General features: G+C 34.7%; 5 protein-coding genes across 11 annotated transcripts in view; 4 read left to right on the forward strand and 1 right to left on the reverse strand.

Annotated features, from left to right (window-relative positions):
* The first annotated feature begins 532 nt into the window (after positions 1-532).
* Positions 533-72,036, forward strand: LOC123523129 (zinc finger protein basonuclin-1-like). Of its 4 annotated transcripts, none has more exons than XM_045300778.2 (5): positions 533-816; positions 26,116-26,218; positions 42,864-42,884; positions 61,153-61,391; positions 64,361-72,036. In XM_045300778.2, the coding sequence occupies exons 1-5, from the start codon at positions 802-804 to the stop codon at positions 66,986-66,988; spliced, it is 3,006 nt and encodes a 1,001-aa protein (XP_045156713.1). In that variant the 5' UTR covers positions 533-801; the 3' UTR covers positions 66,989-72,036. The 4 variants fall into 4 exon arrangements, with proteins under 4 accessions (XP_045156713.1, XP_045156714.1, XP_045156711.1 ...); XM_045300776.2 differs by lacking the exon at positions 533-816 and adding an exon at positions 22,101-24,605; XM_045300779.2 differs by lacking the exon at positions 42,864-42,884 and having other exon boundaries at positions 534-816.
* A 6,569-nt stretch (positions 72,037-78,605) lies between these two features.
* On the forward strand, positions 78,606-87,800 carry LOC123565886 (involucrin-like). The gene is made up of 4 exons (XM_045359658.2): positions 78,606-78,744; positions 79,630-79,766; positions 86,647-86,853; positions 87,615-87,800. Exons 2-4 carry the CDS (start codon positions 79,666-79,668, stop codon positions 87,661-87,663), a joined length of 357 nt encoding a protein of 118 aa, XP_045215593.2. The 5' UTR covers positions 78,606-78,744; positions 79,630-79,665; the 3' UTR covers positions 87,664-87,800.
* Positions 87,801-95,695: 7,895 nt separating this feature from the next.
* Positions 95,696-141,077, reverse strand: LOC123523126 (uncharacterized). 3 transcript variants are annotated; one of them, XM_045300774.2, is made up of 15 exons: positions 140,958-141,077; positions 135,741-135,962; positions 133,920-134,023; positions 131,314-131,505; positions 130,124-130,226; positions 128,991-129,104; positions 127,547-127,670; positions 122,775-122,976; positions 122,305-122,469; positions 121,598-121,794; positions 120,867-120,993; positions 118,616-118,829; positions 99,040-99,200; positions 97,844-97,996; positions 95,696-96,719 (listed from the first exon to the last, which is right to left on the reverse strand). In XM_045300774.2, the coding sequence occupies exons 2-15, from the start codon at positions 135,952-135,954 to the stop codon at positions 95,697-95,699; spliced, it is 3,093 nt and encodes a 1,030-aa protein (XP_045156709.2). In that variant the 5' UTR covers positions 135,955-135,962; positions 140,958-141,077; the 3' UTR covers position 95,696. The 3 variants fall into 3 exon arrangements, with proteins under 3 accessions (XP_045156709.2, XP_045156708.2, XP_045156707.2); XM_045300773.2 differs by having other exon boundaries at positions 140,987-141,076; XM_045300772.2 differs by having other exon boundaries at positions 140,927-141,070.
* On the forward strand, positions 112,976-116,602 carry LOC123523127 (uncharacterized). Its single transcript, XM_045300775.2, has 2 exons — positions 112,976-113,347; positions 113,897-116,602. The coding sequence occupies exon 2, from the start codon at positions 113,898-113,900 to the stop codon at positions 115,620-115,622; it is 1,725 nt and encodes a 574-aa protein (XP_045156710.2). The 5' UTR covers positions 112,976-113,347; position 113,897; the 3' UTR covers positions 115,623-116,602.
* Positions 141,078-141,246: 169 nt separating the features above from the next.
* The window catches only part of LOC123523125 (anaphase-promoting complex subunit 11), a 7,397-nt gene continuing 4,464 nt past the window's right edge, over positions 141,247-144,179 (forward strand). Inside the window, exon 1 of one of the 2 annotated variants that reach the window (XM_045300771.2) lies at positions 141,247-141,301. In XM_045300771.2, coding sequence (XP_045156706.1) covers positions 141,284-141,301 — 18 coding nt within the window. In that variant the 5' untranslated portion in view covers positions 141,247-141,283. The other variant, XM_045300770.2, reaches the window with a different exon arrangement.

Raw genomic sequence — 144,179 nt, forward strand, 5'->3', positions numbered from 1 at the left:
GTAAACACAGAGATGAATAAAATATGTAAAAAGTCAATAAAAACAAATGCAAAGAACATGAAAACAAAGGGAAGTAATACTTTTAAACCATATGTAACTATCAGTCACTCATTGGTCAGCAATTTTGTTCAAGATTTGTTCCAAGCTTGATATCATTTTCACATTCTGTTTTAGTACAATTTAAACAATCTTTGTATATCATACAATTTTTTTTCTCTGTCTGGTATAAGATATGTTATTATTTTCTTAAACATACTGTTTTGTACAATGTATGTGGAGAATAGAAAAAAAAGATCCAAGTGACATTTAAAAGTCAGTGGGGAGGAAAGCACACACACGCACATTAATAAAGATGTTTTGATCTGAGTGTCTGAGATATAGCGGGATTGTAAAAGAGCGCTACCTTAGATACAGTGCCAACGTCTTATAGCCAGGTAAATACAGTGGAAGTAAGTAAAGCAGAGATTGTAAATGTTTGTTGATAAGTCACAGCAGCATCTTCCTTGTACCCTGACAGTGACTAGAGCATCCATAACAGAACTCAAGACACCGACCCTCCTTATCTCTGTACTTTGTCAGGCTTTACCAAAATCCACAGTAGCAGAAAAATATTTCTGAAGTTTACTCCCATAGATTTCTAAAAATAGTAACAAGTTTTGTGTACATTTCTTCCTGACAGAGGTGTGGGGAAGACTGGAAGTTGATTGGTTGTCATAGCGCTGTACATTTCTGGAGTCGTGAGTGCCACATACAAGTTTTGTCCTGTGACATACAGAACGGAATGTATGAGAATTTGTCATCATGAAACCGTTAGAGGTAAGCAAGTTTATTTTTTTCAGATTTGGTTATCAAATTGTTGTTTATTGAATTATTTCTGTATATATATTTCACAGAGCTGTCAATATGTGACATTAAATACAATATCTGTATTGATTAGTATTCAAAATGGTGGAATTTCAAAACTTTAAAAACTTTTAAAAACTTTTTTTCTTGTAAAATAATATAACATATTTAGAGGAAAATTATAATAAAGTTGTATTCTTAAGTAAAAATGTATTTTAAAAAAGTGAAATGTTCCATTTTTCGGTAAATAAAAAACTTGGAACTTTGTCAAGGGAAGGAGGAAGTTGATGTCAAAATGTCAAACTTGAGGAAATTCAAGAGGTTGTCATGGTTTTGTGTTGAGTTTGTCTGGAAGTTCAGTTTTTTTATAAGATCTTTTATGTATCATTTTTATCAGAAGATAACTTTTTGTTTTGAAGTTTTGGAACTTTGTACCGATTTTGGCAAGATAAATTATATAGCATGTAACTTTGCATATATGTCAAATTAGTTGTCTAAATCTGTATGAATTGTTTAAGAAAAGAATAGGTTGCAAATTTTTATGAAATGATTAATAACAGATACTAAAACTTTAAAGAAAAGTAGGAATATTTTTACTGCGTTTCATTCTGCTAGCTGATTTTTAAATTAATATTACGTTTCCATTGTTGACAATAAGAAATTCAGTTGTTTTGTAAGCATGGTATATGATAATGGAATGATATACAAACCTGCCTTTCCCTGTTTGAAAGACAAAGAAACAGACATTCAGTGTATATTCAGAATGTGTCATGCATTCGTCAGATGAACCTAAATTGGCTTTTTAATAGTAACTGTTGAGAAATGTCCCACCATAGGTATTTCGATATTCCTGAAAGAAGCTCGTCACTGATTGGTCGATCTTAAACAGTAGCACAGGTGTGAATAAATTATGCTAATTAGGTCTTTACCAGGTAAATATTTCAGGAAGTCAGTGTCTCTTTTGATAGAAGGAATCTGTTGTGGACTGACATCAGATAGACATAGTATGGTCCCATACTGGGAATGAGCAGTAATTTAGTTAATCTCTGAGGATTATCTCTCCTCTCTCTGCATCAGATCACCTGTAGCTACTTCAAAGGATGAGGCAATATAAAAGGACCCTTCAGATTATATTTAAAAAGGAATTGTGTTTGTGAGGGCTGGGAGTGGGGATGGGGGAGACATTAAAGATTCTGTGTCCATTTTTCTTGAGAAAGGCCAAAAGTTATTAAACATTTTGGTAATGACTTCAAATTTATAGTTAAGGTTTTGACATTTATAAAGTAGCTTTCTACTGTGTTAATCACACAGTAAACGTTTATTGTAAAATAGAAGGAACTTAGCTTTATTCATAATTTTTGGATGCATTTCCTGAAAGATGCTGAAATTTAAATATCTTGCCAAATGAGTTATATACAGTTAGACACGGCTTGCTTGAGCATCGATGACTCGAGTGCACGTGCTCAGTCGAGCAAATCATGAGGTTCCCAGCCGTTTTTATTTTTATTTTCTGTGTTCGGATTGGTCAAAACCTTCCATAACTTTTTTTATTTTGCTCATTCCCTTGAGACCGTGAGCCATTTGTGTTTTACTGAACTTAATTTCCGTTAGAAACACAAGTTAAAATTCTTTGCAAAAAGAAGTAAATCCATATTTTCTTATATTCACATGCAATAAAATCAACAAAAAATAAATTATATGTATGAATAACTCTTGTAACAGTGCTTTATACACTGAATACAATAAGAAGAAAAAATTAACAGCTTGTGTTTCGTATCACTCATTAAAATTATGTATTTTGATTTTTGTATTTTAATTTCATCTGTTTCTTGCTGATTAAACTTAAAGAATGAAACCACAAAGCAGTATACTATACACCCTTTGAAGCATGCATGTGCCGTTCACCTCTTGTCCTTTTTATCAAACAAAAAAGTGCTAAACAGTGAAGTGCTTTGTATTAGGTTTCAACATTTCACACAAATTCAAGACATATCTAAGAAAAAAAACCCTGACACAGCCTTTTTGCTTATCGTCAAAGCTTTTCATTCAGATGTTGACCTTTTTAACATGAAACCGACACACATGAGCACTAACTGTGTGAACTCTGTGGAGTCACATGACTTGTCATTTTTTACATGTGAACAAGCAAAAAACTGCTTCTGTGAGAATTCCACACCCAAATGACATGTTTCCATGGCTTATCAGCAGTATGAATCAGGCAGTAAGAACTAATGTCCCAGCAGTTACTGCAGAGTGACTACTTTAAAATTATTCATATTCATAAAAAAATTGTTTCCGTGGGAACATCATATTCATAAACATGATAATTTTTAAAACAAATGATATGGATTTTTGTCTTCTAATTAATTTTTTTTATTATACAGTATAATATTGAAGATGTTTTGGAAAGTAATTTTGATATTAAGTTTATTTTGAAAAATGTTGAAAATTAATGCGGTTGCTTAGCAACAAGCTTGCAGAAATCGCAACTTGTTTATGTGACTCTGAATGGGGGGACTTTAGTTTAGTGACATACTCTTTCACAAGAAAGATCTTATGACAAAAAGACAAGTGGTGTTTAGAGTAAAACCAGATGTTGGGGTAACCACAAAGGGAGAAATCAGCAGTATATGAGACAAATGTAGGCCAGCACATGTATAATGTTGACAGTATGATTCAGTAAGAGAGAAAAAATATGAGAGAAAAAAATAATAACCAGAAAATATTAGAAGAATGCTGAGTGTGCAAAATATATTTAGACCAATTGATATCATTACTAGAATAAAGATTCTTTGGGGCAGGGTGGAGGGGAGCAGGGATGGGTGTTGAAGTGAGGGGACTAAATGCAAAATGGTTCTTTTATATACTTTCTCAAGAATTATTGAGAAATACTGATGGAAATATAAAGCATTTTTTCATTGTATTAATTGCCACTTCAGTGAAAATTATTTTCTTCATTTTCATCAATTCGCTGGAACTGTTTAGTATCCTTGGGCAGTGGTTTTGGTATTGTTTGGAGAGTAAAAAATGCATAATATGAATAGTGAAGTAAACAATTCCTCTCTCTTGAAAATTTAAGTAAAAATATAAAATGTACAATGACTACAACTCACCTTTGGTGCATTTTACACAGCAGATATATGAGTATATGGCATTTAACTTCTGCAAAGGAGCATTGCTTGGAATATCATTTCACTTGCTATTGAGACACAGAAAATAAAAGTGCAAGAATATGTCAAAATATTCAGGAACTGCGAGTTGTATGCAACTAGTGCAGTTAAAATTTCATGTTTAATATCTTCGCTGATGCTGTAATCTTAACCCTTACTCTGCTAAATTTCTATAATGAACTTGTCCATCTTTCAATTTGGACAGTACCATTGACAGTTAAAAGGGATGCTGAACAAAAAGATACTGACTAAATAGCGAACAGTGCAGATCTTGATCAGACTGCACGGATGTGCAGGCTGATCATGATCTACACTGGTCGCAAAGGCAGAATCAATCATGTCCAGCATGCTAAGGGTTAATGGTAAACTTTTTAATTTATTTCGAAAATAATACTGTAATTCTGGCTGTGAAGATAAAGGTATTTTGTTATTGTTGTCACTAGTTCTAAATAAGAAGAAATAACGTTTTCACAAACGACATTTTCAACCGTTAGAGAATATAAAAAAAACAAGAGCTGTCCCTAAGACAGCCAAGCTCGACTATTCGAAATATTGTCCCAGAAGCAGGAAAATATTACCCAAAAAGGTTAAATATCAAAAGAGTTTTAAGTTCAAAAGGGGGAATAATTTCACCAAAATGCATATCAGTTATGGGACTTGCTGCTATCGACTAGTTTTATAACCCCGAAGGCACATGTGAAGTTTCAATTCAATATCTGCATTAGTTTTGGAGATAATAACTTGCATGTAAAACTTTAACCAAAATTTTCTAAGTCTAAAAGGGGGCATAATTTGCTCAAAAAAAACATGTCAGAGTTATGGGACTTGACCCAGTGAGGTTGGTAATTGATCTAGAAAAAGAAAAAATAAGTTTCAAATCTATATGCCTTTTAGAAATAGCTGTATGTACTTGCACGCAAAACTTTAACCAGAATTTTCTAAGTCCAAAAGGGGGCATAATTTGGCCAAAATGAAGGTCAGAGTTATGGGACTTGGTGCTATCAACTAGATTTATAACCCCGAAGACACATGTGAAGTTTCAAATCAATATCTGCATTAGTTTTGGAGATAGTAACTTGCATGTAAAACTTTAACCAAAATTTTCTAAGTCCAAAAGGGGGCATAATTTGCTCAAAATACATGTCAGAGTTATGGGACTTGACCCAGAGAGGTTGGTAATTGATCTAGAAAAAGAAAAAATAAGTTTCAAATCTATATGCCTTTTAGAAATAGCTGTATGTACTTGCACGCAAAACTTTAACCAGAATTTTCTAAGTCCAAAAGGGGGCATAATTTGGCCAAAATGAAAGTCAGAGTTATGGGACTTGCTGCTATCAACTAGTTTTATAACCCCGAAGACACAACTGAAGTTTCAAATCAATATCTGCATTAGTTTTGGAGATAGTAACTTGCATGTAAAACTTTAACCAAAATTTTCTAAGTCCAAAAGGGGGCATAATTTGCTCAAAATACATGTCAGAGTTATGGGACTTGACCCAGAGAGGTTGGTAATTGACCTAGAAAAAGAAAAAATAAGTTTGAAATCTATATGCCTTTTAGAAATAGCTGTATGTACTTGCACGCAAAACTTTAACCAGAATTTTCTAAGTCCAAAAGGGGGCATAATTTGGCCAAAATGAAAGTCAGAGTTATGGGACTTGCTGCTATCAACTAGTTTTATAACCCCGAAGACACAAGTGAAGTTTCAAATCAATATCTGTATTAGTTTTTGAGATAGTAACTTGCATGTAAAACTTTAACCAAAATTTTCTAAGTCCAAAAGGGGGCATAATTTGCTCAAAATACATGTCAGAGTTATGGGACTTGACCCAGAGAGGTTGGTAATTGATCTAGAAAAAGAAAAAATAAGTTTCAAATCTATATGCCTTTTAGAAATAGCTGTATGTACTTGCACGCAAAACTTTAACCAGAATTTTCTAAGTCCAAAAGGGGGCATAATTTGGCCAAAAGGAAAGTCAGAGTTATGGGACTTGCTGCTATCAACTAGTTTTATAACCCCGAAGACACAAGTGAAGTTTCAAATCAATATCTGCATTAGTTTTGGAGATAGTAACTTGCATGTAAAACTTTAACCAAAATTTTCTAAGTCCAAAAGGGGGCATAATTTGCTCAAAATACAGGTCAGAGTTATGGGACTTGACCCAGAGAGGTTGGTAATTGACCTAGAAAAAGAAAAAATAAGTTTCAAAGCTATATGCCTTTAGTTGATGGCTGTATGTACTTGCATGCAAAAACTTAACCAAGGTGTGACGCCGACGCCAGGGTGAGTAGAATAGTCGAGCTAAAAATGAAATCTAGAATATCCTTATTTTATTCATTGAAAATCTCTATACCAAGTTAGAAAACACATAGTCACGTCTGTCTGAATACAGGGCAGGAGAGGGTGTCAACAATGAGTTTTATTTGCTGGACAGGTGGTCTAAGTCACAGATTAAACTGTAAATTTTGAACTTGACAGGGAAACTTTTAGAGTCAGGTGGTCTTTGTTCACAGGTTTTACTGGAAATATCAAACTGGTCAATATAAACATTCATTGAAAATATTGAAGTTCATTTTGTATGAACTGCAACAGGAAGGGCGCCAAAAGTATGATTATGCTACTTCTTGATAATGTGCTGCTGTTTTGACAATGCTGGTGTGTACTGCAGTCAGGAGGAAAGTTCCTTAGATGACGTCACAAGTTATTCTAACTGGTGGACGGAATGACAGGGAAGCAGATTTTAGTGTTAAATACACAAAAATATGTACAATTAAGAAAAGCACCTTGTTAACAAATGCAAAGGAAATATAATTTAGATGTAAGAAATGAAATTCGTTTTTACAATGTTCATTTGGCATGAACTTAAAAAGAAAATAATTTCATTAAACAAAGTAAACCATTGGCTGTCTGTCTAGCGTTATTGGAAACATAGGCTATGGCTTATTTCAAAGACTTTGCAGTAGCATGCAGAATACAGAAAATGTCATAAATCTACAAACTGATATTTCTGCGCCAAATGTCTCTGATGTATGAAGGCCTAAGAACTTCTGAATTTGATGTTTCCAAAGCTCTGCAAGTCGCACTGTAAACCTAAGCCAGACTAAAAAAAACAAGGCAAACAGTTGCCAGACATCACTGACAGATCACACTTTTGTCAGCGGGCTACTGTTACAGTAAGGTAGAGGTTTTAGAAGTATGGCAGAGGTTTTTACCTGGCTGTTGTTTAAAATACCTGAATTTTATAACTGGAGCTATGAGACTTGAAAGACTTCTGAAGTCAGTATGTGGCATGTAAGGAGAAGCAGTAAATCTACCATTATAAACAGTTGCTCCACAAAAAGTCATTGAAACATTCCAAAATACAGCTTTCTGTGATGTTGTCTTTTTTTTTCATCACTGAATGTGATCTCTTCCTTCACAATGAAGAGTCTCTGATGTGATCTTCCTTCCTCCATAAATGAAGAGTTTTCTGGTTCCACTGGAGTTCAAGTGCTTGTAACAATGGGGTGATTATACTAGGAAACTGTTCAAACTGTATATTTTTTATAGTGTTCCTAACACTAGAGCACTGTCTTGTTCCATGTGGCAGGCTGATTAAATGATATCATTGTTTCTTTGTAATTGCAAAATTAAAGACAGTCATTGTCCTGATTGATAAATGGAACTGTAAGCTCTGTTGTGATAATACCAAACTTGTCAACAATTAATTTACCAGGTCAACAAAATTTCATTTTTTTACCTACCAGCTTTGTTATTTGATACTTTATTCATGAGTTCTTAAAATTCAGTTGTTTCTTTTTTTGTATGACTGCATGCATGATTGCTCAAGTGCTTGTAGAAGTCACAATATTCTTGCATTTTCTGGGTGTGTCTCTTCAAATGATTACGTCTTTTGTGTTCTGTTTACTTGATCAGAAAGTGTGTCCACGCGTGATTCATTCTCCACATGTTTTACATGTTTGTTTCGCTAACTTCATGTTTATCCATGGACATTGTTTGGTTAACTAGTTTCATTTATTCATGGTTATTGTTTGGTTTACTGTTTTCATTTATCCATGGACATCATTTGGTTAATTGTTTTCATTTATTCATGGACATTGTGTTTTTAACTGTTTTCATTTATCTGTCTGTATCTATATATCTGTATCTGTTGAATACTGGAAAGGAACTCAGTCTCTGAGCAAAAATCATCCAGGAACGTGTGTGCGCTTAGGTCTTTTAGTCACAAGAAATTGTCCCTTTGAAACTATTAATGGTGTCACAGTTCACTGCACTTTCTGGCAAGTTATTCCAATCAATAAATGTGTGCGGAAAAAAAGAATATTTAAATATGTCTGTATCTGGCACTCTTTTGATTTTAATCTGTTTCTGATGTTTATTACATGATGTGCGTTGGTTGAACTCGATGTAGTGATCGGCGGGGATAGCTACAAGGTCGTTGACAATCTTGAAGAGGAGAGTGAGTCTTTGTTCCCGTCTTCGTTCTTTTAATGGTTTCCAGCCAAGTTGGTTCATCATTTGTAAAACACTACTTGTACGGCAATAGTCATTTTGAACAAAACGCGCTGCACGAAGTTGAATGTTTTCTATGCGCGTTATATCTTTTGAGAGATATGGATCCCATACTGTAGATGTATAGTCCAGTACTGATCTTACAAGTGAAATATAAGCTGTTTCTTTGAATTGTTTGTTACAGTTCTTCAGATTCCTTCGTATAAATCCAAGAGTTGAGTTTGCTCTGTTGCATATTTTATTGATGTGTGTAGCCCATTTCAAATTATCACTAATTGTTATTCCAAGATAAGGGTTTTCTTTCACATGTTCCAAAATATGGTTGTCCAATGAATAATTAAAAGTAAATGGCTTATCGATGTAATTGTGGACACGGGTTAACTTTTCTTATATACCCAAGACCAATATTGTTGATATATCTATTGGCAATGTTGTGTTACCTGCTCTAATATAAGTTTCTATAAGCAATGCGGGGTTAACTGTTATATATCTTACATATCCATGGACATTGTTGTGTTATTTATTCTTATATATCCATGGACATGGTTGTGTTAACTGTTCATATATCCTTGGACATTGCTGTTAATTGTTTTTGTTTGTTTGTTTGTGTTGGGTTTAACGCCGTTTTTCAACAGTATTTCAGTCATGTAACGGCGGGCAGTTAACCTAACCAGTGTTCCTGGATTCTGTACCAGTACAAACCTGTTCTCCGCAAGTAACTGCCAACTTCCCCACATGAATTATCAGTGGTGGAGGACTAATGATTGCAGACACAATGTCGTTTATCAAATAGTCACGGAGAACATACGCCCCGCCCGAGGATCGAACTCGCGACCCAACGATCCGTAGACCGACGCTCTACCGCTGTTAATTGTTGTCATATATCCATGGACAATGATGCATTAACTGTTCTCATAATATTTTGAATGGGCATTGCGATTAACTGTTCTTATATCCATGGAATGTGTGTTATTTATTCTAAATATCCATGGAATGGTTGTGTTAACTTTTTCATTAATCCTTGGACATTGCTGTTAATTTGTCTTATATCCAGGACAAATGATGGCATTTACTGTTCTCATAATATTTGAATGGGCAATGCTGGATTAACTGTTCTCAATAATATCCATGGACATTGTTGTGTTATTTATTCTTATATATCCATGGACATGGTTGTGTTAACTGTTCATATATCCTTGGACATTGCTGTTAATTGTTGTCATATATCCATGGACAATGATGCATTAACTGTTCTCATAATATTTTGAATGGGCAATGCTGGATTAACTGTTCTCATATATCCATGGACATTGTTGTGTTGGCCGTTCTGGTATATTAATGGGCAATGTTGCATTAATTATTCTTATATAGGCAATGTTTGGTTTACTGTTCTCATTTAGCCATGGAACTTGAAGGATTAACAGTTCTATTAATTTATATCCATGTTCATTGTTTGGTTAGCTTTTATCGAAGATCCATGGACATTGTTCAGCTAAAATTCACTTTTACATAATGGTAATCCTGTAGACACATTTCTCTTGGTTACAATGCTTTTAATTTTAAAGTGATAATTTGTTGACCAACTACTTACAGTTTGAAATAAATAGATGTTAAACATTTAAGAATGTAGAGACTTTTTGATTTAAGGGAGGGAGAAAATTGGTTTTGATTTCAACAGCAAACAAGAATCTGTACGCATAATCAGCCAATAAAATTTAATACAGCATTCTGCTTTTCTGAAAGCATCTGGTACTGGGTTTTCTGTAACCCTACTAAAGATCAAAGACGATAAATAGCTCGGGACACATTACTGCGAATGACAAAGTTTGCTCTCTGGTGACCAAATATATTACCCACACAAATTACTCAAGAATAAAAAATGGCTAATGTAATAGATTATATTGATCAAATTAATGGCCTGCGTGTTCATGTTACTCATATTGATTCAAAAGTGTCAACCGTTTTGGGACGTTCCTTCAGAACATGCAAAGTCTTACAGTGCAAAAATTCCATTTAGCGCTTAATTTCATGGGACAGTTTTGAAAATAGCATCTAAATGGAAAATGTATGTATGTACATGGTCGGAGGTGCCTGATAAGTCCCCGTCGCAATTTTCTCGATATGGAAATGGTTGACAGTGTTGTGATCTTCCAGTGATAAATGACAGTTTGAATATGATTGCAGGGAACACTAACATGTCTTGTCTAACTTTATTTTCTTTTATTTGCTGTAATGAAATCAACTTGTACCATATGAGTTTAATTGTAACGTAAAAATCTTGCTGTATAATAGTGAAATGCATTTGCAGAAGAGGTTGTTTTTGCAAAATTTACTAAGACAAAGAAATAAACACATCTTATGGATACTTTATTTGCTTGCATGTTATGAAGATTTGTTCCTTAATTTAAGCTCTTTTTTTTTTTACTCAGTTTTACAAAAGTTATTGCCTTTTGTTATTTTACGCATAATTTTAATATGATATTTTTCACTGTAAGTGGATTTTTATTATGCCTCTTCCATTCATGGATTGATCAGCATGACATGACAATGTGTGGTATACAAGAACCATAAATCTACCCTTCTTACTTTTTGAATTGTCTCCCTTTTATTGAATGTCTGTCGGGATATCATGCCCAGTCTGTAATATTATCATTTGTGGATTGATTTAAAAATACTTAGCACCTATGCAGAACATATTGATGTGTCACTTGCAAGAACCATAACTCTACCCTCATTACTTTTCTACTTATCTCCCTTTATTGAATTTTCTTGTCAGGACATAACTCTGTAGGGAATTTATGAAAATTGCATACAGCAACAGAGGACTATACCTAACATACCTATTTTTCAGTTTTAAATCTCCCGTTATCATCCCACTCAAACACCCTACCTTTAAAAAGAAAGGTTGATTCCACAGACCACTTGGGGGCATGTGACACTTACTAGTCTTTATAACCCGAACACATAAGTGATCTCAATATCTCAATTGCATCTAATGTTATATATATAATGTTAGATGCAACAGAGATATTGTAAATTTCGTTATGGCTTTAAGATTTTTCACAAGCAATATAAATGAAGTTAAATCAGTATTTTATGTAAAGTAGTATGTTATAAAAAAAAAATGATGAAAAATTTTGTCAGATATTACATAAGTGTAAGATCTAGCAGACCCATGTTTCCATAATACTTCTGCACAGGTTGGACAAAACAATTGACTTTGAAAGCTATCTTGCAAAATTTGTACTCAATTTATGAATAACCAGATATAGAAACTGTACCTAAGTCATCTCCTTTCAGAATGATGATTTCTACTACTCCGAGAAAACTTTGTTTGATCTATTTTTTTTGGAGATTTATTTTTTTACCATTTAGTGATCAGGAAAGAAAATTAATTCTGTCATTGGTTTTATTTGAAACGTTTGCGGTGACATTTTCTCAGAAACGAATGTCTTGCGTTATTGTTCAATGCAGCGCAGGGACTGTACAAATTGTTCCACGCTATTACTTTTCCCCGATAAAATTAATCAACTTCGGTGTTTCTATGTGTTTCTTGGGACACTTTTATGTAGCGTAAGATGTCTCCAAATTTTTCGATTCAATTTATGTGACAATTGAGAGACGGGCTACTCTGGATGTATCTATCACTTCACTACTATGTCATTGAGATAATTGAAACACTGATTTTATACTTTATATTCTTTTGTCCCTTTACTCATGAAAATGTCTTATATTCTCCTCCAAATCTGAACAGTCTCTAAACTTGTCCTGTGTCATTGAAAAGCTTTATTCTATTGATTGCAAGCGTCTATGGCATCATGTTACAATTTTGTGCGAAGCTATTGATGTTTCGGAATTTTGTCTTGTTTAATCGTGGCAATTAAATCGAGACACCAAAAACTTTTCAAGATTAAATCAGAGTCCCATTCTGAACTGAAATGATTCAGGGATTCTTTTGTTCGGTGGGACAAAATTTTGATGAAATTGTCTCCACGGTTATGACAAAGTCGTAAGAATTCATTTATCTCTGTCAGAGGATACAAAACTGTTATGACAAAAAAGAAATCAGACGATATCAGAGGGATGAGAAATGAAAACATTTTCCACCGTGTCAATTTATTGCAAAGGAATAGCTAATGAGAAATAAGAATGCGTAAAACTTGTCTATGCCATTTTTAGCGCTATTTTCATCAAGACTTGGGCACTTGCCGAACAATACGGCCCATGATACATATTTGATAATCCTTTTTGATCTGAAAACTGATCATTTTGCTCGTAAACTCTTTAGAACTAGTTTTTTCCCCCTTAAAACAATTTACCCTTTGTGTACAGGAAACTTAATGGTATGGAAATTAGAGAAAAAAATCATTACAGCCGATTTACAGCCCCCCTCCAAACCTTACGTAGGATTTTCTTATTTAAGAAAACAAGAACTTTACATCACGGGAAGGACACAACAAAATAATTTTTGAAGAAGTTGAAAAAATAAAAAAGTAGTCTTTAAGTATTCTTTATTTAATAGAACTAAAATAGGTTTGATGAGATTGCAGTGACATGTACACCAAGCTATGTATAGAAACCTCTTCAGACAGGCTTCAGGTGTGTTGGGTTGACTTCCTAGCGGCATCATACCAAAGACATGAAAAATGGTTCTAGTAGCTTCATCGTTTGGTTCACAGCTTAAGAGGAAAGTTGCAGCACCAGTCAGTCCCGTGTCAGTGTGACTTGATCGGGTATAATGTCACGAGTCTGTTACTATAGTGAGGCAGCACTATAAAGTTGGGCATTTTGTTTACTGCTACAAGCTGACACCATTGTTTTTTTTTACTGAAAAATTGTTAAAGAAGATGCTGAACACACACAAATACACAACACTTGTATACAGGTCAGGTTTATCCACAGACCACATTAATTGTCCATCCTTATGTAGAGACACACACTCTGCATTTGTTGGTCACCCCTTGTAATTGTAAACATACACCGGATTTATCAGTCACCCCTTATATACAGAACAGATTAATATTAACCAGTCATATTCACACTCACCGGATTTACTAGTAGTCCCTTATATACAGACAAAATTTTATACTCTTACAGATACCAGATTTATTGACTATTCATATATACAAACCTGATTTATTGACCACCCCTTATAATGACCACCCCTTTAGCTCATTTTGTTTATTGGAAACAGCTAATAAACACCTTCTTCATTGACCACCCCATATGCGAAGTCTGCACCTTGTACGCCCCAGCATTTGAAATGTGATAGAACAACTAAAAGGTTTCATAAAATTGTACTGTTGCAATTTTTTCTTCTATCAAAGTGGTGACTTTAGGATTAATTTGGCACTAGATTCTGATAAATAAGTTATAAAAATGCATTTCGTCTATATATCCCCAAATAATTTTTACACAGAATTTCTCTTGGGATGCTTTTAGTTTATGTCACCATGTTAAGTCATGTTTGCTGGAATCAATTTTTTACCACTCCGTGTGAACTTGGGTGACAAAGTGCGCTAGTCGGCTTTGTCATGTGTCACATGTCACATCGTTTTGCTCCATAATCTGATTGCAGCATCCAGAAATGGAGACTTAAAGTCAAATGCAATCGCTAGGAATTAGACATAAACCAGTCAAGGTGAAGAAACGATCATTTTGCTCGGCAGAAAACTGTTGAATAATTGAAACGTAAAAAGAAATGTTTTCGTCTGCCTGTAGTATTTTGTCGGAAATTAAATGCTATTTTTGCCCTCTTACTTAGCCTTTTAATAAATATATTAACCAGTGTCAATAGCTGATACTTGGCGAGTTACTCTTAGAGTTTGTCTGCTATACTTGTCAATAAAAAATATATCTGTATTCTGGGAAAGACCTTTGACAGTGTAACAGTTGGCCTTTCAACTAAATGCTTTAGCCATAATACCAGAACCAGTTCCAAGGTTTTTTACCTTTAGCCTGCTGGCAATGAGTAATTTTGCCTTTGCGACCAGTGCACTGTTCGCTGTCCAGTCAGTATATTTTCAGTGAACACCCCTTTGAATAAAAAGTGGTACTTCCCAAATTGAATGATGGACCAGTCGATTTTAGAAATTTAGCAGGGTAAAGGTTAAAATGAGTTTGGACCTTGACACTGGTCAATTTCAAGACTGTGCCCAGAATCAACTTATCAGATGCTCGTGTTTTGGGACTGGTCTTCCAAATTCAGTTTTACAACATTTGACCCTTCATTGAAATTATTCAGGGTTGGTCAGTGGTCATACCAAAAATTTCATGGGAAACAATATCATACAACAGAATTACTTACGCATCTAAACAAAATACTCTATGATTTAGACTCAATATTTAGTGTTTCTAACTTTGGAGATATAAAATTTCAGTTTGTAAAAGTGACAAACACATTCCTTCTTGGAATAGATATAAACTGTGTATTGCGTAACTTTTACTGGGAAACAATTCCGAGAAAGGCGATAAAAGAAGATTTAATGTAACTTTTTACTTCTTGAGATTTTCGAAATTATCTCTTCTCTTTGGAACAAAATACATTGAATAAACAGTATATTATAGGTAAAATGCGTGTCTTTTAGTCATGTTTCATACAACTGAATATTTGTCCCATAATATTACCAAAATAGGTTGTCCCAAAATTATAGCGGCATTTATCCTATTTCTTGTTTAAAAAGATTTATTCCCTATTGTTTGAAAAAGAAAATTTGGTCCTTTATCATGATGGTATGGTATAATTACGTGCACAGTAATAGCTCCTTACTCAAAGTAAATTGATCAATTCGGAACATTATTCCATTTGATATCCCTTTAAATTCTGATATAACACATGTTTCAAAGACGGGTCTCCTCGAGTAAGTTCGAATTTTGTGTCATTATGCAATGCATCATATTGTTTTTACAGCTTTTAAACAAGTTAAGAAAATCACTTGTCAAACGCTAAATGTCTTTTTCTCCATGGAGAATAATTCAGTGTCGCGTAAAGGACCTATCGATGACGAATTTAGCGTGCTAGAATTAAATGCGTTTCATTGATTTTTAGAAATTGCGCAAAACTATATTGCCAGGAACGATAAAATTTTCTTTTAAATTTATTTCTCGGAGTTGACAAGCACATATTTCAAGTACAATAAAACAGAAAACATTTATTTAGTCAGAAGTATTGACATAAATCCAGTTTTACGTTTGATAGTTTAAGGATATCGGCTGATTTTTCTATGTTCAAATTTTGAAAGACAATCTCTTAAGGGACGTCTCGGCTGACATTTCAGTTTGAAGATTTCTGGGAGATTTAAACTTTTAATCTCATTTTCGATAATGAAATAGAAACAATCTTCGTCTGGGAGGAAGGAGATGATTGTAAAAACTATATGACAAAGTAATTACCAAATCTCGATAATTAATACAGGCTGCTTGAGAAAACGTGTTTTTTGTTAAACAAATAGTCTCCATTCTGTTTATTTTAAAAGCAGGGTAGCAAAAATTTATAAGATAAACAGAGAGCAGTATTAACTAAAGTTTTTGTTTTGTTTTTTGTTTTTGTTGGGTTTAATGTTGCACCGACACAATTATAGGTCATGTGGCAACTTTCCAACTTCGATGGCAGAGAAAGACCTCAGGTCCGTGCATTATTTCATGGCCCCTAGGTAGAACCACCAATCTTCTCTAAACCAGCTGGATGGCTTCCTCATATGAAGAATTCAACGCCAGTGTGAGGCTCGAGCCCACATCCACCAGGGGCAAGTGATTTGAAGTGAGCAGCTTTAACCACTTGGCCATGGAGGCCACCAGTATTGACCCAAGTATGCTCACCTGGATAAAATATAAAGGTTGCAATTCAATATTCATACAGGTACTACATACACATTCAGCATTTCATCTTGTATTTCAGTAAGGATCTGTGGTGTTAAAATTCAGTACATTACACATTTTTGCTGGTACACATTTAAAATGTACTTGTTAGAACTAAACCTGAATTCTTAAAAATTGTAGGTTTAGGTGAAACAAAAAGTAGATTCGATTCATAAGACAAAGGAGGGGGTTCATTTTTGCCCAAAAATGGCCTAAAAACTGAATGTCTCTAAATGGAGCAAATTCCATTTTGCCTTTCATCTACTAATTGCATTGTGCAATAATTTGCAATTTTAACTTATTCAGTATTGGAGAAAATGTTGAAAGTAAATTAAAACTCTAAACATTATGACTATGGGAAACCAGAAAGCTGTTGGCCACAACCAAATGTTGACTATAAATTCTGTGGAGGAAGCTGGACCTATGGTCAAAATGTTTCTTTGGCCCTTCAACATTACTGTTATAAGATATTATGGTAAAAAATGCCAGTGTGAAATTCTGTGATTTCAGCAATATTCAGTGACATGTTTAGGCTAGCCACTAGACTGATAATAAGAAATTTGTCACAAAATTGCAGATTTTTGTAAATTTTCTTTTATTTTATGTAACAGTGACAAATGCCTGACAATTTTCAGATTTTCTGAATGGACTGATTCTGATATTATCAGTCTATGATACTGGACCTACGATATAGACTGGGTATATTCACAACTGTAAATATTAAAATTAAGAAAATATCATAGTGTAGTAGGAACTACTCTATGACATACTGAACACAATAACATATTTTCAATTACAAAACCTCGAAATTCAGTATAGAATATAAGCATTCTTGTAGCAAACAATGTGTGAACATTGTAATTATCTTATTATGATTATGTCCTGAACTTTTAAAGTCTTCCGTAAAAACTTGACTGAGTTATTTGGTCCAACTTCATACAACAGCAATAAAAAAAAGTGGGAATATCTCTGAAGTGTTTAATTGTCACTGAATAAAAATAGTCCGAAATGATTTCTTGCATAAGAAAGTTGAAGAAATCATTTGTCTCAAAGATTCTTGGAAGCAAGTAGTCCCAAATGGGTTATGATGCCTGTTGAAAAATTCACTTAGTGGAAGCCATCAGGAAATGGAGATAATCCTCTTGTTAACAATAAAAACCTACCTTAGGCCCGCCTTAAGTAATCATTTATTTATTGTTTTCCAGTCAACACAGTGTCAATTGGTTACCTAAATCTGCTGGAAGTAGATTGTGTTGCTTCTCTAGAAAAATAAATATTTTCACGAGTTTGCCTTAAAATTGTGACCATACATATCGTAGGTGGCATGTTTTAAATGACAGAGAAAGCTCATTTTGAACTACAGTTCAACCTGTCATTTGAAGCATATATATATTGTCAAAATTGTATGGATAAAATAACAGTACAACCTCTTTCGAGTTAACACAGCTTGGAAGACTGAAACATGTTTGTTGTACAGGGGATGTTGCACTGTAGAGGTTAATTTACTAAGGAATTCTGGAAAGGAAAATGCCAGTCCTTGTAGAGAGGTGTTTGTTCCTTGGAGGTGTCATTAAGGTAGGGGACTTGTAAGGACAATCAGAAATTACCATTTGACTACTTGTTCTACTTATGCGATTTCGGCAATCTCTGGTATGAATGGAAAGCCAGGTGCTAGTATAAGCTACATTAGCATTCAAAGATTGAAAAAAAGACACAACATACAAGAAAACATAATCCAATAGAAATTGTTATTTACCGTCTACTATTAATGACAGTCCACTACCTTAAGAAAGGATATATTAATATTGTCCTTCAAAATTGATCAGAGCATGTTTTAATGAAAAGAAACTTATAACCACCAAACACTTTCATCTACCTTAACTTTAATCACAGAAAACAAGGCAAGGGTGAGTAAGCTATTATTTCTTTTTGACTGGCCTTAAACACTTGATCACACAAGTGTTCACAGAGCATGTTTAATGACAAGAAGTACTGCCAAACTTTGCCAACTACCCTAACTTTATGACATTTCAAAAATCACAGTCAGGGAAGAAACCATATACATTATAAATGAGAGAAAACCTGTTAATCTTTAATGATCAGTTGTCCCTGCAGTAAAAGTTAATCCAATTTCACAATAATCACAGGCTAATTGTGATAGCACAGTGATTTCCAGCCACAAAGGACATGAATCAAGTGGCTTTGACATAAGTGTGTGCTAAATGATTAAGGCTAGAAAGATCAGAGACCTTTAATTAAGTACAGCATGCAATGTTTGTTGAAAAAAAACAACAGTATCTTGTTATTCTATACCTAGTCCTCTGTGTGACGGAATAAGAAAAAAGAAATACTGCTACTTCCTGTTACTGGTCATTTCTGGGTAATTATGTGGGTTTAAGGTAGTGGACCTGTAATGACAATCTGTATTCTCCATTTAATTTTGTATTTTCTATATGTGATATATGCTTTCCCTGCCTTTACAGAAAGCCACATGCTCTCATAAGCTACATTATCTAGGGAGTAGGGGATGTGCATGATACCCTTGTCATTTGTCATGTAACCCTTACCCTGCTAAATTTCTATAATGAATTTGTCCATCTTTATAGTTTACTCATCCTTGCCTTGTTTTCTGTGATTATCATTGTTCATTTATGATATTGTTGTAATAACTATTATTTTTTATTATTATGTACAACGCCATTGAATATATCATTTATAAAAAAGGCGTTTAATCAAATTGTTCAGTTTCAGTTTTGTGATTGCATATGTCATGTTTTTGTTATTTCCCTACATATCTGCGATGTGTCACATGTTTAACTGTAAAGCGCCTTTGAACGTATACAGTCTAACCTGTACTAACGGTCACCTCCGATCAGCGGTCACCTCCGTTCAGCGGCCATTTTATGACGCCCCCGACGGATTTTCCTCTATTTTATCACTTTATTCTGCGGCCAGCGGCCACCGAAATTGCCTCCCGACGGCCGTATTTGACCCCTTTCAGCGGCCATTTTTCTTCCAAAACCAATTATTTTTAGATAATAATCGCCGAAGATACCCGATTTTGAGAAACACGTGGTTGCTAAGTTTCACGTGACTTCACCACAAGAACGACAAAATGACATGAGCTTCTCAATTAAAACTAATAACCAAAGGTGTAATCCCCTTTTGTTATGATCAAATGGCCAGTAATTATCGGTAATTAGCATGTCACCTCGTGTCAATTTTTTTGTTCACAGTTTGACCTCGGTTAAAGATAATACTCGATAACTAATTAATAGCATAATATTTGTGATTTTTTTATACTTCTGTCATCAAAATACTATTAAATTTTTACGAAATTGTGTTTGAAAAAAAAATATAAACCACTCTATCTTTTACGGAACGTAACGGCAATCTTAGATTTAGTGTAGACAATAAGCGCCGAGAGTAGCTTGCCTTACCAAAATGGCGAAAATTGTAAACAAACTTGTTTCGAAGTTGGAAAATTGTCTGTAACAATTTTTTTGTGGTAAAAAACCGCGCCGGAGTTTTAGATTGCTAAGAAGACCATTCGTATTGCGAAGGCAAATGCATGTCATTGTATCCTGGTAAAATAATAATGGAAAACCCAAAAAGAAATGGGCCTAAAGGCTATAGACTGGTCAGAAGTCTGAAAAAAATACATATACTGGCTGCACCTCCGATCAGCTGTCACCTGGCTTAAGCGGCCAAATTGTCTGCTTCCCTTGGCTGGCTGCTTAAGACAGGTTAGACTGTATTCCATATGAAAAGGGCGCTAAACAAATCTGGTATAATAATAATAATAATAATAATAATAATCTTTCAGTTTGGACAGTATCATTAACTGTTAATAGAGGTGCTTACCAAAAAGATACTGACTGAGTGGCAAACAGTGCAGATCTTGATCAGACTGCACAGATTTGCAGGCTGATCATGATCTACACTGGTCACAAAGGTAAAACCAATCATGTCCAGCATTATAATGGTTAATGGCCCCTGCTTATTGTTGTTTAGGGTCCACTGCCTTAAAAATAGTTTATTATAAAGAACCAAGCGGAATATTTCCATATCAGTCTGTATGCCAGTCTCAGACTCCAACTTCTGAACTGGTTGTTTCTGGGAACAGCTTTTAAATTGACCAATGACAGGGCTGTATCTAAGACTGCATGGTCTCCTGATGCAGTTTTATAACTCTAGGGTCAGTTTTTTCCAAGGAATATTGAAGAGCAGTCTCCACAAGATACAGATAATTGGATTTTATAGAAAGTAGTCACTTCTGTGGACTAAAAGACATTCAGATCTTTGTGACATCTGTTAGTAATAGAGGTGACTCTACTGATTGTACTGATCTTGAAGACATGATTGGTTCTCAGTTCACCACAAACATATGTGTAATTGTCCTGCAGTAATACATTAATTAATGACACACACTGTACTCATTGTCAGTTTATTTGTTTACAAAGTCAAGAACAATCTGGGAACACACTGTAAAGTAAGAGAAAGGACAAACTAATAAAACAGTCAGAAGACTGGTGTAAAATTTACAGTAGTTTGGAGGCCAGTCTCAGAATCTTAGCTTCTCATTGGTTGATCCAGAGCTCTGTCTTGAAATCGACCAATGGCAAGGTTGCGATCGGAGACTCCAAACTCCTTTTATAATCAGAGGAATAAAATGAAAAACGAAAAGACAAACTTGAAGACATTTCAAACAAACAGTAGTGCCACATTTTGAATTACTTCTGAATTTATTGTTGTTTTTTTTATGGTGATAACCGCACCATAATCGTTATCCATTTTGGGTGATTTCACTGCATGCATGTGGTTATTTAAAATTTAAGATATGACTTCATTATAGGATAGTCATAAATTATTTCCAAAAAAACAAAACTTGTTACCAGTAAGATTGCTATGTAAATTGCTCATTTCAAAAAATAGCAATAGACATATTGTATTGTTGCTGAAAAGACTGAAACCTTTCATGTTTTGTACCAGTTCCAGCTTCGAGAATGTCCTCTGGGCCTTGTAAGTCATGGTAGGGCAGACATTGTTCTGAGATAAGTTTTGACAAATCTTATTATATTTTATCATTTTCAACTCCTATGGCAACAGTTACACAGCTCAAATAGGTTATTGTCTTTATATCTCCCCCATCTTGCATTATTTGTCTATCCAAATATAATGCTCTGCCATAAAGTACCAATGAAAATACGGCACTCATGGTACCGACTTCGTGCCATCATGCTGTGTCAATTACAAACGTATTTTTCACGTGTTTATTGCCACACCTTCACGATTACACGAGGGTCGCATACGAGTCTTGTATTAATACGCATGCATTAGAATAAACTTTCCGAAAGAGACCAATAATCCTCCGAGACACGTAATTGCTATCGTTGAAAAACATGATCTGAGAAAAACAATTAAGTGTACAGAAATAGGGAGACACAGCGTCTCCCCTTTCATCGTCATTTCATAAATATAATTTGAGGTTATGACAGCAATATTTCCGGTGTCTTCAATTGCAGTGTTTTGTCATGTAATTTGTATGATGAACTTCATAAGGTGGTTACAGATGAATTATCTGGTCAACACTTAGACATCAAACATGACTTTTTTCTTACTGTCAGAACTGTGTAAAAATGCACCCACTGCTTATTCCCACTAAAATGGTCAAAGAAAAAAAGGATGAAGGAACAAAAAGTCCTATTTTGGTTTCATTGCGTTTGTACCCACAAAAAGGTTTTAAGGACAAAATCGATGGTAATTCCAAAAAATAATATGAGGGAATACTGTTACTAAAATATATTTTTTGTTAGATTTAAATTAAAAAAATCATTTTTAGTGAAGTAAATTTTGATGTTAAACTACAGAAATATTGGAATCTCGTCATCTTCTTTTCTGTATTACTTTTAAAAATCATTATTAAATTTTGTGGGTGGCTATTTTCGTGGATTTTGTGGGTTTTTATCCACAAGAAAAGATAGAATTCCTTTTTGTTTAATCTTCACAGTCTGAAATCCGCAGGTTCTTATGCCATTAAAAAGAAATTGTGACAAAAGCCAGAAAATTTCATGATCACAAAATTAAATTAAATGATTTCACAATATATTTTCTGTGATGTACAGTTTAAAAAGATTTTTTTAGGTAAAACAATAATTTCCAGATTCCCTCAGATTTGATAAGAATTTTTTCTGTCATGTTCCTAATATTCAAAATGATATTTTTGAATTATTTCTTCAGCAGGGCATGCCAGTTGCCATTAGTAACAAATTTTGTCAAAGTTGTTTGTAAAATGCCATTATGGTGATAAGAAAAGTGGACCCAAGATTGACCCCTGGGGAGTCCACATATGGAGGTCATCTATCAGTTAGAATGGATCACATGTCTCTACTGATATCTGTGGACAAAGACAGTGGTAGGTCTGAAAGTACTCAAAACATTCCTCCAGGGTTCACTGACATTCTTAGACACCATATCCTGCTTTTTCAAGAAAAGTCCAACAAATTTTTTTTCTAGAATTTTTAGTGGTTGCTGTAATTGAAACCTGTGTCAGAATTTTTATCATGGTCTTCACTGTTTTGAACAACAACACCTTACCTGAAAAAAAAATGAAGTGAATATCATTAGAGTACCTTGACTTCTCTGAAAAAATACACACTTTGTAAAAAGTGAAAATATCATTAATTACTCTTGCCTAAAATGAATTGCATAGTCACACCTTGGCTTAAAAATAAAATTGATATCACTTTGACATATTGTCTGAGAAAAAAAAAAAGCCATGGTAAAAAGTTCTGTTTGCTATCATTAGGATATTAAGAAAATGTTCATAATCCAAATAAGAAGCCTTGACGTGTTTTAGAAAGTATTCTCAAAAAAAAAATCTTATAAGTGGGTACTGATTTTAATAATCAGGTGATTTGAGCTAGCAACAAATAATTGTCACTGGGCCTAGCTTCATCAAAGTGCTCGCAAATTTAGACTTTTACCATATGGTGAACAGGGACTATTTAAACATTCCAAGTCCAAAATAAGCCCATTATGTAACTTCGTTAAATAATAAATACTTCGTCATAAATTGAAAGAGAGAAATAAGAGGGGGGAACAGTTTCAGTTCAAAATAATAACTGTTTCATTTCATTGTATTCATTAATGTATACCTGGTGTACAAACAGCTGATGCAACAAGAACTGAATCTTAAAATGATCGTTTGAATGGTTGCCATAGTGTTAACTTTCTTTTCTTCATTGTTTTATTTGAAAATAAGTCTTGTTTCCCTGTAATAAAAGTATAAGACATTGTTTCCCTGTGCTAACCATTATCATAGTAAAGGGAGACAATCAGTTTATGACTTTTAAAATTCAATGGTTCCATTAACTTGCTTATAATGAAGTGTAATAGAATAACTTATCTTATTTAATTCGGGAAAAGGGGTCTTTTATTGGCCATAATATATATACCAAAGAGGACACTGTTGTCTTTGAAATTTTCTCCAATATTATACACACAGTAAGAGAAAAGTTTCAGTGTATGGGACAGTCTGATTTTTGTCCAATACCCCTTGCTGTGACACGAAAGGTAGCAGGGAAATTCTTAGAGAGAAAATAGCTAGTCCTGAGATGAAAGAAAGATAAGCTGTAGCCCAGCCTGTGGCTAATAAACACTAGAGGATGGCTCCTATTGGACAGCAAGGACAGTGTTTGGAGATGATAAATAATTAACATATGACATCTGTGGATATTATCAGGCTTACTCTTCCTCTATATCCATAGCACATGTGGGACAGTTGGCTGTGTTTGATTGATTGGGGCAGGTTCCTGTGTGCTTGATTGACAAACGTGCAATGTAACTATTTGTCAAAGGAACAATTTTGGATTATTGGACCAGGTTTATGATAACTAACACTTGGCACACACAAAAAAATCTTAAAAATTTGTTAATTAGGAACTGTTTAGATAATTTGTTAATGAAGGTGATTAAGTGGCAAGTTTTTAATACATAAGAGTAAGGGAGACATTTTGCTACTGGAAAAAAAAAGGAGAGGGGGCTTATCATAATTGGGTACGGAGTATGATTGATGTCTTTAAAGAATAAACATAACCTGTAGTTTATCAGCATACCTGGCTTTAGACAAGTAAATGTGTTTCTGAACTTTTCTCTCGGAAAATATACCGCCACCAATGCCTGAGAAAACGTTTTCCATGGATGCTATATCTTGTAAAAAGGTAAAAACACATAAAGTTCATTACTATTTTCTGTATTTAATCATTGATATAAAAAATTAAGTAGTACTTTATAACAATGATAATTGATAAAAAAAGCCCATGTTCATATCTTTTTGAAAATGATTTGCTTTAATATTTAATGTATGTGCTTTTTATTTTATTTTATTAAATAAACCAAAAGAAATTATTATTTTATCACAATTTTAAATCATTCTCTTAATGAAAAAATCAATTTATCTGTGACTGATTTTAAGAGTAAAATGTATTGTTTAACATTGTTAGTAATAAAATATTTGTGTTTGTCATTATACTACCCTTCTATTAGAAGTTTAATTTCATAAATGACTGTTATGCATTAAAATTATTTCTTATTTCACTGGTGATATATTTATACAAGTTTTGATTTCCTTATTATTATCGTAAGTGTTTTAGCCACTTAATGTTAGCACGTAATGAAATGTTCATATTATATACCCATTTTGTAAAGCGAGTGCTTCCCACCAAGATGCTTTTTGTAAATGTGAATTGATTATGTTAATTGTTTAACGGTTTAGAAGAAGCCAGAAGACATGTAACGGAATGCTTGTTCTGACAGAGGAAATAACTCGTAAGATGCTCTGATACTATTGGTTGCAGAGCAGAGGTTGAGGGTCATTAAAATGCTCACATGTTTTTTGTTTTAAAAAATTTTGTTCTTGGGTATTTTGTTTGTTTTTTTGTGTACAAGATAAAAGACTGATAAGAAAATGGTGAAAGTGTTTTCACTAAAAAGATATACTCTGAGAAAGTAGGATTTATAGATTAATGCCAGGAAGAAATTGGATCAAAATCAATCCATCTGCTGAACAGAGTGACTTATTTAGAAACAGATTGAAAAAAAAAATCTGTTAAATGATCAAAAAATATTATTTTCAAAAAAAGACAAGTTTGAAAATTTCTTTTAAGGAAAAAAATCCTAATGATTATTACTTAAAAATGCAATTATATTTTACAAAATTTCATTGACGCCAGAAGCTTGAAATCTGGTTCTTGAAAAAGCTTGAAAGCCTTCTGAACAGCTGATCTTGTTGAAGACAATTGGGAGTGAACATGTGAAGGAATTAAAACATCTTTTGATACTTTCAGTTCAAACAACTTTAATATAATAGCATTTACTTCAAAAGTGCTATAAAGATTAGTGATTTTCAGTTGAAAAAAGCCAATGGCTTATCAGTTGAGAGCATTTCACTGGTGAAAATAAAATATTAATGGGTGTATAGAAAATGGATCTTTGTGATTTTATGTGGACTTTATGATTTCTTTGAAGAAACTCTTGTGATTGCTTTTATAACTTTGACATCATCGCAGAAAATGAGATAGTTTCAAAGAAATCAGAAAAACTCGAAATATTCAGATAAAAATGGTGGAAACTGGTTCATCACAAAGTTCAATACATGATCTTGCAAAGAGCGAGCGGTATCGGCGAGTGTTACAGTACATTTCATCAACCCCTCCTCGCCTTTTTTTTCAGGCAATACGATGCACGACACCTAGCTGTCTATGCGAGTGTTTCCTGCCATCCAAGGGCTGTCTACGCACGTGTGAATCATGCAAGCATGGCTGGGTTGCCCATGGTGAGTAGTCTTATTTATTATTCGTAAGATAATTCGTTATTGTTGTATTTATGATTGTCTAAAAAAGCAATATTTTGAAATATTTGAAGGTAGGTATTAAAATGCACTTCTGAAAAAGTGCCCTTTGGTAAGCAAGTCTGAAAAATAAAAAAAGATGACAAAAAAGTTGTTGATGGGCAATTCATTATTCTCAACAAAAATGTTTTTAATAATTACATAAATGATTAGATTTTATGTGAATATCAAGTCCAAACCTGCTTCTGCAAATCATGCTAGTAGCTTTGGTCATGCTAAAAGTGTATATTCAACAAAAATAAAAGGAACTTTGTCTGTTGCCATTAAGTCTTCGTTTTGTACATATTGTTCTATTCTAAAATGTTCTTATATACAGCAGTTAATTTAAAGAATTTTCTGTTATGTCCAAAGGATGCTGAAATCACATATATGGAGCAAAGAAATTTCTGATTGTCATCAGTGGGTGTGATACCTTAATTAAGATTATCCTAAGGTAAAAATTGGCCATCTAGCATGATTGGCACACACTAGCATGATTGGTCATATGACACTAAAACTAATAATTCAACTGTCACTTCAGTGCAAAAAGTAGTTAATTTTTTCTCTACATCAGTACAGTTAACCAGTACATATGTGGCTAACTGTTTCCTAATGTCAGTGTAGTTAACCAGTGCAAAAAATCATGGTTAACAACTGTTTTATGTCAATGGAATTAGCTGGTACAATATGGGGTTAATTGTTTCTAAATGTCAATGCAGTTAAACAGAACAAATTGGAGTTCACTGCTTCTTAATGTACAAAAAGGGGTTAATTGCCTCTTAATGTACAAGAAGTGGTTAACTGCTTCTTAATGTACAAAAAAGGGGTTAACTGCTTCTTAATGTACAAGAAGGGGTTAACTGCTTCCTGTTATCAGTGAAGTTAACCACTTTTGCAATAAGGTGATGTCTTCTTATATTGAAATTGTCTCAGAAAATGAGTGAGATATTTTTTTTATATATTTACACAAACCAGGATTGAATATTTTATAAGGAAATAGAAAAGATAGGGACTATGCAAAAGATCGGATTAATTAATTAATCAGTTGATATTTTATAGAGGATTTGAGTACAAAATAATTATCTTAAAGAGATATTCCATTTCAATATTTTGATTGCTCTGAACTGGTGATTTTGCCTGTAAATCACAAAGTTATGGCATATTTCAATTAAAATTAAAAAAAAATCAATTTCTATGAGGAAACCTAAATTAACTGAAAGTTGATAGCATGGTCTTGTATTTAACCCTTACCCTGCTAAATTTCTATAATGAACTTGTCCATCTTTCAATTTGGACAATACCATTAACTGTTAAAAGGGGTACTTACCAAAAAGATATCGACTGAATGGCGAACAGTGCAGACCATGATATCCGTGCAGGCTGATCTTTGTCTGCACTGGTCACAAAATGCAGAATTACTTGCCGCCAGCAGGCTAAGGGTTAATTTTATGATACCTATTTTGAAGGGGTGAAAATTCTTCTCTGTTTTATAGAATCGCAGTTAGACCACTTTTGCTTATATTTATAGATTTGTAAAATTAATTTGCTCGGAATATTGTAATTTCTGAAAAAAAGAACTTCAAAAGTAAAAAAAAAAAGATTTGTTGTTGGAAATGATAGAAAAATACATATTTTAGGAACTTAATATATATATTAAGACTTTTCTTTAAAAAAAAAAGTCAAAAAAATATATTGTCCACCTTTTTTGAAATTTTTAAAGGAAAGCCTTAATTTCTATAATTTCGCTTTTATCAAAATATTAGTGTTTTGTAAGAAAAGGGGCATAATAGTATTAAATAGCTTCTGGATTTATCTCCCATGAAAACTAAACACGGTGGTTGGGGGAGGGGGGGGCCTGAATACAGGGAAAAAGTAAAACTATATTAGAAAGTCAACTGTTTTGTATAAAGTATTTGCAGAATTTTTACCAGATGTAGCAGTTGGATGATGATAAATCCCACAGAAGCATGTTGTGTCATCAGATTACCATTAAATCCCACTGGGGCTTGTGTGAACGGTAACATGACACTTTCAGTGTAAACTGTTACTTGTCAACAAAAATTGACACCATACCCTGTTTATCCTTGATCCCATCTGCAAATAAACTCAGTACTGGTAGATGTTGGTGATTAGAATGTTTAGAGTAGTAAATGATAACAGTCAAAGATTACCAAGTTTTGCTTTGCTTAAAATGATTATATTTAATTAGCCCTGATTAGGCCTTAAATTATCAGTATTTAGCAGAATCCTGTTTTATTTATGAGAAGAAAAAAAAACAATAAAATTTAAGTTACCTATACATACAAAAATACCGGTAACTTGGAAGATGGAGTGCAGATACACAAAATCCCCACTGCTTACTTTCTGCTAAGCAGACTTTGGTTTTTCAGATTTCAAATGATTTAAGTTACAAAACTTTTACAGTTAAAATTAAAAGTTTTTGTAATTTTTTGCTTGAATGTAAGAAAGACAAAATTTTGTCTGCCTTAGTCCAATTTAAACCAGCATTTTGGGTGGGATGGAGCTGGTGGTTGGGTTGCTGGGGAAGGGTTTTGAATCTTTGCAACCTTAGGCTTAATGTCTTTTTGGAAATTTCTTAATTCCCTTGAATTAATTGAAATGGTTACTTTTCGAAAATAGTTAACCATTACATAATCAGTGAAAACGGTATTTTGATAAATTTTATAAGATGCTGATGATACAAAAGATTTATTTGTGAAAAAAAAAATCCTGATTTCCCCAACATTTTGTTTTGTAGCCTTACACATTTATTCTTTTTAAATGACCAGTCGGGTTATAACAATCTTTGACTGGTCTGTTTTTTCCTTTTACAGAAGTCATATAAAGAATGCTGATTTGTTTAGAAAGCGAGCTCCGTAATATCGCATGATACAGGGTTATAATCGTAGCCTTTTAGATGGAATACCATCAGCATTTATCATAAGCCATAATTTTCCGAAAAGCATATTTAGAAAAATTAATGTACCAATTCAGTCCCGCCCCCAGAAAAAGTCAGCGTTTTAGTCCTGTCTTATAAAACTTGTTCCACTAGCGAGCTATTACGGTGAAATTTCTTTATGTACTGGGACATCACGTCATTGTAACATTTATTTATAAACGCCATCTCTACTTAAATGCTTAAGACCCATTTGTGTCCCTATATTTATTAGACAGAACCCGTACATATATGGACCAGAAAGATATAATTTGGCAGATTTGCCGCGCCTGCACTATAATCTGAGTCAGACAAATGACGCTCAATGACAGTCCTCTAAAATACTCAGATCAATATGAAAAACATAGCGGACATTTTTGAGAGGAAAGTTTGGCGTAATTTGTAGTTTTACATGGATTTTATGGGCTCACCTCGAGTAGGATGGAATACTAAATTCATAAAGGATGTTTTAGGACATTTAGTTGTCGCAGATCGTCATAAATTGCTGCCACGCTCTCAATTTGTGACGGTACAATGTCAAGATTGAGGAATTCATCGTGTTTCATTACCCTCTCAATATTCCAGTGATGACTGCACATAGAAAGCATCGTAAAAATATTTTCCTTTTGGGACAGACAACGGGCCTTGAGACAGTAGGAAATAGCGTAATAAATACACATAGCCATTACTTAAGGACGACAAACTGTAGTGTCATAGGCCAAAAGTATTTGTTTGTCTGAATAAAGTATGAGCTATACTGTAAGAATAACGGCATTTTAAGTTTTTTCAGATATCAAAGTTACTTTACAGATAAAATAACAGTTTTTAAAAATAAACTTACATTGTCATCAAAAAGTCTGACATATTCATCAATGTGTTGTCAGATGTTGTTTCATATATTTTGAAAAGTTTTGGTATGTTAAATTAATAGTTTATATTCTCGGTTGAAATCAATTTTGGAAAAGGTTCATGTGCACATCTGTGTGTTTTTGATTTGTATTTTCTTTCTAAAAAGTTTCAAATAATAAATTAAAATCATATTGTAAATATCTTTACAAGGGTATATCAGGATTTTCTCTAAATTTAGTAAATACTCATTCATAAGTCTTAATTTCTGACTGCTGAAAAGCTCTGAAAATTTATAACCTAGTCTTATAGCAATGTTAGTGAAAAAGTGCTAAATGTGTAGTTTAATTAAGAAAATTAATTGAGTAAAATGATGTATGATCCAAAGTTGACATATCCAACAATAAATACAATATAATTTTAGGGGACCAATTTAGGTTATAAAAATAATTGTATTATATTTGAAATTCATTCAAGAAATGCTGCACAATAATTGTGTAACTAAAATCTACCTACATTGTATACAAAATCATCTTGTTCCTCACATTTGGCATTTTGTCTCATTTTCTCTGTTGAACAATTAATTGTCAAGAAACATTGTGACAGTCATCCAATACAATTATACCCTTGCTGATCACATTACGCTGGCAAAGTAAATGACTTTAATTATTCTAACGCTCTCTGTTCAATTAAGGGTATCGTCAAAACAATTAATTGTTACTTAAAAGTTTATGGCCTCCGCTGCCTGTGACAGAATAGCTAAAACTAATAAAAGACAATAAAAAAAAGACATTTTCTTTTTCGTCAATTCATGTCATGTGACATTTAACGAACTGCAAGACTTGTTTTCTGGTCTTCTGATAAATATAAAAGATAAAGCCGCTATCACAATTGACAAACAATTGCTTCTGTAAATGGGTTCTAAACTCACTAGGGACAAAAGACATGGTCCAGAAAATAGATTTTCCACTGAGTTGCACAAAGACAAAATAAAAATCAAACAGTTCCGATTTATTGTAGAGGCCTGCTTGAATGGTATAAAAAAATGTTTGCGACACTTGCTATTTTCCCTTGCATCTTGAGAAAAAATCAATCATTGAAGTGTCTGACGGAATTTATCATTTGTCACATGGTATAATTCATGTCCGTATTTGGGCAAACACAATTAAAATTGTCAATACTTATGTTCCTGAATCATATGAATGTCTTGCGATACTGCGACAGTTAAATTAATGTCCGGCGTTTCTTCCTCGACCCTAATTTCCTATCACAAATTGTCGCGGATCAATAGTAAAAGATTATTTATCATACCAAGGTGACACATGTTATTTTTGTTCATTTCGGTGATGGGAGATTGCTTTACAAGGGACAGTTTGGATAATACAACTTGAGGAAATTTCATTTGTTCCGCGATTTTATTAGCCCTTGGCATGCGATGTAACAAGAAAAATTGAGTGAAGCTTGGTAAACAAAACTGAGATTGCTGGTATCAAAGGACTTATTTGTCATACAATAATTGAATAATGTTTGAGAGATTCCATCGTTAAAAAAAGTAAATATAAATACTGAATGATTTCTTGTTGATTTATGATGAGAGTTGATAAATTTTGAAAATGGTAATGAGAGACCCAATTTAAGTATTTAAGATTAAAATTAATTTATCACATTCAAAATAATCTGCAGCTCTAACTTGTTTTGGTAAACAGCTTTGGTTTTTGTACTTGAATGTTGAAAGTAATATTATGCATCCAGAAATATACATTATTTGCAAAATTCCAATATAGCGTTAAAGACATCGTGGTCAATTCGTTGACTTGAAGTTAGATATTTACCGTCACTTGACTATTGGCATCAGGAGTCCAGTGATAAATGCGTTGACCAAACGATGACGGCTGGATCATCAATTTCTGTGAGTTGCCGTCCAATTATATTTGTCTTGTACCCCTATCTTCTGTGCCAATATCATAAAATGATCCGTCATCCAGTTATAGAGTAGAAGACGGAACTTAATCGTCATTTTTGTTTACACTTCACTGATCACTGTGCGACATATTGGTATCAGACGATCAAACACAACTTGAAATTGTGGCGAAACTTACAGACAGTTTGACAGTCTCATTAAGGACTCGCGAAGATTTTGGCCATATTTGTGTTTTATTTGATCGCTTCAACAAGATTAGATCAGCGGACGACTCTAATGTCACAGACTTCTGACGAACAGTGAACAGTGCACAGAATTAACACAAATATACACTGCCGTACAGAATGCGGCAAAATTTTCAGAAAACTTCAGTTGATGCTAATAGTATCTGTCCACTTACTTACAATATTTAAAGGTGTCTAAGACTGGGTCTGGTTATTTTATCCCAAATGAGGGTCACTTGAATTTGTACTGTTCAGATTTAATATAATGAAGCATTACAGGCTTTCACACATCAAAATAACTTGTCACCATAGCAAAAAAAGTGGATAACTGCTTCTTAAGGCCAATGCACTTAATTAAATGCATTCCAATATGATATCTAGTAAATTTAATTGATTGTTACACAGTTTTTACCAGTGAGAGAGATATGCCAGTTTAGACCATAATGACTTTCTAAAAAAGTAATGCTTACAAGTTCTGCATGTTCTTTCTGAACATTGGCATTTGAATATTTCATTCCTGTATGTCATATTTTTAAGCACCTTCAAATTCTGGCATTCTGGGAAGACGTGTTTTTCAAGTTTTGCAGGAAAATCACATAGATAATTCCCTGTCAAACATAATTATGTTCCCGGCCATTTGTGCCATCAAGAATTTGGAACATGTGTTGGGATGTGTTAAAAATTTCTATCAGGAAGTCCTAATTATGTTTACATTTGGTTTCCCTGGCAACCGGCCATCATTTTCGGTTCAGGTAAACAGAAGTTGGTAAATGTCCTGGGCTTATGTGCTACCTTATCTGACTGATAAAAGACAGGCGCTCTGACAAAGACTGGCTCTAGATACTCTCCAAATTGTGTGTGCTCTTCAATATTGGAGATACGTAAGATTTACATGCTCTTCAGTATTGGGAATACATAAGCTAGGATTGTTGTACTTTTAAACTTTATGTAGTATGGCACTGGTAATTATACTGTATTTAAATTTGCATCTAGACATAACTTATTTAAGAATGATATATATTTCCTTTTCTAAATGGGAGTAATTTTTAGTTCCAAAATAAGATTAATTACTGACATTTACAACTGTCCCATTAAGAAATGCAGATATTTAAATTTTCACCTTTACTTCATATATTATGATAGTAATTTTTCTGTAAAGAAAATTGAAATATCGCTTACTGTAACTTTTCTGTAAAGAAAGTTGCAATATCGCTTAATGTTTCATTGACTGAGTTTATGTGACTTGATAGTAGGCAGCATTACCGTATTTACCCATTTACAAGAAGATCCTTCCATTAGACGGGTTCCTTAAAGGCGTACGCTAGAGTCTCTGTATTTGAGATGGGCGAAATTTTTCCCAATAATAGAAGTTCTTTAAACTTTGGATATTGAAGGACAGTCATCAAAAAAACAAAGATATGCAATAAAAGTTTTTGGTCACTAGTACTGAAAAAAAGTTATCTGCCCTTGAAAATGGCATTTCTTTGACTCTAGCGTACACCTTTAATTACTTTAAAATATGCAGTATTTAACAGACTCTTTTATAAATACTAAAGTCAGTGACACTGACCTCCATTAAATGAGGCAACATATTAGGTCAGAATTTTAAGGAGAAAAGCCTTGTTTTGTAGGCAAGCAAATACAGTATATGCTTTGAAAATTTGTGCTATACAACCAGTTATATTCTTTGATATATAGATGATTTAAATTCAAAAGTTGCACTGTACATGGATATCTACAAAAATAAAACTATTACAAATTTTACTCAGTATACAGTTACTATAGTAACTCATGGTTTCTAGGAAAAAGTCTTGTCATAATAGAAAGGCATGACTGTTACTCCTATAGGATTTAAACTCTCCGGCATGTGGATTATCAATTGTAACACTTCCACACCTGTTTTCAGCATAGGAACAAATCAGTAGAAAAAAAAGTCTGTCAGAGAAAAAAAAACAAGCACAACCTATGGGCCAGTCTATACTTACAGAAGCTGTGTGCACTTGATTGAAGAATGTTTTACACAGAGACAGTATCAGATTCAGTTAGCTTCTGGCTTTATCACTGGGCTTATCAGCTGGTGCCAGGTCATTTGGCAGAGGACTGTACCTACAGGCATAAACACTTTAGAAGGCTTTTCAGGCAACTATATCATAAATATAATATATACAGATATACAGATCTTGTCTCTGAAGATGGTATCTCGGTACCAGCCTGCGTCTTGAAGGACTTGCCATAAAAATCATATCACGTTGTTAATATCAAAAAAATACAAGATAGCTGTCATATTAGAAAAATTGTGGCGGAAAAAAAAGAGTTTTAATAGGATCATATGCATTTTTGATATGTAGATGGCTTATGTTAGAAGGCATATTTTTTTTTATTACTCAATTAATATTTTAATCATGTTAATCGTAACCTCGAAAGAAAATTGAACATAAAGATTATCAAATTGGCAGACGACATAAAAAGAAATGTTTTTTAATACATTCTTCAGTCAAAATTTTAATGGTATTAATCGTACCCTCGTAAGAAAATTGCACAGGAAGATTATCAAATCAGCAGATGACATGCAAATGGAATCTTTTAAAGTGATTGAACTTACTAATCCTTGCTTATGAATAATAAATTGGCACTGACAATGACAGAAAAAAATAAGACTCGCGTTGTTTTTTTTTCTCCATTTCTACGTTTGCATGACAAATAACTGATTTGTAATCAGCCATCCTACTTGCCCAATAGTGTTAATATGACAAATTGATAATTTTGACTTCCATTTGTGGAAAGACTGTGATCTAGCCTGTCATGTCGTAAATTTTCTTACGACATCATCGCTGACCTCTATACCTCAATATTTTACAGAATTTCCATAATTCTGTCAGAGTAATTATTCATCAATATCATGGGGTATATTTGTCTCGATAATGTCTCTTTTGAATGATACGACTTAAGTGATTCGATGTGAACTTTTATCCAAAACTGTCATATTTCGGTAACGACTTTCGATTCATAGCTCCACATTAACCGTCAGTTATACCGCAGCCTTAATTATGACAATTTTTCTTCCTCCTCTCTTATTACTGCTTTTGCGATATCATTCCACATCCCTCAGTCGCCTCGTTGATCACATTTCATACAAAATTTGACAAAGCCGTATTTCACGGAAAAAAGAAATGACCAGTTTGTAGGAAAACGTTTCAAAACAGATTAATTTGTATAACAATGACATTTTATTGGAATGCTCTTCAAGAGTTCTTCAGAGTTTCTCATAATGAGTTGTTAAGGACTCGAAAGTCAATTGTCATACACAGAGCTTATTACGAGTCATTTAGTTTAGCCATAAACTGCCTTCTGGGGACTGCATACAACAAATTAGTATTAGTTTCACTTGTTTAGGTATTGTCCTGTAATATCATTCAATTCACTAGAGAGAGCGACATTATTAAAAGGCTTGCTGGTGATAATCAAGGAAATATTTCTGACATTTTCTTGGAAAATAGTGTGGAATCAACTGAAATGATCAAAGATGTACAGAAGTGTTGAACAGTTTAAAATAAGGCTCTGTTTACAGGATTTTATAAACGTTTACATGATCTTTCAAACTCGAAATAATACCATTTAAACGACAATCAATATTGTCATGACTTTGGCTGGATTTTTCCCTTCCATAACGGAGGGGGGCGGGCCACAATCATAAATGCATTATTTTATCAAATTAAACAGAAAAAAATATAAACAATTTAAGGTAATTTATGGTAACATTTTTGCAAGTTCAGGCTGTTTTGACGTTTCTTTGCTACTTTTGGCACTTTTTGATGCGATTCCATTGCAAAATTTATTTTGATAGAATCAAATTTAGCACTGTATGCCTTCTTACATGGTATAAGTCCGTCCCAATTAAGGAATTTATCACTTATCAAACGTGTGCAAAAATAGCGACTTATTGTTTACCAAAAAAGAGACATCTAATATTGTTAACAGGCAGAAAACAGTTTTTTTAGCAGAGAAAGAATATGATGGTTGGGTGATCGTTTCGTTTAATCAGGTAGAAATGTTGTAAATGTTTACCAGTCAAACTAGACACAGACTCATTTAAACATGTAAACCTGGGAGCCTTAAAGTTCTTTGAACTGATTGGTAGACATTCATTTTTTATTAGTCCTTTTACCTGTCTGTCTGCCATCCCACCTTTTCATCCTTTTTTTCTTGTCCAGACCTTGCTCTGTTAGTCTGGGGGGGAAAAAAATACCGTAGATACCCATGTATAATGCGCAGTTTTTTGACCCCCTGGACCACCCCCAAATCGTGGGTGCACATTATACACAGGTATAGATGATTTTCCTACTTCAAAACAAGTTTGTTTACGATTTTCGCCATTTTTGTTAAGTGAAACTGCTCTCCGCCCTAACTGTCTACGCTAAAATCTAAGATTGCTGTTACGTTCCGTAAAAGATTGAGTGGTTAATTTTTCTTTCAAACAAAATTAATTTCATATAAATTTAAAAGTATTTTGATGAAAGAAATATTAAAAAATCACAAATATTATGATACTAATTAAAGATCGAGTATTATCTTTAACCGAGATCAAACTGTGAACAACAAAACTGACATGTCGAGGTGACACGCTATTTGCCAATAATTACTGGCCATTTGATCGTAACAAAAAGACTATCACACCTTTTGTTATCGGTTTGAATTGAGAAGCTCATGTCATTTTGAAAGATACCATTCCCAAATATTGAAACAATTGCTTTCTATTTATTCAAAATATTTAATTTAAAAAAAAAAAGAAACGACAAATATAACGATATTTTATTAGTTTTATTTTCGAGAAAACAAAAATCATTAGTACTGCTAGACCAATGCTGCTCTCTGCCGCTGAGGTAAAATTTATTACTGGTGTCGATGTAAACTCTACTTTCGTTTTCCATCCACCTCAAAATTGACCAAAAATGTTTTTTTCCCAGGATTTTGGGCTAAAATGTTGGATGCGCATTATACATGGGTATCTACGGTATCTTACTGAAACTGATAATTTGTTGCAATTTTTGCCAGAAGGTTAAAGGTCAGATGAATAGTACCTTTTCTGATGAAAAAGACAATTTTCTCTTGTTATTTTTAGCTTCAAGAGTGTGCTGATATACAACATAACAGGAAATTCAGCTGTGATTGGTGTCATAAGTGTGGAACACCTTTCTTGTTTACATTTAGCACCTGTAGCAATTAGGAATGCATGTGATACAAGTTATCTTGTTCAATTTAAGCACAGATTGATGCTGCCATGGAAGCTTCACAGAGTACTCTTCATTTTAGGTGTACTCTTCATTACAGAGGTACTCAAAATTTTGGAAACATCAGGGGTGTGAAAACTTCCTTGGCATTTCATTTATTACATTATTTAAAACATATGATAACACTTTAATTTCCCTATTAACAGTGAGTCGCAATTTTAACCTGATACATTTATGTTTATTATTTCTCAACAATATAAATACAGCAGACGCGGAGGACTGTTTTCATACTAATTGTCAATTTGTACATCTGCTTAATGACTTTTCCAAAGCATTACATTAAAAGAGCACATTTGAATGAGGAAACTATGGTATTTTGAGGAAGTCATCTGGTTTAATAATCAAAAACTGTATGAGTGACGTGTAAAGGTAGATACGAAATTTGTCATATCATATCTTTGCCATTGAGGTGATGTCCCAAACAACTGTTGATTGGAAAAACAGAAACTAGTTCAGTGAAATACAAAAAAACACACTCACATTCCGATTATCTATGTAAGTTTGGCATCCCACTGGAACTTACATTGATTGTATTTTTAAGTGTTTTTTTTTAACCTTTTACATTATTAATTTGTTTTTTTCTTACCCACCCATAAGGTAGTTAATGCACTTTCAGATTTTTAAAAAAAAAATAAAGTAGAATTTTATTTTACCCTGATTTTTCAAGGAACTATGACATCTAGTTTGTTTGGTGGTGAATAACATAACAAATTTACATTTTCATGCATGGTGCATGGCAGAATTTTACTTTATTTGTCTGAGATTTATACGAGAAATGATTTTTCTCTAGAAAAAAAGTATTCAAATGTTAACATTTTAGTGGTTGTACTTGTTATACATTAAATATTTTCTCAAATTGTCAGTCTGCCCTAGGAATAACTGGTTTACTTGATTATTAGAATAAGCTGAAGATCATGTCAGTATATTGGAACAATATTCCTTGAACCAAGCCACTCTTGTCTCTGGTTTTAACAAGCAGGTGATTTTTGGCACAGGTACATTTTGATAGATTAGAGAGGAGTGTAGAATCGACATGAACTTTTGACAAACTTGTGGCAAGACAGGAAAGATGAAACTAAACAGACAGCTGCCAGCCTATGTTTTTTTGAGGTTCTCGTATGGGGAAGAAATCTTGCCAAGAATTTTGTGACTTTAGTCACAAGAATTTTCAAAAAGTATTGTTTTGTCTATTTCTGTAGTTTTCTCGACAAAATGTGTCATGTTTAAGTGCTTTTCAGTAAATAAATTGTTAATGAAGCATACCCTGTGACTAAAATAGTTTTCCCTCTGTCCCATTAAAATCTTTTGGAATTTTTTTTCTAATGTAAGGTCTATAATAGAAATTGAACTCCACTAATTGTCTACAACAGAATTACAATAAATGTTGATTTGTTAAATGACCTTTTTAGTATATGAGCCGTGCCATGGGAAAACCAACATAGTGGGTGTGCGACCAGCATGGATCCAGACCAGCCTGCGCATCAGCGCAGTCTGGTCAGGCTCCATGCTGTTTGCTTTTAAAGCCTATTGGAATTGGAGAAACTGTTAGCGAACAGCATGGATCCTGACCAGACTGGGCGGATGCGCAGGCTGGTCTGGATCCATGCTGGTCGCAAAGCCACTATGTTGGTTTTGTCATAGCACGGCTCATATGTATAAAACATGGTTGCAGGTTTTTTACTTTGAAAAATGTAGCAAAACTTGTATTTAAAGATTGCAGCCAAATCATTACTATCTGTTTTACTGTGAAAGCATCAATGTTGATGGGGGAATAATTTTCATTGATTTTGTGGTCGATTCAGTTCCGCAAAATTAAATCCCAACGAACAAGTAAAATGCCTATTCATTTTCATTCCAAAGATTAAAACCACAAATTAATAACCCCACAAACAAACATTTATATTTGTCAAAGAATTTGTATTTTTTAGATTATTGCACATCTACCCAAGAAAGTATATTTGGTCTTCTTATTACTGTACATTTATTTCAAAGCTGTCAAGGCATTGCATTCATGTTCTGTAAAAAAAAATATTCTTTCACAACTGGACTAAAATTTAAAAGTACAACATTTGCAAGTTTCATCAGTTAAAAGCAGTTATATGAGAAATCTGGCTATTAATTTGTAATGGTCTCAGATTATGATTAGAATCATTCAGTATCTGCTTGATTAGTAGCAACTTGATTTCCAGAAGATATTCTGCTGATAAGGACCAGGAAGAAACCAATTAAGGGGGCACCTGTCCCCAAGTTAACTTCTGAGAAGGTAGCGGAAAAACTTACTGGATAGATCTACTTACTGCAAGTTTGTCATTTAGGAGGAGATCTAAGAATCTTTTGGAAATTGCACATGTCAGATTATAAAATGAGCAATGTGCAACAGAAGGGTTTAAGGACTAATTTATTGAACATATTTCATATTTGCTACTTGTGATAAGTATGGAAACTGTTCTTTCTGACAATGCTCCTAGAGAATGACAAATAATTTGGTAGGAAAATCACATTTATTAGCTTATAACTTTCACATTTATCATCACTATATAGAAATTCACATTCTGGTTTTGTGTACATATTTCACTTTCATTTTTACTATATATATTATGTTCCAAGGTGTATATAGGAAATACTCGATCATAATGTCACTATGTAATGACCTTATCCTATAAATCTAAGAAAAACAGAAAGTTGAATTTCATACCCCAGTATGTATAATACTAGTGCATAAAACGTTACAGTTTGTTTCTAATTAAATTGGCTTCGTATATTATTCTGTGAAGTCATCATGTTTTGGCGATGCTGGTTTATTGTTTTATGCAATATGCGTTCCCCTAGGCTTTCTGTATGTATGGAAACTGTAGTTTGTCAATTTCTGACATTTGTCATCAAAATTATGTCTCTGCTGAGAATACATCATAAAGGTCATTAGCGAAACAAAACTTATCATGTGCAGTTAATACTCTATGATTATTACTAACATCAATGCTGTTATCATCATTGGGACGGGTGTCCAGGGACCCACGTGCTTTCGCAGTATAACATTGTTAGCGTATCACTGTCTCAGGGCGACGATCAAACAATATCAGGCCCCGTTTGAAGTTATCGTCGACTGATATTGTCACCAGTGTACACAAGCAGTAATTTGCATAATAGACTTTCATAGATAGAGCAAACTGTTTTACGAGGACCTTAGGTATTCTGGCATATCGTGTTTTAGCGTAAGCTTGGTAAATATTGCCAAGTTATGTCCTGAAAGTGCTCCCTGGAAGAATTATGTTAGGGGGATAGGAGATAAAGTTTTTTTATGACATTACGGCTCTGTCAATATTGACAATACTGTCTTTTGTCATTGAGAGCCCAGCGAGACACTTTATAAAGGCATTATTGGATGACAATGGTCGACCAGAATAAAGGTAATTAAAAGACCTTGTAGTAAAACTGTCTGAGAGATGGTAAAATTCCAACAAAACTTGTCAAAATAGGTGGTTTGCTGTAGGAAATATTCTCACTTCTGAAACGGGACTGTTGCTTTGTTGGTACTAAAATAAAAACAAAAATGTCAAGTGTGCATTACATGTTGAGAATTGTCACACCAAAATAATTGATGTTTTTGAATTTTTGGTAAAACAGTAAAATTTGATGTGAACAGAAGAAGTGTGAGCATTACAAAGAGTAGAAATGCTGTGTGCAGTTCTGAATGTAAACAGGTTTATTTGAACAACTTTTCAAACAAAAGTTATATGCGTAGTAAGCTATATTGTCTTTACAAATACTTAGTCGGGGAGTTATGCATGTCAAATTAGACTATAACTAAAGTTTAGAGCCCAGAGTTACGAAGAGAAATTTCCTTTTTATAAGTGTAGGTGGTGGGAAAACAGCATCAGAACCTGTTACTGTGGATGTATTATAACTTTAACATCACTTTTACACAGACATAAAAATAAATATTTTATCTCTGTTTATTAGACTTTGCTTGCAGGTTATACTTTAGAAATGATGACCAATGCTTGCTATTCACAAGTATTAAAAATATACATGTTCTTGTCAGTAAATATCGGCAAAAATAAAAATGTCACAAGTATTATCAAATCAGCTGTATTGAGCTTCATTGACTTCATCATTAATAGAAAAAGCAAAAAGAAAAAAGAAAAAAAAAGAAATATCACTTGTAGCATTAAGGCTAACTTACACTTCTATGTTGTGGAGGTAGAACTCATTCTTACAGTAGTCACAAAACACACATGTCAAAAGTTACCATTTTTAGCTCATCTGATTTTTTGGAAAAAAATGATGAGTTATTGTCATCACTTGAGCGGTTGTCGGCGTCGGCGTCGGCGTCTGCGTCGGCGTTGCCTGGTTAAGTTTTATGTTTAGGTCAGCTTTTCTCCTAAACTATCAAAGCTATTGCTTTGAAACTTGGAATACTTGTTCACCATCATAAGCTGACCCTGTATAGCAAGAAACATAACTCCATCTTGCTTTTTGCAAGATTTATGGCCCCTTTTGTACTTAGAAAATATCAGATTTCTTGGTTAAGTTTTATGTTTAGGTCAACTTTTCTCCCAAACTGTCAAAGCTATTGCTTTGAAACTTGGAATACTTGTTCACCATCATAAGCTGACCCTGTACAGCAAGAAACATAACTCCATCTTGCTTTTTGCAAGATTTATTGCCCCTTTTGGACTTAGAAAATCAGTTTTCTTGGTTAAGTTTTATGTTTAGGTCAGCTTTTATCCTAAACTATCAAAGCTATTGCTTTAAAACTTGCAGCACTTGTTCACCATCATAAGTTGACCCTGTACAGCAAGAAACATAACTCCGTCCTGCTTTTTGCAAGATTTATGGCCCCTTTTGGACTTAGAAAATATCAGATTTCTTGGTTAAGTTTTATGTTTAGGTCAACTTTTTCTCTTAAACTATCAAAGCTATTGCTTTGAAACTTGCAACACTTGTTCACCATCATAAGCTGACCCTGTACAGCAAGCAGCGTAACTCCATCCTGATTTTTGCAATAATTATTGCCCCTTTTGGACTTAGAAAATCATTTTCTTGGTTGAGTATTATGTTTAAGTCAACTTTTCTCATAAACTATCAAAGCTATTGCTTTAAAACTTTCAACAGTTTTTCACCATCATAAGTGGACACTGTACATCAAAAAACATAACTCTATCCTGCTTTTTGCAAGAATGATGGCCCTTTTTAGACTTAGAAAATCACGGGTAGGACAATATTTCTATCACACAAAAAAAATCAGATGAGCGTCAGCACCCGCAAGGCGGTGCTCTTGTTCACTTTGCTTTTTCTTCATTCACAATGTGATTTGTTAGAATGTCGTGTTCACATTTACAATTTATTTTTAATGCAGAATATTTTCTTCTATTAGCTATACAATCAGATGCATATGGTAAGTTTTAGCCACTTCTTTCTGTTTTTTTTATGTTAGAGTAATTGTTCCTTTTATTTTTGTCTTTTCACTTCGTTTACATGAGTTTTGTTGTTTGCTTTTATTATGATTATTTACCTTTGGTAAAATTATTCCGCCACTGAGGCAGAAGAATCATTTTGTATCTGTATCTCTGTTTATAGAAGTTACAATTTAAGGGTTTAATGAAAAACTGTAATAACATAAAAAAGTAAGAAGTTTCGACAGTTTTCCATTGAGCCCTCGAGATTGTTTAGCACTGGAGCAACAAAATTTGTGTATTTCTATGAATGTAATGAAGGTTAGTCAAGAAAATCAAGAAAGACTCGGAGAAAAATTTTAAGGTATTTATTGTACTGTGTTTTTTAGTTTCTCCACATTCTTTTCAGTTATGATGTCACCTATTGATGTTATTCATATTTCTGTCAGATATTCAAGTAGAACTTTTCAGTGGTTCCAGCATATTGTAAAATGATTTGAGAGTGATTCCCCTTTAGTCTAATTTTGACACTCTTAAAATTTTGTAAAATTGCATTTATTTTGCAGTTTGGTTTCATTTTTCAAAAGCTGTTGCTTTGATATCACATAAAAAAATTACAGATATGAAATATATAATTATAAAAAAAAGAAGTATTTCCCTTGTGTCTAGAAACTTTTGTTACTGTATTATTTATCTGGCTGTATTTTCAAACAATTTGACATGGAATCCAGCAAAATATTCAGAACTTGATAGACGTTGGTCTCTTTTTCATTGTCAGAACAGCATGATCAGTTCACATGTTAACAAGACTAGCAAGTGTACAAAGATGCTGTTAATTATTGGAATTGATTCTGGCAGAGTACTTCAATCAAGTAAGCCCCTTTAGTCTTTTGAACAGGGTGTGTTTGATTTATATAACAAATGCTATTTATCTGTGCTCACTGCACATACAGCACTGACAGTGTTTTCATGCATCATTTTGAAGGAGCACTTAGAAGCTGACTTATAAGCTTGTTAGTGCCTTTGGTAATAATGCCATCAAACATTTCTTTTATATGGCTGTATTCAATAAGTATATCAAAAATGACCGACAAAAATTGGTATATAAAATAAAAATCAGATTTTCTGAGAAAAGGAAACAATTTGTTTTACATGGATTGTACACTGATGCAGAAAGAAGAGTCCGGTTTTTCGAAAAAATTCCCCTATTGTCATATACCTTCCGTCTTCCGTTATTGTTTAGTGTCTTTCTTTCTTTATGATCTATATGATGGAAGTCACAACCACTTTGGAGTTTTTGTTTAGATAGTCAAAATTCTTGTTGCCGCCCAGTCCGCTATCAAACACAGCAGAAGCTTAGCAAGGTATTTTAATTATATTTTCATGTTCGCCCTTCAGGTAAACATTGATTGAAACCAGTTTTTGAAATAAAAAATGCTTATACATATGAGGGATTAATACTCAAAAGTTGAAACATCATTTTCACTTTTTAGTAGCTTACATAAATGTGTAAATTCTTTTTCATTCAAATTTAGGTGATCGTTAGCAATCCTAGTGCAGGATTATGTTTATAGCATAGCTGTTAATCTCTGTCTTTTTTACCTCCTTTGTGAAGATGCCATACGTTTAATTTACTAATTACTGTATACTCACTGGCAAACAGTGAATCAAAGACATCCGCCTAGCGTCAGGAAGTTTAGAAAAAACTTTGATGGGTAAATCTACAATATAGCTTGTGCTCAATGGGACACCCACATCTGATTGTTACCATTATATGAATTACTGAAATAATTTTAAGACAAAAATTAACTCCGCATGTTATATGGGTAATTGATTAAACACATTTGCGCATTTTGGCATGCAGGACAACTTCTAATTTTTCGAAAGAACACAAAATTGATCAAGTTCAGAAAATGTACCATTATTGCAGTATTAAGCATCTTTTACGATGACTGGTTTCAATATATTTGCAAAATGAATTTTACGACTTAAAGCTTTTCTTCCCTCATCTTCTTTATCCTTGGCAACATCTTGTGAGGATTAAGGGGATGTAACTCTAATTATAACAGCGTCAGCATAGAGAAGTTAACTTGTGTCCTCCAAAGTACAAGGTCTTAGTTAGTGCTTTGATGTCTATCATAGCAATAACGGTCTTCAGACTAACAGTAAATTACAATTAATTGGCTACAGGTTGGAATGTGGTAAAATTCTTTCAATCTGTCCCTCCTGTGCCTTTTGTTGATGTGATAATTGGTGTTTTTTTTTCTCTCTTTTATTTTTTACACTTCAAACTGTTCTTTCATTTCCTGGTTACTGGTTCCTGGTTACTGTCTACATCAGTAGACGACACTAAGGATAAAAATAACGAAGGCATTAGAAGCGTGCGTTAGTTTGCCCCAAATACTTCGACTTTTAAAGAAGTCAAGGGATTCCATTGAAATTACACAAATGTCTAGCATGGCGGTGTATAATTTAATATATACAAGTCAGGTCATTGTTTCAAAGCTCTGAGTCAAAGACCCTTATACTAAAGGCAAGGGCAGCTCTGAACTTATTAGAACCATGTCCTCTTTTCCATCAAAGAGCCAATGTACAGTATTAAGGTCATTGAAACAAGAAAACAATTTATCGTTATTTTATTGTACCTATTTTAATCTATAAAATATATTTCAGAAGTCTGCTAACAAGTTCTCTTTCACCAACCTTTAAGAAAATATCTTGCATTTTATGATATAATATAGAACAGCGTTTTTTCCACGTCTGTCAACTTTAAAGTCATTGGTTTTATTCCCTAACTTGTGATTCGTGCAAATTTAATTTCTAATTCAAATTCAAGACCTGTCAATGAAAATTCTACTAAGACAGAAGACAATCAGGGTACAATTTAATAAAATCTGCATCAAAACGAATTGCGTATTGTTTTACGTTTGTCTAAAATTGGTAATATTGGTATTGTCACTTGGACAATTTGATTTAAAATCGGCTAATTTATCAAGAAATAGACAGAAAACACGCGAATCTGCTTATCCCGCTACTCAAGATTTTCAGGTAATTAAATTCTCCGAAAAATGACACAATAAAGAAATTGGAGTGTCGCATGTAGTGGGACTGTTAATCGGGAATGTCTCAACATCGGTACAATGGCGCTTTGTCTTGTAATGCGAAGTAATGGGTTTGAAGTGAAGGGTAACAGTGTAAAATGATCCTAACAAACCTGACTAATTTGATGATTGGCGTCTCTTGAAGGAAGTCAATCAAGAAGAAAGAATATTGTCGTACCATGTTTGCTGTATAGTGGTACAGTCTTTTGAACAAAAAAGGAGTGGCTGTTTAAAAGATTTCTCCTATGCCATGCTATGGAAGAAAAGGGACAAAACACCTTAAGAGCAAGACAGCAGAAGTAAAGGAGCAAAATGATGATCTCAGTGAAGGACAGGAAGATAACCTTAAAATACAATTTACATGATGGCCATATAGATGAAAAAATATGATGGCCAAAAGTTACCAAAATTATGATACATAGCATGGTTGGTCGTAGAAATGGACATCATAATGGCAGAAAGAAGACAGCGTTATGGCCTTAAGGATGACAGCATGATGGCATAAGAATGGCATAAAAACTGGCCTAAAGAATTGGACTGCGTAACGGCTTAAGGACTTGGACAGCATGATTGCATAAAGATGGCATAAAAAAAACCAGACAACATAAAGGCATAAACAGTTGGTCATCATGATGGTATAAAGACTTGGACAGCGTGATGGCATGAAGGTGGAATAAAGAATTGGACAGCGTAATGGCATGAAGGTGGAATAAAGAATTGGACAGCGTAATGGCATGAAGGTGGAATAAAGAATTGGACAGCGTAATGGCATGAAGGTGGAATAAAGAATTGGACAGCATGATGGCATGAAGGTGGAATAAAGAACTGGACAGGGTGATGGCATGAAGGTGGAATAAAGAACTGGACAGGGTGATGGCATGAAGGTGGAATAAAGAATTGGACAGCGTGATGGCATGAAGGTGGAATAAAGAATTGGACAGCGTAATGGCATGAAGGTGGAATAAAGAATTGGACAGCGTAATGGCATGAAGGTGGAATAAAGAATTGGACAGCGTAATGGCATGAAGGTGGAATAAAGAATTGGACAGCATGATGGCATGAAGGTGGAATAAAGAACTGGACAGGGTGATGGCATGAAGGTGGAATAAAGAACTGGACAGGGTGATGGCATAAAGATGGAATAAAGAATTGGATAGCATGAAAGCCTAAGCAAATTGGTCTGAATGTGGACTGTATGAGGCCTAAAGAAATGAACAGCATGGTGATCTAATTAAGTGGTCATCATGAGGGGCATGAAATAAAGAAATTAACATTGATAGCATAATAGCCTAAACAAGTGGACATCATAAGGGGTAAGTGGTCATTATTAATGACCAAACCAAATGGTTCAAGGTGGCTTAAAGTAATGTGCATTATGAATGAGAGGTCAGCATCACAACTGCCTACCTTGGTAGACATCACAACAGCGTATAGAGTTCCTTAAGGGGTGTTCAACACAGTGATTAAAATAAATGTACCAGCTGCTGGCCAAAATAGACAGAAATCATGTTGGCCTTCAGGAATGGACATTGTGATGACCTAAAGAAATGGATATCACTGTTGCTCATAACTAGAAAATGGGAAGAACTTCAGTGCTTAAATGTTTCCATGGTGACAAAGGAATTGCTGTTGATTAGAGCTGTTTCTTCAAGGGACTTATCAAAAGAAAAAGGGCTTGAGAAAGAACAAGGCTTGAATAGCGGACTACTTGATAAAATACTTGATATAATGAAAGAACAATGTCTGTGACACAGGATCAAAAAGGAAGACTCCTGGAATACTTAGAACCAGGAAGTGTTCTTATTTTCCAGTTCCCAAAATGTCTGGCAGCTACATATTCATAACAAGAGTAAAAAGAGCTCAGGAATTATTTTCCATTATTCCCTATTACATAGAAAATGAGGGAAGCATATTTTCAAAAAATCATAAGAGAATTGTCTAAGGCTGCAACAGATTATGTTTATGAGATGCTCGCGTTGACAAGGGAATGTGGAAAGGTGTTTAACTCTCGTAATTCTCCACTTATACCACAATCACCTGATATGAAACTGTAATAAGGAGAAATACTTTCTGGTTTTGTAATTTTCATTTGCATGTTACACTAATGTAACACAGATTTGTCAGTTATTAGTAGTGTTGTCAAATTGTTTAAATAATCTCTACTCCTATTTGATTGTTTAAATAATCTCTGCTCCTGTAATCTCTTATTTTTTTTAGGCAGGTAAATCAGAAGTTAATAGTTATTGTGATTTTTTTGTGCAGAAATATTTATAATATGATGTAGGTAACTGCAAAATCATTATTATTTGTTGGGGACTAATCTTCATGAATTTTTCGGATTCCGTCATTCAAGGCAATTAAATGGCAGTGAACAAATAAATCTCTTTTATTTTTAGAATTTTATAACAATGTCATGTCTATACGAATAAGACATATTAGTGAACTTTGAACCCACAAAATAAAATAATGTTTATAACATTAAAACACTGCAATAAAGACATCTGAAAATAGTCCATTTTGTTTTCCTCCCTCCCATTTTAAATTTCAGTGATGCCAGAATTAGGATAGCCTTATACACCAATGTTGTACATGCGGACAATCTGCCTATGTTTTATTACATAGACAACATGAAGAAAATTTCATTATTTGAATAAAAACATCAGATTTCGCAAAATTCTTTAACTTCATAGGGCTAGAAAATCCTGTATTTTTTACCTTACAATTTCCTGATGAATATGATGGATGTGGCAAAGAATTATTGATAATGGTAGAGCACTCTAGTATCAGAAAATCTAACATTATACTTTATTATACACATGTCTTTTGAGTCGGTTTCCATCACACTTGATTCTGCTCGTAAACTTTTATCATGCTAATGTTTCACATTATCCCCATGATCTTTGACTAAGTCACTTGCGGACATAATTTGCAGCATTTCTTCAAGATAAATACCTCTTAATGGCCCAATTTTACAAAGAACGCTGTGCTTCCAAGCCACCTTTAATTATCCTCAGAGTTCCTTCCGTTTGAATTTATTGTTTGTAATGGTACATCAGCTGACAGTCCTAATTAAAACCACTCCAAAGGACACGTCTTGAGGCTTCTGTTTTTTTGAAAGTTTGCCCAAGATTTTGATTGTTTCATGGCTTTTGGAAACATTTCTGAAAGAAGTCAGCACCTTTGTTTATAGGCTGAGAGAAAATGTTTATAGATTACAAAAGTTTACGTGACATGTTTTTTTTGCCAAGGTAAGTCAATGATTTTAAATAGCAGTGTGTGTAAAGAACCTGATGTTGTTCCATAAATTGGACACAGATGATGTTTTAACGTATATTTTTGCAAGAATAGCAAAAATATCTGTCTGTTTGGTCAGTCTGCCTGCTTATCTGAGACAAAATTGCAATGAAAAAAGGGTATTTTTGTTGAAATAACTAAATATTTTTAGTGTTTAATTGTCTGGAAGACCTGTTTATTTTTGGTACTCTTTAAAGAGAAGGTAACGGCTTCAATAGTCGAAATTGGAAAATCGTAAATTTTGCAAATACAAATTTTGTGATCTGCCGTGGAACGTATGATTATATGGCCTCCTTTTATCAAAGAGAATATATACCGGTACTTTTGATATGAATTTTCATATCTTTAAAATGAGAGTCCGGAATTTTGAGCTGATAGTTTGATGGACCAAATCTGTTACATTTTGTTGGAGTATTTTAGGAAAGTACATGATATGAATGGTACTGTCTTGTATTTAGAGAAATCAAGGAAAACGTCAGACCAGATAATAGGAGTGTGATCTTACCTCCTTGAGTAGAGAGTTAAATGTGTTGGTTGTCAATCAGTCTAACTTCCATCATACAACAAACCTGACAGCTGCTGCTCATCTCTGCCATTTTTGTTTTCAACTGTCGACAGCTGTCCAGTTCTGTGAAAATTTTATGATGTTACACTTTTTCTCTGATTTTTTTCCCAGGACTGATAAGCCATTGTCTTGTAATATATTTGACAAACCTACATTCTTCCAACATGAAAAGTTTTGTATAAGTAGTAGTGGTTTTTGTCTATAAACCACAAGTTTTTTAATAGCAACTTTGTAAAAAGTTCTTTCCTGAGATTTATATAACTTCATTATCGAACATTACTAGTTAATTTTTAGCCAAATTATTAACTATGCTATTCAGCTAAATTAATTTATTCTTTGAAACAAGGAAAATACAGGCTTTGACACTTGCATCACTATTTGATTTCAGTTACTCACGAGTACTGGCCATATTCCGATTTATTCATTATATCAATATATATGTCACATGTTTTCAAGCTTCTAAACTCTTTTTGAGACATACTGCAGTCAAAATGTGGGTTCACAAGAAATATTATTTGCCACTTTTTGTGGAACAGTTTAATACCATCTTAAAACAGATCTTGTAACAGATCCTTCAAACATGCTGGAAAGAAGTAGAGGGAAAAAGCATGAGAGATTTCCAGATCTTCTGACATGGTCACATGTCCTGATACATAAAGATTCTGTCTGGGAAAGTTTAGATGGGGATGATAAGACAGGCCATGCTTCTGGTCATTAACGCCTAGCCATAAATTTTCTCACAGTGTCCTAGCTTTGTTAACTTGTTCAGTAGCATCTTCAGTGCTAATAGCTTCCAGTTTTACCCGGGTAGCTTCTGGTTTTACCTTACCCGGGTAGCTTCTGGTTTTACCTTAGAAGTTGGGGTTACTATTACTAGATGTAGGGAGTTTTGCCCTAGTACTCCTTTTCCAAGCAATGTTTAACATCTGTGTCAGACATATTGCTGAAAAAAAGTCATTTTAGCCACATCGAATTAATGGAGAAACAAATTTTCTCAGAACTTAGTTTCCTAAGTCATCAGCTGAGTCTCCAAAAATTTAATACATTACTATTTCAGTATTGGTGATTGCACTTTTGTGTTGTCTCTGGTGGCTTCCCTACTTCTTTTGAGAAAAAAGGTAGATTTACAGTTAAACTTAATTGAAACAATATTTTGGCAAATAAATCAAAGTAAAGATATAACTGGAAAGAAACAACTGTCAAGCTTTCTTAATGCTTGATTGAGAGTGATGATTTGAAACCAGTCTGTCTAAGCAAAAAAAAAGATTGAACACAGTCTGTCTACGTAAGAAAAAATTTGGAACCAGTCAGAGCACTTCCTGTGAGACAGTTCCTGTTAATTACAAACTCTTACAACACTTCTCGTTAAGTAATTGCATCTTGACGAGTTTCACTAAAATTAAAACAACAAACTTCGACTAATGATATACAGATGGCCTAGCCTGACTCGTGCCGTATTAAAAAATCTACTTCAAAAACTTGATCAGTTTTCAAGTATTTTCCTGTCAGAGCATATGTTCAGGGACATTTAGATGCTTTTTGCGTCACTTTCGGTCATAAAATTTTGAAGATATTTGAAGATATTCAGAAAATATTGAAGAATTTTTCGGAGATCTTGACGGCACAATATTACATTTGTTAGTTATCTCTCGCTCACCTGTGGAAAACATATTCCGGAATCAATTTATATTTCCGTGCTGCAATTATGTCCTTGAAATGAATGGCACACACAATCGTAGACTAGAAAAACAGGACTGTTTTGTAAATATCACAGGTGGGCTTGCCGAACAGCCGGTTTCAAATACATGTCGTACTTTTTTTCTTCATTTTAAGGATAGAGACATTGTAACTGAAGCAATAATAATATGAATTTATTGTGCCGTAATACATTTTATTACATATTTGAAATATAACAGAGATTTGTTGTTAAGTTGTTGTTGTTTTTTTCAACATTTTATGAAGTTATTTCCATTTCATTTCAGTAAGTCACACCTTGATGTTAGATTCCAAAATTAATATGTTTCTGTAAAATGTACAATTTATGCTAAATGAAAAATTAGGAAATGAATTAATGTAAATTTAGAAAAAATGTTGAAAGTGAAACAATGTTTTTTTAATACAAAAGCCATGTTCACATCAACAATGATGTAGAAATATTTGGGTTTAAATTTAAAGAAACGCAGAAATGAACATCCTCTGATAGCCTGTTGCTATGTTAGACTTTTTGCGAAAAATATTACATAATATATTTTTCTTCAGTGCAATGGATCACCTGTCCTTCCTTTGAAAACTTTGATTAATTAAACATCATGTGATCATTCATCATTTTATATAAAAAAATAAGATAAAAATGGCGTAATTCCAACTTTATCAAATGACGGCCTGCTGGTTATCATCTGTATGGCATTAAACGCGATTACAAAATTAAAATTTTATGTCCCGTTTTAAACTTTAAATTACGATACAGAAAATCTTCCCTATATTAAAAAGATCTGTAAAACATTAATTTTTACACAGGATCATCTTGTTCATATTGAAATTGTACTTTATTACAGTTTACTGTCCTAAATGCGCTTGTAAAATTTTATAAATTGAGAATATAATACCCGAGTAAATTGAAAATTATGTAGACAATAAGATTTTAATGTTATGATGTTTTTCTGTGAGCAGTTATGATTTTCTTTTTTCAAACATATTTTGCCGATACATGTTTTGTAATTCTTAAATTTATGTATAAATATGTTTTAAAAAGAATTTTGTAATAAATTTAAATTTTGCAAAACATTACATGATAATCGCATAAACAGCATCAGGTTTTACCATATTTTAAAGGTATCTTTGCCAGAAAGAAATATTTTCTCACTTTCCCACGGTTTCACAAGGGGAACTAACTGCAGTTTTTGTTAAAATTAAAAATGTAACTTTTAGAAAATTCCACTTTGTATAGAAAATTTCTCTATATAGCAATATACGTAGATGACAGAAATTGCCAGATATATTAAATTATTAATCAAATGGCTCTCTCCAACAGTCTATAGTCTCTGAGCCGCAAACTTACGTTTTTCACTTGTACATGTTCCGCTGTATTTTATTAAGATTTAAATGTTCTGAATTCTCTCATCTTGAACCCAAACTGAAAAATGTGTTAGGTCGTAAGCTCATACCAGATACATTAGACATTTTTGTTATACTGACTATAAACCCGCTCTTTGTTATACTGACTATACACCTGCTCTTTGTTATACTGACTATAAACCTGCTCTTTGTTATACTGACTATAAACCTGCTCTTTGTTATACTGACTATAAACCCGCTCTTTGTTATACTGACTATACACCTGCTCTTTGTTATACTGACTATAAACCTGCTCTTTGTTATACTGACTATAAACCTGCACTTTGTTATACTGACTATAAACCCACACTGTTAGACTGACTATAAACCCACTCTGTGTTATACTGACTATAAACCCACTGTTTGTTAGACTGACTAAATCGCATTTTTCACAACAGTTACCATACAATTCTTCTAAATTCATGCTAATACATAATGAAACTATTCTCCTCCTTTTTCCTTTTTTTTTTTTTTTTTTGGTGGGGGGTAGGGGGCACTTTTTCTGAATTTCACCATCACCTTAAATTCCATCAAGATTCATAAACTCTCCAGGAAAGAAGATAGGAAACTTGTCTTATTACTGTCAAGTTGGAAAGGTAAAAGGCCAGACACTGTGATGTATCTGTACCTGTTGACTTGAAGATGTGCCAAACCTTGATGAAACATTACCGGACTTCTTGAAACACTTCAAACAGCAGTCACTGATAAGCCTGTGGTGATCTACTGATATCTTCCAGGTGATAAAATCCACTATAAATCCTTACAGAATGACACTCTTGTGTTTTTCAGACCCCACAAACAATATTTTATTATCTATACACCATAAAATGGTTAAATTGATGAAAAATTCTTTTTATGCTACAATTAACTTAAGTAAAACAATAATTCCACTGAATTAAGACAAAAGCAAAATTGCTTGGTGCTAAAGATATTGTTTTGAGACATTAAGGTAATATTATGAGCCATTTGTCCATCATTTTTGTCTGGAATTGTCAGTTTTGTAAATGGCTGACAATTTATGGCAATAATTTATTATAAAGAGCTGATGATTCATAATATCATTGTAAAATGAATTGCTGACAAGTAGTTAAATTGTACTATCTGTAATGGGCATTGCTGACAAGTAATTAATTCATAATATAAATGTAAAAGGTATTGCTGACCAGTAATCGATTAATAATATCAGTGTAAAAGGAATTGCTGACAACTGATTAATTTCTAATATCTGTAAAAGGGATTGATTACAAGTAATTAATTGGTAATATCTGTAAAGGCATTGCTGACTAATTATTGATTCACAATATTTTGTGTAAAAGGAATTGCTGAAAAAATTAAATTGGTATGTTAGAAAATTAAAATAATAAGTCAAAGTGAGTGGTGATTCTAAGCGGCAATCTATTGAATTGGTATTTAGAATAAAGAAAAACTGTTGACTTTTCAGCATGAAAGAAAAGTGGTTTTGCTGAATCAGTATAAAATGAAAACATGTTATTTGATCAGTGTAAGAATAGAGGATTTCTAGATAAAGTATGAAAATTAATAATTTATAGATTTAGAACAAAGAATCAGTATGAAAATAAAATACTGAATAGGTATAAGTATAAAGAATTACTGAATCAGTATCTAAATGAAAGATATAATTTTATGTAAAGACTTAAAATGCAATTCAGAATGTTCTTTACGTCATTGGCAGTACAAAACAAAAAATAAAATTGTAAAATTATGAGTGGCTGATTAGAGCGTAAGCTGTCTGACTCCATCAGGTTTAATTGTTTTAGACATTTGAATAAAATCTTTGTTAATTATGCCTCAGGAGATAGGACAAATTTATTGTGCAAATCTGTCTGTCCCTCCCTTTATAATGAAATTTGAGATCCTTTAAAATCACCTCACCCTGCCCTGATATCCGAGTGCTGACAAGAAACTGTTTATTGGTTTCCTCAATGAATTCTACAAACCTCTTGTTTTTTGTTTTAAAATTGAAATAATTACAGGTATAATAGACTGTCATATTGTTTTTTGTTTTTAAGGTCGGAAATAAAATTTTATTGTTCAGTATCATGACTTTCTTTGACTGTCTGAATGATTGTTCTTTTACGATTTATGTGAGGGAGAAACTGGTGGGAAATTACTATTTAGGTGAGGAGGAGACACATGAGGGGCAGGTTATGGGAAACATGATTCAGATGTGGAGATAGTTGTGGGAAACATGATGTAAGTGAGGAAGAGGTTGTGGAAAGTGTGATGTAAGTGTGGAAGAGGTTGTGGGAAACATGATTTAAGTGAGGAAGAGGTTGTGGAAAGTGTGATGTAAGTGTGGAAGAGGTTGTGGAAAGTGTGATGTAAGTGTGGAAGAGGTTGTGGAAAGTGTGATGTAAGTGTGGAAGAGGTTGTGGAAACATGATTTAAGTGAGGAAGAGGTTGTGGAAAGTGTGATGTAAGTGTGGAAGAGGTTGTGGAAAGTGTGATGTAAGTGTGGAAGAGGTTGTGGAAAGTGTGATGTAAGTGTGGAAGAGGTTGTGGAAAGTGTGATGTAAGTGAGGAAGAGGTTGTGGAAAGTGTGATGTAAGTGTGGAAGAGGTTGTGGAAAGTGTGATGTAAGTGTGGAAGAGGTTGTGGAAAGTGTGATGTAAGTGTGAAAGAGGTTGTGGGAAACATCTTTGGTTGTTTTTGTTTGATTTGATACCATTTTTATATCATATCTTTAAAGAAGAGGGGGTATACTACTTTGCTAGTAGTGTTTGCTTTGTCCTTTGGCCTATCCGCAGACCATTCTGTTTCTGATCTATATTAAACTGCAGAACTCTTGAAACTTTATCAGATGATTGTCTGTGGTCAGTAGATGACCATTATTGTATTGAAGTCAGACGGTAAAAAAATTAAGTAACAGTGACCTTGAGCTAGTCTGTGTTCAGATCCTGTGTATTGTTCACAGGAGATATTCCTGAGGCTATTCAAATTTTGTATAGTTATGTCCCTTGTCTTCTCAAATCAGAGCCAAGACTGATGAAGTTAGAATATATAACAGAATTATTTTTTTCACAAAAAAAAAAAAAAGATTATCTAGTCGGTAGCCAGACTAACCTTGAGCCACAAAACTTTGCAGTGACTTGTTAGTGCTCTGAAGTCAGTGCTCTATTAGGGATTGATGTTTTGCTAGGAAAACAAAATGGCTACCACTTTTATACTTGTGTTTAATATGTATCTTATATTTTTGTGTTCCAAAAACTTGCATACACTTTATAGTTTATATAATGGTTATGTCTTTCATACAGTACATTATCATGCCTATTAAGAGCAGATCTTTGTTTTATTTTTGAAGAAGCTCACTACTGGATTCCACTGTGACGGAATTTCTGTGACATAAAACTAGATTGTGATGATTGTTCTCACTGAAATGTGCGTTACAAAATATTTATTATGCATTGTGCAGCTTCCAGATGTCTTTGTCACAGCTTGCATGTGTTTTCTGGGTAAAAGACTGAAATCATAATTACGTGAAAAACAAAAGGTATGCATTTATTACGCCTCGGATACATACTGCATAACTGTAGGTAAATTGTCACCGACTTATACCTCTTCCTGTTCCAGAAGACAGGTATATGGTAATCACACTTTTCCCCGAGTCTGTCTGTATGAAACACTTGAGATATAGGTTTCAAGTAATTGAAGGGATTGCAGATGAGAATCTGGTCTGCACCTCCAAGGTCAGTGTCACAAGTATTGACCCTAATCCTAAATCCAAACCCACACCTAGCCTGGCTACCGACTACACAAATTTTTCTTAATTTTTTATTATTTTTTTTCTAAATTTCTACTTTTTCGCTTTTACTATCTCAGTAAATTCTCTCTTAGCTCTGATTATCTAGCCAGTATGTTTTAAAAAGAAAAGAGACATAATTATACAAAATTTGAATAGCCACAGAAATTCTGTCCTTTGAACAAAACATATCAGGCAATAGCACTCATTTTAAGAGGCTATTGTCATGCACTTACTTTTGGCTATTGTCACTTTCTTCGGGCAATTATCACTTACTTTTGGCTATTGTCACTTACTGGTTACATCTGCTAATGCTTTATTCTGCATAAGGAATGATGAAGGCTCTGTAAAAGCCGAAACCTCAGTCTAGTTAATAAATTGTTAAACTTAACCTGCTTTGATTGTGTGGCTACATTACACCTGGGTGTCTTTTTATAGTTATATGCATAAGGAATTAAAAAGTATTTGTTTACTAGTCACTTCCTAATTGAATCAAGTATTATTTCTGCACTGATAATATCAAAAATAAATAAATTTTCATGGAATATCTTGAAATCCTTCAGGTTGTGTACTTCAGCATTTTATCAAGTGATGATATGTGCATAAAATATTGCAATATGAAACAGAGTAACATCAACTCTCCTCCTTAAATTAATAAAACAGTCTGATAGTTTAAATTGAGATACTGTCTTGCTTTATTGTAGAAATTACAATGTAAAGTAACTGTGTACAAACATGCCATGATATGGAACAATAATGAAAGCCGTTTGTCCCTTTTGGTTACAAAATTGGTAAAATGTAATTACCCCGCGTCGTCCCTTGATGACAATTATTTCAAAATTCCGATAATTGCCTATGATAACCAGGTCCTGTTTTAGGGACTGTCGAGACATAAATTCTTACCGATCCTCAACCCACGGAGATCGAGGGAGCACATGAAAATCTTGTGTCCAAATCGAGTTATCCGAGATGTCTTGCATGCATATAGAAACAAAAGGTCGTCCTCAAGGAATTAACAATTATATTACAAACATATTGTAGTGGCCATTATTTTTCTTATACTTCAGAAAACACTGGAACCGTTCTCTGTTTCTTGTCAAAAACAACCCGAGAGACGTAATCCTAAAATAATAATGGCCTTTCGGGACACTAAGAAACATACTTGCAATGGCTCATTTTCGGACAGATATTTCCAACATGCTAAACTTACATTACTGGGTAGATTCCACTTAAAACGATGATTTGTATCTCTTTCTTGTTTACAGTCTTGATGTTTTCAAAAGATTTATTGACGGAGATGGTTTTTAACGTTGTTTGGAAAAGACGGGTCTTTTCTTGTAAATGTTTAGTTTGATTTTCGGTTATAGTCTGTTCTATCTTCCTCTGTTCTCATTTTGCTGGAGAATTTGTTTTATGGAGAAAAAAGAAATGCATTTATACCCTTTCGATTTGATTTTTAAACCTACAGATTATTCAAGTTTTTAGGCATGTGCCTAACGGGGCATGCCTTGGGACTTTTGTCAGTTTTTGTTCTGAAATTTAAGAAATGCTTCATAAGTTTGCAATTGCTTTAGAAAATGTAAAAAGCAGTGATAAAATACATCAAGGCAGATTTATTTGACTTTAAAAATATTGTTGTATGGTTTTCAATGTTTATAGTTTCAGTTGCTTATTGTAAAAAAAAAAAAAAAATGAAAAATTAATGTTTTATAATGAGACATTGCACATAGGTAAAAAAAATTGGAAGAAATTTACATGTTCACATGCTTTCTTTTCTAGGCTTATAAAGATATGATTTAAATGAAATGGGAATAAATTCAAACATTAATTACCTACCCAAACCTTGATTATATGTACATGTTGAATAACAAATCAGGGGAGATAACTGACCATCTTTAAGTCTAAAATCTATATTAAATATAGATGGCTTTCAAAAGTGCTTTTTTTGCAAATAATTTATGCCTTTAAAATCCTCTAATTTTTCATGTTCATTTTGTAGCTAAATGCTGTAATGAAATAGTATTAGAGTTTCCTCTTTATTTCATTGTAAAACTATGGTAAAATAATTAATAATCGTGGCAGAATAATTTTCATGGATTTCATGGTTGCAAAAATTCATGAAATAACAACAAAAAAATTAAATTCCACGGAATAGCCGTTTTGACCTAAACCACAAAATTTCTTGCCCACAAAATAAAGTTATTTTACAATTTTGTCTGCAAGATGTTTTGAAAGTAGGTTTTCAGCTAAATTGTAACTTCGACATTGAAAAAAATGATCATTTTGGCATTTTCTTATCACTTAATTTTTCAGTCTTATTAGCGAAAAAGTTGTCTGATAAGCGTGTTCTGCTACTGTAACATGTTTATCCTGACAACTGAAAGTATTTTATGATAATGTTACAATGGCCCAAACAGATATTACCAGAGGGCACACTCCTAATAAGAATTCCATTGTACCGCTGGAAAATGCATCATTTAACTTGTTTCTGCCATGTGCTTTTAATAAATTACTTTTCTTTTTGTTCTTAGCTTTTTCAAAAAGTATGTATCTGCCAGTTTTGTCACAGATGGTATATAACAATGGCGACAGGATAGCTGGCGGGTGTCCCCGCGGAATTCCGCTGTGTCAAATGTCATTAGTTTCCATGTTGTATATTCATTTTCATGTGTCCCCAAGGACGGTTTAGGTGCATATGTCTGTTATGGAATCTTCTCTAAGCCTGTAGTAAGTTGTATGTCACATGTTACAACAGAACAATAAGTTTTCTGAGCAACACGTAACGTATAAATTGAGGCAATGCTGATAATTTATGTCTCTTTGGTTTCTCAGACTGCTGCAAAAATTCCATTCAGGATTGCTGTGTATACACGGCTCATATTCATCAAAGTTTTATGAAACTTACACTTAAAAATGGCTAATATTCAATTTTCCATAACTTTGTCTATAGGATTGTTCATACTACCAAAATACTGCTGAACCATCATTACTGTAGGCCAGATGATGAATGCATATTTTAACAATTAGTAAAATGAAAATGTAGCATTCTAACCTTGAGCCTCCTGACGGCAAGTGATTCTGCCTTCCTTTGTGACCAGTGCAGACCACACATATAAAAATCTTGATTTGTTCATGCACTCGGGATCAGAAAGGATTCAAAACTTCTTAGCAGTGTATTTTTCACATACTCTTTCAAAAATGATGCACTTTTCTTTTAAAACGCCCTGTACAAGAAGTAATTTAAAGGTTCTTTGACCTGTAATTACACTTGAAGTAATTCACTGTTATTTTGAATTGTTCTTTTTATAACCCTATACTTGAAATAATTAAAATGAATTTTCTTTAAACTGTATTTTTCATGCAGCTGTACAGTAATTCAAAGTTTCTTTTCACACTCCCTGTTATAAAGTAATTACTGTAATATTATTATATGAACAGAAGACAGAAAGACAGGTATTTTCATCATAAGTTTTGTTTTTGGGACAAAAAGCAAATTAGCTTTTGAGAGTTGCCATGTTGCCATGGCAACCAGTAATGAAGAAATAATGAATGTGACATGATGGCTTATCAGCACAAGTTTTGTCTCTTTTGAACTTTGTGATAGTCCTCCACGCCCCTGTTTATTGATGAGCTATATGTCATAACAGAGGAAGGTTCTGCCAGGGTTTCAGTAATATGCTTTTCTGATTAATTAGGAATATGTAAATGTTATTTATAACGACTTCTCCACAAATATCTCTTCATCTTGTCACTTCTGTGATTTTTGCAGAACTCTGTTAATTATATGTTAAATTAATTCCATGATTACTCATGTTTGGCCTATTCGCAGATATAAATGATGTTACAGGAGAATTTTGTCAAGGGAATATATAATATACCATTATAAATCTGGTATAATAATGATAATGATAATGTGGAAGTTTTAAATTTCTGTTGACAAAAAGGCTGTTCACTTATATTTATCATTATATCATACAAAGTACTTCCGTTGATTTTATTCTACATTTCTCTATATTTTTATAGTTTTAAAATCTATGTCTAATATCAAAGAGAAAATAACATCTAAACAAAATGTGCGGAAGCAGTAAATATTGCATGCATGAAATTTCATGGTTTTGTCAAAAACACTATTTCATGCTGTGTATGAATTCATGGACTTCAACTTTTGAAGATAAACTGAGTTGGATTATCGTTGATGAAATCAGCAGCAAAATCCATGAAAATAAATCCTCCACAAGTGTTCATGATTTTACAGTAATAGAAATGCAGACAGTGATAATTATTTAAAAAATACACTTTTTAGATGATGTGGTCCATATTTTTTCATGCGTATTCTAAAGACAAATCTTGAGAAAGCTCAATACAGAGATAATTTTTACACAAAAATTTATCCTGTAACACATTAGTATCATACTTTTCTCTTTGTATATTTTCAGCTTTGGACAAACTTGGATACCGCCATGTGTTCAATGTAGGCCTACAAGTGGAAATCGTTCAACCAAATATTGTGTTCGACATCGCTTCCCTTATGCTATATGGTGCACAAGCCACACCCATCCGGCTAAAAATCCTGCTTGACCGGTTGTTCAGTGTTCTCCAGCACGAGGAGGTTCTTCAGGTGTTGCACGGGTTTGGATGGACATATGAAGACTATGCACGAGGATATATTTTACAGGTATTACAGTTTAAATTTGATAATTTTACGAGTATGCTTTGTTTTTTAGAATTTTGTGCTTTTTTTTGTGAAGAGTCTGGGATGTAAGATTCAGAACATTGAAATTTATTCACATAATTTAAGACTTGATCGAATGTATTGACATGTACCCTGTATAATATTTGGCAGAAAATTTTGGCATGAACAATTTCTTCACATTGATTTGTTTTGCATGTTTGTGGGTATGAATTTAATTTAACTTTTGGTACTGGATCTGCAAAAAAATCAGAACAATATGCCAGACACCTCCATTTCCATTTTGAGTGAACTTTAAATATTTAGTCTTACCTATGTGGGTAAAGCCTTGCGGGTTGTAAGTACGAAGCCGTTAAGCTGTCTTGCCAAAGGTCAGTTGTTCCATCTGGGGTCTTTCTGGAAAGTCTCTATATAACCTTGACCTTTGTAAGTGTGACCTTGAATGGTAATATGACGTTGAATTGTGTCAATATGAGCTTGAATTTTTGTACCCATATGACCTTGAATTGTGTCAATATGAACTTGACATATGACCTTGAATTGTGTCAACATAACCTTTACACATGACCTTGAATTTTGTTAGATTGACTTAAAAACAAAACAAAACAGGCTCTTACAAGGAGGCTAATTTTGTAGTTATTACAATAAAGGCATCTGATACAAATTGTCTCACCAGATGCATTCAGCTAACTAGTACAGAAAGGAGACTAAAATCACTTCCAAGATTGTTTCTGTAAGATATAGAGACTAGATACATGTTGTGTGCTGGTTTACAATCAGTCTGCTATCTGTTATGACAACCACATGGCCGCTATAGTGTGTCCACGGTTCATTGACAGTCACATGTGCTAGGGGAGCAGTCCTTGTGAACAGATACTGGTGTCAATCATGTCAATCAAGTCTACATTTAGAATCTGGTAAATAATAATTGCTCCCTGTTTCAAGTGGTAGTTTTAGTCATTTTGGATAACGAGATGGAGGTGTTTTGGTGGAAAATTATGCCAGACAAAATTTTATCAAATTAATTTTTGAAATGACTGAAACTTAAGGAAATTTTTGACGATCACATAGTTTTTCCAGTAATAACAGAATATTTTCCTGTTGAGCAAAGTAAAACGTCATTTTATATTCTCCTACAGTAATGTGGGCCTTGTTTTTTAGCAATGATTAGGGTGCCTTGTCATTTTTACATTGATGTAAATCATGACCTCATTTTTTAAAGAAAAAACATGTTTAATAGTATACAGGTAAAAAATGCTGATTAACCCGCACAAAATTTTTTTAAACTCCTCTCGGACCTCAAACCAAAATACAGAATCTTAGTACTCAGATGTCATTAAATGGGGACAAAATTGACACGTCTGCAACATTTTTAATGAATTTTTATGGCAGCATCACGTGACCAGCCTTGGTTGCACCTGAAGCCCCGACAAGACAATATTTTTCAATTGATGTCCTAACTGCTGTGACAAGACTATTGGTAATTACTCACATTTTTGATCTATGATATGATGGTCACAGTGTCAATTGACCAATATAATACGCTGAATTTTCTACAAATGTGTCGCAACTTGGGACAAGGCTGCGTAATTGAATTGCTTTAACTAATAGTTTGCTAGATGAAATTGTCTCAACCAAACCTAATCTAAGCTTTGACACTGTACACTGTGCGGCTGATGAAATTTTTCATGCTATATGGATTCTAGCATTCTGTGACTGCACGTTTTCTCAGAGACATTTTTATCGGCTCTAACTTAGTACAGAAACATTGGTATCAAAGAGACAGAAATGTGTTTTGAGTTCCTCTTAGGTTTTTTTTTGATATCTTATCGACTCTACCTTAGTTTTAGACACTTTTGTTCAGTATCAAAGGAACTTATAACAACATAAGGGATGCTGCTCTAAGATTTCTGGATTTTGAATCTTTTGAAAAAAAAAAAAAAACAACAAGATTTAAGATGTTTGTGAGACTTTTTTATAGTTAGAAGTGGTATGCTAAGTGTTGATTTACCTGTCATTTGAAGGAAGCAATTTTTTTTTTATTTTGAATTATTTTTACATGGCACATCTTATTTTGAAATTTAAAAGCATTCTCCTAACGAGAATTCACTTTTTTGGGGATGCTGTCAAATAAATGATAAATGTTTATATTTTGCCCAGTTGACCAGAGTCTGTTAGAATGAGACGTTTTCAGATTTTTGCACCATCTTCATCCATATTTCCAAAAGAAAATTAGGTCCTGACTTTCAGAATAGAGTAAAATTTTCTGGACAGAAGAACAACATGCATCCTGATGAGAATTATTTACTGTTTAAAGGGAGATAACCGGATTTAAAAACATGCTAATGAAAATGGCAGTTTCTTCCCTTAGATAATAATAGATGAATAAAAATGGTTTTTAATTTTAGAAACATTTTACAAACTTGTTTCACGATTGTTTTTCTTTTTATGCCCCCAAAGTTTGGCATATTAAAATCACACTCTCCGTCCGAGTGTGTGTGTGTGTGTACATGTGTGGGTCCGAATTCTTGTCAGGACTGTAACTCTGCCATCCATAAAGGGATTTTGAAATTACCTGGCATAAATGTTCCCCATAATGAGGTGACATGTCATGCGCAAGATCCAAACCCCTAGCTCTAAGTTCAGTGTCACACAAGTCAAAGGTTAACACAGTCTGTTTCTTGTCTGGTCCATAACTGCCATTTATCAAGGGATTTGAAAATAATTTGACACAAATGTTAACCATATTGGGAAGGTGTGTTGCGCTTATGACCCGGGTCTCTCGGGTCAAGGTCACAAAATGATATATACCTAAGCTATTCTGGCATATTTTGCGCAGACTGTAGTATTCTTGGGCAGGCTTCGGGGGCATTTGTCACTAATAGTGACAGTTCTTGTTTTAGAAATGTTTTTAAAAACTTGTTCTACTTAAACATTTTTCTCATTCTTTTCAGGAGACTTCGGGTCGTGTGTTGGACAAGTGGATTTGTGCGACAAGGGAAGAGGAGTTCATCATTATGCAACAGTTTCTGAGATTCGGGGAAACCAAATCTATAGCTCAGGAAATAATTCTGCAGGATACGAAAGAGCGCCAAGATAACTACATCAAACAAACTACCAGAAATGAATCTGAGATTAAAAAGTTTATTGAACGAAGTAACCTGTCTATGCAAAATTTGATTCGTCCTTTTGATGTAAGGAATCTGTTTGGTGCCCGGCTTCCATTCATTGGACCAGCAGGAAGCCGATTGCTTAGCCCGCCGCTCCCAGGATTTTCTACACCATCATCAAGTCCTAGAGATCTTCGTCCCCCACTGATCTCGGTAACCTCAACAAGTCCTATAGCTACTTCACCGCTAGGCCGTCTTCAGACTATGCAACCATTTGATTACAGACGCGAATCTGCGAGTCCAGCTTCAGTAAGTCCTGGTGAAAAACAACAGTCAAGATCTCCCAAGAGTGATAGCCCACAAAATTTAAGCATAACATCTGCACAGTCTACACCACCTCATACGCCATACACACCTCATAAAATGTCGGACATAGAGTCTCCGTTAACACATCATCTGCCCATCATGCCACCGTCAGTCAGTATGGGAGGTCCTGCTATGGTCCTTCCTATGCTTCAGAGACATCACAATGGTGACGAGGGTGTCATTAACTTTTCTCTCAAAGAGGACCAAGACTCTTTATATAGTGACAGAAAAAATAAACATTTACGTAAATCATCTAATCCAATCAAAAGGAACTGGATACCAGATCCAAGCTTCGGAACATCCATGATCGGACCAAACGGTAAAAAGCGTGTGCTCTGCTCCGCATGTAATAAGACATTTTGTGATAAAGGGGCTTTAAAGATACACTACAGTGCTGTTCATCTGAAAGAAATGCACAAATGTTCAGTAGAAGGCTGCACAATGATGTTCAGCTCTAGGCGCAGTCGTAACCGTCACAGTGCAAACCCGAACCCCAAACTTCATATGCCGCAGAAAAGACCAAAAATACCAGATGGTGCTAGACTTATTGATGATGGATCAAGTCAGTCACAAAAACGTCAACTCTCCACACCTCCATCCATGATGATCTCCCCTTCAGGGGTATCGGGCAGTCCAGTCAGTTTAGCCGAAAGTCCAAATCAGCGACCATTCTATGTTGATCCCAATATTCAGATGCCAGTATTCCCCACTGCAGCGAAAAGACTTAAACTAGACAGCGATGATGAAGGGCCCAAAGATCTAAGTCTGCCATTATTGAAAAGTGGACAGAATTCACGAGAAACAAGTCCTGGAAATGCCAGTCTGTCTCTTGTCCCTGAACATATGCTAGAAGAATATCAGAATGCCATGAAAGAGAGCTTAGAAGACGTAAAAGAAGCAGAAATGAATGATATGGTATCTAACAATTTAGCAGGACCTGCACGATCACAAAGTAGACGAAAGAACATCCCAATTCGTTGTGCACAACCATCAGACTCCTATGTTGAATCAGCGGACCAGAAGGATCAACAGGGTACACTTGATGAAAATAAACATAATGAGAATGATTCCAAAGAAATTGACCACATCAAAGAAAATCGGGTACCAAATGATAACGAAAAGGAACAGGGGGAACATTATAATGAAGATGATATTGACAGTAATAGTTCTGATGTTGAAGATGCATCAATGGATAAAAGTGAAAATAAACTGATTATTGATGATAACTCTGATGATGATGATGATGAAGACGATGATGAAGATATAAATGGAAAAGATACTGGTGAGGTATTAGACTTTGCTATGCATATGCCAGAAGGAATGGACTCAGAACAGTTTTTAAATGCATCTGGACAAGATTCAAACACGTCTATGGGATCAAATGATTCAGTAGATATGTCAAAAAGTAATGGTGAAATTATGAGTGAAGGAGAAATACCTATTGACAAAGAGAATCCAAAACAGTGTGTCTCTTGTGGTAAGACATTTTTAAATATATTTGGTTTAAAAATACATTACAAAAATGTGCATTTAAAATTGATGCACACATGCACAGTTGATGGCTGTAGTGCATCGTTCCCTTCAAAGAGAAGTCGAGATCGCCACAGTTCAAACCTGAACTTACATCGCAAGTTATTGTCTACAACGGAGGAACAAATGTCAACTGAAGATGCGGATGACAATCAGAATTTTAGAGCCGACATCATTCAAAAACTTTATGAAAATCAGAACTGTAACCAAAAGGAGTTGAAAAATCAAAGTTTAACAAATGGTGAAAATAATCACAATGACTATGATATGAAGAAAAACGATGTTGAAGTTAAAGTCTCAGAAGAAGAAAATGGCATTGATGATGATGACGAAAGAACTAATAATGAATCACATGCTGATAGTGAACAAGCTACATGTAATATATGTGACACGGACTTTGCTGATGAAGAGACACTGCAAAAACATATTGACTTGAAACATGCAAGTGATAATGTCTCTGCTGCAGCGAAAAGCTTAGATAAAGTTTCTCCTACCACTAGAAAAAGCAGACGACAAATGGGTCATGATGGCTTCCATAAAGCTCTTGGCTCAAGTGACAAGGCTCTGATAGTGTAAAGCATACGTTATTTTTAGTACAGAGTTTATGCCTTGGCATGGTACTGTCGTGAAGTCTTAAATTTAAGTCTTAAGCCATGGCATTCACTGTGAAGGTTTAAAGCAAAAAAAGTGCTGTCTGTCTTCTAATGTAAGTAGATAGCACCTTTTTGCATTACAACCCTGAAATTTTGATTTAATTTTTATTTCATGAATTTGAATGAATATATATACATTTTGTCAAAAAATACTCCGGCATAAAAAAAACTTTAGTGCAAAAATAATTTCATTCTGTGATGAAAAAAAGGCACAAACTTGAAAATTTTGCTATTTGATGTAATTTTTTAGCATTAGTGGGCCAGTATGTGCAATGAAGTAATATTTGATATATTTAGTACATGTTGTAACAGTATATTATCAACATTTGTAGTATTTTCTATCTTTAGAATATCTTTTGATGCTTAAGTATTGTGAATTTATATTTGTTGCTTGGTTACATTATAAATGGAAAAAAAAACTGGACATAAAAATGCATGAATTTTCAACTAGTTTTTAACCAGCTAGTCAAAACAATTAGCTGAAAGGTTATAAAACTGATTTTAGAAACCTTACCACTGGTCAGTTTTAAAACTGTGCTCAAAGTCAGCCTACCAGATTTTAAGGAATGATTTTCTTATTAAGCAGTATAATTGTGGACCATTTTGTAAACATTTTGGTGAGCTGTGTTCAGTGATTATGTCACTGCTTTTTTCTTGATGTATAAAAGTTTTATAGATTACAGTGATATTTATGGTTCGGACTTATTTATACAATTCACAGTTTCAGTTACTGTATTTACCCATCTATAAGACTATCTGTTTATAAGACGGGGTACCTCATTTACTTCAAAATTGTCAGTATTTTGCAGCCTGTTTTATAAATACCTTAGGTCAAGGACATTTATTAACTTATTTGACAGGACAACACATTAGATCAAATTTTTAAGGAAAAAATCCTTGTCTTACAGGCAAGTTTATACAGTGAGAGCTATGCAATACAGTATAGAAGTTTTATATGTTATGTGCTACATACATATTACTAATTAACACACGAAATGTGCTATTATAAACATGTGTATTATTATGCAATTTCATTTTGTAACAGTATTATTTTACTGCCAGTAATAATTTTATCACCTGATTTACAATTATGCAATTAACTCAGAATGGAAGTTTGTGTTTTGGCGTCTTTAGGTAGACAAATTTCATACCCTTTCAAATTATGCAAGTTGTATACATTGTGTATTAATACTATTTTGAAATAAAATCGTACCTATTTCAAAGCTAAGAGATCTAGTTTAACTTGTTTTGCTTTTTCTATTTATAATATATATATTATCACCCATTGGAGCTACTGATAATCATTTTTCAAAAAGTTGGCACTTATTTGATACTGGAGCCGATGTTTTTAAAAACTTTTTTCAATTTAGATAACCATCTGCATGAAACAACTTCTACCTGAATAATAATGCATTTTTGTACCTCTGGATTTATTTTTTAAAAATACAATTGCATTTAATAAGGATTTTCAAAAATGTTGAACATGTTATTCAATTAATGTTTCCTGAAGTTAGTGATATTTATAGGTAGTGGCCTGTATTGACAGTCTGTAATTTCTGTTTGATTAGATATTCTTGTATGCATAGATGTAACTTATACGCACAAAAGACTTATCCTTCAAGCTGAGGAATGCTATAATTGTACAAAAATACATTATCAAATGGAAATTACCAATTTTCATTAGGGGTCTGCTACAAAAATGTACCTTAAAAAGTGCTCACCATGTTTATGCAGTCAGACAAATTTTATCAGCTCACGGGCTGTGTTCAAGTAAAGTAACGTGGAGTTTAGGCAGTAACGTGGAGTTAAGGCAGTATAATATGCAGATATATTAATTTATGTTTTTGTTATGTAAGCTATGCACATATTGTACATGTTTGTTATCATTGTGTTTTCAACTATGTATTGTTTACTTTTAGTGCCAAAAGACTCAGGTTGATATTTTAAGTGTTGCAATCTTGTCTCTGCATTTTTTGTTGTGTACATAGAGATTTTGTTTAGAGCTCAATATTTTATCATTTATAACATTGCTGGATAAAAATGACTTTTTGAATTTTTTCTTTCCCAGATCATTGTTTTTGGGAGTAAATTTTTGATAAAAGGAATTTTGTTTATGAATTTCAGAATGGAAAAGAAATTTGGAATGCAAGAAATCTTCTTAGCTTTAGTATGTTATTACACCTTTATTGAATGAATATAACCATTTTAAACATTTGTAAATAATTTGCTATGCAAATGAAAATTTAAAAATCTTACAAACTGACCATTGCCTAAGCAGTACATTTGTAATATGTAATTATTTCACTATTTTCAAGTCAAAATATGCAGTGTTCATAATATTATCTCATGTAAATAAGATTGAGGTACAGATAAAAGTTTTCATTGAAAATATCCTAACCTGCATTGTGACCTCCCCTTACAGTAGAAACAACTAGGGGAGGTAATCTTTGCAGGGAGTTTGAAAATATCCAAATCCTCCTTTACAGTAGAGACTGCTATGTGAGGTAGTCACTACAGAGAGTTTGAAAATAATCAGATCTTCCACATAATGATATCCCACTACAGTTGGTACTGCAAAGGGAAGTTATCTGTGGCAAGAAAAAATATCCAAATCTATGCCCGCCCGCTAAGCTCAGTAAGGAGAGCGTTGGTCTACAGATCGCGGTGTCGCGAGTTCGATCCCCGGGCAGGGCGTATGTTCTCCATGATGATTTGATAAAAGACATTGTGTCTGAAATCATTTGTCCTCCACCTGTGATAATTCATGTGGGGAAGTTGGCAGTTACTTGCGGAGAACTGGTTTGTACTGGTACAAAATCCAGGAACACTGGTTAGGTTAACTGCCCGCCGTTACATGACTGTTGAAAAACGGCGTTAAACCCAAAACAAACAAACAAATCCACATAGTGATCTGCCCTTACAGCAGATGAAACTGAACAGTTTATTTCAGCGTTAAAGAATTATATGGAATCCAAGGGAACAAGCAGCTGGAATGATTTCTCTTAATTGCCAAATAGATAAATATCAAACTGACTAATCCTTTATTAAGCAAAGCGAAATTGTTTAAGTGCTTTTTGATCTACATTTATATATAATAATTGAGCCGCACCATGAGAAAACCAACATAGTGCGTTTGCGATCAGCATGGATCCTGCGCATCCGCGCAGTCTGGTCAGGATCCATGCTGTTTGCTTTCAAAGCCTATAGCAATTAGAGTAACTGTTAGTGAACAGCATGGATCTTGACAGACTGTGCGGATGCGTAGGTTGGTCTGGATCCATGCTGGTCGCAAACGCACTATGTTGGTTTTCTCATGGTGCGGCAAATATATGCACTTAGACCACTTCTGATCTGACCCCTCCTAATGTTATATCCAACTTGTGTTTAAGTATATGTAAATTTAATATGTCCTAGAATGATCTGGATTATTATAAGGAAATTTTATTTGAAAACTTAGGTCTGTACCAAAGAAGTGTAAATAGTATAGCACTATTTTGTATTTAACGTTAAAAGCATGCTATGTAGTACTTTCATACACGTTTTTTTATTCTATACAAAAGGTAATGCACTCGGTGTATTACAAAGAATTCACTTTGTTTCTATGCAAATGTTTAAAGCGCTAATTTCATTGTAGAAGTACAATATGAATAGCTGGCGTTCATTAGACATGTTTCAATATGCATATTACTATATACATTAGTCTTAGTAATTTCACTCGTATTAATATGTAATAGATTTCAAATTTTACATACATACACTGTCTTTTTTGCTGCATTTGAGAAAAATATATTTACAGTAAATGAACAAAAAAATGTATGCAGTTTTTGATAAAATTTTGTTAAGAATTTATTTTTTCTTCAAAGGTTACTTTGTATATTTCTTAGTGGGAACTGTAAAATAAAGCACAAGGTTATTGTTATTGTAAGCCATGAGCTGTTAGCATTAGTCATGAATTTAAAATTGTAAGCTATGGATTACAATTCTGAACCATGAGTTATTACTGTAAGGCATGAATTAATATTGTAAGTCATGAGTTACAAATGTAAGCAATGAATAACAAGTGTTGGCCATAAATTACAAATATAGTGTACCATTAAGGCATATAAGAATTTTTTTATCAAGAAAAAAATCTGGCTTAAATAAGTGTGGAAAAATGAGAAATATGTGGGAATAAATAAAATAAACAAGTGATGACTATGCAATATTGATACCGAGGATTATTGTGTTGGTGCGCCGTAAAACCCAGATAAATAAATAAATAAATTTACAGGAACAGTTATTACTACTTTTAAATTCCTAGCAGGGATGATCAGTGAACCATTTCTCGACTCAAATGTTATATAACATATCTTAAAAAAAACCAGTGCAATAAGTAGCCAACTTGCCATCACATTATCCTAGTATATATTCGAATCACGGCTTTCGATATTTTCATGATTCATGTACCATTTGAATTCTAAATGTATATGTAAAACTTGTGATTTAATATACGATTTGAAAATCATTTAATACACTTACTAATCTAGCAGTGTTGTGTTCTTTAATAGGAAGTTGCTAGGGATCGGGTAACTGTTTTCTATATCATTATTCTGCCGAAACATGGAACCGGATCCTTAGCCATTTCCTGAGAGATCCGGTACCAGTTCTCTTGACCATAAGTTGGCAGAACCTTCGAGAATCTGAGCCCTTTCCTTAATTATACAGCAGGCGTTACATTTAAAAGGTACCCTCTAGATCATCCTTCTGCAGAACGGTACCGGATCTCTGGTCGTTTCTGTTGTATACATCAGACATGACACTGGAAGGTGTAGTTATATTTTCGTCCATGATATATTTATTCTATTAAGTTTACATGCATGCCAGTTCAAAATTTATGTTGTAAAATTGTATAGATGTTATTACTGTATCAACAAAAGATCAGTTCTAGAAAATTGTACAATATATTAGAATAAACATTTTTATGAAACAATATCTTTGTATTTTTTATTTGCCATAGTCTGACAATTATATGCCAATAACACCATTTGTCAGATGTATTTCGATTTGAAAAGGCGACCTATGTGTTTGGTTTCTTTACCAGTAAAAGTAAGTACTTGTTCTATGCAAGTAAATAAACACTCCTTTTTTCTTTTGTCAGAGTCATAAGGTAGCATCTCCATTGAAAATAATCCCTAACCCTTGTTACATTTATTAGGTAACTGCTTAATGGAAAATTATCCCTCACCATTGTCAGATTTATTGGGTAGCTGCTTCAAGGAAAATTATCCTCGCCATTGTCAGATTTATTGGGTAGCTGCTTCAAGGAAAATTATCCTCACCATTGTCAGATTTATTGGGTAGCTGCTTCAAGGAAAATTATCCTCACCATTGTCAGATTTATTGGGTAACTGCTTCAAGGAAAATTACCCATCACCCTTGTTTGATTTATTGGACAGCTGCTTCAAGGAAAATTATCCATAATCTTGAACGATTTATTTGGTAGCTACTTCAAGGAAAATAATACCTCACCCTTGACAGATTTATTAGGCACTGCTTCAAGGAAAATAATACCTCGCCCCATGTGGTTCTGGGACAATCTGTGTATGAAAAGAATTTGAACCACTGCCTTACCCTTGCAAGATCGTAAGAGGCGACTAATAGGGTCTTAACACTTGGTTTTGCAGTAACTGTGATTCCAGCAGGTATGCAAATTTTGATTCCATACCTCATGTTTTTATTTCGATGTAAATGAGATGTGGAACCAAAATTTATAGTCCTGCTTGGCGCCATATAACCTATACTGTGTTGGTGCGCCGTAAAACCCAAATGAATAAATAATACCTCACCCCTGAGAGATTTATTTGGTAGCTGCTTCAAGGGCAATTACCCCTCGCTCTTTTGAGATATTTTGGGTAGTCGCCTCCGCAAGATTTATTGGGTAGCTGTTTCAAGGAAAATAACCGCTCGCCCTTTAGAGATTTATTGGATAGTCGCCTCTGCAAGATTTATTGGGTAACTGCTTTAAGGAAAGTAACTCCTCGCCCTTTAAGAGATTTATTAGGTAGTCACCCCTGCAAGATTTATTTGGTAACTCCTTCAATAAAAATAACCCCTTGCCCTTGAGAGATTTATTGGAAAGCTGCTTCAAGGAAAATTACCACTCTCCCTTGACAGATTTATTGGATAGCTGCTTCAAGGAAAATTACCCCTCGCTTCTGCCAGATTTATTGGGTAGCTGCTTCAAGGAAAATAACCCCTCGCTTTTGCCAGATTTATTGGGTAGCTGCTTCAAGGAAAATAACCCCTCGTTTCTGCCAGATTTATTGGGTAGCTGCGTCAAGGAAAATAACCCCTCGCTTCTGCCAGATTTATTGAGTAGCTGCTTCAAGGAAAATAACCCCTCGCTTCTGCCAGATTTATTGGGTAGCTGCTTCAAGGAAAATTACCCCTCGCTTCTGCCAGATTTATTGGGTAGCTGCATCAAGGAAAATAACCCCTCGCCCTTGGCAGATTTAGTGCGTAGCTGCTTCAAGGAAAATTACCCGCTGTTCTTGCCAGATTTATTGGGTAGCTGCTTTAAAGAAAATTACCCCTCGCCATTGTCAAATTTATTTGGTAACTGCTTCAAAAAAAAATTACCCCTCGCCCTTGCCAGATTTATTGTGTAGCTGCTTCAAGGAAAATTTATCTTTCGTCCTTGACAGATTTATTAAATAGCTGCTTCAATGAAAATTACCACTCGCCCTTGACAGAGTTATTAGGTGACTGCTTCAAGGAAAATTATCCCTTACCATTGTCAGATTTATTGGGTAGCTGCTTCAAGGAAAATAATACCTAACCCTTGACATATTTATTGGGTAACTGATTCAAGGAAAATTACCCCTCGCCACTGCCAGATTTATTGGGTAGCTGCTTCAAGGAAAATTTACCTTTCGTCCTTGACAGTTTTATTAAATAGCTGCTTCAAGGAAAATTACCACTCGCCCTTGGCAGAGTTATTCGGTAACTGCTTCAACGAAAATTATCCCTTACCATTGTCAGATTTATTGGGTAGCTGCTTCAAGGAAAACTACCCCTCGCCATTACCAGGTTTATTGGGTAGCTGCTTCAAGAAAAATTGCCCCTCGCCCTTGATAGATCTATTGGGTAGCTGCTTCAATGAAAATTACCCCTCGCCCTTGACAGATTTATTGGGTAACTGCTTCAAGGAAAATAACCCTTCACCATTGAAGATTAATTGGGTAGGAAAATACCCCTCATCCTTTACAGATTTATTGGGTAGCTGCTTCAGGGAAAATTACCACTAACCCTTGACATATTAATCAGGTAACTGCTTCAAGAAAAATTATCCCTCACCATTGTCAGATTTATTGGGTAGCTGCTTCAAGGAAAATTGCTCCTCGCCCATGACAGATTTATTGGGTAGCTGCTTCAAGGAAAATTACCCCTCGTCCTTGACAGATTTAGTGCGTAGCTGCTTCAAGGAAAATTACCCGCTGTCCTTGCCAGATTTATTGGGTAGCTGCTTTAAAGAAAATTACCCCTCGCCATTGTCACATTTATTTGGTAACTGCTTCAAGAAAAATTACCCCTCGCCCTTGCCAGATTTATTGTGTAGCTGCTTCAAGGAAAATTTATCATAGGTCCTTGACAGATTTATTAAATAGCTGCTTCAATGAAAATTACCACTCGTTCTTGACAGAGTTATTAGGTGACTGCTTCAAGGAAAATTATCCCTTACCATTGTCAGATTTATTGGGTAGCTGCTTCAAGGAAAATAATACCTAACCCTTGACATATTTATTGGGTAACTGATTCAAGGAAAATTACCCCTCGCCATTGCCAGATTTATTGTGTAGCTGCTTCAAGGAAAATTTATCTTTCGTCCTTGACAGTTTTATTAAATAGCTGCTTCAAGGAAAATTACCACTCGCCCTTGGCAGAGTTATTCGGTAACTGCTTCAACGAAAATTATCCCTTACCATTGTCAGATTTATTGGGTAGCTGCTCCAGGGAAAAATACCTCATCATTGACAGATTTACTGGGTAACTGCTTCAAGGAAAACTACCCCTCGCCATTACCAGGTTTATTGGGTAGCTGCTTCAAGAAAAATTGCCCCTCGCCCTTGATAGATTTATTGGGTAGCTGCTTCAATGAAAATTACCCCTCGCCCTTGACAGATTTATTGGGTAACTGCTTCAAAGAAAATAACCCTTCACCATTGAAGATTAATTGGGTAGGAAAATACCCCTCATCCGTTACAGATTCATTGGGTAGCTGCTTCAGGGAAAATTACCACTAACCCTTGACATATTTATCAGGTAACTGCTTCAAGAAAAATTATCCCTCGCCATTGTCAGATTTATTGGGTAGCTGCTTCAAGGAAAATTGCTCCTCGCCCATGACAGATTTATTGGGTAGCTGCTTCAAGGAAAATTACCCCTCGTCCTTGACAGATTTATTGGGTTGCTGCTTCAAGTAAAATTATCCCTCGTCCTTGACAGATTTATTAGGTAGCTGCTTCAAGGAAAACAATACCTCACACTTGACAGATTTACTGGGTAGCTGCTTTAAGGAAAATTACCCCTCGCTCTCGACAGATTTATTAGGTAACTGCTTCAAGGAAATTTATCCCTCGCCATTGCCAGATTTATTGGGTAACTGCTTCAAGGAAAATTGTCCCTAACAGTTGAAAGATTAGGTAGCTGCTGAACGGAACTTATTCCTCACCCTTTTCAGCTTTATTTGGTAAATAATCCACCAAACGTTCAAGACAAAATCCATAACCCTGATCAAATTAATAAGGGAGCTCCTTCAAGGAAAACAATCCCTCACCTTTGTCAGATTGATAAGGGAGCTCTTTCAAGGAAAAAAGTCCTTCACCTTTGTCAGATTGATAAGGGAGCTCCTTCAAAGAAAACAGTCCCTCACCCATGTCAAATTGATAAGGGAGCTCTTTCAAGAAAAACAGTTCCTCAACATTGTCATATTAATAAGTGAGCTCTTTCAAGGAAAACAGTCCCTCAACATTGTCATATTAATAAGGGAGCTCTTTCAAGGAAAACAGTCCCTCGCCCTTATAAAATTGATATGAGAGCTTTTTCAAGGAAAACAGTCCATCAACCTTGTCAAATTAATAAAGGGAGCTCTTTCAAGGAAAACAGTTCCTCACTCTTATAAATCTAAAACTGTCCCTCATCCTTGTCAAATTGATAAGGGAGCTCATTCCAGGAAAACGAAAAACAGTCCCTCACCATTGTCAAATTGATAAGGGAGCTCTTTCAAAAAAACAGTCCCTTGCCCTGGTCAAATTAATAAGGGAGCTCTTTCAAGGAAAACAGTCCCTCACCCTTATAAAATTGATAAGGGAGCTCTTTCAAGTAAAACAGTCCCTCGCCCTTGCCAAATTGATAAGGGGGCTCTTTCAAGGGAAAGTCCTTCACCCTTGGCAAATTGATAAGGGAGCTCCTTCAAGGAAAACGGAAAACAGTCCCTCACCCTTGTCAAATTGATAAGGGAGCTCTTTCAATGAAAGCAGTCCCGCACCCTTATAAAATTGATAAGGGAGCTCTTTCAAGGCAAACAGCCCCTCACCCTTGTCCACTTGATAAGGAAACTCTTTCAAGGAAGGCAGTCCCTCACCCTTGTCAAATTGATAAGGGAGCTCTTTCAAGGAAAACAGTCCCACCCTTATAACATTGATAAAGGAGCTCTTTCAAGGCAAACAGCCCCTCACCCTTGTCAACTTGATAAGGAAACTCTTTCAAGGAAGGCAGTCCCTCACCCTTGTCAAATTGATAAGGGAGGTCTTTCAAGGAAAACAGTCCCACCCTTATAACATTGCTAAAGGAGCTCTTTCAAGGAAAACAGCCCCTCACCCTAACCCTTGTCAAATGGATGAGGGAGCTCTTTCAAGGAAAACAGTCCCTCATTCTTATAAAATTGATAAGGGAGCTCTTTCAAGGAAAACAGTCCCTCATCCTTATAAAATTGATAAGGGAGCTCCTTTCAAGGAAAACAGTCCCACGCCCTTGTCAGAATTATCGTGTACTCCTTCAAAGAAAATTATTCGTCGTCGTTTTCAGATTTATTTTTCCCCGTCCTTAAAAAAATATTGGTAAACAACTTCACGAAAAACTATCCATATCTCGAGGCAGATTTATTGGGAAGTTGCTTTAACGAAACATGTCATTTATCCATGTCCTAGCCCGGGTAGTTGTTTCACGGAAAATAATCCCCCTCCCTTGTCAGATTTATTGGGCAGCTGCTTCAAGGAAAAACTTCCCTCTCCCTTGTCAGATTTATTGGGTAGCTGCTTCACTGAAAACAATCCCTCTCCCTTGTCAGATTTATTGGGTAGCTGCTTCACGGAAAATAATCCCTCTCCCTTGTCAGATTTATTGGGAAGCTGCTTCAGGCAAAATAATCCCTCTCCCTTGTCAGATTTATTGGGTAGCTGCTTCACGGAAAACAATCCCCCTCCCTTGTCAGATTTATTGGATAGCTGCTTCAAGGAAAATAATCCCTTCCCTTGTCAGATTTATTGGGTAGCAGCTTCACGGAAAACAATCCCTCTCCCTTGTCAGATTTATCGGGTAGCTGCTTCACTGAAAACAATCCTTCTCCCTTGTCAGATTTATCGGGTAGCTGCTTCACTGAAAACAATCCTTCTCCCTTGTCAGATTTATTGGGTAGCTGCTTCACTGAAAACAATCCTTCTCCCTTGTCAGATTTATTGGGTAGCTGCTTCACTGAAAATAATTCATCTCGATTATAATTGAAATAATCCCTCTCGTGGCTGTGAAAATAATCAGACTGATACTGTCTTCTTTGTGATACTTTAATGTCACATCTACCCGACCGTTACGTCACAAAGTTCGGTCGCTGCTTTATTATACTACTAGTATCCCTGTTTCATAACAAATATGTTGAAATAGGCAGTATAAATGCACATACTAATTCACCCTGTCCATTTTAGAATCTTGAATTTGAACCTCTTTGGGACGTTACACTGTCCATTTATATCTACTCGTGAATTTTTACGTTGAGCGCCATTGTAACAGACTGAAGACCTGGAATCGACCTCGGGACCTCTCACACATAAGGCGGACACTACCGCGTAGCTCAAACAGTGCACTCTTAAACTCTACCCTAGTGCTCCTATAAACACTTAATAAGTACACTATGGCAGCTTTCATTAGGGCGTAAGGCCCGGGCTAACTGTTATAACGTGACGCGCTTTAGGATATTATTTCCATCGTTTGAGTCTTCTCGTCCTTTAACGTCAAGAGTTTTCGTTTACCAAACGCGAAACATCGTAAACCTTTTAGTGGGTGGCATCGCCTACATACGGAACGGTCTAATTTCATTAATTTTGGCAATTTCGAAATGTACTCAAAATTTAAAAGAAGATGTTCTGATACATTGAATTTTGTATTATTAAGACTGAACACCTGATCCACCCGTTTTGGTCGTCACATTTATACGTAAAATCGATTTTGGATCATCTGATTTTTAATCGATACTGTATTTGTGTTATATTTAGCTTTGTATTGAATGCATTTTAAGCATGTAGACACGGATATAAACTATTTCCTTTATCAAAGAATGTATATACATACAAACTTTTCGTACTGCTTATAAATATTTTTTTTTGTCTCGCAGAAATGGATTTTACGGAATTATTTTGGACCAAAAATGTAAGTTTTCCTTATACATGCATTTTATAAAAATGTTTATGAAGTTCGTTTGTTTCGGTTTAAACATAAAGTTAATAAGTCATATTTAATATTTCAAAGGTTTCAAACATCTTAAAGAAAGCGAAATTTCCAGTACATATCTACAGTCTGTAAAGACCACCCTTGGTAAATGAAAGAAATTACGTTTGTTTACAGGTGCTTTCTAAATACAGATAAATGTACATGTGACCTTTATAATCAGGTTTTATAGCAGTTCCCGTCTTTAACACAAGTTTTATTGTACTTTGAAAATTTTAAGACAAAGTAACAAGTCACGATATTTAAAGCGAATGTTGACAATTGGTTAAAATACTTTTATTTCTATTTAAATGTGTCACAAACTTTCTAGCCTTTAAAACATTTCCATTTAAATTCAGTAAAATAGTTTTCACATTAACTTTACGTGTTATCATTAAAACCATTTCAAATCCAAGATATTCGAGATAAGTACTGAAAAAATAGATATGGCGAAAGTTCATTAAGCAATTCGGCTTAACTGTTCAATATCAGTGCTTCATCTGTAATTTTATAATTTGGCGAAACTATATTAAAATGTTCGACCTAACCGTTCAAGATCCATGCTTCATCTGTAATTTTATGATTTGGCGAAACTATATATTAAAATGTACGACCTAACCGTTCAAGATCCATGTTTCATCTGTAATTTTATGATTTGGCGGAACTATATTAAAATGTTAGGCCTAACCGTTGGATACCGTTCAAGATCCATGTTTCATCTGTAATTCTATGATTTTGCGAAACTATATAAAGCTCGGCTTAACCGCTCAAGATTCATGCTTCATTTGTCTAATGTAATGGTTATACATGTATGTTTTTGTTTTTCAGAATTGATTCTGAAACCTTCAAGTACTGAAGAAAAAAATGGCGCGTAACCTGATTATGGGTTACTATTACTGTAACCTCGGCCACAGCCACAGTTCTGACACAGAGGTCATCCAGTGCAATAATATGGAGGAAGAAAAGTTAGCAACGTTACTTTTTAATCCTTTTTATATTTCATACAGAGTTGTCTTTCTTACAATTCTGTTGTGAGTTCTGGAGTCTTTTCTTCTACTGCGCTAGTATTTATAAAACGACTATTTCAAAGAAATTTCAAGTTTGATAATAAAGATGTCCAATGCGTATTTTACACTAAAATAGTTTACTTTCTATGGTGGCTGATTTCTGCCATTTGACGTTTTCGCCCCGCGGTCCCGCCGAGCGAAAACACGAGAATTAACAAGTTAAAATGGCGGGGACACGGGGCGAAAACTCGCTATATAGCAGGGGCGAGGAGCAAAAACACGATAATTTGCGGGGTTGCGGGGCGAGATAAAGTAACTGGTATGTCGGGGGGCGCGGGGCGAAAACACGATAATTAGCGCACCTTTCACACCTCGCCCCCCGACATTCTAGTTACTAAATCTCGCCCCGCGACCCTGCTAATTATCGTGTTTTCGATCCGCACCCCCATTAAATAGCGAGTTTTCGCCCCGCGACCCCGACATACCAGTTACAAAATATATTGCCCTGTGACCCCGCTAATTATCGTGTTTTCAATCAGCGTCCCCGCTAAATAGGGAGTTTTCGCCCCGCGCCCATGACATTTTAATTTGTAAATTCTCGTGTTTTCGCTCGGCGGGGTCGCGGGCGAATACTCGCTATTTATCGGGGGCGCGGAGCGAAAACACGATAATTAGCGGGGTCGGGGGTGAGATTTAGTAACTGGAAAGTAGGGGCGCGGTGCACTTGACGTTTAAGTAGCGCTTATTATCTTGTTTTCGCCATTTTAACTTGTTAATGCTCATATTTTCGCTCGGCGGGGTCGCGGGGCGAAAACACGAAATGGCAGAAATCAACCACCATAATTTTCAGATACATTTATTAACTTTAGATGTAGAAAATCCTCTTCAAATGAAATTTACTTGGCTAAATTTAATATACATGTATAAACACATTTAATAGAGCTGCATTTACAACTAAATGACATGTGCAACAGTTATTTGTTAAAAGGCACTGACCTCCAGATTTGGCTAAAGGTAATCTTTCTCTCAAATTGAACTTTGGTCATATTATGAACATTAGAATATGAGTTTTTTTCCTTAAATATCATAAAAATTCCAAATCAAGAAAAAAAAAAGATGACCTTGTCGGGAATCGAACCAAAAGACATTTTCCCGTCGTCGTAACCAATAGAGCTATAGCGGAATTAGTGAATTATGACTTCCCTGTTTGATATTTTTCTTTGTTTCAAAATATAGATATTTATAATCGAGGCAGTTTACCTGGAGTAAAAAGGTTTACAAACGCTTTTCAATTTTCATCGTTAAAAGTAGTAAAAACAGCAAATTCTCATGTGTTTCCGTAACATATAGTTTGTCAGTAATTAAGTTTTAAAGCCTTCTTAACAAATATAGCATTTATTTCCAGATATCTAAAAAAAATAAATAAATATGTGTTGTCGAATGATCTGGAGGCCTGTCCCTTTTGGTCCGAGAGCTCACGCACTTTTATTGCAACAATTGAGACCAAAAGAAGTTTATACATTTTTGGAAACAATATTTCATATCCTCCATGAAAACCCATTTCTTAAGTGTCAAAGCCGTGCCTATCTATATCTTGTTCACTTATGTTTGTGATAGAGGAGGTAAACCTCACTTGTAAAAATTTAGGGGGTAGGGTAAAGTTTACGTCTACTAGTTTTTTCAATGTTTAATTACAGTAGCTATATGATTGTCAGTAAATGTATATATGTCAACCAATGTCAGCAAAAAGAAATTCATCAAAAAATAATGAAGGGCAAACTTGATATTTAAGGTCAAAGGTCAAATTTATGTACAAATCACAAAAATTTGTATATTTGAAATTTATTTTTATTCTTAAAAATTAGTTTGTTATCATAAGTCACTCAGCTTTATATATGTAATGTGTATATATCAGTCAAAGTCAGAAATGCAAATCTTATTGCAAAATGTCAAAGCCAACCCTAATAATTGAAGGTCAAAGTTCATTTTCATGCAAAAATATGAAAAATGTTACATTTACTTTTTCTAACGTTTTTAATATGTATTCACATTGTTAGTCACTGAAGTTAATTCGTTTTAATGTCTGTATGTCAGGCAAAGTCAGCAGTGCAAAGGTAACCCCAAAACTGCCAAGGGTAAAGATTATATCAAAGGTCAAAGGTCAAATTTGTGTGAAAAATTGCATGAATAGTTTCCTGTTTGAAATATAACAGCTATTTCTAATCATTATTTGTAATTGCTCGTGCTTTATTTTAATGTATATATGTCCCACAATGTCAGTAATAAAGATATCGTCTAAAATCAGACAAGTTAAAATGTGATATTAAGGGTCAAAGGTCATTTTCAAGTAAAAGAATGAAAAAATAGCTCTTTAACTTTTCTTCTTGTTAATGATATTTTGTCGATATTAATCAACAATATTAGTTTATTTTAATGTATAAAAAGTAGGCGATGTCTGGTATGCACATATTTTTTCAAATCATTCAAGGGCAACCATAATATCAAAGGTCAAAGGTCAAAAAAGTGAGTAAAATGTTGCAATAATATCACCTGTTTGTAATAATTTTTATTGTTTAAAATTACATGTATTTGATTTGTCATTTTAGTAACTGATCGTTGTTCATTTTACTGTATATATGTCAGACGATGTCATGGAAGAGAAAATAAGTCAAGGTCGAACCTGGCATTAAAGGTCAGGGTCATATTTTGTGTAAAAGATCAAATTTACCATACTTACTCATTACTTTGTTCAAAAATAAAAGCGCTTGTTAGAATTTTCTGTTAGCAATTTATTTTAATGTATACATGTCAAACAAGGTAAGGAATGTAGGTCTTATCCAAATAAGACAAAGCCAAACCTATTATCAAAGGTCAAAGGTCAAATTTGCGTGAAAATTAGCCAAAAAAATCAGTATTTTTGCAATGATTTTTCATTATTTTTTGAGGTATTTCAAAACTATTAACTTATTATTATTCATTTTAAAGTATATATAACAGATGATATCATTCTTGAAATAATAATAAAAAATTAGTCAAGGTCAAATCTGACATTAAAGGTCAAAGGAGAGGGCCTTAAAAAACTCGTAATTATGAAAAAACTGGCTGGAACAAGTTGGGGAGTAAATGCAAAGATTCTCTGCAAGTCTACACAGGCAACGTACGGCCCATAGCAGAGTACGCATCAACCTCATGGGTAACTGCTTCCAAAACCAGTAAAGATAAATTGGACACGGTTAAATGTCAGGTTTGAGGATAATCCCGGGGCAATGAGACAACTCCAATAAAATAAATGGAAAAGACAGCCAACCCTGAGCCATAAGAGACAAGGCGAGAGTGCAAAGCTTTTGTGCATGCAGAGAAGGCAAAGAGACTACCACTCCACTCAAAACACAAGAGCAGAACCAAGAACAGACTGAAAAGACAGAGTCTTAACCATATCGTCAAAAACTACAAAAAGGGAAAGCAGCAGCACTGGACACAGAGGAAGAGCCGCTCGAGCCCCCAATGAATGGGTTCCTAGACAATGTGCTCCCAAGATCAGATTGGAGGTGCCAGGAGTAGAATTAAAGGGAAAGCAACATCAGGCTTACCAACAATCTCTTACGCTAGAAATGATCAATAACCGCTATCCAGCACACTTTTGGATCCAAGCATATACCGATGGATCAGTGGAAAGGGCAGTTCGGAAAGCTGGGAGTGGTGCCTACATCAAATTTTCAGACAGCTCCTCCTTCATACTCTCTCATCCAGTCGGCAAGAGATGCTCCAACAACAGATCCAGATCCAGATACATGCCCTCACATCGGCGACACTCGAACTGTATGAGCGAGGAGAAAAGGGACAATATATTCCTAACAGACCCCAAGTCAGCTCTTCAGGCTCTCTCAGCAGTTCCATCAGACAACTTAATTAGACATCTGTTGAAAAACATCAATCTCCTGCCTGAGAGCAACAATGTAGCATTTCTATGGATTCCTGCACATGTGGGCATAGCTAGAAATGAAGCTGCGCACAAACTTGCAAAGACAGCAACCAGGCAAATACAGCCCCAACCTCCAACTTCATACAGAGAAGCTCAGACTCTATGGAAGAACAGCTTTGCGCCAGACTGGAAGAACATAAATGGAGGTTACCTGCCAAATCAGGACTGTCTACACAAGCTAAACAGCCAATTAACTGTCTTCCGTCTGCGCACTGAAGACTGTGGCCTGAGAAAACATATTAAGAAGCTGGGAGTTGCAGAGAAAGCGAAATGTCAGTGCGGATCAGAGGAACAAACACCGTTTTACATTCTGCAGAGCTGTTCCTATCTGGAAAAGGCACGCCAGAAAGTTTGGCCAACAGACATCCCATCTGAGACCAAGCCGTGGAGAGATGCCAGCGACCTGCAGAATACGGTGCAGTTCATTGCCGCATCTAATCATAATAATATAAAACGGCCATAAGAAGATGGAAGGCAGTAAGGAAGTAAGTAAGTAAAGGTTAACACTAAAATGAATTAACATCAAGTTATAACAAGATATGTTTGAATAAAGAAATAAAATAACAGTGTTATCTTTTGAATTTATTACCCAAAACTGAATTTTAAACTTTAACATCAGGGCTGATCTACACTCATGACTTAGGATATCATCTTTGTTGATATACATGTATGAAACTTCAAGGAATAACCACAAGATATTAATAATGACAAAATACCTTTAAACAATGAAAAATATTGCAAAAATGCTTTTTTTTGCGATCTTTCACGCAAATTTCTCCTTTTACCTTCGATATCCTTTACCAATAACTGTTTTTGAAATTAGATCTGCATTGCTGACATTGATTTACAAATAAACATAAGACAAAATTATTTTCAATGAACAAAATGACAAGATAATATGTAACGAAGAAGAAATTAAAAATGCTGTATTTTGAATTTTTACAAGAAAATGACATTTGACCTTAAATGTCAGGTTTGACCTTGACTTATTTTTCATTATTATTTCAACAGTAATATTGTCAGTTGTATATACTTTAAAATGAATACTGATCAGTTTAACTAGTAGTGACAAAAATAACCTACACAATAAAGAAAAATCATTGCAAAATTCTAGTCATTTTGCGAATTCTTACACAAGTTTGACCCTTGACCTTTGATAATAGGTTTGCCTTTGACTTATAAGAATAAGACCTACATTGCTGACCTTGCTTGATATGTAATCATTAAAATAAATTGCTAACAGTGAATTATAACAACAAGCTATTTTTGATCAAAGTAATGAGTAAGTTTGGTAAATTTTGTTATTTTTTATACAAAAGTGACCCCTGACCTCCAATACCAGGTTTGACCTTGACTTATTTTCTCTTCCATGACATCGTCTGACATATATACAGTAAAATGAACAACGATCTGTTACTAAAATGACAAAACAAATACTTTTAAACAATAAAAATTATTACAAACAGGTGATATTATTGCAACATTTTACTCACTTTTTTGACCTTTGACCTTTGATATTATGGTTGACCTTGAATGTTTTGAAATTATATGTGCATACAAGACATCGCCTAACATTTATACATTAAAATGAACTGATATCGTTGACTAATATCGACGAATATTATCAACAAGAAGAAAAGTTAAAGAGCCATTTTTTCATTCTTTTACATGAAAATGACCTTTGACCCTTAATATCACGTTTTAACTTGTCTGATTTCAGACGATATCTTTATTACTGACATTGTGGGACATATATACATTAAAATAAATCACGAGCAATTACTAATAATGATTAGAATTAGCATTTATATTTCAAACAGGAAGCTATTCATGCAATTTTTCACACAAATTTGACCTTTGACCTTTGATATAAGCCTTACCCTTGGCAGTTTTGGGGTTACATCTGCACTGCTGACTTTGCCTGGCATACAGACATTAAAACAAATTAACTTCAGTGACTAATAATGTGAATACATATTAAACAGATGAAAAACGTAAAGGTAACATTTTTCACATTTTTGCATGAAAATGAACTTTGACCTTCAATTATCAGGGTTGACTTTGACGTTTTGCAATAAGATTTGCATTTCTGACTTTGGCTGTTATATACACATTACATAAGTAAAACTGAGTGACTTATGATAACAAACTAATTTTTAAGAATAAAAATAAATTTCAAATATGCCAATTTTGTGATTTGTACATAAATTTGACATTGACCTTAAATATCAAGTTTGCCCTTCATTATTTTTTGACGAATTTCTTTTTGCTGACATTGGATGACATATATACATTTATTGACATTAAGATAGTTACTGTAATTAAACAGTGAAAACGCTGGTAGACGTAAACTTTACCCTACCCCCTAAATTTTTACAAGTGAGTTTTACCTCCCCTATCACAAACATAAGTGAACAAAATATAGATAGGCACGGCTTTGACACTTAAGAAATGGGGTTTCATGGAGGATATGAAATATTGTTTCCATAAATGTATAAACTTCTTTTGGCCTCAATTGTTGCAATAAAAGTCCGTGAGCTCTCGGACCATTTAAGAAGCTTACTGTTTTTTAGTAGCAGTATATACTTATACTGTACAGAGCTATACATGTATTATGTATGTACTATCTTAAACCTAACACACAACATTGTTTGTTAATCATTTATGTTTACAAAGGTACTATGATGTAATTGTTCGTATTTATATATATAAATGCAGATAGCAAGGAATGATAATCGAAGTTCTTGGTACATATTCTGCAATGGTCATTAAAACTACAATAATGCACAAACAGTAGTGAAAAATAAAACGTGCTATTGAACCCATACCGTAATACAACTATGTTTTTTCTTTCAGGAAAAAACGCGAACATAACTTACAGAAAGAAGGCCTGGAACACAAGAAACAAGAGCAAGAAAACGAAGCACAGAGAATACACCTGGAGCAGAAGAAACTGGAATTGGAACATTTAAAAATGGAGCAAGAGAAACATCGAGAGAGAATGAGGCATGAGGAGCAGATGGCAAAAATAGAATTGGAGAAAATGAAACTTGAAAACCAAAGGTAAGATTGAATTAGAGAAAGAACATTAAAGATTTAGTTAAGACAAGTAATAAAAGTTGATGAAACAAGGCAAAAAAAAAAAAAAAGAGAAAAAAAACGGCGAAAGATAAGTAGAGAAAAATTAGGACAGCAAAAGGTAGGGATGGATTGCAGGTAGCATCTTTAATGTCGGGACTAGAAAAACATGGCCAGGAAACACATGACGATTCATGAAACAAAAAATAGGAAGAGAGAACTTGAAAATCGAAAGTAATGTTGAATTTAAGATATAATACATAAAAATCCGATAAGTGAAACACCGAGAAAGAAAAAGAATATAAAATAGATGGCGAATTTAGTGATACTTTGTAGCTTAACGTAAGGCTTGGTTGGAGACTTATTGTACGAATAGAAAAATATCCACGTTGTTAACGTGAAAAAGGCGTCTTTTTCATATTGCAATACACGAAGCAGACATCTTTGTGTATCTTGCAATTGATGATAGCTACCTTTTTAATATCCAAGACTTGTATACCATAATGTGTACACGATTTGGGAAAATGGTAAATGAATAAAATGTGTAAACGGAACAATCATAGCAACGTTTTTTAATGAAAATACGATGCAAACCAGGTTAATCTACATCAGAATACCATTTTACTTGCCTAGCCTAATGCTTCGTGCAACTACTTCTTTGTAATGTAGGATGAGTGTAAAATAACCAAGGTGGAACATTGACTAAACAAGTACAGAATTAACAAATAAACAACTTTTCTTTTCAGGAACGAGTCAAAGAAACCGCCTAAATCCAAAGTGTGTGCAGTTTCCTAGCAACAGCCGGATCGTCATCAGTCGAGAGTATCGCCAAATCTATGAAGATACAAATAATTTTTTTACCTTTAATTGTTGTTATGGTTACTTTATATTTATTTTGCTCATTTATTCATAAAGAAACGCATTTCATTTTACGAGACTTTTAGTCATTTATGTCTTGTTAGTACAGAATTTGTATTCTTTGTCATTCACATTGTGGAGATGAATTATCAGTGCTTGGTTCTTGCTTTACTTATTTAGCATGATTATGCACTGTAGGCTCTCAAGGTAGTGGGTAACTGTGGCCAGAAGCTATTGTGCAAATAGAGTTTAGATACACTGAATGGCAGTTTTATGTGCAAAAATGTACGGATTAAACGATTTAATTGGCCATGAACTAAAACAATACACAGTTAAGGAAAATAGACCGCCTATACCAAATGTCATGCATATAAGACTTTGGGCTGTAACAAAAAGAAAAACAAAACAAGAGGGCCACGAAGGCCCTGTATCGCTCACCTGATCTATTGCCCTAAAGATCATCAAGATCAACATTCTGACCAAGTTTCATTAAGATATGGTAGTAAAAGTAGCCTCTAAAGTTTAACTAGCTTTTCCTTTGATTTGACCCGGTGACCTAGTTTTTGACCCCACATGACCCAGATTCAAACTTGACCTAAATATCATCAAGATTAACATTATGATAAATTTTCATGAAGATACAGTCATAAATGTGGCCTCTAGAGTGTTAACATGCTTTTCCTTTGATTTGACCTAGTGACCTAGTTTTTGATCCCCACCTGACCCAGATTTAAGCTTGACCTATAGATCATCAAGATTAACTTTCTGACTAAGTTTCATTGAGATATGGTCATAAATGTGACAACTACAGTGTTAACAAGCGTTTCCTTTGAGTTGACCTGGTGACCTAGTTTTTCACCCCAGATGACCCAATATCAAACTCGTCCAAGATTTTATTGAGGGTAACTCATTAAGATTGGGCCAAAATTGTGACCTCTAGAGTGTTAACAAAGCTTTTCCTTTGATTTAACCTGGTGACCTAGTTTTTGATCCCACCTAACCCAGATTTGAACTTGACCTATGGATCATCAATATTAACATTCTGAAAAAGTTTCATTTAGATATGATCATAAATGTGGCCTCTAGAGTGTTAACTAGCTTTTCCTTTGTATTGACCTAGTGACCTAATTTTTGACCCTACATGACCCAGATTCAAACTGGAACTTGAGATTATCAAGATTAACATTCTGACCAAGTTTCATGAAGATATATGCATAAATGTGACCTCTACAGTGTTAACAAGATTTTCCTTTTATTTGACCTGGTGACCTAGTTTTTGACCCCAGATGACCCAATATCAAACTCCTCCAAGATTTTATTTAGGGTAAAATTCTGACCAAGTTTTATTAAGATTGGGCCACAATTGTGACCTCTAGTGTTAACAAGCTTTTCCTTTGATCTGACCTAGTGACCTAGTTTTTGACCCCAGATGACCCGATATCGAACTCGTCCAAGATTTTATTGAGGGTAACATTCTGACCAAGTTTCATTAAGATTGGCCCAAAATTGTGACCTCTAGAGTGTTAACAAGCTTTTCCTTTGACTTGACCTGGTGACCTAGTTTTTGACCCCAGATGACCCAATGTCGGATTCGTCCAAGATTTTATTGAGGGTAACATTCTGTTATTAACATTAGGTCAAAATTGTGACCTCTAGAGTGTTAACAGTCAAATTGTTGACCACGGACGGACAGACGACGGACACAGGGCGATCACAAAAGCTCACCTTGAGCACTTTGTGCTCAGGTGAGCTAAAAGGCCGGTAAAGATTGCTGACATTGAATCACTAGCCTTTCACCAAAGTTGGTTCGAAATCTCACTTGGGGTGTAGAATCTTTCATGTAAGAAATTCACCAAGTCTGGTCACGGTAGTAGGTACATGTTCATTCTTGAAACAAAGCTCGTAGGGGCAACTGACGTCAAAAGCTGAAAAACTCGCCATATGACTGGCTTTGTGTCGGTGATCTTATGTAAATGGCAACTGTGCAAACACAAATGCTTCCATATAAAGGCAGGTATTTTCTGTCATAAGAGGAAGCAAACTGCTGACTGAAAACTACTGTTCGATAAGATAAGGCTTTTAATTTACCTACCTACCTACCAATCGTTTACTCAATGTACTGTTACACCGGTTATGGAGAGGAGTATGTGCCGAAGTTAGTTGAAGGAGAAATATATAAGAACACCACTAGAAAAGTTCCTAGTAGATAGTGAGATTGTGAAATAAAAACATATTATGTTATGTGTAAAGTAAGATAAAATAAGAGGAAGTAAAAAGTATCAAAAACATCTCTTACTGGCCTAATAGTTTAATTTTGAGACAGTCTACTTTAAAGAAGCTAGACTGTCTCAAAATTAAACTAGTTGGTCAGCAAGGTATGTTTTTAACACTTTTCACATCTCTTACATTAATGTGATAAGACAGAAAATTCTAGAGTACTGTGGCATTTTGAAAAAAAAGGAAGATTTGAAATAATCTATGCCAAAATGAAACTGGTGGAGACAAAAAGGGTGCATAAGACCACAGGGGTCCGTCACGTGCTAGGATAGAGTTTTAAATGTTTTTTTTAATGAAATTCAAGAACTTAAATGTAAAAAAAAATCACACAATACATGTATGTTTTATGTGTGTATTTTTTTAACATACAAGTTCTTGAATTTCATTAAAAAACAAGAAGTTGCGTTCAATAAACGCTTGATGCCCCCGGTGGCATCCTTGTCGATACAAAGCAACCTAAGTCCAAAAACGAGGTCAAGGTCAAGGTCAAACTGAGTTCAGGTGATGTCTGAAGATGAGGAATGGTCACAGGTTACATCTGCATTAGTATCAAGTCATTCTAGTAAGGGGTATTGATGCTAGACGAAACGGTCCCATTTGGTTAACAAAGAGATGACCCATATAAAGCAACCTAAGTCCAAAATGAGGTCAAGGTCAAGGTCAAACTGAGGTCAGGTGATGTCTGAGATGAGGAATGGTCACAGGTTACATCTGCGTTAGTATCAAGTCATTCTAGTAAGGGATATTGATGCTAGATGAAACGGTCCCATTTGATTAACAAAGAGATGACCCATATAAAGCAACCTAAGTCCAAAATGAGGTCAAGGTCAAGGTCAAACTGAGGTCAGGTGATGTCTGAAGATGAGGAATGGTCACAGGTTACATCTGCGTTAGTATCAAGTCATTCTAGTAAGGGGTATTGATGCTAGACGAAACGGTCCCATTTGGTTAACCTCGTACGGACGGACAGGACAAACACTATATGCCTCCCGCATCAGTAGATGCCGGGGGCATAAAAAACATTTAAAACTCTACCATAGCACGTGACGGATCCCTGTTTATATGACGGGTAATCCTAATAAGAGGCTGGGAATGAGGGGGAAGTTGTGTAGCATCCAAGTTATTGTAAATTTTATAAAACATAAGAAGTCTAGCATTCTTTCTACTGTGTTCTAGGGATTTCAAACCTAAACTTAAGTGTATTTGGGAAACACTGGCGTTAGTGGAGTATTGTTTTTACACATCGTATTGCACGGCGCTGCTCTATCTCAAGTTTCAGAGTGAGGTGAACAAATGGTTGATATGTACCTAAATTAAATTTTATAAGCAAGAGAACAGACATACTAATTTTTTAGTAACAATGTTTCTGCGGATGAATCCAAATGTTTTGTTGCCTGCTGTGCCGACTTATTGATGTGTGTGTTTCAAGATAAGTCTTTAGAAATGTCTACCCCTACATATTTTGCATTTGATACTGGTTTTAAGATTTCTCCGTGAAGTTCGTATTTAAAAGTTATAAGTGTAAGGTTTCTAGAAATATGTATGACCTGACATTGTTAAACTACATGCCCCACAATATCAATTTTTATAATAGCTGGAGATGATATTGATGGGTTTTGCAGAAGGAAATGGAGTTGATGGTGACATAAACTGTCATGTCATTAGCAAAGAGTCGCACCGGAGAGGTAACAGAACGAGGGGGGTCATTGACGTAGAGCAGAAAAAGAAGAGGATCAAGAACAGAGCCTTGTGGTGTAACAGGTACTTCCTCAGAGGATCTACCATTGAGAACATTAGCTTGAGAACGACCAAGAAGAAAATATTTCTACCAGTTTACCTTGGGACAGACACTATGCCCTTGGAGCTTACATAAGTTTTAGATGATTAACCTTTTCAAAATCTTTAGAGAAGTTTAGAAGGATAAGATCAGTTTGTTTGGCCTCACTCAATGATTTTATGAGATTCAAGGAGTTCAAGGAGTAAAGTTTCACAAGAAAGTCTGCCACGGAATCCATGCATATACATAGGATGTTATGCCTGGTAAAGTGAGAAGAACGGTTAAATAAGACAACGTGCTCAAGAAGCCTGCATAGAATGCAAGTCAAGGAAATGGGCCTATAATTTACTGTGTCGCTGGTGTCACCCTTCTTTAACAGCAGTGTAACATTTGCTTTGGTCTAATCTAATGGACAAGAACCAATAGATAGGGAGTTCTGAAAAATCAGACAACATCAGCAATTTCTCCTCTCAGTTCTCGTAAGACAGCGGTTTGATGAGGTCAGGACGAGCACCTTTATCCACTTTAACGCTGGAGAGGAGCTTATGGATAGTGACCATACCATTTTTGTTTATGATGATGTCTGGCATCTGTGGATATTTTGTTTGCCCTGAAAATTGAGACTTTATTTTACAAAGGCAGGACTGACTTTGTGACAGGGGAGATGTATAAAAAAGACAGGCTGGAACTGACCGTTTATTGTGTTAACCTTCTGTACACTGTCCGATTGAATAGTACCTAAAAGTTTGAAGAGTAACGGAAAGTGGGGTGGGATGAATGATGCCTAGTGATTTCCACGAGGTTGTATAGCCTTTTAGAAGAGAAAGTTTCTGAGAAAGTGCTGCTACTATTTTCTTGCCGTGCAATGTCAATTAAGTTTTCTATGTATGACTCATGTGACATTTTTCTTCAACTTTTAATCCGAGGGATTTGTATTGAATTTCCTTGTGTAGGGAGTCATTTAACCTGTGTCTCTGAAGTTTCTGGTAAAACTTACCCCTGGCACTAATCAGCTTTTATATTTCTTTAGTAAGCCAAGACAGGGATCTTTTACTGCCTATCTTTTTGACTGGTAAATATTTTGGATGCCAGAGTGGATGTTTTAAAGCACAGGTGTTTGAAGCTCTATCAATGAAATATATGTGCAGGTTAGATCTCTGAAAGAGATCCAGGTTGGCAACTTCACGCCTCGGTTCGATTTTTTGAACGGCGATTTTGAAGGCAAATGGAATTGGACTTTTGTCCATGATACACTATTTCATAGTATATTAGGTGGGTGGTATATGGTAATGCATAAATTGATAGAGCATCAAGCGCCTGTGTTTAAAGCTTGTCCAATTCTTTTCTACCTTATAATGACGTATTGCCTTCTAAAATGTCTGCTTTGGATGTGTTAATGTATGCTTTAAAATGCTCCGTTTTTGCTTTCTTGGAAAGGTGTTTTTATGTGGGGTTTGTTTATTAAAATTTGGTCTAATATTAACGGAAGCAAAGACATTGGCAAGATCCCCTAATGAGGGCAACTGAACCTAAGGCCCGCTAGAGCTAAATATAGAAAAACCTTTAAACAACTTCTTCTCATTTACCACTCGATGGATCTTCATTAAACTGGGTCTGAAGCTGTAATTTGCTTCCCTTCTGTAAATCTGCCATTGTTTTCCTCTGAAAAATCGATGGAAAACGATGGAGTATTGAAACAAGCCTTTTTGAGTTAATACTGATGGAAAATAGAGAAAATAGACGGGGGGGAGTTCAGTTAAAATTCTCCGCCATTTTTGATAAAATGTTCTATGTTTTCAAAATTGAGCATGTGCATTGTATGCAAATGTCGCAAGCTGATTTATTTCTTTACAAAAATGGAGTGACATCGTAACTTGGACTTAGTCCTTTATTGAAAAACCTCACTTTTTTTAATTTTTGTTTTCATTTCAAAATAATCTTTTTTATGAATTTTCCAATTTTACATTTATCTGAAAGGTGCGGAATTGGTTCATGTAACAAAATTCATCAAATCCACTGTTTAATACTTCTGCATATTTGGACTAAATTAGCATTCTGTGACACTAACCACACTAGATACAATCTTAAATATTTGAGTTTTATTTTCAAAATTAGTAGTTTTTCAAATAAGGCTAAGTCAGATCCTTATCCCAAAAACTGGATTCATTCACATAAACTGTGCTATCACTTAAATTTTTTATCTTAACCTAGAATTCATGCAAACAAACATTTTTACAAAGTTTTATGGTTATAGGCTGTTCAGCACCTTCTGACAAATATTTAGGTCAAATAATTGGGCAATTTTAAACAAAAAATAGGGCTCAAATATTGTTGACATTTTGTGGGCTGAAATTAAGAATTCTGACTAAAATATAGAAGTTCACACCTCTGTCATCCAGCCACAGACTGAACCCATGGAACCCAGTGCCCCCCACCGTTACATTTGTCACAAATAAGGGGAATAATTCAAATGTTTGCAGTCTTAATGGGGTATAGCCTCAACAAACATTTTATGAAAAGGATTCATTATTCTAGGCCATATACTTTTTCAGCTATGAGCATCACAAACGAAAAATCCACTATTTTGGTTATTTCAAGGGCCTTAACTCTGTAATAAGCGTTGCTAAGATTCTCAAGAAGATTGTCAAGTGTGCAAGGTCACATTATGATAAAGACTCCAGCAAGGTCTCATGAATTTACATCAAATACTTTTAGAGCTAGGCACATAACTCAGTGAAAATGTGCATTTTTTACTATTTCAGAGGCCATAACTTTAAAAATAGGGGGGTGGAGCCAGCCACAAAACAAGAGGTGCGCAGTTCATATCATAATAAAGACTCATGCAAGGTTTAATCAATTAATATGCAATACTTTTTGAGTTAGGTGCGTCACAAGGTGAAAATGTGCATTTTTGACTATTTCAGGGGCCATAACTCTAGATATAGGTGGCGGAGCCAGATGAAAAATAGGAGGTGCACAAGTTCATATCATGATAAAGACTCAAGCAAGGTTTAATCAATTTATGTGTAACACTTTTTGAGCTAGGCGCGTCACAAGGTGAAAATGTGCATTTTTGACTATTTCAGGGGCCATAACTCTAGAAATAGGGGGCAGACCCAGATGAAAAATAGAAGGTGTGCAAGTTCATATCATGATTAAGACTCATGCAAGGTTTCATGAATCTATATCAAATACTGTCTGAGCTAGGTGTGTCACAAGGTGAAAATGTGCATTTCTGACTATTTCAGGGGCCATTACTCTGGAAATAGGGGGCGGAATCAGACGAAAAATAGAAGGTGCTCAAGTTCATGTCAAGATAAAGATTCAGGCAAGGTTTCATCAATTTCTATCAATTACTTTTTGAGCTAGGCGTGTCAAGAACTTCGGACGGACGGACAAGACCAAATCTATATGCCCCCACCACTCATGGGGTGGGGTGGCACAAAAAAGTAGGACTTTTAAAGGTGCTTGACAGCCTGTCGAGATCAAATGGAAAATGTGGCCTTTACAGTGTTAACAAGGTTTTTATATGATTTGTTCCAGTGACCTAGTTTTTGACCTAAGGTAACTGCAGGTCTATCAAGAGATTCAGTTATATTGAACTGTGGTCTTATCAAGATTACCAATAATACATAGCTTACACTGTTTTTTTTGCATCCGTAAACACCAACAACACTAATTTAACAAAAATGTGTTTACGTATCATCAAAATAATAGCTATCTGAACAATGCTATTTATTAAACAAGCATTGAAATCTACATGGGATAAAATCAAATTAATATTAAGCTGAAACATTAGATTTAGTAAATATCTGACCAGCAGTTTCCAAAACAAATATTTTTCAATAAAGATATTAATGTATGTTGATATTTTGGATCAGCTTTAAGAGCTACAACCCTGGCTAACACATTGATTTTAAAATCCTGCTAAATGTTTTCTATGTGATGGTTTTCTTGGTGAAATACCAGCAATATCTTTCCTTGATGAACTTGCTGTCCCATTTATCGCCATTCCGTCTGATTTTTGACTTGAAAATAATTGTCTAGATATATTTTTTGACACCTGACTTTCTAATAAACCCTTACAGCTTGCTACAGACAACACTGGACTTATTCTATCAGCGTCACTTTCAAGTACACCTTCTGATGAATCATCAAAGAGATCTTCTGAACCAGCATTTGCTGATATTTCACTTACTGTTTTAATTGAAAGACTTGATTCAGATGGACTTTGTTTTTTATGTCTTTTGCTTGATTTCTTTTTACTAGACGAGGTAGGTATCTTAAAAACTGTACTTTCACTAGTTTCTGACTCTGGACTTGAGAATAAGGTCAATGATCCAGTTCGTTCAGAGGTTTTAGGAAGTTTCTTAGACTGAGATGGTGTCGTCTGCTTCTGTGACTGAGTGGGAATAGGTGTTGTCTGCTGTCTTGATTTAGAAAGACTTGCTAATACTGAAGTGAACATAGGTAGACCTGTATTGCTTCTCTCTCTGAAAGTTTCAGACATAGCTGAATCACTTGATCCTAAGACTATAGATTCCACATGTTCGCTACATGTAGAGATTCCTTCTGAATTCACACTACTTTCCTTTCTTCTCCTTTTTTTCTCTCTTTGAGTATCTTTTGAACGTTGTTTTGTATAAGTTTGTGATTTTTCAGAAGATTTTTGACTAAATTTCTCATCATTTTGTAAATTTTCAGATGTCTGTTTCTGTTTCCTTGACCTTTGACCTTCATCAAGGTCATCTGTACTAGATGCTGTGCTTGGTTCCCAGTTTTCACTCCTAGCTGAAGTGTTCGAATGCACAGGACTAGAAGCAGCAGGTGTAGAAACTTTATTCAGAAGTCTGTTCATTAAACTCGACTCTGACGTGCCTGGTAAATCTCTACCTTTGCCTCGCTTCTTTGCACTTCTTTTCTCAATCACCTCATTATCCTGAAATTTATATATGATATATGCAAAGTAAGTACATTTCACCTATTTTACACATAATATTTAACGCATTGCTAACACAGTAGATGACTTTTCCAACAAAGTGTTGCCTGTTTTCAACCCTTCCCCCTTCTTTTACTTACCTTTCCCAGCTCCTTTTTTTGTTTACCCCATTCCCATTTTTCATATCTTTCATATACTTCTTCGTATTTGAAACAACCTGTCCACTATATTTTCTGCAATAGTTTATATTTGTTAGTTAGCTAGTTTTGGGTTTTGTGCCTCTTTTTTTTTAACAGTATTTCAGTTATGTGTTGGCAGGCAATAACATAACCTGTTTTTCTTGATTCTGCCCTTGTGCTCACCTGTTCTCCACAAGTAACTCTCATTTTCTGCACATAACTCAGAGACACAATGTCTTCTACCAGATTGTTATGCCTTGCCTGTACATTAAATTCATGACCATACTATCCACTGCGCTCTTCTTATTGAGCTAAGCAGGTGGGCAGTTTCTGTGTGAATATTTCCCTTCATCTTTCTTTCTACTCCCCCTTTTTATACCCCACTTCCCTTTTACTTACCCTTTCCCCTATCTTTTACCAACAAAACTTCATATAATTAGATATGTTGATGGGTATTATGAGCAATCTGTCTGCTGTATCTTTCCCCCTACAGTTTATATCAGATGACCTACTTTGTGATGTGTCGCTCTTGGTGTTTGGTGTGTTCAGTATTTCCAGGGGAGACTACTCTGTTTGGTGTGCACAATTACTTCCAGGGGAGACTACTCTGTTTGGTGTGTGCAATACTTCCAGGGGAGACTACTCTGTTTGGTGTGTGCAATACTTCCAGGGGAGACTACTCTTACTGTTTTTGTTATCTTAACAATATACAACTAATACCTAGAATTCATTTGATCACATTATAATGTATACGTGTATAACATATTACTGCACTCCAGACTTTTCAGACTTTTTTCAGTGTATGAATTTCACTCATATTTTTAAGCATATCATCAATGGAACTACTTTCCTTACCTCCATACCAATAATTAACACATTATGTACTATAGGTACTAATCTTTGGCATTGTGTTTACTCCATTATATCAATGGACAAGAAGTTTACCCAGATTTTCATTATATCTTCTACAGTACTACTTTCTTCATCTCCAAACCAATGTTTCATCAGTAACAGACTTAAAGCATTATCCCTCGGAACATCTTCCACATCCTTCAACTTTGCTGGTCTTATCCCTGAAGTAGAAGCCGTAACTCCATCCTGAAATACAAAAAAAAATTCTAATTCTAGAAATCTGAGACTAAAATTTTATTAATTCATTAATCTACTTCAATTTAAATACATGCACACAAAATACTTACTAACTTGTTACCAGATCCTAGTGTCATCAGCATAAAGTCTTAGCACTTCAGCTTGATGCTTAACCTTTAGCATGCTAGATAAATTGTCGTCTGCTGGAAATGTCGTCTGCTAAAATTGTGAAGTTCATTCAATTTGCTCCAAAATTGGAAGAAATATTGTCAGAGTAGCAAACAGCTTGGAACCTGATCAGACGCCGATTTAATCGGCGTCTGATCTGGTTCCAAGCTGTTTGCAAAGGCTGTTAAATTCGCCTGCAGCAGGCTAAGGGTTAATGCACATTATCAAAGTTGGCATTCCTTTACAAAAATCATTAGTGTTCTTTCAGGTGGCATGTCAAAACATCCAACTTGGGGAGGGTAAATCCAAAATAAAACCTTTGGTGCACAACTTAACATGCTCAGTAACATAATTCCTTTGAAGTTTCATGATACGGGCAAATAATTTTTGAGATACATTCAGCATAAACTTTTTGGCCTTTTATGTATACATTTTACTCAGTCATAAGCTCTGGTCTTGCTATGTGAAATCTCAAACAAAACCCCAAATGGTGACCTTATCATGCTGAATAAAATTCCTACAAGGAGAAATGACCCTAGGTCAACTACTTTTTTAATACTTAGGCCATTTATGCATACTTTTGCACTAAGTCAAGGGCCATAACTCTGGTATGGCCGAGTGACATTACTCAGTTTTTTTTTAAGCAAAGTTTTGATTACGGTTAAATAAAGGGCTTTTTTTTTTTTGTTAAGTGCCTTTTTTTCAACAGTATTTCAGTTTTGTAAAGATGGGCAGTTAACCTAACCAGTGTTCCTGGTTTCTGTACCGGTACAAACCTGTTCTCAATCAGTAAAACTACTGACTTGTAAGCATTTACCCAGATGATCAAATATTAGTGTTTTCTTCAATACAAATACATTAATTCCAACATTCTAGCATCTTACCTTTTGAACAGAGTTTACAAGATTCTGTCCTTCCTGCAGCTGCATTAGACAAGTTTCACAATATTCTGTTTCCCTGGATATCTCTATACCTCCCGGGATGTTACTGAGGTCTGGACGACAGACACAGCATGCTGGATGGGGGTTTCTGTAGAAATATATGCCTGAAATAAAGAAAATAAAGAACAATAGATTAGTAATTGATATATCACCAAAGACACAGTAACAAAGGCATGGATTGCTGTTGGAATTACGATAATAAACAACACCAACTCTAGCAGCAACAAGAGGGCCATAGTGGCCCTAAGTAGCTCACCTGACTTTCGACTATTTGACCTTGAATATATGTATGTTTTACCATAATCTTCAAGTAACATACCTGCCAGCTGACCCTCGATGATAAATTCTCAACAATTAATCTGTTATCTGTACGAGTGATACACTGAATCATGAATGGTAACATCTGTATTTAGCATATAAAAATATAAAACAGTTAAAGTGTCTCCATTTGAACCAATTTGTTGGAGGATCTTACAAGGATGCTACAGACCAAGGTTAATGAAGATCTGCCAGGCGAAGGGAAATATTTATTCAAAGGTATTCTATTTTTAAATCTTGTAGCCCCTTATATCATGCCAGATTACACAAGATTAAGCGCTCTATCAGAAGAAGTTGTATTAAGTTTTAAAAAAAAAGATGTTTTTCTATATTTGGTTCTAGTACCCCTAAAAGGGGCCAAGTACCTCCATTTGAACAAAATGAAGAGAGGACCTTAAGGAAAAGCTAAATACCAGGCAAGTTTGATGAAGATCCAGCAAGTGGTTCATGAAAAGTTGTCAAAAGGTATTCTGTTTTTAGCTCTAGCAGCAAGTACAAGGTGTCAAGTCCTCACCTCCATTTGAATAGATTTGGTTGAGGAACTTATAATGATGCATCAAGCGATTCATGAGGAAAAAACATTTTAAAGATTTCCCTATTTTTAACTCTAGCAGCCCCTAAAGGAAGACAAGTATCCCCATTTGAACAAGACTAGGAGAGCTTATAATGATGCCACAGACAAAGTTTGAAGAAGATCCATCAAGTGGTTCATAAGAATAATTTGTTTAAAGGTTTTTCAATCTTTACTTCTAGCAGCCCCTAAAAGGAGCAAAGTTCTCCTATTTGATCAAACTGAGAGAGAACCTTCCTATGATTCTACAGACCAAGTTTTATGAAGAGCCTTCAAGAGGTTCATGAGCAGTCATTATAAGGTTTTTTTCTATTTTTAGCTTCTGTGACTCCTGAAAAGACCAAGTACTCCATCTGAATAAACTGAGAGAGGATCTTATAATGATGCTACAGACAAAGTTTGATGAAGATCCATCCAGTGGTTCATGTGACGAAGTCATTTAAAGACTTTTATGTTTTTAAACTCAAGGATTCCTTTTCGGGACAAAGTGCCCCCATTAGAATAAAATTGAAAGAGGACCTTGCCAGGATGTTACAGACCAAGTTTGGTGTGATTCTGACCAGTAGTTTCAGAGAAAAAGGTGTTTAAGGTAGTTCTGCACGTTTAATAAACTGGAAGTGATGACATAACATCATTTTATCCGGAAAACATAAAATAGAACCTGGATTCGGCTTAAGGAAATGAAAATCATTTTATATATTTATGGCAACCTGTGAGTAAATTTATTACAATGGCACTGTTACCATCTTTCTAAAGTCAAAATATGGTGTTGAAACATCTGACACGTTATATAATTAAAAATAATTTCTTTAGATTAGCTTTAAATGTGCGGTTCACTATAATCAAATATCTCAAAAATAAGCAAAACGGACCTACATATTTTATTTCACCACATTATAGACCATATGTTTATTAACAACTGTGAGAAGTTTCATTAAAATCTACATTGTAGAAAATTTTCTATTCGTGAAAATGTTATAAAAATTGTGATTTTCCCATGAACTCCCATTATTAGAAATTGCGTGAGGTCCTAATTTTTCAAATAGGTCTAGCAAGAAATCAAGCACACGACCCTATCTTTTTTATTTGCTGTACTGTCTAAGTATATTCTGAAGTTTTGAAAAATCAGTGTCTATTCAAATTCTACACTGTAGAAAATTTTGATCCAAACGTGACCATCTGATTATAATACTAGCCTATCCTGAGAAAAAAGCATGATACATTATTAACTACGTACGGTAAGATGCCACCTAAGGTACTGCAGTTTAGGTGAAACTGTGCATCAAATTTTGTGGTTTGGGCCAAAATGGCTATTTCATGTTTGTAAATATATTATGGCAGACGACAGGAAAGATTGGCCCATGCCTCATGGTGCTTCCTCCTTAAATTACGACTGGTTTATTCTATGAATAGATATCTGTAAAGGAGCACAACCATTTCTGTAATCCAGGTAGGCATTTTAGGTACTTTCTGGTATGGTGAAACTATACTAAAATATTTTATCATTAGATATTAACTTTACTAGGACTTTTTTCCCTTATGAATCTACCTCCTAACAGGTAATCTTAAAGCAATAAGTATATTTCTTTTTCCAATTCTGAATTTAAAATTCTCAAATGATTGTTACCTTTTAGGGCTTTTGCTGTTTTAAAAATAGTTTTGCTAATTTCTATGGATATTTTGCCCGCCCGCTTAGCTCAGTAGGGAGAGTGTTGGGCTACGGATCGAAGGGTCACAAGTTCAATCCCCAGGCAGGGCGTATGTTCTCCATGACGATTTGATAAAAGACATTGTGTCTGAAATCATACGTCCTCCACCTCTGATAATTCATGTGGGGAAGTTGACAGTTACTTGTGAAGAACAGGTTTGTACTGGTACAGAATCCAGGAACAGTGGTTAGGTTAATTGCCAGCTGTTAAATGACTGAAATACTGTTGAAAAACTGTGTTAAACCCAAAACAAACAAACAAAAACATATATTTTGGTTATTAAAACAATAGTCTTACAGTTGAACAATTACCGAAATGCAATCTATATGTATTTACACAAAAAATATCTTTACACAGATTTTGGTAATTTGCAAATTTCCCCAATTAAGACAATTTCCAAGAGCATTTTCCGAATTCCACTGGTACTGGTGGCTTTCCAAAAATGATGAAAAAAGGCCCAACAGAACCACTTTCCCCAAATGTAAGAAGTGTGGTTCATTGATTATACAATGATTAAATTCATATGTGTGAGTTAAGTTGAAAATAGTTACCACTAAATGAAAACAAAGAGCTTTCAGAAACTATGACATTTGTCATGAAAATATCCTGGACGCAGCCCTTTTAACAGTTAATCACCCCTTTTAACAGTTAATGGTACTGTCCATATTGAAAGATGGACAAGTTCATTACAGAAATGTAGCAGGGTAAGGGTTAATAGAATTTTTAGTTACACAAGAAAACCGGTATTTTTGCACTGTTAAGGACGCTCGCTACAGTTTCGTAATTTTTTTCTCAATAATAGATTTTGATGAAATGTTTTGTATTAAAAGATCATGTTATGATGTATTGAAAAATGAAATAAAAATACTAGGTCACCAGCTTTGTTTCAATTTAATTTGCCCGTAGATATGGTGCTATTTTAAACATTTTTCAAAATTTCTGTAATCCTGAAATATATTTCAGTAAAGTACAATAATCAGTATAAATTTGATTATCTAAGCATTTTTTTAACAGAAAACAATATATCTATTTGAAACATGCGCAGAGAAATCAAAAGAACATGATTTTGTAAAGAAAGGAATACTTGTTCAGCAGACCCAAGGGCTATTTTTGCATATTTTTGTCAGTTTTAAGTTGGTACTTCTGCTATTTTATCTAGTTTCACATGACAGAATTTAATCAAACTCTGCACATACCTTTGGTTATGTCTACCTAATCTAAAACAAAAAGAAAATTGATAGGTCACCATATTAGATTTCGCTTAAATCAAACTACAATGAGGTGGGGCGTGTTGGGCATTTATACAACGCAGGTTGGCACAAAATACTCTTTCAGTGTTTGAGCAATTGACTTAGAAAGTATATATAAAATTATCAAACGACAGATTTCTTAATAATCGGATTTTAAGGTGTTTCTGAAGCATTCTGATGGCAAAGAACAATTAAAGTTTCCGCCTTTTTTTAACGAAACCTATAGTTTACGAATGTACGGTACGGGTACGGTATGGGATTAGAAACAGCTGTGACTCAATGCAGAGTTGGAGTGTTGGTATAAATAACAGACTCCAGTATATGTCGGATTGAAGCAATTTGAACTAAAAGTACTTTAAATGTATATATTTTGTAACCATGGTGATACTTACCCTAACCTTTAGTCAGTATATTATACATTTTGTACATTAAATGCATGCGAACATACAATAATTTGCGAATTTTTGCTGTAAGCAACATTAGATAATCACTTCCTGGCATGTAAGCTACATCGAAACCAAATTGGCACGGTGTTGGGGTAAATATCGATCCGTCCGGAAAAACTGTAGCGAGTGCCTTTAATTAACTATGTATACTATAAATCATACATTTATTATACTCTTGATTACAATGTTTTTCAAATAAACAGTTCTGCAAAATAAAGGTTTTATTTGCATGAATTAACCATTCATCATCAATCATAATTATTAATCACAATTACTTTTTCTTAAAACAAGAGCTGTCGGAAGATAGCAATGCTCGACTATTCAACAGCCTTGTCTATTGAATTAAGAAATAATTTATAGCAAAAGAGTGCTTTAACACTATTTATACATGATGGGTAGTTATACGTCGGGCTCAATAATTTCACAAGGGCGCAGCCCGAGTGAAATTATGTGTACGATGTATTACCGCGCGAGTGTATAAAAAGTGTTAAAACACGGTTTTGCTATAAATTATTTCGATTCTAATATGCCCTTAATCTAAAACAGTAGATGATATATAGTAGCGCTCTTTCTTGGTCGCAACAAAAACATTGACGTCACTGCACGTTAATGTGACGTCATTCTAGCGTAAGAGTATTTTAACAGAAAAAAGCATATTAAAATGAATATTAAAGTCTAAAAACGGGCATAATTTTGTAAAATTGCAACACAGGGTTATGGAATCTGTACAATGCATAATTATCAGCTCATGACAATAGACAATTGTGTGAAGTTTCAATCCATTCCCATTAGTGGGCACAGAGATACCAGTTTACATACAAAAACTTAACCCAAGTCAAAAAAGGGGCATGACTTTGTAAAAATGCTAAGTAGAGTTATGGAACCTGTGCAGTGTAAGTCAGATTATCACAGTGACTAAGTGTGTGAAGTTTCAATCCATTCCCATTAGTGGGTACTGAGATACCAACTTACATATAAAACCTCAACCAGGTTACATACAAAAACTTAACCAAAAATATAAGTCAAAAAAGGGGCATAATTCCGTAAAAAAGTAAAACAGAGTTATGGAACCTATGCAGTGTAAGTCAGTTTATCACAGTCAATAAGTGTGTGAAGTTTCAATCCATTGCCAAAAGTGGTTACTGAGATACCAGCTTACATAATAAAAACTAAACCAAAATGGGACGCCGATGCATGGGTGAGTCCAACAGCTCTACCTATTCTTTGAATAGTCAAGCTAAAAAGTCTTCTATCTTTGTCTGCATGTTTCCCAAGTCTGATGCAATAGCCAGACTCTCTCAATAATCAGTGGCCCTAAAACGTCAGTAAATTAATTTTATTTAAGTATGACTTAATACCCTTAATTTTCTTTTAAAATGAAAAACATATTCCATAACTCAGAACCGGAAATGATAACACTGTTTGGTCGTCACAAAGTTACTGATGACTAATCATTTTTGTCAAATCATCAAAAAATATTTTTTCTTATGATGAACAGCTTTTTCCATGTCCAGTTGATAGTGCTTGTGTTTGTGATGGTTTGAAAGCAATCTGACTAAAGTACATATCCTATTACGCTACGCATAGGATCTGAGAACGACCTATTCATTGCCTCGTTCTGACGACCCTTTCGCTAGCCAATCAGAGCCTAACTTACAACATCCTGCAAATCTACCTGTAGCCTTGACTTTTGATATTTACAATTTTTATGTCATATTGTATCAGATAGCCGGTTAGCTCATTCGGTAGGCCACTTGCTTTGTAAGCGAGGGGTCCCGGGTTCGAGCCCTGGAATGACTGCACATTTTTCTTACTCTTTGACATTCGAACAAGTCGTCTGATTGGATAAAATAAAAATAGCAATACTGGAAATCCAAAATATACAGAAGACGAATGTGAATGGGTCGTTCTCAGATCTTCGTTTAGAAGATCAAGTACTTTAGTCAGATTGGTTTGAAAGTGGGATTTAATCGTCAAAATTATACAATGTATCAGTGCGAACGTACCTGCTGATTTTAGACAGGTCTAAAAAGCCTTAAAAGAAGATTGGTCGTAAAACTTAAAACCCCGTCTCTGATATATCTTTGCAGATCAAGACACATTTTCGGTGGCCGCTGGTTGCATAAGAAAAAAAAATCGTTTGATAGAATTAACTTATATTGTGAAAACATTCAGGAGGGATTTTAAATGGTCGTTTAATAGAGAAAAGAGTTCACTGAAAGGACCATATATGATAAGGCACAGTTTTAGCCCCCAAATTTCAAAGAAAATGAAAGTAAAAATACATCTCAACGATATGGATTATTTTAAAGATAAAGGCTTAATCTTGCATTTTTTGAAGAAAAAAATGTATCAGTTTTGCGTTAAAAGTCATGATCCATGGTCTAGTTTCATGTCATCAACACAGATTTTGTACATTTTTAGATGTTTTCATGCACTTTATCAACAAAGTACGATATGGGCACAGGGGAGAACAATTTTAGTTTTTGGATATGTGTTGAGGATTACAAAAACACGGAGAATGATACATGAAAGAAAATTGTTCTAAGGTGCGCTCATAGTAAATTTTGAACAAATACAGTATTTTTTTCCAGACATTTTTACTCTAAAAGTAGCCATATAAAGGGACGAAACTTTTGCTTTACTTGAAGAGCTTGGCGTAAAGGTAAGTAAAACATCTTGTGACGTCATACGGAAGTGATTTCGTTTGAAACTGGGTCACGTGCGATCAAAAACTAGGTCAGTAGGTCTAAGAATAAAAAAACATTGTGACCTCTCTTGAGTACATATGTTTCAATGGATCTTCATGAAAATTGGTCAGAATGTTCACTTTGATGATATCTAGGTCAAGTTCACAACGAGGTCACGTGCCATCAAAAGCTAGTAAGTGGATCAAATAATAGAAAATCCTTGTGACCTCTCTAGAGGCGATATTTTTCATGGGATCTGTATGAAAGTTGGTCTGAATATTCATCTTGATGATGTCTAGGTCAAGTTCGAAACTGGGTCAACTGCGGTCAAAAACTAGGTCAGCAGGTCTACGTCGTCCGTGTGTCCATGTGTAAACTTTTCCTTGTGACCACTCCAGTTTAAGATCCAGCCTTGAAATTTGGATGACATGTACAGTTTTGCATACCAATCTTTAAACTGTCTTTCAGTGACCACAAATGTGACCTACTGATCTACTTTCTAATTTGTTTGTTTGTTTTGGGTTTAACGCCGTTTTTCAACAGTATTTCAGTCATGTAACGGCGGGCAGTTAACCTAACCAGTGTTTCTGGATTCTGTACCAGTACAAACCTGTTCTCCGCAAGTAACTGCCAACTTCCCCACATGAATCAGAGGCGGAGGACTAATGATATCAGACACAATGTCGTTTATCAAATAGTCACGGAGAACATACGCCCCGCCCGAGGATCAAACTCGCGACCCCGAGATCCGTAGACCAACGCTCTTACCTATTGAGCTAAGCGGGCGGGCTATTTTAGCATCAGTTTGAAACATGGGGTTCAATATACTCCGGTGAGCGATACAGGGTCATCATGACACTTTTGTTTTCTTTCTTTGTTGCTTCATAATTAATTAACAGACAAAAGAAAGTCATTTATATTTTGTATGCAATAAATCTGGAAAACTGTACTAAATTAGAAAGGCAGCACTTTTGATAAGCCATACCCTACCACCTCTTAACACAGTACTTTGGCAGATGTCCTTGAAAGCTTGGTTGATTGGTAAGAAGTCGGTTTCAGCCACGATAGTATGAAGTATACTAATCAGTCGAAAATAAGGATAACGTGTGATTTATTATTGATGCAATATGCTATAACAGAATGATGTCAGAGTAAAATAACAAAGTATGTAAAATCTCTTCATATATACATTGTACATATAGATAACTTTTTGCCTGTAGAAAACATTTCACATTCCAAATGTTTGGCCATTAGGCATTCCATTGGCCATCAAGATACAGACATCGCTAAGTTTCAAATGACTGAAAAACTAAATGATCGGTGTTACAAAAATGTATTTCGGGGCGTAACAGTTTAAACAAAAGTAAATAATAATATAAATAATCAAGTCAAGTGGTGTCAGCAACAATTATAAATTAGACTTTTAATAAGTATTTAACTAGTTTACTTCCGAAAAGTCTTCTGCATCTTTATATCAGGAAAAAGATATTAAAATATTTTACAACATGCGATGCCTCAAAAGCCAATACGTAATTTAGAAGTTCCTTGTTCCGTTCAAGGAAAACAATCATCTCAATTGACTTTAAACGAGAACTATCCACTAAATTTGGATTTCTTCTTTCCAAAAATTCGTGATCATTAACTGGGAGTAACGGCGTTTAAACACAATGCATCTCAAGTGCTGGTGTCCTGTCCCTATTTCAAATGTCCGCATGGACTAAATGTCTTTAACAATGACAAATAGTACAACAAGGAAGACAAGTGTGGTATTCTAAGAAGACGGCTTTTAAACACAATGAATCTCAAGTGCTGGTGTCCTATCCCTATATCAAATGTCCGTATGGACTAATTGTCTGTAAGAATGACAAATAGTACAAGGAAGTGTGGTATTCTAAGAAGAAATTTGAACAATTAAATATACTTAAAAATAAATTGAAATACTTACGCGTTGGGATGGGAATAAACATTTTCGTTTTATCTTTTACAAATCATATTATTTATTGAAATCCTAAATAACAGATAATAAAATAAATAATAGATTACAGAATTAATACAATCCTGGTGGGATTCAATGTATGTCAGTAACAACAAGGGCAGGTATCCAGTTAGGAAAGCCTTTCAACATAAAACAAAGTTTCAAAAATCATGTATATATGAAACTTAATCTGATCCTAATTGATGATCATCAAATGAGTGAAACTGCTATATAAAAAAATAACTATGAATTTTTTCCTAATTTTCATGAGTCAGTTCCCGAGTACAATTACAGAGTGACTTCTTGTGCACTTGAATAAAATGAAGACAATGCTGTATGTATTTACAGCAAATTGTCTAGTTTCAACCACTTATCTTAAACGTGAATTGCAACAGGAAGTAAATGGTAACGTACATAATTTTGCTATTTTACACCCCAAGCTTGGTCAAGTGTTTAAGTGATGTGTTTCAATCTCATATTGTTTATGTATGTTTGTTAGATAGTTCATAGTAAATTATTGAGTTTCAATGTATAATAGACAGAAAACAAAATATATTTCGTACTTTGTTACTAATATTGTAAACCTTTCCTGTCTTATTTTTCATTTTATAAAACTACACAGCGCAAAGGGCTTGGACTGTTTAATTATGTCTGTTTTGAAAAGTTAAAATTGTTATGTAAGATCTTGTTGTACCCTTGGATTTGTGTTTTGAGCGAATTTGGGCTAAAGTCACATGAACTCCTTTCATATTTTTTGTCAGGTCCTGTTCTAACCGCTCATACAAACTATTTTCAGACACTATCTATCTCCCGATACTGACCAACCCTTTACAGGGACGTAGACACTTCCGTGCGCGTCAAGCCCCCAAAAAATCTGTTAGTAGAAAATAAAAGAAAATCGAGCCAAATAAAAGGGAAAGAAACATGTGTTAGTGATTAAAAAAATAAAAACAGGGATGAAGAGCAAGGTTATGGTGAAGTGTGTTCAATGTTGCAAACAGCAGCATTAAACTGCTCAAGGGTTGGAAGGGAGGGAATGTCAGGTGGCAGATTATTCCACAGGACTATAGTCCTTGGGAAAAAGGAATATTGGAAGTTGTCAGTGGTGACAGAGATTACCCTGTAAGACAGCTAATGATAATGGCGTTATTGCCTTGTTAAGGGGATGAGATAATCTTCCATGGGGAATGCAACCAGTTGATTTGAGACTTTATACATTAGAGAGAGTCGGGTGTAAAGGCGCCGGAGATCTAGCCTGCGGAATTTTTAGACTGTATAGCATGTCAGTGACAGTGGAGTTGCAGCAAAAGTCAGACATAGCCCAACGTACTTCCCGTCTTCGGACTGCTTCTATTTTGGTCTATTTTGATTTGTGTGTATGGAGACAATACTTCGGAACTATATTCCAGCTGTGGTTTGACGAGGGTCTGATAGGCCATGGAGTTTGATTTGTCTTTTTGGTTGACCTATTTATATTGGCGTCCCACGACAGATCGTTTGAGATATCCACGACAAGGTATTCTGTTGAGACGACATATTCTAGTAATGTATTATGCAGGTGGTATTATTTCCTTCTTTTGACGCGGATAACTTGACACTTGGAAGAACTGAATTCCATATCCAAGTTCAGCTTACACTTTTCTCATGGCTCACTTTAACAAATGCTTTACTGAAAATCTTATAGTATCAGGTCAACCTGTTGTTTGTTTTACACCGATTTGACAAGGTCATTTACAGGCATTTGAGGCGAAATAATGGATGCTTAAAAAAAAAACAATGCATAAAAAATGAATCTGTTACCATGGTAACAAGTAATTAGATTTGTAACCATGACAAGTTCTAAACTTACAAAATAAGATAAAATAGATATAAAACAATAAACATTTCTTGATGTGTCTTTATTTTGGAGAATTGAAAAAATACAATTTTTACCTTAGTTTTCAGCTGTTTTGAGTAAAGAAGAGTTATCTCCCTTTATATTGTTTTTCCTATTCAAGTATTATAATGGGTATTAAATGTCAAAATGAATTGTACAGCAATTGCAATGTATTAGCAATGAATGAACAGGTCAAGTTCTAATTTAAGTAAATAATAACTTCAGTATTGCACTTTTTAAGCATACCCCTCATAAACCAAATATCCACACACTTGGACGCATACATATATAAATCAGTATTTTTCAAAAAAAAATACTGACTTTATTCAGATAATTGGCAACTAAATCAAGAAAATAGACATATTTTATAATCTAATGATGCATTCAAAAACAAACTTGGATCGGGGGCCCAAAACACCCCTTATCATACATGGTCCTTTACTGACTAAACAAGTGAATGAAGTATTGCCATGCAATACAAAGTCCCCTACTGGAAGGCACCTAATTTTTTCTACTGCAGTATAACATAATGAACTGATATCTGTCAATGATGTATAAACAATATTGTACTACATATACAATATGTTATAACAACACATTTGGATTAAAATGTGCATATATAAAAACCCACAGTTGTTTTCATATTGAATTTTTTTGGCTGATTATAAAAATGTTATCATGTAAGTTATTTATAGTAACAACAAAGGGAAATTAATCTTTAAAAAAAAAAAAAAAAAAAAAAAAAAAAATTGGATGTAACATGCATGCTGTACCACAGAAAAGTGGTCTCGATTTTTCTCTACCGGCAGTAATAAAAAAGTTACAATAAAATCTATTTATAGAAACAACAAAGGGACGTAATTCTAAAAACAAGGGTGCCTCATGGTGGTGAACATTTGGTCCAAGTTACATCAAAATCCCTCCATGCATGAAGAAGAAATGTTCCGTACAAAGTCATTCTTGAATTTGACCTTTGACCTCTAAATATGACCTTGACCTTAGACCTAGGGACTTGGTTCTTGCGCATGACATGTTGTCTCATCCAGGGGAATATTTGTGCCAACTGATATCTAAATCCTGCTTTGCATGACAAAGTTATAGACCGGACAGGAAAAAAAATCCTCTTGACCTTTGATCTCAAAGTGTGACCTTGACCTTTAAGCTAGGGTACTGGGTGTTGCGCATGACACGTCGTCTCATCATGGGAAACATTTGTGCCAAGTAATATTAAAATCCCTTCATGGATGGCAGAGTTATGGACAGGACAGGAAAAAAACTCTGTTGACCTTTGACCCCCAATTGTGACCTTGACCTTTGAGCTAGGGGTCCGGGATTTGCGCATGACACGTTGTCTCATCATGGGGAACATTTGTGCCAAGTAATATTAAAATCCCTTCATGGATGACAGAGTTATGGACCGGACACGAAATTGCGGACGGACGGAATGACGGAAAAGTGCATTCCTATAGTCCCCGAAACTGGTTTTCAACCAGTAGGGGACTAATAATGAACAGTGCAGACCATAATTAGCTTCCATGGTAAACTAACTGTTCTAAAACTAAACACTACTTGTATCTTCTGCCAATCAAATTATATACTATATTCTAACACTTTTAATATTTTCTTTTATATAAACAAGAAGGATTTTATAGTGTATTGTCTTGTCGATTAAAACATGTTTCACAAAATGACCTATCTTTTGCTATTCCGCCTAAAAAAGCATTCCAGATTAGTATCCTTATCTGGTGTAATTTTTATTTTGCGTGCTTTGTTGGCAAATAAAACACTTTTTTTTGTTCAGATGCATTGTAATTAATTACTCTGACCTTCAGCCTTCATGTTTAGATTACTACATATCTGAACGAAAAACCGTGTTTTATGTAAATTGCCAACAAAGCATGCAAAACTAAAATCTGTTTCCCAGATTATAAATGAAAGTAACTTCTGACTAACAAAATACAGTTTAAATTTGAACTTATACTCCTGTTAGAAATAGAGAATCTGTCATTGGTCTTCGGTTAAGATCAGAAAATCCCAACCCGAGGGCGCACCGCTCAAGTCTTAAACGAGGCTGTGCCGAGTTTAAGACTTGAGCGGTGCGCCCGAGGGTTGAGATTTCCAATCTTCACTGAACACCAATGATGGATTCTATTTCTCACTTACCACAACAGAAACAATAAAAACAAGCATGAAAATATGAAATTATTTAAAACGCGGGAAATTGACGTCCATAAGCAGAAGTGACGTCGTGACATTTCAGTGACGCACAATAACAAAGTTCCGCTTTAGTTGTATCGTTTGTAGTGTAACGGTACGTTCTTGTCATAAAGTAATGAATTTTGAATCGAGAAATACACTATAAGGAACAGAGAGAAAAGATAAAGGTACCTGATTTTTAATATTTTACATAAATAATATGTATATTCAGTGCATGAAGTAGTCCGTCACAGGAGTGTGGGATAACCCATGTGAGATAAGATTTTCCAGCATTTCTAAAAATAGAGATTTTTCTGTCCGGTAAGTGAGAAAAGAAGAGAATTAAAAAAACCACCAAACAAAATGAATATTTATGTGCATTAAAGGTGGTCAATCACATTTAAACAACATTTAATGACAGTTTTTACTTTTTGTACATTCTGGTAGAGAATTATTTAAGGAACAAAAAGACCGATTACATAGAGTTAGATTCCTATTTGAAATGTATATTTTATTTTTCCTATAAAATTTTGTAATTACTCCCCTTTAATATGAAAGTATATAAAAAGCTGGGTATTTCTTTTTATTTCGATACAATGTCTAGTTTTACATTTGCATTTGATAGACATATCAACTATTGAACAATCTGAACCAAAATGCAAGTTTTAAAGCTGTGTGTAGCTTCTGAATTCATTTATTTCCAATCTATCTTGGTTGCGCAACCAAGATAGGCAAAGGGAGGTAATAATAATTTTTCAAACTTGCGTTTCTAATGAATTCCATCTAAATACATAATTTTTAATGCAAATATTTTACAAATATATTACAATATGTCTATTTATACATTTCGTTAGGCAAAGTATGTTTATCAAATTTATACTTATGATAAAATAACTCTATCTTGGGTGGGCAACCAGGATAGGAAAATGAAATTTTAAAAATACCTCCAGTGAAAATCTAATTTGTATTAAGTGTTAAGTGAACATAAATGAGTGTAAATGATCAGATGCTAAAGTTTCGAACAAATCCGTTACATGGCCAAAATCTGATTATCCACCTTTAAGAGGAAACAAAAAGGAGGAAATTAAAAAGAGGACGTCAAAAGGTTAAAATGATGAAAGTAAAAAGGGAATTTCATAAAGCACCAAACAAACATAAATACGCAGTTTCAACTTTTAATAAGGAGAATAATACATTGCTCACTTCATATCAAAATAAAGGTATGTACTTTTTAAAATATTTAATAATATTTTAAGGTATATTCACTGTATATAGATGATATTACACCAGTGTCTTTTTATATTGAATATATCAAATGAGTTGAATAGAATAATAAAATGCGAGGCTCTGCCAAGCATTTTATCAATTTTATTCAACAAGATTAATAAATTCAATGTGGAAAGACAAAAATGTAATATTCATTTTTATCACATGTAAGCTTTCTTGCTGAAACATAGAAGTTTCTTCTTTTTTATCTATAATAGACCAAGTAAATTCGTCCAGCACATTCTACAAGACCAACCTACCATAAACCCAATGGATGGCCTCCCCAGACAAAGCTTCAAACTCACTGGATCTTTTTTTTAAACATTGAATATTATCTTTTTTATAGTTTCAAATGTACTTTACATCTTAGGGTTCAACAAGATAAGCATGTAGCCAAGAGTTGTACAGTTGTATAAAAGTATCCGCTGAAGTAAACACTCATTATGTTCCACTGAAGCTATCAGTCTACATTATTATGAAGATTTACTTTGTATCATTTTCAGAATGTTTCAACAACCTGGCTATATTGAGAATGTGTCAGAGAAACTGTCAGAGGTTCTTGCTGATATAGGAGTGGACGAGAGAATTGTACTAAAGCGAAGAAGATCATGGCTACTGGGTGAATCTGTAATGAACAGATCACTACAACTACAAGATTTGAAAGTTACACACTATTATTTGGGCAGTCAGCCTGAGGGGACCACTACACTGGGACTCAGTTCAGACTATGACTTACTTATATGTAATAATAACTATAATATTATACAAGATTGGAAAGATTGGCAACCTGGTATGGTAAACCTCTTGAAGATACAGGACGCAACAGTATCACCTGGCTACTGTTTGCTACAACGTTTAAGAAATGATGCTCCTCTTCCATGCAATTTTGTACCTGATGTATATTTTGTAAAAGACCGGACAGGGAGAATACTATTATGGAATGGAAAACCCTATTTACTAGTAGCTTCTTTTTTAGGGGAAGGAGTACGACATGGTCCAGCATTTGCACAACAACGACGACCTGCAACTCCTGACAATGATTTTGTTCTTGCTTTCCACTGTAAAACATGGCCTCTACAAGCTAGACAATGGTTAGACCAGCAAGGTGTAGGTCAATGGCCTTCAGATGACATGAGGAGATATTGTAGCAATACTGGATGTTTTGTTGTTGGAGTTGGAAGCAAGGGAAGTGAAAATGAAGAGACTGAATGGAGAATATCAACATCTCTAGCAGAAAGGTGTTTGATGTTAAATCTAAATATCACACAGATTCGGTGCTATGTGCTGATGAAGATGATATTAAAAACTTACATCAAGCCACAATTTGAAGACACTATTTCAAGCTACATGTGTAAAACAGTGCTATTTCACTGTATTGCAAACAAATATTCCGACATCTGGAGAGAAAATAACTTAATTATTTGTTTATCATTACAATTACTAGTCCTCCACAACTTCATTTTACATGAAAATTGTCCGCATTTTTTGTTACCTGATAATAACCTAATGAGAGCGAAGATTTCAACTGAAATCAAACCTTCCATACTTGACATATTACAGTATGTTATAAACAGTGAAGGGACAGCATTACTGGGAATTAAGTGTGATGATCTTGGTTCAAGGCTTCAGCTGAAGTTTAATAATTTAAGGTCATTAAAAACAGGTAATATCATTTCAGCGATCTTATTAAAAACAACTGCACAATCTGTTTTTGTAAGCATACAGCATTGTGTAATCAGAAACAATGATAATGGAGCAACTATCCGAAATTTGCTGAAATTCATTTTTGATCTAGTCAGTAGTTCTAATCAATGCCAAGGATTTGACAGAACAGCTTGTAGACTTCTTGCACCATGGTTCTGTACAACATTGGGATCTGTCCTGGCATCCCTCAACATTCAACAGTTCCATGGGATATCACCAGAAGCTCTAACCTGGATCTCACTGGGTCTGAACACAGATGTTGCATCTAGTAAACTGAAGTTAGCATCCATGTATTTCTGTATAGGGGATTATCACAGAACAGAAACTGCACTCAGAGATATTGAAGGAAAGTATGACCAAAACATCGTTCAGCCAGTTTGTAACTGTCATTTTTCCCAGCAAGGTTATATAAATGTAAGAGGATTCAATGAAATATCTGACACTCATATTGAAGAAGCTCTGCAGCATACTGCAGCATTCTGTGTCACATTCCTGACAAGTGAAATTAAACTGTATTCCAGTTGAACTACAGTATGAACTATTCAGATCTACACAAGAGGACCTTGCTTTCAGAGGTATTTTGGACTTCTGGATGGACTGTGCAGTGATGGATTCTCTGCCTTACCTGTACTTTCTACAACATAAGACATACAGCTATCTTGGGAGACAAGATGACAAGCAAAGAGCACTTTCCAACCTTATCAGGACCATTTACCAGGAACCAAACCTTGGTCACAGGGAAACAGCCCTAAATCTACTTTGACAGTGTATTGAACAAGAAGGCCAACCAACTGATGCCTTACGTTGTTATTTTTTATCCCTGAAACTACGGCAAAGAAACAATGTTGCCAAGATCCATATATGTAGGCTTCTATCTACTCTGGTAAATAGCCAAGCTCAGAACTGATAATTCCAGTGAAATTTGATCAAAAAATGTGCTTCCTAAATACAAGACCTACCGCTATCTTGGCAGTCAGTACGAAAAGCAAAGAGCACTTTCCAACCTTATCAGGACCATTTACCAGGAACCAAACCTTGGACACAGGGAAACAGCCCTAAATCTGCTTGGACAGTGTATGGAACAAGAAGGCCAACCAACTGATGCCTTACGTTGTTATTTTTTATCCCTGAAACTACGGCAAAGAAACAATGTTGCCAAGATCCGTATATGTAGGCTTCTATCTACTCTGGTAAATAGCCAAGCTCAGAACTGATCATTCCAGTGAAATTTGATAAAAAAATGTGCTTCCTAAATACAAGAACTACCGCTATCTTGGCAGTCAGTACGAAAAGCAAAGAGCACTTTCCAACCTTATCAGGACCACTGACCAAGAACCAAACCTTGGACACAGGGAAACAGCTGTGAATCTACTTAACAATGTATGGAACAAGAGAAAAGACCTACAGCTGCTTATCCTTAGAACTAAGGGGAAGAAACAATGTTTCCAAGATCCATTTATGTAGGCTTCTATCTGCTATGGGAAGACAGTAAAGTCAAACATGTATGTTGGAGTTAAACCTCTGATTTTAATCATTATTTGTTTGTTTTGTGTTTAACAGCAATTTTCAGACAGTATTTCAGTTATGTAACAGCAGGCAGTTCACCTGACAGGTGTTCCTGGATTTTGTACCAGTACCAATTTAATTCTCCGCAATTTTCAGTCACAATGTCTTTTATCAAACTGTAATGGAGAACACACGCCTCGCCTGTGGATTTAACTTACAACACCTCGCTCCTAAGATCTGTGCTCCCCATATTTAGCTAAATGGGCGGGTTCAAATTTCAATTAACAATTATTCTATTTTTTTCCCCCCATAAACAGTTGATAAGAGGCTATTCTTTTGTTATAACAGTTCTTTCTTAATGTTTTAATTGCTCTTATCACATTTGCTCCAAACAAAACATTCATACTCAAATATAATTCATGAATAAGAACTGTATAAAAATTCTTTCTGTTGTTAAAAAGTAGGAGTCACATTTCAGGGGGACAACAACTATTCAATTCTGTATTTTCTTAAATGCATGCTGTATTTGTACATTTCGTTTCCAACTTTTATCAATCAAGATACGTTGTTACTTGTTACAATTTAGTAGTTTCTATTCTATTTCAATATGCAAGTTTATGTTACATATCTGATCCTATCAAAGTACAGGCTGTATTTATGACTGACAGCCATGTTAAATTCACACTATTTTGTCTAATCTATTGATGCAATGTTGTAGATTATCTTGAAAAACTGAGTCATTTGTATTTAAAGCATGCATAGCTTTATGGTAAATATACATGTCTATATTAATAAAATATGTCTGTAATTATTTTAATCCTATTTTGAACTACATGTAGTTATGAATTGCCTATATTAACACTTCCCTATCCCCTGTACCTCACTAATCCCCACCATATTTTTACCTCATAAAAGTGAATATTATTGTCATTTTGGTGACAAATGTATTGACTTACTTTCTGGAAATTTGGCATCTTAATAAATGCTTCCCTTTAGCAAAATGCCCACAAGGAGGGTGGGGAGTTTTTTTTTACGAGGAGTTAACATGAGCTTCATCAAGTGGGGCAATATGTGCCCGAAGGGTTATAACAGAGGTGAGTGGAGAGAGGGGAGGGAATGCAGGCTGTGTCTGTGGGATGGTGGTCACAGGATACTTAAGGCTAAGAAATTTAATTTATTATTTTTTTGGGGTGGGGGGTGGGGGGGGGGGGGGCATGTAATGTAGATTGTTTCAGTCTGCACATCATCTCATCACCATCTACCTATTTTCCAATTTTCAAGTCAAAACATTTAATACTTTTTAAGTTATGCGCTGGACACGAAACATGATGGGCAGATTTGACCATGCTGTGACCTTGATCTTTGACCTACCATCCTGGTTCATGCACTCACAACGTGTCATCACCACCACCTACCTGTATGCTAAGTTTGAAGTCAATATCTTTCATGGTTCGTTAGAAATGGTCTGTGGACAGTTTTGACATTTTAGCTCAATTTGTGACCTTGACCTTTGACCTACAGAGCCGGTTCAAGTGCTCTGCACATACTCTTATTGCCATCTTTACCATCTAATTATATGCCAAGATTAAAGTCAATATCTCTCATTGGTATTAAGTTATGCTCTGGACACGAATTATGACGGAAAAACAGACAAACACAAACGCCATCACAATTTTTTCAAAAGGGGTGTATAAAAAAAAGAGTCAGCGATAGTTCTTAGTTGATGCTATTAATTTGAGAAATGAGAAAATGTTGTTTTTTTTTAGTTGTTGTTCGGTTTAACGTTGCACTGGCACAATTATAGGTCATATTGCAACTTTCACCTATGATAATGCATTATTTCATCACTGACGGGCACCTGGGTAGAACCACAAACCTTATGTAAGCCAGCTGGATGGCTTCCTCACAGAAAGAATTCAACACCACGGGTGAAGCTTGGACCTAAATCAAGTAGAGACCTTATCCACTTGTCCAAACAGGCCCCTCAATTGAGAAATGTAATTGAATATTACCTAGTAAGGCTGGCTGTACCTCCCTTGTCTTCATCTTGCCAGACAGCTGTTGTTTCATCATTTCTCCCCACGATTTAACCCAGGAGCGTGCCCTTTCTGCTGCTACAGGAAGTGGTTTCATGTCATGTGACCCCTGTCCCGCAGAAAATGTGATATCTTCTGCTGACTGAGAGGAAGAAAATACTTGGTGAAAGATCTCTCCATGACTGTCCAGCTGGAAAAAATGTATTTAATATGCTGGTAATCTAAAAACATAACTTATGAAGTCAATACAGGCAGATCAGACTTTGTGCTCAAGTGAGCTAATTATCTAGGTCACTCAAGGCCAGCACAATTTCTGTCAATGATATTTAACTATATTTCTACTATGTGACCATGTTAAAATTGACCAATCAGAATAATTTGAGTAATCCTGATAGACGGTCACCTGAGGAACATTTTTGTGAAATTAATTTCAAATCAGGCTAGCAGTTTTTGTCAAGAAGATTTGAAAAATTTTCAGTATACATTATAAATAAGCAAAAGTGACATTGTCCTCTGGTGGTGATGTTTTTCGATGATTCTTAGTAATTTGAACAATCTTGTAAGGGGGTCACTTAAAGATCCTTTGGTTAGCAGTTTTTGATAAGAAGATTTTTAAAGTAAAAATTGAATACAAACATGGAACAAATGTGCCAGAATGTCGCAATATATGCCCGTCATAGCAAATTTCTTTACACTAGCACATGTATTTGCATATGGAATTTAAAAAAATCCTTACCAGGTAGAAATAGGTCAAAATACACCTAACAAGAGCTGTCTGTCAGACAGCCAATACTCAACTACTGAATTGTTGTTCCAGAAGCAGGAATATTACCCTAAATGTTGAAATACCTATAAAGCTTCAATCCGGTATCTGCATTAGTTTTCGAGATAGTAACTTGCATGCAAAACTTCAACCAGAAAGTTTAAGTTCTAACAGGGACATAATTTGGCCAAAATGCATGTTAGAGTTATGGGACTTGATGCTATCACTTAGTTTTATAACTCTGAAGACACATGTGAAGTTTCAATTCATTACCTGCATTAGTTTTAGAGATGGTAACTTGCATGTAAAACCTTAACCAGGATGCAAAAATACATGTAAGATTTATGGGACTTGACCCAGTAAGGTTGGTGACTGACCTAGAAAAAGAACAAGAGCTGTCCAAAACACAGCGCACTCCACTATTGGGCAATTTGACAGTAATATGAAATTATGCCTCAATCAAAAAAAATATTAAGTATGAAAGGGGCATAATTTGGTCAAAAAATACAAATCAGAGTTATGGTGATTGTTACCACACATGCAGGTGATGATGATAAAGATACATTTTAAGTTTCAAGTCATTATCTTATATTGTACTAAAGTTATATTCAGAAAGCGAGAATGCCAAAAAAAACTTTAGGCTTTTTGAAAGGGGCATAACTCTGTCAAAAATACAATTAGAGTTATGGGGATTGTAACCACACATGCAGATAATGATTATAAAGAAATATTTTTAATTTCAAGTCATCATTTCATCAAGCTAACAAGAGCTGTCCGGAAAACAGCCAGTGCTGGACTATTCAAATCGTTGTCACAGAAGCAGTGTCAATCGAGTTTCAAACAAAACTTAAACCAGAAGTTTTCTAAGTCCAAAAGAGGGCATAATTTGCCCAAAATATATGTCAGAGTTATGGGACTTGACCCAGTGATGTTAGTAATTGACCTAGAAAAAGAAAAGATGTTTCAAAGTTATATGCCTTTAAATGATAGCCATATGTACTTGCATGCAACACTTTAACCAAGGTGTGATGCTGATGCCGACAGGAGTAGAATAGCTAGACTATTCTTTGAACAATCGAGCTAAAAACTGTATGTAACATGTATGTTGTACCACAGAATAGTGGTCTCAATTTCTCCCTACGGCCAGTAATAATAAAGTTACAATATAAGCCCTCCATGCAGGAAGAAATGCTCAGGACAAAGTCATTCTTCGATTTGATCTTTGACCTCTAAGTGTGACCTTGACCTTAGACATAGAGACGTGGTTCTCATGATGGTGAACATTTATTCCCATAATACGTCCCATCTGTCAGACGGGCGTATAAAAAAGACCACATCCCTTGCTGTTATGGTCATTTGAAGAATCCAAATATAATTTGAACAATCTTGGTACAAAGTCACCCAAGGAACATTTCTTTTAAATTATTACCAGTGCTCAGGTCAGTTAAAAATTTCTGGCCTTACCTGGAACACAACATGTCCTTGTTGCCATGGTGATGTAGATATTCCAGCTAAAGATGTATTCAGTCTTTTATACAACAGATCTGTATTTGGACATCTGTCAACAAACACTGGCCATTTAGAAATATCCCTGAAATTGTAAAATAATATTTTGGTTCACCTGTAATATGATCAGAAATTTAAAAATTATTTGAAAATACAGTCCTGCATCATACTCAAGACATTTTTTAAAAATGCTTTGTGATGTTTCTTGCTCTGAAGAGATTCTGCAAGAATTCATGACCTTACAATTTACTTTACTTAATTAGCATCTAGACTATTAACAGAGCTAGTGAGTGTTATATAAATTGATAAGCGTCATGCATAATTTACACAGAAATGCTACTTAAGTGACCCTTTACCAAGACCATCCATATAATTCAAATTCTTCTTCTTCAAAAAAAAAACCCCAAAAAAACCCCCCCGAAAAACCATGGCCAACAGTGTTGAAACTAGAAATAGTAATTTTTTTTATTTCTTTGGTAAAAGAAGAAAAATTTCATTTTATGAAAAGCAATGATACTGTAATAACTCACACTAAAATAATAAATACGATAAACAAATAATGTACGAATTACCATTAACTTATGATATAATATCAACTCATGATGTCCTTATAACTAACTATATTTATAACTCGTGTAATACTGATAACCAATAATATACTAATAACTCACAATATACTAATAACTCACGTTATTTTTGCTGCTCTATGAGGCTGTGACACTCCAAGGGGTGGTAGACCATTTCTAGCAGAAAACCTGAATGCATGAACATCTGCTGGATACTGACTCGCAAGGTAGATAAAGTTATCATCTGAGTTGATGCCAGATCCACAGACACTGGTAATGTACTGAGGAGGTGTGGATAGCATATGTTCCCATCTCAATACCTGAATATGTAAAGAATAATTATCCTCTGAGTTTTCACCCGATATACATTTACCCGGCTGGCAGCACGTGATTCTGCCTCTGCAATCAGTGCAGACAAATATCAGCCTGTACGTCCATGCAGGCTGATCATGGTCTGCACAGTTTGCTGTTCAGTCTGTAAATTTTCAGTGAACACCCCTTCAAATAATAAATAGTACTGTCTAAATTGATAGACCATTACAATTTAGATGTTCAGTCTTTTGGAATTTGAGATACGGAACTATATATATTTGTCTATTCCTTTCACATGTGTCTTGCTTTTGGTTGTGTGATTAGAAGTCAGTGACCTTAACCAATTGGCCATGGAGGCCCCTCAAACCCAGAGTGGAGAGAGACAAGCTGCTCTAGATGGCCATTCTGAAGCGGATAGAAAGAGGTATATATATTCAATTATTTTTATATGCACTCAACCCTCTATCCCTTTCACCCTTTGAAATTTCTCTCTTTACAAAGCACGGTGTAAAACTTACTGGATATTTGAGATATCTCTCATCCATTATCATGAGGTTGTAATCGGTGGCTACCAGATGATAGAATGTTGACGCTGGATGTCGATCACAAACTCGGATACGTTCTCGATTGTGCAGCAACTTACTGGGCAATGAGAAAAGATCCTGGCCTTCAGTTTCAGGTGTCTGAAAGGATAAAGTGTGTGTATTATTATCCAAGAAGAAATGTTTACAGTCCATATATGTTTCTTTCAATAAAGCTTACACAATGTCAAGGATATCTGAATCAGGTATTTCCTATCTAAACTCAAGCCATGTTATGATTTTATTCTGTCAACTACTCTTTACTTCAGCATTTCTAAATTTACTGACACTATCCAGTTCTGGGATAGCCATCATGCTTTCATCAAAATCTATTATCAGACAATCATGACCTATTTTTTGACCAATAGAAACACTGGAAACTTGTTAAAGAAGAGATATGCACATACCCTAAGATCAAACATCTGGACTGCAGTTTGGTCAGCATATATCACCTGTCTTGGATGGCTGCCATACTGAATGTGACGCCAATTATCCAACACCTGGAATCGTGGCACTCCGCATGCACTAATGGTGTCAAAACTATTTCCAAACCATAGACAGCACTGACCATTCTCATCTACCAATACACATTCACCAGGAATATATGGACTAAAATAAACAAAATGTATATTCACTCTAAGTAAAACTGCCATAAAATTGTTAAAACATAAACATCTGAAAACCTCACAACAACATCTTCATTAATAGGGAAAATTTATAATAAAAGTATTCTGCATACAGTTAGTTATTGCCATCCAATTTTCTCATCTTGTCTATTACCCTCCCCCACCCACTATCTCCCCTACCCTTCCACCCACCATCTGGTCCCTGGAAAATCTCAATACAAAATATGTTATTTTATCTTGAATCACAGACGGCTGGAACTCTCAAACAAGTATCAAGTATAGTGAACACATTTTCATGAACTGTTGCCAGGGCTAAGGAAATTTGCCAGATTCTCCATTTTAGAATGATTTTTAACTTTTTAGACCAATTTATAAAATCAACAAGAGGGCCAAGATGGCCCTAAGTCGCTCACCTGAGTAACATACAATAACAGTGTAAACATGTTTTACCTAGTGATTTCATGGAGACAAATATTTTGAAGAATTTTCATTAAGATTAGACCAAACAAGAGCTGTCCATAAGACAGCCAAGCTCGACTATTCGAAATATTGGCCCAGAAGCAGGAAAATATTACCCAAAAAGGTTAAATATCAAGAGTTTTAAGTTCAAAAGGGGACATAATTTGACCAAAATGCATATCAGTTATGGGATTTGCAGCTATCAACTAGTTTTATAACCCCGAAGGCACATGTGAAGTTTCAATTCAATATCTGCATTAGTTTTGGAGATAGAAACTTGCATGTAAAACTTTAACCAAAATTTTCTAAGTCCAAAAGGGGCATAATTTGCCCAAAATACATGCCAGAGTTATGGGACTTGACCCAGTGAGGTTAGTAATTGATATAGAAAAAGAAAAAATAAGTTTCAAATCTATATGCCTTTTAGTAATAGCTGTATGTACTTGCACGCAAAACTTTAACCAGGATTTTCTAAGTCCAAAAAGGGGAATAATTTGCTCAAAATACATGTCAGAATTATGGGACTTGATCCAGTGAGGTTGGTAATTGATCTAGAAAAAGAAAAAATAAGTTTCAAATCTATATGCCTTTTAGTAATAGCTGTATGTACTTGCATGCAAAACTTTAACCAGAATTTTCTAAGTCCAAAAGGGGGCATAATTTGGCCAAAATGAAGGTCAGAGTTATGGGACTTGCTGCTATCAACTAGTTTTATAACCCCGAAGACACATGTTAAGTTTCAATTCAATATCTGCATTAGTTTTGGAGATAGTAGCATGCATGTAAAACTTTAACCAGAATTTTCTAAGTCCAAAAGGGGGCATAATTTTCTCAAAATACATGTCAGAGTTATGGGACTTGACCCAGTGAGGTTGGTAATTGATCTAGAAAAAGAAAAAATAAGTTTCAAATCTCTATGCCTTTTAGAAATAGCTGTATGTACTTGCACGCAAAACTTTAACCAGAATTTTCTAAGTCCAAAAGTGGGCATAATTTGGCCAAAATGAAGGTCAGAGTTATGGGACTTGCTGCTATCAGGTAGTTTTATAACCCCGAAGACACATGTGAAGTTTCAATTCAATATCTGCATTAGTTTTGGAGATAGTAACTTGCATGTAAAACTTTAACCAAAATTGTCTAAGTCCAAAAGGGGGCATAATTTGCTCAAAATACATGTCAGAGTTATGGGACTTGACCCAGTGAGGTTGGTAATTGACCTAGAAAAAGAAAAAATAAGTTTCAAAGCTATATGCCTTTAATTGATGGCTGTATGTACTTGCATGCAAAAACTTAACCAAGGTGTGACGCCGACGCCGACGCCGACGCCGACACCAGGGTGAGTAGAATAGCTAGACTATTCTTCGAATAGTCGAGCTAAAAATGTGGCCTCTTTAGTGTAAACAAGCTTATTCTTTGATTTGACCTGGTGACCTAGTTTTTGACCCTACATGACCCAGATAAAAATTCATTCGATATTTCATGCACACAAACATTCTGACCAAGTTTCATGCACATCAAATGAACAAGAGTGTTAGCAAGCTTTTCTTTTGATTTGACCGGTTGACCTAGTTTTTGACCCCATATGACCAAGTTTCAAACTTAGCCTAGGAATCATCAAGATAAACATTCTGACCAAGTTTCATGAAAATGGGATCATAAATGTGGCCTCATGAGTGTTAACAAGCTTTTCCTTTGATCTGACCAGGTGACCTAGTTTTTGACCCCATATGACCAAGTTTCAAACTTAGCCTAGGAATCATCAAGATAAACATTCTGACCAAGTTTCATGAAGATAGGTCATAAATGGTTGTTGTTGCCTCTAGGTTGTTAACAAGCTTCTCCTTTGATTTGACCTGATGACCTAGTTTTTGACCCAACATGACCCAGTTTCAATCCAGGCCTAGAAATCATCAAGATAATCATTCTGTGCATGTTTGTATCAAATCAAAGCATAAATGAAACCTCTATATGGCTGAAAAGGCTAGAGATTTTTGCCCCTTTGAGGGGCAGTAACTCCAGAACCCATGATGGAATCTAGCCAGTTTTCAAAAGAAACTGAGATCTTATTTTGACTTAAGTTGTATGTAAGTGTGGCTAAAATCAAATATAAGATGTCACTTCTATTGTGTTCACAAGGTAAAACTTAACAAATTTTGGCTCTTTCAGGGGTCAGTCAGGGGCTGTAACTACGGAACCTATGATTGCATCTGACAGATTCATCATGGAATCCAAGATTTATTGTTGTTGAAGATATTTTGCAAGTTTGTATCAAATCAAACCATAAATGAAGTCTCTATATGGCTGCAAAAGCCAAAGTAGCCAATTTTGGCCATTTAAGGGGTATAACTCTGGAACCCATGATGGGATCTGGCCAGTTTTCAAAAGCAACTGAGATATTATGCCAATACAAGTTGTGTGCAAGTTTGATTAAAGCTGATTACAAAATGTGGTCTCTATTGTGTTCACAAGCCAAAAAAAGCAAACTTTGGCCCTTTAAGGGGCCATAACTCTAGAATCCATAATGGGATATCGCCAGTTTTCGAAAGGGCCGAGATATTATGCCAATACAAGTTGTGTGCAAGTCTGATTAAAGTTGATTGCAAAATGTGGTCTCTATCGTGTTCACAAGCCAAAATAGTAAATTTTGGCCCTTTAAGGGCCAATAACTCTAGAAACCATGATGGGATCTGGCCAGTTTTCAACAGGATCCTAGATATTTTTATGCCAATACAGATTATGTGCATGTCTGATTAAAGTTGATTGCAAAATGTGGTCCCTATTGTGTTCACAAGCAAAAAATAAAAATTTCTGGCCCTTTAAGGGGCCATAACTCTGGAACCCATGACGGGATCTGGCCAGTTTTAAAAAGGAACCGAGATATGACGCCAATACAAGTTGTGTGCAAGTTTGATTTAAATTGGTTGCAAAATGTGGTCTCTATCGTGTTCACAAGAAATTGTGAATGGACGACGGACGACAGACAAAATGCGATCACAAAAGCTCACCATGTCACTACGTGACAGGTGAGCTAAAATCTGTCCAGAGAAAAACCCAGAATGATATAAAGTATAAAACTTTGATCATATGTCAATACAAAGCCAGCAAGAAATTGTTGATCGCCACCTCAGATCATGTCAAACATTACACCTTAGTAACCGGTCTGGAATTAGCATGTGTTGCAACAGTTTTCACAAGGTACATCCTTTAATGCCTGTGGCTTGCCAACTACAATGTTTTAAATGCTTTTTCTTGCATGCTGGACAGGATTTTCCCGTGCTTTTCCGGTGCTAGAAAAACTCATCTTACACACCCAGGGGTGTAAGATGACTCATGTGCTATAATTTATGAATGGATGTGTAAATTCATATGCTACTATAACAAAAAAGCACCTTAAAGAAAAACCTTCCGTTTTTTTTTACATCTTCTACGAATAGAAGAGTAAGGCATGCAAGAAAAAGAATCAATCACTGGCAGCGGGTAAAGATGGGAATATCCAGCACTTGGGTAACTGTTTAGGCGTTAACTCGGCAGGAGCCTCGTTACTGCCTAAACAGGTACCCATGTGCCGGATATTCCAGCAACCAGTGAAAGATTCTTATATCAATGGGACAAACTGATTTTGACTGGGACTGACTTTTTTGGATTTAGACTATTAGCTGACTTTTGAGCAAATAAGTGTTTTAATTACTTTTGACCTAGACCGGCTGTTTACCAAGGTACAGCTTGATTGTTGGTTATTTCAGTAGCTCTGATAAATAGGAAGCACTGTGAAAAGTTTAACCCAATAAATACTTGAAAAAGGACCATAATTTGTAAAAAAATTCAACCAAGAGCTATCTAACTTGGTTATTTCAGAAGGTTTAATGACTAGAAAGCACTGTGCAATATATGCAATGATTACTGAGACAAGAACTTGTACGCAAAACTTAATCGAGGTATGATACAGACAATGATGGTGACTGCTGATTAGTTCTCATTATTATTCAAATAGTCGAGAGCAGAAATTAAGTCATTAATACTTGGCATGAGGACAACACCAGTACATGTTCAAACTGCTGAAAGCATTTTAGACAATTTCTAGTTACAAGAAATACCTTATATCCACAGACTGGAAACATTGATTCACTGGACCTTGCAACATACACAGTTTCCCGTCCTGCGAGTCTGGTGTAAATTTATACAAGTAACACTGTTCATCTGTCCTTGCTGTGATAAAATCTGAAACAAACCATCAACTCTAGCAATCAAAATAAAATCTTATTTACTATTTTTATATTTTTACTGAAATGTAGCAGTTGATCTAAGCCAAAGAATTTCACAACGTATTTTATCTAGATTATGTAACAGTTTCAGATAAATATACAGACTCCAACTTGCATGTAAATTCATAACGAATTTATTAAACAAGTCTGACGTTTAGGCTGCTGGTGGCAAGTGGTTTCGCCTTTGCGACCAGTGCAGATCAAGATCAGCCTGCACATCCTGATCATGGTTTGCACTGTTCGCTATTCAGTCAATAAATTTTCAGTGAACACCCCTTTGAATAATAAATGGTATTGCCCAAAACGGATGATGGACCAGTCCATTGTAGAAAGTTAGCAAGGTAAAGGTTAATAAAATGATACCATGTGAGATTCTGCCAAGCATTTCATCATTCTGTATTTGACAAGTTTAATGTAGGCAAGGTGAAAAGACACAAATGTAATATTCTTTTTATCACATGTTAATAATGATCTGTTTTCATCTTTCTTTGCCTATTACAGTCAATATCATTTTTTTCTATAACTGAAACATCATCGCCTCAGTAGCTGAGTGGTTTAGATTCAGATTCACTTGCCACTCAACCCTGGGGTTTAAAAGCTCACTTTGGGTGCAGAATTTTTTCATGTGAGGAAGTCATTCAGCTGGCTTATATAAGGTCAGTGGTTCTACCCAGGTGCCCTCCTCTATCTAAAATAGTGCTCACAGTGGTATCTGGGGTTTTCTTAAACCAGATATAGCCTGGAAGTCACCATATGACCTATAATTATGTTGGTGTATTGTTAAACCAAACATATACAATGCAACTGAAATCGTGTCAGCACCAACTGTTATTACACTTATGTTTTATCAAAATTTTGACACAGTGTTATTTTAGTCTAATGATTCCAAACACGTGTTAGAAGTGAGATTATCAAGTATAATTCCTTTGGTTCCACATAGCACAATCATGTACATGGACTATCATGAATAAAGAAGAAAAAATATTCTACAGGTTTTTAGTTTTTTTGACAATACAATCATAAATATACTAATTTTTGGAATATCAAAATGTTAATCTGATAATCCAAGGGGTGTTGACTTGAAGTAACAGTACCCAGGATTTTCTGGACTAAAACGATAGACATTGTATACTGGTACTGATATATACTGTTATGAAAGGAGTTCTTAACTAAAACTGTACACATGTTATTCAATGGCTAATTAAGTAATTATGTTGATCAAATTCAGCTTTCATCACTCGTGTTCTACAGTTACTCAAATCAATGTTCACTTTACCTTGACCTTGAACCTGCCGGTGTCTGACTCCGTATATGGTATTTGGTAGATCTATTTCCTCTGCACTGAACGACTGCAATAGACCATCGGCCTTCTTTGACACAAAAGTTAACCCTGTCAGCAGTTGAGGTTTAAACAATGACTGTTCAAATTTCTTTTGCATTGGGCGAGAGGTTATAAAGCAATGTGTTCAAATTTCTTTTGCTCTGGGCGAGAGGTTATAAAACAATGATGAGTTTAATTTTCTTTTGCTGAAGGTTAGAGGTAATAAAACAATGATGTGTTCAATTTCCTTTTGCTGTGGGTTAGAGCTTATAAAACAAGAGCACCGCCTTGCGGGTGCTGACGCTCATCTGATTTTTTTGTATAATAGAAATATTGTCCTACCCATGATTTTCTAAGTCTAAAAAGGGCCATCATTCTTGCAAAAAGCAGAATAGAGTTATGTTTCTTGATGTACAGCGTCCGCTTATGATGGTGAAAAACTGATGCAAGTTTTAAAGCAATAGCTTTGATAGTTTATGAGAAAAGCTGACTTAAACATAATACTCAACCAAGAAAACTGATTTTCTAAGTCCAAAAGGGGCAATAATTATTGCAAAAAGCAGGATGGAGTTATGTTTCTTGATGTACAGGGTCAGCTTATGATGGTGAACAAGTGTTGTAAGTTTCAAAGCAATAGCTTTGATAGTTTAAGAGAAAAAGTTGACCTAAACATAAAACTTAACCAAGAAATTTGATATTTTCTAAGTCCAAAAGGGGCCATAAATCTTGCAAAAAGCAGAATCGAGTTATGTTTCTTGCTGTACAGGGTCAGCTTATGATGGTGATTTTAGTCCAAACTTGCAAAATTTTGCATATGAAAAATAACAGAGGTTTTCATTTCTTTAACTTTCAATTCTCACCCATACATTGATAATTTATAAAGAGAAACAATGTTTATGGACCTGGCAACATGCCAATCAAGCTTCTGTGATTCCAAGAAATTTTTGTATATACGTGTAAAGTTTTATCTAAAAGCAGTTGAATAAAATTGTGAGTAAGACTGATATTTTACAAGTTGAAATTTTTGTACTCGCAAAAAGCATTTAAATTCAAACCCTGACACACAAAAGGCACATGATAAAGGATACGTAATTTGTTAAAATTCTCGCCCACAGCAGACGTAATGTAACAATGAGTGTCACTGACAGGAACAGTGTCTATACATCCTCCTGTATACATGTAGTTGTTAAACTGAAATTAAAGCAACTGTAATATAAATGTTTCACTGGGTTTAATGTTACACGACAAAATAGACTATCCAGCTTTGATAGTGGAGGAAGACCCCAAATGCCTCTCAGTGCATTATTTCATCACAGGCAGGTACCTGGGTTGGACCACAGACCTTAAGTAAGCCAGATGGATTGCTTCCTCACAAGAAGAATTCAGCGCCCAAAGTGAGGCTCAAACCCACAGTGGTGAGGGGCAAGTGATTTGAAGTCAGCGACTTTAACCAATCAACCATGGAGGCCCCTATGTATAAAGTAGATGTGTCATTTACAGTGTCTATACATCTTCCTGTAAACTTGTAATTCTTAAACTGAAATAATGATTATTCATTTATAACCAATATTGAAATAAAACTGAAACTTAAACAATATAACGTATTAAAATAAATTCAAACTATCACAGACACAATGAAACCTCCAGTGTCATCTAAACTAATTGTGTCTATACATCTGTCTGAATACTTGTAATTGTCTGTTTTATGCTGAAAATGGCTTAAGCAGTGACCAACAGCATGAGCCTGGGACACGTATTCATCAACATTTTACATCTGAATCTTAGTCACGGACTTCAAATCGCTAAAATTTCTTTTTTGCATTTTTAAATTAGAAAAGCCTGTCCTGAAACAGCATGAATGTGCATTCTGGTTCAGTCAAATTTAGTAAGTGTAAGTTTGGGGAAAAAATGGTTGCAGAAAATTAAATATTTGCAATAAATGCCTCATGAGTCCATGTTCAGACTAAAAATGTTGATGAATACTGACCCTGTGCACATACCGGTATTCATAAACATTTTAAGTGTGAATCTTAGACTTGATAACGCTAAAACTTATTTTTGCTCTGTCATTCTTGCTTCAGATTGTAATGAAATGTTTCAAGAATGAGCATTTTACAGCTACAAACAACCAAGTCAACAAAGTTATGGCAAACTTAATACCTGCTGTTCTTAAGTCTAGATTTCAGACTTTTAAACATTGATAAATATCAGTACTGAATGTACATCTCATAACAATATTTTTTACATAGCCTATGTACAGAATATAATTAGTTAAAACCTGAGGTACAGCAGATTCTTGTAACTCTGTATATTCGTTGAGCATATCAAGGAACCAGGGCTGTATCTGTACTCCGGTAATCCGTTCAAACGTTTCCACATCACAGTCTGACAGACTCTTGTCTCCAAATTTAGCTTTATAACGCTGCATTGCAGAAAAAATCTTCTCTACCTGATCTGTTTTACCCCATCTCTGTAAAATATTTCAGCATATAGATAAACTCAACATATTAAATACAAGAGGGTCATTGACCCTAAAGTGCTCACCTGTGTAAAAGGCTTCAAGTTTGTTTGTATAACGTAATGGTACAAGAACAGAGTTTGGTTTATATGCAATACTATATGATCTAAAAAGGCATCTGGGAAATGTAAGACATAAGGGTGTGAATGCATGGGGGCCATGTTTTATGACAAATCAAAATAATATGAACAACCTTGGTAGAAGGTCACACAAGGAACATTCCGTTTGTGTGAAATTATTTTAAAATCATGCCAGTAGTTTCATTAAAGAAAATTTCTAAAGTTTCCACTGTAATACATATAGGGAAAAGTGACCACACCCTCTGGTGGCCATGTTTTTTGACAAATCAGAATAATTTGAACAATCTAGGTAGAAGGTTACAAAAGGACCATTTGTGTGAATTTTTTTCCAAAATCAGACCAGTGGTTTAGGAGATATTGTTTGAAGGTATTTCTAGTTTTGGCTCTGGTGACCCCTATGTTTGTTCAAAAGAAACCATTTGAACAACTTTGGTAGAGGACCACCCAAGGAACATCCAGGTCCAAGTTTCATCAAAATCCACTCAGCGGTTTTGGAGGTGATAAGTAAGGTTAACTAACATCAAGGGGTGTTCAATAAATACCAGGAAAATTGCACTCCATTGCATAAATTGTTTACATATCGTCAAAACTTGATGAAACTGTTATGTCATGAAGAGAAAGTAATTTTCAGATGTCAAAGTATCGCTTAAGACTCACTATTCAGACACCAGAAGACAATAACATTCAGTCATAGTTTGAAAATTAAAAAGCTCCTTCATATTGAGGTCACAGGTCAGTGTCCCATTTGATCAATACCACTAGTGATCTTTCTATATTTTTCAAAACAACCAGTGACTTTCTTTAGGGTGAAATATAGCATGATAAATCCCAACAAGAGTGTCAGACTGTGCCTGGGGTGATTTGGCTGGTTATCGAACTTGGTTGAGATATTATGCCCACAAACATTGTCAGCAAGCTTGCTGAAGATCAGATGAAAACTGTTCGATTTAGAGACCGGACAAGGCTAAATTCACTGTTTTTTGAGTAATTCAAGGGCCATAATCCAAGCGTGCCTGGGGCGATTTGGCTGGTTATCAAACTTGGTCGAGATATTATGCCCACAAACATCGTCAGCAAGTTTGGTGAAGATCCGATGAAAACTATTCGACTTAGTGAGCGGACATGCTTTGGATGCTGCCTGTCCGCCGCCACAGGTGTTCACATAATACGCCCCGCTCTTTCATAGATGGGCGTATAAAAACGTGAAAATCCAGTTTCAGACATAGGCACTGAAAATTCGTACTAACAGACACAGTATTAATTTGCCAGAACTGGCATCTTATGAGTTTATTTTTGGACTCACAAGAATGTATATTATCTGTCCTATCAATTGCTATGAAATAGTACTACCAAAAGTGACATATGAGCTGTGCCATGAGAAAACCAACATAGTGGGTTTGCGACCAGCATGGATCCAGACCAGCCTGCGCATCCCCGCAGTCTGGTCAGGCTCCATGCTGTTCACTTTTAAAGCCTATTGGAATTGGAGAAACTGTTAGCGAACAGCATGGATCCTGACCAGACTGCGCGGATGCGCAGGCTGGTCTGGATCCATGCTGGTCGCACACCCACTATGTTGGTTTTCTCATGGCACGGCTCATTTATATTCAGATTTTATGTCTTCTGTTAATGCTACTACAATCAAAGGATAGAGATTCTTAACTGAGTTGGTACATTTGTTTACATAATTTTCTATCCTTCTTCTGAAAAAAAATCTATTGACAAAACTGAAAAATAAGAACATCAAAACCCTTTGAGCCTCACTAGGGGCATTTATCTTTTTTTATACTCAAGTCTGGCTAAAAACTATTTGACTCTTTTGATATTTTGAAAGTTCTACTTCATACATGCCATTCACTTATTTTTCTTGCTGCTTTAGAAATTAAATCTTACCAGCCAGCAGTTTGGATTGTACTTTGACTAACAATACTGTAGAATTGTTTTCACTGCATTTAAAAAAAACTAAACTTACAACATCTTGCTTTGTTCAATAACTGAATTACTGGCTTGGGGATATTTCAATGATAAACGTGAACAATGCGAGAGGAATGAGTAAACTCGGGCATAGACTGGTCCTTTGCAAACTTCGAAAAGTAAAAGAGAGAGTATATATATTCTCTTTGATCAAAACAATGAAATAAGACTTCATAGTAATATCTATAAACAAATAAGATGTACTATGATGTATTATTCAAAGTGTAATTTTCCATTCCTTTCTCAAAAAGTCTTGACATGAAGCTGTCACCTACTTTACAGGTAACTGCATACATTTCATACTATACTCACTTTTCCAAGACTTTTAAACTTTTGAAGTCTTACAATAAAATTCTTCAACTTCTTGTTCCTTTCTATGGTAGGTCCCATAATTCTGTCCTTTACTGGTATTTTCACTGCAAATAAAGATGAAAATATTTGACTTCTATGAATAAACAGTCAAATCTTTGCTAACAATCACCATAATTTTGTCCTTCAATGGCTCTTTCACCACAAATAAAGATGAAAATATTTGACTTAATGTAATATTCCTCTATGTTTAAACAGTCAAATCTTTGCTAACAGTCACCTTTAATAAAAGGTCATCTGTCATTAGAAGATGTAGATAAGATAGTAACCCTTGATATTGTGTTAGAATCTATTCAGTAAGTAATATATATAACAAGAGCACCGCAAGGCAGTGCAGACGCTCATCTGATTATTTTTGTCTCTGTATATTACAAATATTGTCCTACCCATGACTTTCTAAGTCCAAAAGAGGCCATAATTCTTGCAAAAAGCAGGATGGAGTTATTGTTTCTTGCTGTAGAGTCAGCTTATGATGGTAAACAACTGTTGCAAGTTTCAAAGCAATAGCTTTGATAGTTTAGGAGAAAAGTTTACCTAAACATAAAACTTAACCAATAAATCTGATATTTTCTAAGTCCAAAAGGGGCCATAATTCTTGCAAAAAGCAGAACAAAGTTACATTACTCACTGTACAGGGTCAGCTTATGATGGTGAACAAGTGTTGCAAGTTTTAAAGCAATAGCTTTGATAGTTTAGGCGAAAAGCTGACCTAAACACAAAACTTAACCAAGAAATCTGATTTTCTAAGTCCAAAAGGGATCATAATTCTTGCAAAAAGCAGGATGGAGTTTTGTTTCTTGCTGTACAGGGTCAGCTGTTGATGGTGATCAAGTCCTACAAGCTTCAAAGCAATAGCTTTGATAGTTTAGGAGAAAAATTTACCTAAACATAAAACTTAACCAAGAAATCTGACATTTTCTAAGACCAAAAGGAAAGGGGCCATAATTCTTGCAAAAAGAAGGGTGGGGTTATGTTTCTTGCTGTACAGGGTCAGCTGTTGATGGTGAACAAGTGTTGCAAGTTTCAAAGCAATACCTTTGATAGTTTAGGAGAAAAGCTGACCTAAACATAAAACTTAACCAGGCAACGCCATTACCGACCAAGTGATGACAATAACTCATCATTTTTAAAAAAAAAATTAGATGAGCTAAAAAGGGATTTTGTCATTGAATAAAATCACTGTTTGTCTATCAGAGGCATGTTATTTTATTACTTGGGCCGCAACGTTGTGATGTAATTCTTTTGCACCTTTACTCCAAACAGCTGACTTTATTCAATGACAAAATCATTGTTTCGAATATATTATTTTTTAATTTACAGTCACTCCAAACCTTTTCTCAAACAATTATCGGTCAGGTATTGGATCATAATTTGCAGTTGCTGGCAGAGGTACTTAATACAAATTATCAGATAAGATCTCTTTTAAGTCCAAGAGATTTGATAAATCTATTAATTTTTTTTTTCTGTTCAGTTTTATCTATATTTGATTTCTTGTAACAAAATGTCTAATACAACTGTGAACAGGTTCGGGGACATAAATAGATATCATAATTTTTTAATGTATACATTATTCCCGACAGGTTAAGATTAATGTTAAACCTAAATTTGGAGTATATTTCAAATATAATGTAACTACATGTACATTTGTATTCTGAATAATACTGAGATTATAAAACAATCCCTATATTCCTACACTTTTACACAATCAATGAACAATGTACAAAACAAAACAAAACAAAACATAGATGATGTGTGTACATGCACCTTCCTCCGCTGTAGAAGAAAGGGGCAGAACTGGATGAACTGCCGAGTATCTATCATGGTTATCTCCCTTGGACCTTTGACTCAAGATTTCACCATCTTTATCAACATCTGTAAAACTGGTTGTTCCATAGTCAGTGAACAGCTCCCTTTTCTTTCCAGATTTACCATACTGATATGGGAAATTGAATGAAGGTTGGCTGCTGTCCGTCTCCATTTCTTCTTCTGAAATATTAATATGTATTTGTTTTTTATTTTTGTCAGGTCCCTGTGATGAAAATCACTATTTTTCTACACACTCCATGAACTACATAAAAAATTTTGCTTGAAATTAATTGATATATTTTAATATGCATATATTAAGGCCATTAGTGAGTTTCCAAAAATTTTTGTGGGAGTTTAAAGTCAGACAAAAACAAAAATCAAAAGCACAAAGAGGTCGCAAGTATGATTCAAAACAAGCATTGACAACTCGGAAATGTTTCAATAGTCCGTATTTTCTGAATTCAGACAATAGCTCGGACATGGCATTTTGTTACATATAGTCATATACTGTATCAGGTCGAAGACTTCACCTGGAAAAAATGTCTTAAATCGAAAGACTCATATTAGTTAGGCCTACAAAAAATTCTTTGTTTCCGGTAACATGCTAAAAAAAAAGGGTAGGTCTGTCGGAATTTTTTTTTTTTTTTTATTAGGTGAAGGTTTTCGGAAATTATTTTTGTGTCAAAAAATAATTACAAATAAGGGGGTTATGCCTTTTCAAGGTTAGAGCATAAGTACATTGATTTCTAATATCATTGGCCATGTTTAAAGCATAAAAAGTGCAGTTTTGCAACTTTTTGTTTAAAAGTTGAAAAAAATATTCTCCATAAAACATTTCAGTTGGGCAAAAAAATTAAGGCAGGTTGGGATACCGGAAAAAAAAAAAGAGCTGTCGGAGGACAGCAACGCTCGACTATTCAACAGCCTTGTTGCTTGAATGAATATGAAAGTCGAAAAAGGGGCATAATTTAGTAAACAAGAGGACCATGATGGTCCTGAATCGCTCACCTATCCCCACATGACCCAGTGTTGAACTGAGTATGACGTCATTATTTCTATTATTTGACATAGTGACCTAGTTTTTGAGCACATGTGACCTAGATATCATCAAGATAAAAAATTCTGACCAATTTTCATGAAGATCCATTGAAAAATATGGCCTCTAGAGAGGTCACAAGGTTTTTCTATATGACCTAATGGCCTAGTTTTTGACCGCACGTGACCCAGTTTCGAACTTGACCTAGATATCATCAAGGTGAACATTCTCACCAATTTTCATGAAGATCTCGTGAAAAATATGGCCTCTAGAGAGGTCACAAGGTTTTTCTATTTTTCGACCTACTGACCTAGTTTTTGACCGCACATGACCTAGTTACAAACCTGACCTAGATATCATCAAGCTGAACATTCTCACCAATTTTCATGAAGATCCGTTGAGAAATATGGCCTCTAGAGAGGTCACAAGGTTTTTTCTATTTTTAGACCTACTGACCTAGTTTTTAACCCCACGTGACCCAGTTTCGAACTTGACTTAGATATCATCAAGGTGAACATTCTGACCAATAATCATGAAGATCTCATGAAAAATATGGCCTCTAGAGAGGTCACAAGGTTTTTCTATTTTTAGATCTACTGACCTAGTTTTTAACCCCACGTGACCCAGTTTCGAACTTGATCTAGATATCTTCAAGGTAAACACTCTGACCAATTTTCATGAAGATCCATTGAAAAATATCGCCTCTAGAGAGGTCACAAGGTTTTCCTATTTTTAGACCTTCTGACCTAGTTTTTGACCGCACATGACCCAGTTTCGAACTTGACCTAGATATCATCAGGTGAACATTCTCACCAATTTTCATGAAGATCCATTGAAAAATATGGCCTCTAGAGAGGTCACAAGGTTTTTCTATTTTTAGATTTACTGACCTAGTTTTTAACCCCACATGACCCAGTTTCGAACTTGACCTAGATATCATCAAGGTGAACATTCTGACCAATATTCATGAAGATCTCATGAAAAATATGGCCTCTAGAGAGGTCACAAGGGTTTTCTATTTTTAGATCTACTGACCTAGTTTTTAACCCCACGTGACCCAGTTTCGAACTTGACCTAGATATCATCAAGGTGAACATTCTGATTAATTTTCATGAAGATCCATTGAGAAATATGGCCTCTAGAGAGGTCACAAGGTTTTTCTATTTTTAGACCTAATGACCTAGTTTTTGACCCTACGTGACCCAGTTTCGAACTTGACCTAGATATCATCAAGGTAAACATTCTGACCAATATTCATGAAGATCTCATGAAAAATATGGCCTCTAGAGAGGTCACAAGGTTTTTCTATTTTTAGACCTACTGACCTAGTTTTTGAACCCACGTGACCCAGTTTCGAACTTGACCTAGATATCATCAAGGTGAACATTCTGACCAATTTTCATGAAGATCTTATGAAATATATGGCCTCTAGAGAGGTCACAAGGTTTTTCTATTTTTAGACCTACTGACCTAGTTTTTGATGGCACGTGACCCAGTTTCGAACTTGACCTAGATATCATCAAGATGAACATTCTGACCAACTTTCATAAAGATCCCATGAAAAATGTGACCTCTAGAGTGGTCACAAGCAAAAGTTTACGGACGCACGGACGGACGACGGACACCGCGCGATCACAAAAGCTCACCTTGTCACTTTGTGACAGGTGAGCTAAAAAGTAAAATAGGGTTATGGAACTTGCATAGTGCTTATCAGCTAAAGACAGTGGACAAGTGTGTTAAGTTTCAATCCATTTCCATTAGTGGGTACTGAGATACCAGCCTACATATAAGAATTTAACCTAAAACTCCTAAGTTGAAAAAGGGGCATAATTTTGTAAAATGCGAAGTTGAGTTATTGACCCTTTGCACTGCATGTCATATCATGACAGTGAACTAGTGTGTGAAGTTTCAATCCTTTCCCATAGTGGATACTGAGATACCTGAGCTTACATACAAAAACTTAACCAAAAATTTCTATGTTGAAAAAGGGGCATAATTTTGTAAAAAAGTGAAATAAAGTTATGGGACCTGCTTTGTGCATGTCAGATCATGACAGTGAACAAGTGTGTGAAGTTTCAATCCATTCCCATTAGTGAGTACTGAGATACCAGCTTACATATAAAACCTTAACCAAAAAATTCTAAGTCGAAAAAGGGGCATAATTTTGTAAAAAAGCAAAATAGAGTTATGGAACCTGTGCAATGTAAGTCAGTTTATCACAGTAAATAAGTGTGTGAAGTTTCAATCCATTTCCACAAGTGGGTACTGAGATACCAGCTTACATACAAAACCTTAACCAAAAAATTCTAAGTCGAAAAAGGGGCATAATTTTGTAAAAAAGCAAAATAGAGTTATGGAACCTGTGCAATGTAAGTCAGTTTATCACAGTGAATAAGTGTGTGAAGTTTCAATCCATTCCCACAAGTGGTTGCTGAGATACCAGCTTACATACAAAAACTTAACCAAATCGGGACGCGGATGCGGACGTGGACGCCGACGCATGGGTGAGTCCAATAGCTCTACTATTCTATGAATAGTCGAGCTAAAGATCCCTCATATGATCCCCAACCTCACCGATGCAACTTCAGCAGTGTAAAGAATGTTGATAGCTTACTTTTTGTCACAGTTACAGTAATACATATTGTCCGAAATAATTATCCCCACACAACCTATTTTCAAACACAACCTATTTTCGACCGCCTAGGACTTTGTATGATAAAAATCTTTACAGGCCAAATTTATCAGTTGTGACTGTTTCACTGTTTACAGCAGAGACAGAACATGTTAGAAACCTATTTGCCTTCAGTTTTGGTACTTAGAAAATTATATAAATTCCATCTATGTAGCAGTACTATGTTTTCATGAGGTTTTTCTTATTACTAAAAAACCTGCATCTTTCCTTGACTACTACCTATTCTTGCTTAAGCCAATATCAGTATTTATATATCTTTTGCACTAAATGTTTATTGCTTAACACATGCTTACTGCCAGAATTGTGAAGCATATTATTATTAAATTATTTTGACAATGCAATCATGATGCCTGTCCTTGCAACATTTTTTTTCATTTTCTAAGCAATTTGAAATATTTGGAGTGTCAAAAGCTTAGCAATTATATAATACATTGTCATATGTGACAGCTATCAATGTAGCAGATGTGACACCCTGGTTTTCTTGAGTAATTGAGCACATGATATAGTTCTTTAGATAATGCACTAACTTTTGGCTGCCATTTACTTTACCCTACCCCCTGTAATTTAGGTGCCAATTTAAGCAAGTGTACCTACAGTCTACAGTATATTGATCAGCCATGTTGGTTTTAGTGTTTGTTGCCAGACTTGAATTTTGGGTGGAGTGTATATATCAAAATCCCCTCCACTGAAAAATGACTGGGTGTTACAAAATCCCCTTCGCACATTTGCAGGGGGTATCATAATCCCCTCTGTGATTAACATTATAGATATATAGATATGAGTGCTCCAAATTATATTATGTTTGCTAAAGGCATTGTATTTACGTGCTTTATGCAATAGACTTTTAAGTTATATATGAACTTGATGAAAGAAGTAAAAATCACAGAGGGGATTATGATACCCCCTGCAGAAGTATGAAGGGGATTTTGTAACACCCTGTCATTTTTCAGTGGAGGGGATTTTGATTGTCTCCCTTTTGGGTGTATTATGTTTGCCATGTTGTAATGAAACTACAGTAAAAGTTTAGTGTTGTTTCATTTTGCTGGAAGGAAAATACCACCTGTGGTCGAATTTAGGTTGTAAATTTTCAGCATGACTTCCTACTGATGGCTTTCAAAATCATCCTGCCAGGGATTCGATCAGTTAGAAACTTGAAACTGAAATGGTATGCTTTTATAGCACTTATGCTGATAGAAAGTGTTAGACAATAAACCAAAGATTTGGACTTGCATTTGTATAAAACTGCACAGAAAACTTGTTAAGCGGTTGAAAACTGGTTGTGCCAGGATAAATATTGGCAGTTTCATTCAAGTTTTAATGTTGAAAATCTGGACCAGTGATTTTTTACAGCAGACAAACTTGTGTTTTTTTAGTCAAACTCAATCTGTACTTTTTATACAGGACTTGGGTCTGCACCTGGGTCTTGTACTGAAATTCTTGTACATACATCTGAATATTGTGTAAACTGCTTGTTACATGAAAAATATAGGCTTCTTTCAGAAGAGTGTAGTCCTGGATTAAAAACTTCCAAATTCATGCTGCATGGGCGCAGCCATCTTGCTTTAGGGATCAGTTGTTTTGTTTTGTTTTCTTCATTCAGATACATTTATTTTTTATGCCCCGAAAACTAACAGAAACATTTATATTATTTTCATAGAAGAAAATTCATTTTGATCCAAATACCATTTGAGCTGTATGCTACGCACTGTTTGGGACTAATGGCGTGTCCATTATTTATTTGCTTCTCCCAAAAATGCCGAGTACAACAACAACATGAAAGTGAAACTAAAAAGTAAAATTTATAGGTTTTCTATAAATTTTCGTCATTAAAGTGTAACTTTTGATGATGTTTAACATTTGATGATTCTCTGTAATGATACTTTTAAGTCTTATTCCAATGTTTATTGAGTAAAATTTGAAATAGCGTAATATACATATTTCGGTCAAAATTATTTTCGGATACTTGGAGACGGATTAAGATTAGATGTTAGATCTTTATTTTATTTTCAAACTTACTTCTATAGCTATTTATGATTGCATTATATTTGATTTTATTCTCTCACTCAACTTTATATATCAATTTGGTATTATTGAATGCAGTGTCTAGCCTAGACCAAATAATAGTGATGTTTTTCTAATTGCCTAACCTTATATCAATAATTTTTTGATCAATAGAAAGGTTATAAAACAAGCAATTTATTAATTACTTTTAATTGTTATTTTCGAAATAAAATGGATTGAATATGAATTCTTAACTTACAGTGTTTTTTTTAGTTTTGAACACCACTACACCACTATTAAAACTATATGGCATTTAAAATGGTAATTCATTTTAAAAAGATATTTCAGTATGAAAAATGTAAGTATTTCAAAACTTTTTGAATTTTGGAAATCCATAAATTAGCGAAAAAATTATTAGAAATTAAAAATTCTGCTGATCCAATTGTTTTTTTGCCCACCACCAGATAAACAGTTGTAAATGCGTGATGTCACGGCGATCTCTCCTATAGGACATTACGGGACAGAGTGATAACCTTTGAATGTCGCGGTCCCGTCACATTATTATTATTTACCAGATTTTATAGCGCTCTTTTCATCTATAATATAAACGTTCAGAAGCGCTGAACATCCACATCCAAACTTAATCTGCATAATTATGTCTGTTTAAAAATCTCCAATGAAATCCATTTGGAAATGTTTCAAGAATGGTAAAAATATTAACTAGGAAAGGCTGTATCTTAAATCTACCAAACTTAAATGCCTTTGGTTACTAATGACACAAATTTATAGATCCTATGCAAATTTGAGTGCAGATAACTTGATAAAAATTGACATGTATTCATTATGTTGACACATTATTTTTATTTCTTTCATATTTGTTGCCCACCATCTTTGTGCTCCTTTGTTTGTTCAGGGTAAGTTTGATTTAAGTTTTTTTCTGTGCATTAATTGTTGGGTGTTCATATATCATATAATAGTTGTTGATAATGATTTTAATACCTACATGTAGTGTATTTTGTGCATATAAATATTTTATTTTTTTTTATCATTTGATATTTGTTTTGATGACATTTTTAGAACTAAAATCAAGAAAATTTTCTTTGCATTTTTGCAGTTCTTATTTAATATCTTCTTTTGTTCAAGTATATTTGTACTGTGTTTTCACAGTGATTTCTGTTATAATATTGAAAAGAAAGTGCCCAATTCTTTTGAAGGGGGGACCTACATGGCAGAGTAGTTGTGGTCACTGACTTCAAGTCATTTACGCTAACTTACCCCTTACAACTGTTAGTTTGAACCCTGATCAGGTTGTTAATCAAGGAAGTCACCCAGCTTGCATAGAACAGGGTGGCCACCGACTCTGGAAAACAGGGAAAACAGGGAAAAGGTCTAAAAAAAATTCCCTGCATGGAAATTTCAGGGAATTTGAAAATTTTGAAAAAATCAGGGAATTATCAGGGAATTTTGAAAAAATTGAAAGAAAAAATTTAAAAGACTGTATAATTATGTCTTGGCTACTGGTGGTTTCTCTTCTTCATAATAGTTACATTTATTTTATATAATACAGAATACTATACTTAGCAAATGCACTCACTGTTTGATGATCCGAAAACTGTTATTCATCAACTATAAGAGATATGTTTTTGTTTCTAAAATGGAGAGAAGCTAAAATGGAATTGAGCAACCATTGCCCCAGAGCTCAAATACTAATACATTGTACTTTGAAAGCAAGCAGAAGTTGTTACACAACTAGAAACTAAAATGAATTGAGTGTCAATATATTACTGACATTAACAAAATGTATACCAACATTTGAATCATGCATTAGAAGTACCTGTGTATTGGTAGTAGTTGCTTGTTAGACATTTGCTAGTTATTAACAAACATTTACATTAGTCTTGAATAGCATAATTATGAAATGTATTATAAAACCATAAAATTAGCAACTTATGAGAAAACTCTTTGGCTTTGAAACCAGTAATGGAATCAAGACTAGCCTGTACATTCTGTAGTCTGATCAGGATCCATGTTGTTTGTTTGTGCTCATTAACTGTACCAGCCATACTTCAAACTTTAGGGAGAGCCCTGTAGGTCTTTAAAGTTAAAATGAACAGGATGGTTCCTGATCAGAGAGTACAGGCTTTTTTAATCCATACTGGCCACAAAGTCATTATGCTGGTGTCCCATGTCATGACTTGAGTTTTAAACTCAGTTTACCAGTGAGATGAAATTGTTCTTATGAATGCAAGGAGGTGTTGACATTTGTATGCTAATTTAGTGGACTAATTCATTTTCGAAGAAACTTTTATGTCAAATCTTGAAGACCATTAATTAATTTTGTCTAGATTTAATATTTTTCTTTTTAAGTTAAAAAGTTAAAACTGCAGGAAAAGTTATTTTCCACTGCCTCCTATTAGAAACTGAAGTGCTGGATTGTTTATATGTATATGTAACATCCTGTTTTGATTTACATAATTGTACTAACATTAATAGTGTTTAAAATTCAAAGTGAAAACTGCAGTTACTGGTAGTTTTGTGAGTATAGCTTGTTAGAAACCTGAATGGCTAGAATGTTTGTGATGTAGAACATTGATAATGTTTAGAAAGTTATAGATTTGTAATGCTTAAAGGCTTATTTTTAACCTTCTGCTTTAATATGCAGTATGAT

Source organism: Mercenaria mercenaria, chromosome 8, assembly GCF_021730395.1.
Source record: "Mercenaria mercenaria strain notata chromosome 8, MADL_Memer_1, whole genome shotgun sequence".
Lineage (NCBI taxonomy): Eukaryota > Metazoa > Mollusca > Bivalvia > Venerida > Veneridae > Mercenaria > Mercenaria mercenaria.

Coding starts and splice junctions, on each gene's coding strand:
- LOC123523126 (XM_045300772.2), bottom strand. CDS start 141,047: ATGAATTTGGAAGTTTTTAATCCAGGACTACACTCTTCTGAAAGAAGC. Junction 134,024..135,740: donor TTCTTCTACAGCGGAGGAAG/GTGCATGTACAC, acceptor CTTTATTTGCAG/TGAAAATACCAGTAAAGGAC. Junction 129,105..130,123: donor CGAGAATTTTAACAAATTAC/GTATCCTTTATC, acceptor AACTGCTGACAG/GGTTAACTTTTGTGTCAAAG.
- LOC123523129 (XM_045300776.2), top strand. CDS start 24,561: ATGCCTGAGAAAACGTTTTCCATGGATGCTATATCTTGTAAAAAG. Junction 26,219..42,863: donor GCATGGCTGGGTTGCCCATG/GTGAGTAGTCTT, acceptor TTCTTCTATTAG/CTATACAATCAGATGCATAT. Junction 42,885..61,152: donor TATACAATCAGATGCATATG/GTAAGTTTTAGC, acceptor GTATATTTTCAG/CTTTGGACAAACTTGGATAC.
- LOC123565886 (XM_045359658.2), top strand. CDS start 79,666: ATGGCGCGTAACCTGATTATGGGTTACTATTACTGTAACCTCGGCCAC. Junction 79,767..86,646: donor AATAATATGGAGGAAGAAAA/GTTAGCAACGTT, acceptor TTTTTCTTTCAG/GAAAAAACGCGAACATAACT. Junction 86,854..87,614: donor ATGAAACTTGAAAACCAAAG/GTAAGATTGAAT, acceptor TTTTCTTTTCAG/GAACGAGTCAAAGAAACCGC.
- LOC123523127 (XM_045300775.2), top strand. CDS start 113,898: ATGTTTCAACAACCTGGCTATATTGAGAATGTGTCAGAGAAACTGTCA.